A 121,896-nucleotide genomic window follows, 5' to 3' on the forward strand; every position below is an offset into this window, starting at 1 on the left:
AACACTGATTATTTTCCTTTTCAGCCATTCTGTTGCAGATTTACTGCTGTGTTTGTCCTGCTGGGATGCTGGCCTTTGTTATATGGTCCTTTTACAGTTTTGGTCTTTTTCCACAAAATGTTTCCTATTGGTTATGGTTCAGTTAATACCCAAACCATTTCGACAGCTGATTATTTAAAGTAATTTTGTACAATCTATCTGAAAAGAAAAACATACAGAGGAGTTCACAGTTTTATGAGTATTAGTTAAGGGGTAATAGCAACTGTTTTAAAGATTTATAGACAACTAGTCTTTTCTTTTTCTCTATTTTTAAAAACTAACTTCACTTCTAAATATCTTCACCTGCTTTAAAACAATAAAACATGCCATTTTAATGGATTTCAGTGGAGTGGAAACAATTAAAAACTGAAATCTGACCCCATAAATTATATCTAACAGCAGGAGATCATTGAGAGAAATCTGGTTTAATCAGGGGTCATATTCTTCTATATTTAATCATTTGAATTCCCAAAAAAAGATTTTAACCAAAAGCACTAGAAAGAGGGCACAATATAAAAGCTTCATTTAATAATATGCAAATAGAATTAAATAATGCATGAGATTTGAACATTTTTGTGATTTTCTTTTTTTCCCATATCTCACTGAAACACTTAACCAGCCAGAGGAAAATACAGATATGCAACAATGATCAAGGGGGAATGAAATGGGTTGTTTATGGGCAACAAAATGGAAGGCGGATGGGACAAAATGGCAACACATGGGCATGACAGAGTTATACAAATTGGACATTGCATGAATTCAGTTGTCACAGTTGGCCTCAAGTTTGAGTCTGAGATACGCACAATTATTTTGTGCAAATTGTCTCAACCTCAGTGCACCATTAACACAGGCAAATCCTCTAGGTCCTGAAGCAGCATCAGATCATCTCACTACCACCACCATGTTTATCTTGCAGCATGAAGTTCTCACTCTGAAACACCAGTTTGACACCAGATACAATGGGATGTACACCTTCCACAAAGTTTGCTTTGGCCACAGAATATTTTCTTAAAGGTCTTAGGGATCATCAAGAGGATTCCCGTTCCTTTTTTCAGCAGTTGTGCTCACAATGGAACTCTATCATGGATACCAATTTTTGCCCAGTCATGTTCTTATAGTTGAATCATGAACTCTGACTTTTTGGTACAGCGACCTCTCTTGGGACGGTTCGTCAGTGTTTCATTTTTTATCCAGTTTTAGATAAGGTTTCTCCCTGTGGTCCACTGCACTCCCAACCCCATTAGAAATTACTTTGTAACCAGTTCCAGACTGACTTGGTAAATTTGTTTCTCATCTTTCAAACATGATGTGTTACTTTAATCCTACTTCATGTTGTCCAACAGGTCCCATTTCTTTTCTACAGGCCTAGCAGTAATCAGGCCTGGATTTGGCTTATGAAGTTGAACCAAAAAAAACTTGGTTAAATACAAATAATTAATAATTTACCAAGGTGTGTGGCTAGGATCTGAAACATCTGGGTGGGACTAAAAACAAAAACTAAATAAATCTGTAAGGGAGCAAATACTTTTTCACATCAATATGTAACTATAAACATCTTTTAGTTTTGTTTGCCTTTGTGTACGCACTAATGTCTGTATAGATATAATGGAAGCAATGTTGTAAAATGAAAACTGGTGGTCTTAGTAGAAATTTCCTGTTAACAATAGTTATAGTGTTCAATACTAAGCTTTTATTTTTTTCTGATTTCCTCCCAGTAAAGAATTTAAATGATCTGTTTATTATTGTAGACATACATTCTTAACAATGTGAATTATATACAGATTCTAGAAAGAAATGTGTTGAATGAGTGAGATACCTTATCATCTAAATTTATTTTAGAAAATAGACAAATTGCCTTATATGGCCCCAACAAGCTTTGCAGCAAACCAGAGTTTATCTTCCAGCTCCTAGTGATCACGGTGAAGCTCTTCGCTGCTCCACATGACAGAGTGGTGGGAAACATCATGGGAAAACAAGCCGGCGAGGAGGTGGAGGAGTAAAAGTGAGGCCTACGTGATCGAGGACAGAGCGTGTGAGGGGACAAAGAAATGAAAAGTAGAGGGCCGCCTAGGTCAGGAACTGGTGCCAAGGAGAACAACCATTTCCTGTTGACCTCCCACTGAACTCTGGCCCCTGAAACCCCCTCCTGCTTCAGGCTGAATGGGGGCAGGGATGCAAGGGTGTGGTGTTCATGGTTTGTTGTGTGCTTGGCGTGCAGTGGATGGATCTAGGAGGACGTATCAGTGGACCTTTGATGGAAGAAGGAAACTAGAATGGAAGACATGGGATACAATGTGTATACCATGGTCTGTCATAGCAAGGAAGTGTAAGAACTAAAAGTTAAGAGCCCCTATGTTTAGGATTGGGAATAATGATCTGAGAGCTACTCTGTGCTTTAAAGCGTCTGCAGAGATTCGGTCTCCTTGCTGTGAAGATCCAGCCTGTGTGACAGATCGCTGCAGCTACAGCCTGAGGCCTCCATCAGAGATAAAACAGATAGTTATGGAGCAGGGAGGGACATGACTTATGACTGCAGAAAAGGAGGAAGAACACACTATTTTTCATGGTAAGATGCTTTTGAAGTGAACGGCTGAGATGTTTATCATGAATGTTTTAATATCTCAGGGGTGAAAAAAAAATCAGAGCCTTGTGGAGTGCTGTGAATCAGAGCAACCCAAACATGAAGTCTGTTTCATATTTGTCATGTATTTGATTTGTGCTGTAAGCATTTCTCCCACATCTCTATCAATTTTAACACAGTCGACACAAGGATCCACTCCACAGTCATGTCTGCTCTACAGCTGGCCCACGATGCACCTCCAGTATGAACTCAACTTATTCATTGTATTTTTGTTAGATAAAATATTAACGATTGTATCTTAAACAAACAACACTGGTGGGCTTACCTGAAAACAGTATACATGAATTTGAATATCTCTTAAAATGAAGTATAAGTGACTGTAAACCTGCCATGTGTATTTGTGCAACAAGCTGGTATATGGTGTTTTGTTGCTTTTCGGTTTTTTGTACTATGAATTTTGGCTTTTCTATTTGCTGAGCCAAAACATGCACATAGCCTACAAAGCTGAAATCCACGAGAGCTGAAAAAATGACGAACAGGCAGAATTTACTGCTTTTGATGCGGATCTTTGCTGCAGTCATAAATAGGATTTCGGGATTGATTAAAAACAGCTCATCTGTTCTGTTTCATTTTCTGTTCTGTATTTTGCAGAGCTGTTCACATCCTCTGAACTTTTTCACATGTCGTATTACAGAGGCCAACTTCAATGTATTCTATTTGGATTTTATGTAATAGACTGACACAAAGAAAAAGAAGCACATCAATGTAAAGTGAAAAGAAAGTTTGTAGACAGACCCCTTTACTCAGATACCCTTAAATAAAATCCAGCGCAACCAACTGCCTTCAGATGTCACCTAAATTGTAAATATAGTCCAGCTGTGTGAAATTTCATCTCAACATACATCCAGCTGTCCTGTGAAATCGTCATAGGTTTTTTCTAAAGAACATTAGCAAACAAAGAGCATCATGAACATTAAGGACAACAGTAGACAGGTCAGGGAGAAACCTGAGAAGTTTAAAGTTTTGAGCATCTCTCAGATCACTGTTTAATAGATCAGTAAAAAATGGAAAGGTTATGGATCAACTGCAAATCTACAAAAACATGTCTGTCTACCTAAACTGTCAGGCCAGGCAAGAAGAGTACTTTTAAAGAAGAAGACAAGAGGCCCATGGTATCTGGAGGAGCTGCAATCAATATAGACATATGTGGAATAAAATGCTCTGGTCTGGTAAGACCAAAAGCGAACTGATTGGCATGCATGCATAATGCTTAGGGTGAGGCAAAACTAACACCCTGAAATCAACATTTCAGAGTGAAAAATGGTGGTGGCAGCATTATGCTGCGGTGAGTCTTTCACCACAACTTAATGCTGTGGTGAAAGCATCACTCTAAATAGCTTCCCTATGAGAGGGAAGCTATTAGAGTTGATGGGAAGATAGCTGGATTTGAATTCAGGGAAATCCTGGAAGAAAAACACGTGGGACTAGGGGCAAGAGTTTAAACTGTAAACATGCAGCAAGGGTTACAATGGGAAGGGATTAGATTAAAACATACTCATGTTGTAGTGTGGCCTAGTCAAAATCTAGAGTTGAAACAGTTTGAAAATCTTTGGCTAAACTGCTTCATACAGACAGACTGAGCTCAAGCTGTGTACAAACTTCAGTTTTTAATGTGTAAAACTCGCAAAGACTTACACCAAAGAGGTGGAGCGTTAACTGCAGCAAAAAAGTGATTTCTGGTGAAGCCTTATCTCAGCATGCCACACAGGTCAAAACCATGTATTCTTTGTCTTCAACTTCACAATCACACACTGCTTTGTGTTAATCTATAGCCTAAAATACTAATAGGTTGTAGGTTTTGTTTTGCAAAACTTTAAATCTGTGGGTTATTGCTTCTCTCATATATCATTTCGTATCATATATATATATTTGTTTCATTTTTCTTTCTCCTAATTTGCTTTTTAAAATGTGCTGTGTATTGCACTTTTTTATCTATTACAACTCCAAAATTAATTATAAATCATATGTAGGACAATTTAGCAAATTTAGAATAATTAGAGAGTTTGTGATTTCTTTCTATATTCTTGACATTTTTTCAGGGGTGACGTTCATAGCCTGATTTCTAAACCACTTGCTCTGAAATATATGGTTGAAATGGATTTTCTCTGGCTGCTGACAGTGTTTGATTTATGGAGTGTTAAAACCTTGTCTGTAAAAACCTTTAATTCCTATAGGTCAAAACAGTGACAGCACTTTAAAATACATTTTTGTCTAAATTCAAACTAATCAAGAAATAAATGCATCATCTGCATACTGAAAGAAAAATGTTTCAAAATCTTTTAATAGTTTAAACAAATGTACATAGATATGCCGAAGGTTTTTGACTTTTGCAGTGGAAACAAAATTAACATATAAACATTTTTAGTGACAAATACCTTTTTTAGTTACAAGAACATAGATGGAGTTATGAACATGCTGACAAATAAAATCTAAATGTGGCTATACTCTCACTGTCCATATTATAAGGTATTCCTTCAGAATTTCCTTAATTATTTGTGACATAGCTTCAACAAGGTATTGCAAGTATTTCTCAGGGGGTTTGGTCCATATTGACACAAGAGCACCACACAGCTGCTGCAGGGCTGTCAGCTGCACATGACGTAAATCTCATGATTTAAATCTCCCGTTCCACCAGATTCCAAAGGTGCTGGAATCTGGTGGACTGCGGAGGCCATTGGAGTAAAGTGAACTAAACAGTTTAACATGATTTAAACTGCCATGGTGCATTATCCCTCAGGAAAGGTAGAATATGATATTGAAGGGATGGAGATTTCAGCAGCAGTTATGATGTGGAAAGCAATGCCCAGTGAGTGCAAAGATGCCCAAGGTGTGTCAAGAAAATATCTCCCGCACTATTACACCAACAACCTTTGCCTGTATTCACAAATAATCCTAAGTCTAAAAGTAGCTCCTAACGATGTCATTTTAAGAACAACCTCAGAATTTCTCAAATTGTAAGACTTTAGAATTTTACATCGGTAATATAGAAGTTATTCACGAAGCATCTTAGGCCTTAGGAGAGCTCCTACATGAGGAAATGCTAAGAGTAGTGAGAAGGCCTTTTAATGAGCCTAAGAGTGTCAAAAGCAGACAAGAAGGCAGAAAGACAATGAAAGGAGAGATATTCTCTGAACAATGAATAACAGTGAATTAATAAAACGCTACTGGCTCGACCGCGCCGTGATCCACCTCCTTAATAGTCGACTAAATGTGAACATAAACTTCTATAAGAATCATAAATTTATTTATATTGAGCTAAGATAAACCTTATCATCTCCCTAGGGGGAACTTAAATTGTTTCAGCAGCAAGACAGACTAAAGGTGCACCTCTAGAACATAATATTAGGAAGGATAAATAAATATTAGAAACAATAATGAATAACAATGAATAAAAAGCGTACAAAAATACAAACAATATAGTAAATAATTATTTGAAAATTTACACAGTGTAAAATGCTTTCAAAAAATAAATTTGTATATACAGTACAGACCAAAAGTTTGGACACACCTTCTCATTCAAAAAGTTTTCTTTATTTTCATGACTATGAATATTGTAGCTTCACACTGAAGGCATCAAAACTATGAATTAACACTTGTGGAATTATATACTGAACAAAAAAGTGTGAAGCAACTGAAAATATGTCTTATATTCTAGGTTCTTCAAAGTAGCCACCTTTTGCTTTGATCACTGCTCCGCACACTCTTGGCATTCTGTTGATGAGCTTCAAGAGGTAGTCACCTGAAATGGTTTTCCAACAGTCTTGAAGGAGTTCCCAGAGATGCTTAGCACTTGTTGGCCCTTTTGCCTTCACTCTGCGGTCCAGCTCACCCCAAACCATCTCGATTGGGTTCAGGTCCGGTGACTGTGGAGGCCAGGTCATCCGACGCAGCACCCCATCACTCTCCTTCTTGGTCAAATAGCCCTTACACAGCCTGGAGGTGAGTTTGGAGTCATTGTCCTGTTGAAAAATAAATGATGGTCCAACTAAACACAAACCGGATGGAATAGCATGCCGCTGCAAGATGCTGTGGTAGCCATGCTGGTTCAGTATGCCTTCAATTTTGAATAAATCCCCAACAGTGTCACCAGCAAAGCACCATCACACCATCACACCTCCTCCTCCATGCTTCACGGTGGGAACCAGGCATGTAGAGTCCAACCGTTCACCTCTTCAGCACCGCACAAAGACACGGTGGTTGGAATCAAAAATCTCAAACTTGGACTCATCAGACCATAGCACAGATTTCCACTGGTCTAATGTCCATTCCTTGTGTTCTTTAGCCCAAACAAGTCTCTTCTGCTTGTTGCCTGTCCTCAGCAGTGGTTTCCTAGCAGCTATTTTACCATGAAGGCCTGATTCACACAGTCTCCTCTTAACAGTTGTTCTAGGGATGTGTCTGCTGCTATAACTCTATGTGGCATTGACCTGTTCTCTAATCTGAGCTGCTGTTAACCTGCGATTTCTGAGGCTGGTGACTCGGATGAACTTATCGTCCGCAGCAGTGGTGTCTCTTGGTCTTCCTTTCCTGGGGCGGTCCTCATGTGAGCCAGTTTCTTTGTAGCGCATGATGGTTTTTGCAACTGCACTTGGGGACACTTTCAAAGTTTTCCCAATTGTTCAGACTGACTGACCTTCATGTCTTAAAATAATGATGGCCACTCCTTATTCTTTACTTAGCTGCTTTTTTCTCGCCATAATACAAATTCTAACAGTCTATTCAGTAGGACTATTAGCTGTGTACTGTATCCACCTCCTGCACAACACAACTGATGGTCCCAACCCCATTTATAAGGCTTGAAATCCCACTTATTAAACCTGACAGGGCACACCTGTGAAGTGAAAACCATTTCAGGTGACTACCTCTTGAAGCTCATCAACAGAATGCCAAGAGTGTGCAGAGCAGTAATCAAAGCAAAAGGTGGCTTCTTTGAAGAACCTAGAATATAAGACATATTTTTTGTTGTTTCACACTTTTTTGTTCAGTATATAATTCCACATGTGTTAATTCATAGTTGTGATGCCTTCAGTGTGAAGCTACAATATTCATAGTCATGAAAATAAAGAAAACTCTTTGAATGAGAAGGTGTGTCCAAACCTTTGGTCTGTACTGTATATATATACAAACTCTTGTTAACAGTACAATAATCTAAGCTCTACACTACTAGTCAAAAGTTTTCATTACCCTTCTTCACTTAATGGGTCTCTTTATTTTCATGACTATCTACATTGTAGATTCTCACCAACTCTAAAGATTTTTATATTTTAGATTCTTCCAAACAGCCAGCCTTTGCTTTGATGACTGTTTTGCTCTCTTGGTATTCTCTCCATGATCTTCATGAGTTGGTCACCTGAAATGGTTTTCCAAAGAGTCTTGAAAGACCTAGAGGTTCACTGAGAAACGGCCAGAAGTTAATATTTCACTCATCACAGCAAAGGGCGGCTACTTTTAGCAATCTGAAATATTAAATTTATTTAAAGTTCTTTTACAATTTTCTTTGCTACATAATACGATAAGTGTTCATTCACAGTTTTGATGCCTTCAGTGAAAATCTACGTATAACGTGAATAGTCATGAAAATAAAAAAACAGTAAAGGAGAAACTTTTGACCCGCAGTGTATATAGATAGAAGGAAGATGTAAATGAGGTGCTGTATTAGACATGATGATGTCAGCAGCCTAAGCCTAAATGGTCGTCTACAACGCTCCCCGTCTCTGGTTTGCTGCTATCTCCTCTCCAGCTTCTGAATGAAGCAGGTACCAGCAGGTACCAGAGCTGCTCACGGTCCAGGCTGGTGCTGAAAGCAGAGGGTACGTTGTATTGATCTGCCCAGAAATGCCTTTTTGGTTTCACCATGATCCCAGGACCAAATCACTCCTCTCTTCTAGAGGTTCTGCTCCACCTTTTTTTCTCTGCTTTGTTTTGGTCATTTTACCAAACTCAGCCTCATCATACATTATAGGCGACTGTGGCTCAGTAGGAAGAGTAGTCGTCTTGCAATCAGAAGGTTGTGGGTTTGATTCCAGCTTCCTCCTGCCATAGGTTGATGTGCCCCTGGGCAAGGCACTTAACCTCAAGTTGCCTACTGATCTGTGTATCAATGTGTGAGTGTTAGTGAGTGCAATTGGGTGAATGTGGCTCTAGTGTAAAGTGCTTTGAGTGGTCTGTATGACTGGAAAAGTGCTATACAAGTTCAGTCCATTTACCATTATACAAGAAGGAGATCACAGTAAAAGGCTGCATTTTAATATTAATATTAAATTAATTAATATAAAATTGATACAGCGTAGCGAGTAAACATAACAATAAGCAAATCAAAATAATAATGAGCATGTAAAAAAGCTACATTCAAACATGTTGATGCTGTGTAACAATTCATTTAATTTTTCTAAGTCATCATCATGATTTACACATTTCTGAATCCACTCTAAATTCCATCTTTGGTTAATTTTTCTCCATTAATTACCAGGGGGCAATTAATTTGGTTCTTTTAACAACCAATCACAGGTCTTAGAAGACAGCATCACACCTTGCAACAGGTTCAACCACACCTCCTAACTAAGTTCTCACCAGAAATGTTTGGGGTAAGATAGGAGCTCTCTGAGAGGACTCTGAGAATCTTTGTGAACCCGAGTTCAGGGCCCGCATTTTATCATCTCAAGCCAGTCTACCCATTCTCCTCTGACGACTGGCATCAACAGCTGCCTCTCACTGGATATTTTCTCTTTTCTGTTCCATTTTCTGTGAGATGGTTGTGCATGAGAATCCCAGTAGATCAGCAGTTTCTGAAACTCTCTGACCAGCCCATCTGACACCAACCACTGCACCACATTTAAAGTCACTTACAGTAAATCCCATTTCTCCCCCATTGTGAGGCTCAGCTTGGCCTTTGCCACTTCTAGATGTGGATCTAAATGCACCGAATTGCTGTCATGTGATTAACTGGTTTAATATTTGTGTTTAACATGCAGTTAAACCTAAGAAAGTGGCCATTGAGTGTAAAATGGGTTTGCATTGAAATCCCATCTGACCAAATTACATTAGACAGAATAAGATTTGTTAGACCTATTTTTGGGTTGATATTAGTTTCTTTGTTGTTTTTTAATTACTATACAAAGAACAAAAATAGAAAAAAGTAACAGTATATTTTCTATGCATCTCAGCCATTTCCTATTAGTTCTGTGTGCAATAGTTTTGGACTTTGAAAGAATATTTGTGGAGAGGAGATATTTGTGCACAAGGTGTGCACAAGGTGTGCACAAATATTTGTCTAGGTGACTCTGGCTAAGTAGGAAGATTAGTTGTCTTGCAATCAGAAGGTTGTGGGTTCAATTCCAGCTTCCTCCTGCCATATGTCAACTTAACCTCAAGTTGCCTACTGATCTGTGTATTGGTGTGTTAGTGGGTGAATGTGGCTCTAGTGTAAAGCGCTTTGAGCAGTCTGTATGACTGGAAAAGTGCTATATAAGTTCAGTCCATTTACCTCCTACTTTGAGGGTGTCTGCAGTATCACTCTGAGAATAAAATGACCAATAGGTTGTGAGGAGCTGACACCCAGTGGCTGATCAACAAGTTGAAATTTGATTTCATTCAGAAATTGAAAACCCATTATTATTACTATTCAACCAATATTCTATAGGTGGAGTCGTAGCAAACAAACAAATTATGAGTGACAAGCCTTACACAAAAAACATTTTAATACTTTAAGGTTTTTTTTCACCATCGTCATCATTCAGAGTTCTTCAGCGGTCCAAGTAGAGCAGAGAAGGAGCCGAATGTCTGAAGAGTCCTTTGGCTGCAGCTCCCCTCTCACACAGCTGTGACAGTTAACAGTGTACTAGAAATGCTTGCAGAAGTCCTGTATATGTCTTTGTATATGTGTATGTGTATGTATGTGTGTGTGTCTTAGAATGGCTTTCTGTGTTGCGTCTGTTGCTTCATCTATCAGTGAGTTTGGGTGCTTGGAGGGAAGCTTCTAAGGTAACGGACGGCTGCTGGCGCCTTAAGGAGGTCAGTGGTGCGAGAGCGAGGCAGACTGGAAGTCATTCAGAATGTTTAGCTTCATGCTGAGGAAGAGCACTAACATTTCAACAAGCTCACGTGAAGCTGTATCTGCCTGGAGTGGCACACATAAATATAAAAATATAAAAAAAAACAAAAAAAAAGCTTTAAATAAAGTGTGTGTGTGTGTGTGTGTGTGTTTCTGACATCAGTGTGTGCAGGAAGACGGAGAAGCTGTGAGGAAAGTTTGGCTTGCAGGATCGAGTCCCATCCAGTAACATCCTTGGGTTGTGTTTCTGATCTGGTCCTTCTGTGGTTTGTAGGCATGATGGGAAGTGTAGTTTAAAGCATGTGTCTCACCCACAGGACACAGTGGAGACATTGCAAGAGGAGGAAGCACTTCTACTCTGAGAGGTATGGCTTAAACCTGTGGGTCCAGACTCAAGAGTGTGTACGTGAAATGTTTAAGCGCGCGTGAGTGTGTGTGTGTGTGTCTTTGTCAGTTGATCAGCTACATTAAGGTCAGTGTCTCTCAGTGAGGAATGTAAACTTTTGGAGCAGTTTGTCTTTAAATAGAGTACCGTATCAGCCATTACACACCCATACTTTCTCCACACACACATTCATACAGTAATGTTCCCTCCCACTCTTTTACATACACACACGGTCTGCTCCCCCTGATAGCTAGTGTGCGTGTATGTCCAGTCCTTGAGCAATGAGCGGCTCTGCAGGGTGTGCATGCGGTGGTGGGTGGAGCAGCATGGCGGGGTGAGGGTGCGGGCCGGGGTATGAGTGGAGGGACGCTCCCGGATGAGGAGGGTAGCCTGGCTGGGAAAGCAGAGCACCGGGGTAGTCACCCTGGAGAGAAGACATTCCCGGGAGACCTGGTGGAATGGAAAAAAAAACTATTTTACGATTTGCCTCCATTGATTTAAGACCTAGACCTGTTTGCACAGTGTGTGCATCACATATAAAAGTAAGACCTGAAAATCCCAAACTGACCAATTTCAGCATATTTTATGCCCAAAAGTATAAACCACAGTTACCCCCATAAAGCTGGATTTATTTTTATCTTACAGGGATAGTTCAGGATTTTTGAAGCAAGGTTATGTTAAAAAGCTATAAGCAGTTAGTATCTTACTTGCAGTAGATAACTGCAGGTAAGATACTGGTGTCCTTTACTCATGTAGTATGAGTGAAGATCAGTTGGTCCCGAGGCTGAAGCTAAGAGCGACTCCTATTGAGCGAAGACCAATATGCACTTTTTACCATCTTAAAACAACTGTAGTCTTAAAAAACATCACAGTGATTTATGTGAATGCTGTCCTTTGAACCCTTAAACTATTCTCCTGCATTTAGCAGTTGTTTACACAGAAGCTGATAATTATTTTCCCAATAAATGGAGGTATGAAGCAATGTACCACCTATGATCTGACCCCTCCAAAACATTATTCTGTTTTTTTTCCCCAATTAAACTATTTTGAGTCAATAATAATGGTCATATAACTCCAGGATCTAGGGAGCCTTTATTTTATTACAAAGTTTGTATATGGCAACAGAAAAATTGTAATTTTAATTTGTAAAAATAAGCAAATCTTTTCTCAGAGAATCCTTAGTCCCTGCTGTTTCCACCAAACATTAATAAAGGGGGCATCTGTCAGGGACTATTTTCAGCAGCAGATAATCCCACAGTCAGTGCTCTGGTGAATATTTTCAGCAGCAGGATGGTGTCTGAGGAGGGCTGAGTCACATTAAAGTGTCTAAGTTTATGATCATAAAAGGATTTGTCACACATGATACGAATGTGAAGTGTTTGACAGTGGATATTAACACAAGAATATGATCCGCCACTCATATTTATGTGTTAAACTCCCCGTGGATCAAACAAAAAGGATTTTTTTACATCAGAGTGGAAGAACCAGCCTGTTGTACCTGCCGTTCGAAGCCCCAGATGGGCCTGTCCGTCGAGCCCATAGCCTCCCAGAGCTGCTCCCTCTGGACTGTAGGGACCACCCTGGCCTGAAAGACCACACACACACCTTCAGACACAAATACACTCAGATACACATCACATTTATACACAGACTGACTGAACACTGACCTGAGCGGTTTGACTGGTCAATCATCGGCTGAACTATTCTCCTCCGGGCGTTGATGAACCTGCACAGGGCAAGAGACATAAAGACAGGATGTGTTCAGGGAGAGAGACAAGGCCAACCATTAATGGAGAAAAAGGCAGAGCGGGAGACTATTAACCTTTTCCCTTTTACAAGCACTTAACCCTTTCAGAGGGCAGAGTAAATCAACGTTAGGGCAGAGCACGTATTGATCGGCCCTGTGATAATTGATTGATCTGCATTGATTGTGTGCTGCGGCAGAGGAAGACATAAAAAGATGTACGTTACAAAATGAAGAAAATGCTTTGATCAACACAAAGCGCAAAAAGTCATTCTTAAACACAGAAAATGAATCATTGGGAAATGACTTTTTGATACGCTCAACTGCATTTAAGTCTGTGGGCATGAAAAGGAAATTCAGAAGGAGTAAATAATCTGATTATTGGATATTGATCCATAGTTTTCTTTTATGAGCAACAGGATTTTAGTGGACTGCAGAGTGAGGGAAAAAAAATGCTTTGCTGTACAATCTTCTCTCCATCACAAACTATGCTCCAGTGAACTAGATTATAATGCTCTCTGAAAGTCTTGTAAAGCTGTGACCTTTTCTCCATTCGCACTGAATGTGAACAATATAAAACACTTCATATAGGCTATAAAATACAAACAATCGCACCAACATCTCACCGACATGGCAGCAGCCGCTGTTTATTTGATGCAGTTGCCTTGCTAAAGTATTCATACCCCTTGAACTTTTTTACATCAGGTTATTACCACAAACTGGATGGGACTTTTTTGGGATTTTATGTCATAATGCATAATAGTGAAGAGGATGGATAAGGATGCATGGGTTTTACCATGTTTTACAAATAACACTTACGTACCTCTTTTGAGTCAATTCTTTGTAAAACTGTTTCTATGCTGTGACAGCTTCTGACCTTTTGGAGTGCGTCCCTTCCAGGTTTGTACATTCAGAAACTGACAATTTTCCTCATTTTGCTTAGTAAAATAGATGCTATTTTGCATGAAGACCAATACAGTTTGGTTGCAGTCTCTTCTGATAAGGGCGGCTTCTTCAGTGTTTGCTCTCCCCCGCTGTCTTCTTGCAACTGTTAAGGTCAAATTTGTGTGTGCACAACTAATAATAATAATCCATTTAACAGTTACTTCCACCTGAGCTATGGATCTCTACAGTTACTCCAAGATCTGAATAATGCTTTTCTAGCCCGGCCATGTCTTGGTAGGCTTGCAGTTCTTCCAGACTCTTTCTATGTTTAGATGATGGACTCAACATCTCTGGGAGATGGTGAAGGCTTGAGGTATTGAGGTATCACTCCTTTAAACATCTCCACAACTTTCTCCCTGACCTGACTGCTGTGTTCCTTGGTCTTTGTGATGATGCTTGTTCACTAATGCTCGCCAACAAACCTTCACTGAACATCTGGATTCATACTGAGTTATATTATATCCATGTTGATTATAAATATGTTTTCAGTGACTTCTGGGCACAGGATGAGATCGGAGTAACAAAGGGGTTGGGATATAAATCAAAACCACCTGAGATTCTTATTTGTAAAGGATGGAAAACCATGTGTCATTTTCCTTCCACCTCACAGTTATGCAGTACATTTTGTTGACCTATCACATAAAACCCCAATAAAATACGATGACATTTGTGGTTTTATGTGACAACATGTGAAAAAGTTCAATTGTTATGAATACTTTAGCAAGACAATGTAAAGTCATAATTTCCTTTTAAACAAGAGAGTTTAACTGATTATTGATTAGCCACAGGCCTGGGATTAGTGAATTGATCAAGCAGAACACTGACCAGTTGTTGACTTGTAAGATGGTCAGCCCTGTGTCCTGTGACAGCTGCTTCTTCTGCTCCTCCGACGGGTACGGGTGCTGGAAACATACACATAAACACACACACACACACACAGAGAGAGAGTGGACGCGTTAAACAAATCAAAGCCAGACCCTGGGGTGTGTTGCTGGCAGCAGTGAAACGACTGACGGGAGAATCCTCCCAGAGAAACATGAAGGTTCACCTTAAATCCAGACTGAAATAATGTGTGCGAACTCTGTGTGAATTCTGAAGACCCTTCATCTAAATTCCCATCGGCACTCACATTTAAAGCCTCACTAAATCCACTAACTCTGTCTCTTTTTCCACTTCCTCTGTGTACACAGACACATAATGTAATAATTGGAGTGAAGCAACATTTGACCTGCCTCATTTAGTAGCTAATTACTAATCCAACCACCTTACCAACAATTACACACTCCATTTCTATCACTTCTATCACGGGCATATTCACATAATCACTTAATCCCCCAGTTTTTCATTTAATTTAATTGACCTCCATCGTACACTCGCTTCCTTTCTTTGTCTCTCCTCGCACATGACATTTTTTCCCACAGTAAATCCTCAGTCCAGTGATCATTCTCCCACCACTGTACACAGGCTGTCTTTGTTCGCCCATATGTCTGCAGGGGTGGTCTTGATGAATACATTTCACGTGTATGATAAAAAAATTATGATTGAAAAGGGGAAACGGAAAGCTCACCGACAAGTGCTGGAAGAGCCACGCTCTCATGATGTTTGTGGCCACTTTAGGGAAGATGCCTCTCTTCTTGTTGTTCCTCCTGTCCCGGTCGCTCTCGTCCTCCTCCCCTGTGCTGGGTGAGGCCACTCCCCCATCGAGACCGTCTCCTGCAATAGCGACCGTGGGGTCATTGCATGTCAGCAAATGCATGTATCCATACAAGTCTAGCTTATGTTTACAGATTTATTTTATGGCATATGATTTCCTTTCTGCACGGGGGCAGGGCACCCATTGCCATTTAAATGGACATGTATTCAGCAATAGAAACCTATTAATTGGATTGTATGTACCTGACTTTTGTGAAGTGCCTTGAGACGACATGTGTTGTGAATTGGCGCTATATAAATAAACTGAATTGAAATTGAATTGAAAGATAATTCGGGGAGCAACTGACTGAGCAACTTTTTATTTGGACTCCTGATAGTGCCCCCCAGGTTATAGTGCCCGAGGTGGTGAGGCACATCTCACATAGCAAAAACCAGCCCTGATTTTGTGTTACAAAAAACCAAAACATTTAGGGATTACATTAATTGCAGAATTAATCAAATAAAATAACTGTGTTGTCCTATTGAAGGACCTAATGTCTAGAATGCTGTTTTCTACTCTAATGTCCAGACAATGTTTGGAATGATTGGTATAGTGGCAAAATAGCCTTTGTTTAACAGTCAGAAAGTTGTGGGTTTGATTCCAGTACAGAGGCCTGGTATCGAAGTTGCCTAGCAATCAGGACATTTGTGTTTAGATGTATGAGTGCAGATTGGTGAATTTAACTCTTATAAAAAAAGCACAATATAAGTTTCTGTTTTTTATTTAAATAATTACGTACAAAAATATGCCAGATGTGGTTCAGGGGATGTCAGTTTTATGAGTTTTATCCAACAGCAGCTCTGTTGTAAATAATGAATGATTGGTTGAATGAGATCCCATTTATAGCACTTTGTACAACCATAAAGGTTAAAAGGTGCTATATAAATGCAGACTATTAAGCGCTTTACAGGACTTACTGGCTGTGTCAATCTTTTATTGAGCATTTGGCTACACCTTCGTTCACAGCGTTTTTCACTAGAGTGTATGTGTACCAGTGTGGATACCTGCATCACTGCAGTTGTCTCCTGTGGTGTGTAAGGGCAGACCACAGCTGCCTGGTGTTCCTAGAGGCGTGGTGGCACATTCATCTGGCTCACGTAACCATGACGCATTCTGCAGTGAAGAGAGAGGAATGGAGGAAAGAACCGAGGCAAAAAAGGCCACAAGGGACCAATAAAGGCAATGGTTGGTCTCACCTGCTCTGACAGACTGGTGCAGGACCCGCCAAAGTCCTCCATGTCCGACTTGGAGCCCCCCTCCCGTTCATCCAGGACGAGGTCAGTGGGCATCTTTCCCTTCAGGCAGGTGATGTAGCGATGGCAGAAGTTATCGCACAGGTCGTGTACCTTCAGGAACAAATTACTTCTTATCATGGTTGGCATCAGTTTGAAATGATATACAGAAACTTTTACCAAAAGAATTTTATTATAATGTTCTTGTTGCACAGTTTTGAAACATTAATATTTTTGGATGCATGTGTAGCTTTATTCTTAGCTTAATTTGTTATCTTTGATGACTAAATACTCAGTGATCAAGCTTTTACCAGCCAAATACCTATGTTTGGTTTTCTTGGAAGTCCAGCAAATTCTGATTTTGTTTCTAAGATGCTGATTTCTAGCTAAACTGGCACTGAACTCAGAAATGTCATATTTTTTATTAGGGGAACATAAAATACGTAAGCACTACCAGGTTGTGCTAACACTCAGCATAAACGCAGCTAACGAGTGGGGTGGACTCAAAATGATCTATTTTCAGTATCAAAGAGGAGTTTAGAATGAAATGAAAGGGACCAACAAAGGTGTTGGCAAAGCATTTAAAAGGAAGTTACATATTTTCTAAAGAGGCACGTCACCTGTTCATATAGGCTGCCACAACAAATTTTGACTTCAGCAGGTTCTGGTTATTTTGCCCCTTCACCCTTTCATACTTTTTGCAGCGTACACGACCTTTTCCAGTATGTGAAGGAGCAGTCTGCCCAGAGACGCTTTTCCTACCAAACCTAAGTGACCAAGTGACGTTTCCTCTAACTGGCGAAGGAATACATCCACCTACAATCAACTTCTGCAGATGCCAGGAAGGCTGAATATGTTAAAGCAAAGTTGCTCTGTTTGATCATTTTGAGCTTTCAACCTCGGTCTGTTAGGAAATCTGTGGATTTTTGCATTTCAGATCTTTTGATTCTATGGAAAATGCACCAGTAGACTGATGTTTAAAGTTAGTTATATTAACCACACTAAGTGCTAATATTAAATGCTAAAAACAATTAAAAATTGTAATTCTATTATTTCTTTGTCTGGAAGCCCTGTTTTGTAGAAACTCGCAGACATGTTGCCTCGATTCATTGCATAAATAATAAGGCCTCTCATGACAGAAAGGCTACAAAGAAAAATTGTTCAACCCTGTTCAATTTTTAAAGGTGAAATCAGTATTGGCTAAAATTAGTATCAGCAATTCAAAGATTTACAAAAACACAGAGTCAGAAATCTTCCCTAAATATCAGATGGTAATGTTTGTTGATGTGTTCACAGACCAAAAAAATGTGGGAGATTTCCATTTCCATGCAGTTACTAACCAGAACTGAGGAGTCATATAGTTGGATGCGAAATGGAAATTCAAGTCAAAAATGAATATCTTTACACAGCATAAAACTAAAGAGTTATTTAAATTAGCAGATTTTAGAAAGAACGTGTTGGAATCTGACCAACCTTCTCTAGCTCCAGTAAATGAAAGCGAAGAACCTGTATGGCCTGGATCATCTGTTGGAGAGGATTATCATGTTAACATGTCCCACAATCCAGTGAGTGCAAAGAGCATTTTGAATTTTAGCGTGTTCTCAGTTCATGCGTCATACCAAGTTGTCCAGCTCAGGATTGGAGGAACAAATCGGCTTCTCGGAGCGAATCTGCAAAAGGCATTCAGTGTGTCAGCACAAAATCCTACAAAAAACCCAGACAGGGGCTCTGTGTTGTTTCCTGACCGGTGCTCACCCACCTGCTTGGCGAAGGCGGCGATGTCATCGTTAAAGGACTCTGAGGAGCAGACATCACTGTGGTTGGCCATCCCCGGGAGGTGGGAGGTGGCTGAGAGGGAGGAGGAAGAGTCCCGAGGGGAGCAGGTGGCCAGCTCACACTTCTCGAACACTAAGGCCAGCAGTGGAAAGAGTGGGTGACTGCCCACACACACACACACACACACACACACACACACACACACACACACACACATATACATAAACAGTTAACATACTGGACATAAACACAGTAACAGTTGGTATAGAGAACATGATACAGAACATGATACACAAACTTTACACCACAGAATGTATAAAGCAGACAGCTGTAAACACTTCACATGTATTTTCACACTCAGCGCGCATACACTGCATGTCAATGTGCCACCAGTTCACATAAATCCTCCTACCCATAGATCTGGTCCTTGTGGTGTTTGAGGGAGTCAGGGATGGCGGGGCCGTACTGCGGAGGAAGCGCCCTGACTTCCTCCCCGTAACCCCCCACCGGCATGCCCTCCGACCCTGAGTAGTGCACCAGCTCTTCATACTGAAACACAATTAGATAGAGAGACAGAAAGCATGAGATGCACTCGACATCTGCGGCGGTGCAACACGAAATCTCGTTGTGATTTTATTACATGACAGATCCTTTAGGGGGCCTGAGATACACGGCTTACTGGCCTGCTATACAGTTGGTAGACCTGATGCGATTTTATAATTTAGGAGCTTTTGTGTGTGTGTGTGTGTGTGTGTGTGTGTGTGTGTGTGTGTGTGTGTGTGTGTGCCTCTGCAGGGATTCGGTGCTGTGGTTTGATAAAAAATTAACAGTTGTCGTTGTAGTAGTAGCTTACAATGCTGTTGTTCATGTTTTATCCATTTTCTTTGTGCCTTGCAGGCGTATTCATACTCACTGGACTTTTTCACATTTTGGCGCGATGCAGCATCAAACTTCAGTATTTTCAAGGGCTTTTATGTGTTAAACCAAAACAAAATAGCACATAATTGTGAGGTGGAAGGAAAATTACATATGGTTTTATGTTTTTTTACAAATTAAAATCTGAGTCAATACATTGTAGACCCACCTTTTGCTACAATTAGAACTTTCTTTTGAGGCATGTCTTTACCTGCTTTTCACATGTAGAGACAGAAAGTTTTGCTCATTCTTCTTTGCAATGGACCTCAAGTTCAGTCAAACTAGTTGGTTGGTTGGTTGGTTGGTTGGAGAGGATCCATCAACAACAATTTTAATGTCTTAAAGAAATTCGCCTTTGGATTTAAGGTTGGACTTTGACTGGGCCATTCTAACATATGTTTATGCTTTGATGTAAACCATTACATTGTAGTGCTAGTTTTTGGCCTTGCAGTGTGGTATACATGTAGGCCAAGAAGTCCAAATTAGGTCCTCTCTGAAGAAAGGCCTTCCTCCACTACTGTGTTCCCTACATGGCCTATGGCACACCGCAAACTGACTTTTTATGGATTTCCTTCAACAACTGCCTGTGGCAGCAAACGTTGCCTCCTCCTTCCTAAACTCTAAACTACACAGAAGCCGTGCTGAGACATTCCCCTGACCCCGCTGTGAGACACTCACATGGGGCCTGCTCACACACAAGCAAAAATCACCATGACACAATAAATCAGATGCACATATGGTACACTCACAGGCACGTGACATAGACAAATTCATAAGGAAAACACCCGCTCAGCAGCAGTCTGTAAGGGCACACGTTTCATGAATAAACACATCAGTCTAAGTTTGTTATGGAGCTAATCTGAGCCTCTTCACTGCTCCTGCATGTCTGTGCTCAGGTCAGCAGATCTGCTTCTGTTTCTCTTTCTGCTGGATTAAAGGGACACAGGTCACAGTCCCTCGGGACTGCTGGGATCACAGGCACACAGCTCAAACACACACCCATTACTTCTCTGTTGTTGTAACCATGCCATGATGTGCTGAGCCTGGCTTTCTTCTGTAGAATCTACAGGAAGAAGATAGGAGCGATTTATAGCAAAAATATGTGGCTCAAGAAGATAGCTCCTCTACAGCTGTTGTCCTATTTGGGGCATTAAACATTTTAACAAAGCTCAGGACAGGCACATTTTCACCCGAAGTGTCCAATTTCTGATTATTTTATCCCATGTAAAACTGTGCAACCTAAACTACATCTGGTGAGAAAAAAGTAAGGCTAAACATAAAAAGCAATGTTCTTTTTTTTTTTAAACAGAACTAAAATTAATCCCCTTCATATCCATGCACTGTATCTCTGTCTAACCCTCTGCTGAACCCCACTTTTGTCCTAAATGGCTTATCAAATTGTTCAGGGTCCCATATGGTCACAGAAAGCACCTGCTCTGAGGCCCTGTCCCGGGACACCTTCTAGTTTTTATGGCGGCTATTAAAACAATCACCGCTATCAGATTGCGCGTCTCTTTTTACGCACGGACCGGGTCGGGTATCTGTGCGTCAGGAGGATCAAAGCGCGCGAGTTCAGACGCTGAATTCCGCGAATTTATAAAAACAAAAGAGCTAACAAACCTGGTTAATAGACATTTTCATAACTATTTAAAGCTGTGTTGTTTTCAACTGAAGAGTTACTTCAAGCAAATTGGGCTTGATGAGACCGCGCCAGCAGCTGAAACGACATATGGATCAGAGCGACTGCTGGAGAAGAACACAGACATATACGTCTCAGTGCTCTGCCTAATGTCGCGTTTAATGAAAGAGGAGCTGAGCTAATAAACGATAATTCTTAACGGGAAATACTTTAGTAAAATTCTTTCATGTTTAAATGTTATAGGCACTGTAAAAAGGCCGTTATGCGTCATTAGGCGATTTATTGCGTCGTTTTATTTAAAAAAATGGAAAAGAATGAACTGGTTTGAGGTTCATTCTGCATACAGAAAGTGTTAGATTATTTTAAAAGATTTTAACACAAATGGGCAACATATTTGAGAGTAAAAGGTCAAATGTCAATCCTGGTTTCATAAGTTAAAAAAAGACTGGAATAACTTTAAATCAAACACGATAAAGCTTTAGAATAAAAGAAAACCCTTTTTACATCAATATTTTAGAATGATAAATCATTCTGATTATTACATACATTTAAGATTAAAAACATCGTATAAAACAGTTTTAAGAAATTAGGACCTTCGGATTAAACTGTAGAGTATTTGAGATGAAACCTCCACCACAGAACCTGTTGCAGACTGGAGCGCCTCCAACCATGTGGATTTTACGCTGTGCTCCAACCATGGACACAGTGGGTGTAATCCACAGAACATTAAACCACTAAGGCTAGATGCATCTTTTTATTTTTAGAAAAAAATGAAGACTTACATTTGAGAATCGGCTAGCCCTAAAAAAATAAGTCCTTCTAGAGCTCCCATATTATCTATGCAAATAGTATATCTTCTATAAAAAGAATATAAAAAATTTTGATCAGTTTTCAATATTAATCATTGAAATTATTAAAATTCTAAACAAATGTTAGTTTGTAAATGTCATTTCAATAGTGGTTAAATTCTCCCAACATTAATGACAAGTCTTGCATAAAGATTTTAATCAGAATGTAACTGAAGATGTTTCGTCAGTCAGCAGAGAATGGGAATATATTAGCTTAATAAAAGCGAGGAACTGTCAAATAACTTGTAGTTGAGAAAGTTGGAACAGGAACTTAAGTTTGTATCCAGGAGTTTAGCCACAAAGCTGAGGCTAAAGTCAAACATAAAGCAAAGTGAGCTTCTTAACCCTGAGGATGGTTACCAAGGAATGACTCAGCTGTGGTTCAGAGGGAAAATGTTCACACATAACCTTTAGGAATACAGCTGAAAAGGTTACTACTATGAACACGTTGTACCTTTATCACAAACCATTTGCATCTTGGTTTCTTGTTAACATGAATGCCAAAACAGATTTAAAGTAATCTCTTCAAATGTATTTTGTCTGCTTTTTGTCTGCTTTTTCGGTGTATTTGAGTCGATAAATATGTGATATTTCTCCTTAAAAAGTAGTTTTTCAATCGTTTTAGATTCTGTGGGTGTTAATATCTACCTGTTTTCACACAGCTGTGTTTTTCTGTCTGCGTACCCTACATCCCCTAATTACTCTGCTCTCAGGAAGAGCAGCTCAGTCCGCCTGCTGCCCCTTCAGCCTCAGCCTGTTCCTCCTCCTCCTCCACCACCACCTCCACCACCACCGAGGCTCTGAATCAGTGTAGCAAAAAAACTGACCTACATACCGAGCTGAAGAGCTGTATCTCCTCTGCTCTGCCCTACCTCTTAATGACCAACTCTAACCCTTAACTGACTGACATCAAACAGCTCGACAGGGTAGCCTCTTATTGGAAGTTGACACATCCATCATCTCCACTGGATTGAAGTTTATGGATGAAGCTTTTGAGATTCAATCGTCATTTTAAAAGTGCTTGAAAACCACAAATCTTATGTGGGAGATTTGTAATCATGATTCCATGCATAAAGTAATGGTGTTTTCCCCCTAAACATAAGCTCATGCATGCCACTTCCAGCCCACTGGTTTTTTACTGGGCCTTGTGTATTTTTGTGGTAACTGTCCACTGCAAGCCAGCCTCCCAGCCATGTGCTCCTGTTATGATGCTTTTAAACCGACCAGGCTGTGCTTAATCACACATCCTCAGATAAACTAATAAACAAGCCGATCGGACCTACCCTTTTCTCCATGCGACTCGACAGCCAGACCTACACCGGAGAGGATGATGCGCTGCTCGGCTGTGCTCCAGCGATCCTTTCCCCCTCCCTTCCTCTCTGTCTCCGGGCTCCTGGAAATCAGAGTGCATTTGCTTTTATTTAATTTTTTTATTTTTCATAAACCAGTAATTAAGTTGTGAGCACGATCAACACGGAGGCAGAACAGCCCGCAAGGAGTCAACACAAACATTAAGTGAGCAGACAGCCGCTGTGTTTACTCCCAGTCCATCGCGTTTTATGTTACAACATAATGATGGGAGTGGAGGCTTTATATGGGCGGCTGATGACCGTCTGTGTAAGCCTAATGGTTCATAATGCGCTCAAAGGTAATAAAGGCTTTAACTGATTCCCTTAGCCTATTAAATGCTATTGCTTGGCGAGTAGTAAGCCTACAAAGCTCCGATAGATTGCGTGAAATGTCCCACCGAGACGTAAATATCCAGTCCGATTCGGGCCGTGTCCGGTGTGGGATTTCGGGGAGGTGAAAGGGGAGCAGCGGCTTCCTGCAGCGCCTCGCCTCCGCTTGGTGCGCCTCTCGCGCCGGATCGCTGAGGGATGGATGCTCGGTGGTTCTCTTAGCGGCGTCCTCCCCCCTGCGCTCTCCTGCTTTTTGGCTCTCTGCGCTCGCTGTCCGCGCAGCAGCATACGGCGACAAGCTGGAAAATGTCACGGCCCGGGATGAGCGTTGCTGTTTTCAGCCTCAAGAGGAGAGAAAGAGCAGGAGGTGGAGGAGATCCGGAGGAGGAGGAAGAGGAGGAGGAGTGACTCTGGTGGTGGCCAAACGGGTTGCGGGGAGGTTTCTGAGGGTCAAAACGCGACGGGATCTCTTGCCCCCCTACACACTCCACCCATCCTCTCCCTCCCTCTCTCTCTCCCTCTATTCCACCTCCTCACCCTCCCTTCTTCTCATCTCGCACACAGAAAGCCTGTGAAGAATAGCCGCTCACTGTTTTTTACGTACGTCTTTTTACGTCTCTCCTTTGTCCTCCTTTTATATATAAAACACATGCTAACAATAAAGGATATATTGAAATATTACAATAGATAGATAGATAGATAGATAGATAGATAGATAGATAGATAGATAGATAGATAGATAGATAGATAGATAGATAGATAGATAGATAGATAGATAGATAGATAGATAGATAGATAGATAGATAGATAGATAGATAGATAGATAGATAGATAGATAGATAGATAGATAGATAGATAGATAGATAGATAGATAGATAGATATGGACGGACGGACGGACAGATAGATAGTCATAATCATTGGCCATTTTGAATGTCATTTTACTTCTAAGCTTTAACTTCCTGACTGAAGTCATGAGATGTAGCTTCAATATTTCCATATATTGTTCTGTCCTCATGGTGGGATCTACTTTTTTAAGTGGACCAGTCCCTCCTGCAGCACAACACAACATGATGCTGCCATCCTCCTACTTCACAGTTGGGATGTTGTTCTCAGGCTTGCAAGCATCCTTTTATTCTTTCAGATATGATGGTCATTAGGTCATTAGATTCTAACACTTTGGAAGTATGGTCTTTGTCACTGTGTGCATTTGCAAACCTTAATGTTGTTTTTTTTTTTGTCTTGGAGTAATAGTTTCTTCTTAGTGACCTTTCAGCCTATCTCAGTACAGGACTCATTTTATTGTGGTTAATGACGCTTCAAACTGCATCTTTCGTTTTTTTTGTTTTTTACTGGGGTTTATACTGGGGGTTTATTGACAAATTTCACACAAAAACATTTTCATCTATGGAACACAGAAGCTTATCCCTTCCTGCGTTGTATGATGTCTGAATATCTCCATGCAGTTTATAACATATAATGAACATGGTACTATCACGCATATGGAAATTGTATCTAAGGATGAACCAGAGGTCCACAGTTCTTTTCCAGATAATTTTGTTGATATGTTTTGATTTCCCCATGTTGTCGTGATGTACTTAAGTACATGTGAATCTTCATTTTTCAAATGTTTTAAATTGACCAATAAGAAGCCCACACCATCTATGTAAAGGTGATCCTGGGCTTTATTTTACTCTAACAGGTTAAATGAAAAGGATTACGGCCTTGTAAACATTTATGTTTAAATAGATTTATATTTATGGTCCAAAGCAAAACAAAAGTTTCGTCTGAGTGTGTTTATATACAGGTCCTTCTCAAAATATTAGCATATTGTGATAAAGTTCATTATTTTCTATAATGTAATGATGAAAATTTAACATTCATATATTTTAGATTCATTGCACACTAACTGAAATATTTCAGGTCTTTTATTGTCTTAATACGGATGATTTTGGCATACAGCTCATGAAAACCCAAAATTCCTATCTCACAAAATTAGCATATTTCATCCGACCAATAAAAGAAAAGTGTTTTTAATACAAAAACCGTCAACCTTCAAATAATCATGTACAGTTATGCACTCAATACTTGGTCGGGAATCCTTTGGCAGAAATGACTGCTTCAATGCGGCGTGGCATGGAGGCAATCAGCCTGTGGCACTGCTGAGATCTTATGGAGGCCCAGGATGCTTCAATAGCGGCCTTTAGCTCATCCAGAGTGTTGGGTCTTGAGTATCTCAACGTTCTCTTCACAATATCCCACAAATTCTCTATGGGGTTCAGGTCAGGAGAGTTGGCAGGCCAATTGAGCACAGTGATACCATGGTCAGTAAACCATTTACCAGTGGTTTTGGCACTGTGAGCAGGTGCCAGGTCGTGCTGAAAAATGAAATCTTCATCTCCATAAAGCTTTTCAGCAGATGGAAGCATGAAGTGCTCCAAAATCTCCTGATAGCTAGCTGCATTGACCCTGCCCTTGATAAAACACAGTGGACCAACACCAGCAGCTGACACGGCACCCCAGACCATCACTGACTGTGGGTACTTGACACTGGACTTCTGGCATTTTGGCATTTCCTTCTCCCCAGTCTTCCTCCAGACTCTGGCACCTTGATTTCCGAATGACATGCAGAATTTGCTTTCATCCGAAAAAAGTACTTTGGACCACTGAGCAACAGTCCAGTGCTTCTTCTCTGTAGCCCAGGTCAGGCGCTTCTGCCGCTGTTTCTGGTTCAAAAGTGGCTTGACCTGGGGAATGCCGCACCTGTAGCCCATTTCCTGCACACGCCTGTGCACGGTGGCTCTGGATGTTTCTACTCCAGACTCAGTCCACTGCTTCCGCAGGTCCCCCAAGGTCTGGAATCGGCCCTTCTCCACAATCTTCCTCAGGGTCCGGTCACCTCTTCTCGTTGTGCAGCGTTTTCTGCCACACGTTTTCCTTCCCACAGACTTCCCACTGAGGTGCCTTGATACAGCACTCTGGGAACAGCCTATTCGTTCAGAAATGTCTTTCTGTGTCTTACCCTCTTGCTTGAGGGTGTCAATAGTGGCCTTCTGGACAGCAGTCAGGTCGGCAGTCTTACCCATGATTGGGGTTTTGAGTGATGAACCAGGCTGGGAGTTTTAAAGGCCTCAGGAATCTTTTGCAGGTGTTTAGAGTTAACTCGTTGATTCAGATGATTAGGTTCATAGCTCGTTTAAAGACCCTTTTAATGATATGCTAATTTTGTGAGATAGGAATTTTGGGTTTTCATGAGCTGTATGCCAAAATCATCCGTATTAAGACAATAAAAGACCTGAAATATTTCAGTTAGTGTGCAATGAATCTAAAATATATGAATGTTAAATTTTCATCATGACATTATGGAAAATAATTAACTTCATCACAATATGCTAATTTTTTGAGAAGGACCTGTATGTTTATTAGACATAACATTATGACCACCTGCCTAATAGTGTTGGTCCCTCTTTTGCAGATGCTCGTTGTTGTGTCACTTAAACTATTATTGAACCATTTTGTTTTGCTCTTGTGTGCATTGTCCTGCTGAAAGAGGCCACAGCCATTAGGCAATAGCCTAAAAAAGGAAAATGGCTGTACATACACATACATATACACATACACACTGCTCCTCAATCCTTATTTTTATTTCCTTTAAAGTTTTTTATGTTTATAGATAATGTTACTATGCAGTGAGCACTGCAAACTGAAGTCAAATTCAGTTTGTACACAAAAACTTGGCCAGTAAAGGTGATTCTGATTCTGATTTAAAGGGTGTCAGTGTTCTGCAGCAAGTAGGTGGTATGTGTCAAGCTAACATTCAAATTGATGGCTGGACACAATGTTTAACAGCTAAATATTTGCCGAAAGAATCGCACATACAGTACCTCTGACCTCTGCTGGCATGCCTTCTTCCCATAGTGCATCTTTGTGCCATGTCAGCTAAGGTGGTAAGAAAAGGTAAGGTAAGGTAAGGTAAGGTAAGGTAAGAACCCTTACCATACCTTACCTGGACCCCCGGACCAAGGTCCATTGGTCCGGGGTCCAGTTTTGATGGTTGCTACTGGATGGATGCTACTTCTCTCTTGGACTGAACCACGTGGACCACCCTTTGTCACGTGCATCAGTGACCTATCTATGAATCTTATTTAAACTAATAATAATCCAACTCAGGTTTGATCAGTTAGAGTATTATAGACTTGAACAATAAATGATCAAATGCAAGCTGTGATCTTAAAAAAACTGTAAAAAAGTAGCCCTTTAATTTGTTGTTAGTTGGAAGTTGTGGATCTGATGCCTTCTTCAACAACCACCCTAGTGGACACACAAAGAGGCAACAGGAATAAAGGTTCCAACTTACAGATACTATTTTCTTTCTTTGTTTTTGATTTCTTGTGTTGCCCTCAACAGAAGGGCACCCTGGCCAGAGAGCCATTTCACTCATATCAAACCCCACCACTACTCTTACAGATCTGCGCTGATTTGATCCCTTTATCCTTTCCTCCCTCTTCCCTCATCCTCCCTGCAGCTGCAAGATATTCATCAGGCTAAAGCTCAAGAGGAGAATCATAATAATTATCTCTGTGGACCTCACTGTTGAAGAAACTCCAGGAAAATCTGGACAATCAATTTGGTGATTAGGCTGCAGCTATTACATCTAACTTACACAATCCCACATTCTGCAAAAAGTAGGACTTTACCCATAAATTAGAACAAAAACACTTAAGTTTGGTGATTTTTGCACATTGTTCTGGTCATTTTAAGTTTCATTTTAATGCTAATGAAAGGCTTTAATTAGGTCACTCCTACTCTAAGGTCATAAATAAAACTGAAACACGCCTGTTGACTGAGAGACAGCTGTCAAAGTGTTTTGCTGGTTTTGTAGATATTCATTAAAGACAGGTCTTTTGACACATGCCCAAATGTCACCCTTTGGTCTTCTTTCTTGTTGATTGAAAAAAAAAAAAAAAAAAAGAAATGAAAGAAAACAAAAGCATGAAAGTGAGAAAGTTTAACTTTAACCAAACAGACACAGAGGGTGAAAAAAAGACCTTTCACATGTTAGTGAGGCAGCCAAACCTCCAGGCTTGTGTTGTAAATGACACCTGAGTAACATAATAATTATCCAAAACGCAGCTCTTTGACCGGCCCCGCTGTGAGGAGGGGTGAGGGGCTGCACTTCAATCAGCAGCGACTTGGAGGAGATCATCGGGCCGGGGCAGGAGTCTCTGTGGACGGCATGCTGTTTGACGGTGGAGCCGCCTGTGACCGGGGCCCCAGCACCGTCCCGTTCGTGCAGCCATGGGGTCTTTTAACTCTGCAGGGTGCGGGTTTCCTGCGGGGCTGATCACAGTGCTGAACCCCTCCTACACTGAGCCGCTAGAATGCAGCCATGGAGCTGCGTCAATGGGCTGGAAAAGACGATCCCTGGCTTGTTTTTTCCTCCAACAGGTTGCAGTGGAAAGGATTAACGCTGATGTGCGCAACATTCATGTCTACAAGGATTAACATTTATCTTCCGTATGGAAACATCAGCAGAGTTGATTGTTTCATTGAAATGAATTGGACCATAAATCTTCAACATTTATCTAGCAGCCTATTATGTAAACACGGCGATTAGTGTCATTAGCATAAGGATCAGTCAATTTTATCAGGAACCCGTTCCTACGCAGACAAAACATATTGTTAGGATTTAACAAATAACATTGTTGTAACGATTAGCAGGTATTTTATTTGGCTAGATTTTAATCAGTGTTTTTCAAAATTAAAAACTAAGTTAACTCATAATAGACGCCCATAAATTTAATTTCTAACCAATTTTTAAAATGTACTGACTTAACAAAATTTGGTAATTTCTAAGAAAATTTTAAAGATAACTTTCCATTAGTTTAATCCACTAACCCAAATAAATTAGCTCACTATTTTTGTAAACTCTAAACATAATAGGCAAAATTTGTAGATTTAAATTGTATTAATCATATAGAAGTAAATGACATTTATAAGCTACAGCACATCCACACGAATTTTCAGTTCAGAATGATTTAAATATACATTCGAAACCTCCAAGTTGAGATCAGTTAAAAGTTAGCAGATAAAGGTTTTATAGATGCAGAGGAACCTCTCTATCACAACAGACAAACCTCTGCCGGGTCCTCCTGGCTACAGAACCAGAACTAACAAGCATTTTCACTCCTTCTTTCATGAAATCATCTGGTGTGTTGTTCATGTTAAAAAGAAACTGGAAATAAGCGTTGGTTTGTGATTAAGGCATTTAGCAGTACCAAACCTATTAACAAGGTGAGGTGTAAATCATTTCTCATTAGCGCTGTGGCTAACTAAGCTGGGTACAAACTTAAATTCCTGCTCCAACACAGAGGATTAAAAGTCTCAAGGCAGCTCTAAATTTTACCCTGTTCTCTACTGCTCAAATATTTAACAAAGATTATTCTGAATGAACCAGATCAGTCAGGTTAAATTATTAAAATACTTTAAACTGATGCTGTTGAGTTAAGATGCACACAGCATGGGAAAAGATAAATTGGAGAAAGTTTAGATAAGGTTATTTATTTAATCAATCTTTCCTTTGTTAGACTCGTAAATTACAAAGGTTTCTGTTTATATGCTGTCATATTTGAAACCAGCATACTTTTTACATTTTTTATGAGCATTCATCACACATGTTTTTTTTTGTTTTCTGGGCCCTGTTGCTGAAAGTTCAGCACACCTTTCAAAATCTCGAGACGCAGCTGCCATCCTACATAATCTACACAAACGTTTTAATAAAGTGTTGTCATTATTGAGCAGCAATAAAAAAAAAACTTAGAAAGCAACACAAAATTCCTGTACAAATGTGATCAGCATTTAAATTACCTAAGTCAAATGACCAAAATTAACCATTTAACTTTGTGACAATTCTGAGGCAAAGTTATACAGAACATTTCCAAAGCTTTCAGCCTATATTGTGAAACCCATGTTTTACAGCTAATGTTCACACTAATAAAACAGTGGCTCCAATGAAAGCTGTCTTAAGTCATGAAAAGCCCGAGCCCACAGTCGACCTGTCCTTTCAGGCAGTAGCCCCCAGGTTGTGGACTGCCTTGCCCTTGTTTCTTCGTGTGGCCGACTCTGTTGACTCCTATAAAAAGCAGCTTAAGACACTTTTATTTAGACAAGCTTTTAGTTAAATGTTCTACTTCTTGTTTCTAGCTGTTCTTACTCTCTTTGTATTATATTAAGCCTATATTTATATTTATTTTATTTGCACTCTGTAAAGCACTTTGTGATTTTTAGCTGAAAAAAGGTGCTATATAAATAAAGTTTACTTACTTACTTACACAGTAACCTGAAACAGTGGCTCCACAGTCTACAGTACCCTGCACAAAGACCACATGAGCACATTATTGTTTTGGGAAAGACCCTAAAAGAGGCAAGATGGGTGTTGGGAGTCTGTTTTTTAACAGTAAATTGATTGTGCTAGAAAAATCCAAGTCAAGACAAAGCTCACTGGGCACGGCTGTGACAATGTATTATAAAAGATTGTAGACATTGTGTCATGCTGTGGGGATGGTTTTCATATTATCTCAAAGAGATGAGAAGATGGTAAAACAAACATTTTGATTAAAACATATTACCAGGGTCTTGTGATTACCAGGTCTTTAAACTGGACCTTGAATCAAAGCATTCAGTGGAACAGACTAAGCACATGATTCCTGAATAAAAACCAACTGAATATCTTGGGAAAGAAAAAGAAAATAGCAAAAAAGATCTTTGTTATCCTAAAACAGGACAGAGAATGAAAGAACAATCAGACTGGGGTTTTTGGAGGGTTGCAAGAAATTTTTAGACGTTGGCATGGATGCCATAAAATGGCTAATGACTATTGTCAAATTATTGTATCTATTGATTTTAATGTATTTCATTTTACTGAAAGGGAAAGGGGAGTTGCATAGTCGATTGTGGCTCATACAGTAGATATAAAAATGAACCTTAAAACAGCCATTAAGTGGCTCCTGTTTAGATCAGAACTCTGCTCATTGCGGCTGCTGTCCCGAAGGGATTTTACCAAAGGTCAGCAATCCAACTTTTCAAAGTTTTATCAATTTACAGAGTCTAACATGTGTTGTTGTTCATACAGTGCCATGAAAAGTTTTAGCCCCCTTACAGACTACTTCACTCTAACATGTTTTTTGGATCTTTAGTTTCATGTCAGACAAAAAAGACCTGAGTAAAAACCAAATACAGTTGTCAAGTGATGATTTCTTTTGTTGAGGGAAGGTGCCTGAGAAGGTTGACTACAGCTCCATGTTTTCCTCAGTTTGTGGAAATGGAGTTCGCTGAAGTCCCGTAACCTTTCCACATTGATAGATGCCTTTAGTTTCTCATTTGTTTTTGAAGGTATTTAGATTGAAGCTTTTTGAGACCATTGTGCCTACTTCGTGTTGTCAGACAGGTTCTATTTAAGTCAGGTTGGTTTAGATAGCTTTTTGTTCCCTAATAAATAAAATAACTATTTGAAAAAGTTTTATTGTATTTACTCCGTTTACCCTTGATTGATATCAAATTTTATTTGATGTTCTGAAACATTTAAGTGTAAAAAAAATTTAAGAACAGAAGAATTTTTAAGGGCTCAAATATTTTTATGCCACTGTGTAAATTCAGCAGTTTTGTTATGCTTATTCACTTTATTATTACCCCAGATACAGCTGAACAGCATTGCACCGCTTTTAAGAAGAAAATCATACATTTTAAAGATGAAGAACAAAGATGTTTTTCTGTACCTTACAAGTCACTTACAAAACGTTCTGGGTTTTGGATTTTTTAGAAGTATTTGAGATATTTTAGTGATTAAATATTTCTCAAGATTAAATATTCCATGTGGCATCTAAAGCAGTATCTACTGTTTGTACCATGTTTTTTTTTATCAGAGTAAACTCATGAATAGCATTTGTTTCCAACAACTTGAGATGAAGATGATTTTGAAGTCAGCGCAAACACAGGTTTATTCAGGCTTATTTGATTGCATTCTGTTGTAGAGACTCTCTGTGAAAAAATAGGCTCATTTTCTGCAACACAGGGTTGAATATCAGTCAGCCAGGTCCTCTGTGCAGGAACCATTCTGCATGTCAAGGCTGCTGCAGTTATTTGTCACTTCCTGTCAAGCGTTGAGCGCCCAGCAAGGCCAGGTGAGTGTATGTGCCCACACCAGCATAAATGTGTGTTCAAGACAGCAGACTCAGGAATTCATGCACTGTATTGTGTGTGTGTGTGTGTGTGTGTGTGTGTGTGTGTGTGTGTGGGCTCTACATGCCTGCTGGAAGGTCAGTGTCCTGCTGTTCTCTTTCTAAGTTGGGCATCCCCCCAGGGCTATAAAACAGGAGGGGAATGTGTATATGTGCGTGTGTGTGTGTGTGTTTGTTTTTTCTCACACTTTTATTTTCCTCTTATTTAATAACTGATCAAATTTAATTTCATTTTATGTTCTAAAATATCAGATTTAGCTGATATTCAAACAGCCCTTTCCTTCTGTAGATCCTTCTCAGCATGATTCTGTTTCTTCAAACATATAACGCTTCCAGCTGTTTCACATGGTAATCCATCCTCCACAGTTTGATCATCTTGCCACAGAGGTTTAGTTTTACTGAACTTCAGAAGGCCACCCAGCCTTGTTGACTTTGGTGACTCCACCATGAAGAAAATCTGGCTGCCATGACCCCTGGCAGCAGCAGCCAAGCAACCGAAACATCATACAACCGTGAACCTACCCTGGCTGCATCAGTGAGAGAAGGGTGGCTGAGGGATCAGGGTAATGGAGGGATGTAATAGGAGAGAGGAAGGATGAAGGAAAAGAAAACGGGGTGAATACAGAGAGGCAACGGAGCGTCTCCACTTTCTGGGTCTTCTTGTTTACATATTGGAATACATTTTCTCCCTCCCTCCAGCTCCCCGATTTTCCTGCAGAACTTTCTCCAGACAAATCCTCCCTTATTGAGCTGCTCTTGCAGCCTGTTTGCAAACTTTTCCCCCATTTTTGCTCATTCCAGCCACCTGGGTCATTCATCTTTAGATGTTTTTACCTGCTGAGGTGAAACATGTGACCAATTTTCCACTGCTTCTGCCTTCCACTTCCCTTTTTTTTTAGTTTTTAGTATTATTTTCTTCTCCACCATTTCTCTCTCGTTTCCTCCTCCTTCTCTTTGTTGGCCTCCCACCCTCTCTCCCCCCTCATAGATGGAGATTAACTGGGGAGTGCAGCACCATCCGTCCTCATGACTGTTTGTTGTTAAGGAGATGGATGGAGGCTGCCTCTGCCAGCCCCACACAGCCGCAATTACACAAGCCGCCATGATGGATGGGATGGAGGGAACGGGGGGATTGGGTGGGTGGTGGGGGTGGAGAGAGGGAGATACAGAGAGGGGCATTTATCTTGCCCCTTAATCTACCTGCCACTGCACAGGCCAGGATGGGGAGAGGGGCTGAGGTGGAGAGGAGAATTGGCTTTTCGTTGACTCCTGATCAAAGGTTTCTTCCCTTCCTTTTTTTCCTGTTTGAGTGAATTTGTTTCTTTGCAGCATTTGGTGTGCAGAGGCTCGGCATATTAGATGCTTTGAACTGAACGATTGATTTCCCTGAACCGATCGGAGTATTTGAAGCTCATTGGTTCTGTCTGAGTGTGTGTTTAGGACAGACATAAACAAGCATGATTAGGACATATCTTTTGACTGAACACCAAATCAGTATGAGTCTGTCATTGCCAGTTAAACATGCAGGCTGGAGAACACAGCACACTGATTCCCAGACCAAGGTATTTATTCCCCTGTCTGAACATGATACCTAATACCATTCAAAAAGTTTCAAATGCCTTGACCTGTTCTGCATTTTTATCACAGTACAACAAACTTCAATGTAATTTTGAGTGATTTCATGTGATTGACCAACATAAAGTAGAGCATAATTGTGAAGTGGAAGGACAATGATGATTTTCAAAAGTTTTTACAAATAAAAAATCTTAAACATTAGGCATGCATTTGTATTTAGCCCCCTTTAATCTAATGCACCGAAATAAAATCTAGTGCAACCAAACACCTTCAGCAGTCACCTAATTAGTAAACAGAGCTTACCTTTGTTAATTTAGCCTCAGTATAAATTCAGCTGTTCTGTGATGGCTTCACAGGTTTGTTAGAGAACATTAGAGAACAAACAGCACAATGAAGACCAAGGAACACAGCAGATAGTCGGGGAGAAAGTTTCAGAGAAGTTTTGTTGATCTGTAATATAAAATACCCAAAAATATGTTGAGATTTACTGTTGTAACGTGAAAATCTGTAAAAAGGTTCAGGTGGAAATATTTTCACTCACCCCAGCGTGTACCTGTTGAAGGTACCAACACCTGCCATGCCTCATCATCGTTTCCCACAATGCTACAGAAATGTTATGAAAAGTAATCTGAGGTCTGCTAACCTCTACCCCTCTTCCCCCCTGTCCACATTTTTCTCCTCCACCTTCTCATCTGTCTACAGCAGTGAGAGATGGGATGGCGGGATTAATACTCTTCCGCCCAAACCAAGCCAGGGAATGATGGATGAACGGGCGCAGGAAGGGAGAGGAGGAAGAGAGACAGATTAAAGGAGAGAAGTCTGAGGGGTTCATAAATCCAAAACGTGGGGTTTTCAGAAAGGAGGGGGAGACCTGCACCATATCACACTCTAATAACATCTGCAAGAAATCTATGAGGAGGTAGATAGAGGTGCAATGAGGGGGAGGGGGGGAGAGATGAGAGCGGCGTAATAGCATTAGATGTAATCCAATCAGGGCAATAAGATGTGAATGGATGAGTGTGAGCAACTGTGATTATGCAGAAGAGCGACAGCAGCGTATTGATGAAGCTTGGAGGAAAAGGCCTTGGTGATGGACATGAGATCCACTGAGGAAAAGTTCTCACAGGGGAGTTTTCTGCTGCAAAGACACCATGAAAACACTGTGTTCATTGGAGTTTTGTCAGGTTCAACACAGAAAACAGGAGGGGAGTTTTAATCACATTGTTCTACCATGGAACCCATGAACTCAGCTTGTGCACCTCTGTGAGGAGGCCATCTCCATGTTAAGTGCTGTTGTGGAGCCGTGACCTGACTTAGTTCAGATGGAGTGCTTCTTCACCTCCCTCCTCTCCTTCGCGACCCCATCACTGATTCCCCCCCCCCCCCCCTTCCCCTCCCCCCAACTTCATTCCCCAACCTCCTCTCCTCCATCCACCAGGGCAACATTTTTCACGGCCCAGCTGTCGGTCGGTCGTGATTGGTTGGCTCAGCGGACAGATAGCCGATAGGCTCTGATTAATAGTTGAGGTCCAAGAACTTCCTCATTGATCAACAGGACAGGCTGCAGAGAGAGAGGAGGAGGAGGAGTGGTTGTGGGGAGAGAAAAAGCATGCCCTGTCGCTCTGCAAGTGCTGGCTGATAATCCTGATAGTGACTTGTGGAGTTTGTGGAAGTGGGTTTGTGTGTGTGTGTGTTAATTTGTGTTAATTTTCAATATTGAGGGGGCAAAGATTGTTTGAACGAGATCCAAAAGAGAGGAATGTATAAAACTCCTTCCTTCTCATGACCTGCCCCCTGATAATATCTATGCAGGGGTGTGATAACATTTGTGGATGAGAAAGCAGATAATATCAACACAGATCCCCAGCAGCAAACACCCCTGAGGCCTTCGTAAGCTGATGGAAATTTTATTGTATGTTTGAAGCTTGTTTTCCATAAAATACGTTTTTGCTCCAGTCAAGACAAATTAATCTTTTTATTCATTTAAATTTGCTGTTTAATGTGTTTAATGTGTAACTGTTTCTGAGTGTGTGTGTTACAGTATCAGTGTGTTATAATGCCTGCGTGCCTGTGTGTGCCCCCCTGCTGTTCTGTCCAACCTCTAGTTGATTGATGAGCTCCACTCCCATGGGGGTGAGCAGGGTCATGACCTCCCACTTTTGACCCCCTGCTGAGAGGTTCACACACACACACACACACACACACTGAAACAGATGGCCTTGGGACAACTGGTTCTCTCCTCACCTTTTCTCCCCAAACACACCCTGTATCTTCATGATTTCTCTTGATGTTAAAAACACAACAGCACAACTGCATCACCTCCTCAGATAGAGTCAGACAGAGCACTATGCTTTTTTTTTTGTTTTGTTTTTCTTGAAACAGAAATAAATCTGAGCCAAATGGTCCATCTTGACAAGTTTACTGCATTTAATCAGAAACTGCAGATTAACGGCTCCAAACTTTAATATCGGGTGTTATTGAGAAGCAAGTTTCCTTACAAAGTTGTAACATCACACCCTAGTGTTACGATAATGTAACAACAGCAAGTCAAAATTGTAAAAATTAAACACCACACAAGATGAATTTTTAAAAGCGCAAAAGGCTACCAGCAGCATCCAACTAACACAAGCTCCAGGTTAACTGCAGAGCTGAGAATGTTATGGATACAATAGGAAAATATGGGGACAACAGGAGGAAATGGAAGATGAGGAGGACAGGACTGAAGTAGGGCACAGCAGAGCAGTCAGCCCAAATTTTTAACAGTTCTTTATCTGTTTCTAGGAACAATGATAAGAGATAATCTGGCTGTAATGTGATCTGATCACAGTAACTCTCTGTTGTTCATCTTCTCCTGAGCTGCTGTCCTCAGCCAGCGGGCAACGTGGTTCTCTATTTCCTGAGAGAAAGAAAAACAGGAGAACAGTGTTCTTAAAATTTCCTAATATTAAATTGCGTCTTCATTTGTTTTTAGGGTCCAACATTAAATTAAAGGTGCTGATTAAAAATGCATTTAGAAAATTGCCTACAACAGGAATCTACCAATTTTCTACATGACCAGACCAAAGACTCAGAAATCCGAATGCACCAAGCCTGACTGCCAATGGGTTTATTAGCAAAGACACTCTCTGGTTTGGAAGTTGTTACTGAAAAAAGACATGAAGTTAGCTTTTTTTGGTATCTGTCACACTCGACAAGGAATACACAAAGAAACTCATGCTTACAGTTAGCAATGCTGACTAACCATGTTAGTCATTAATATGAGACACTATATTGTTTAAAGTTTAAAATGTCAACTCCATAATTGTTTTGTATTTTTGCTGAAATAACAGTAAAATCCTGTTTTTCGGTGACCTTTGTCATGTTGCCTCTGCTCCTTATATAAACAATTCATGACGCTCACAGCACAAAGTCTGTTGGTTAAAATCAGTATCAGCAGGTGAAACCTAAACATCTAAAAATTACAAATCAGCAAAAATATCACTGATAATTTGTTTTAGAAGCTGGTTTTAACGTAGAGTGAATGCAACATTATCTTTAGAAAAGAGCTTCTCATTTGTCAGGCCTATGTTTTGAAGAATCCTGTAAAGGACTTTAATGTATAAATGTATGCAAAGTTTCAAGGTTTGTCAGGTGTTTTAGATACGGGTTGTATTTTATTTTCCATCTTAATGTAAAATTCCCGATCTTATGAATTTGGGAAATGTGATTTTTCTGATATGATTACATTTGTTCAGTTCCAAATTGATTGGCATTGTTTTCTAACACACATGTTAAGATTTGACTTTTGAAAAAGGGCAATACAAAGATAATGGTTATTGACATCACATTATCTGTGGTTTACATGAATCTGCCAATTTGGACAGCAAAAATAGGTGATTTTGTTTCATGCGTTACACTTAAATTATGGATTTTATTAAGAGGTAATTGGAGAAGAGGTAGTTCAGTTTCAATGCACTGTGTATTTTCAGATTTTTACTTCTAAAAAAAACTGCAAAAACCATGTATGTTTTCACATGTACGACCAACATAATGTAGTTACGCACTACTTTATATTGTTCTAGCCATAAAATGCCAATAAAACACATTGAAGTTTGTGGTTGTAACATGACAAAATGTAGAAAAATTTGAAGGGTGTGAATAATTTTGCCACATTATACTGAGTATAGCCTTTGTGCAGAATGTCAGTAATCGAGTCAGCAGACCGACCGTACCTGCCTCGCCTTCCTGAGTGAGTGGTGGTCTGTTAGTCTTTCTCTGGACATGTCGGCACAGTGTGCAGTGTCCTTAATGAAAACTGTCTGAGCCTCTTCACTGCTGTCCTGAACCACTGACAGCTCCTTCCATGGGTCCACTCCACCTGCGGTGAAGATGATATAGATGTATTTAATGGCCCCGCTACACTGTTTTCTTATCTAATCTTGTCACAACAGACAGCTTTCTTGCAGCAGCTAACTGTCCAGAAAATGAGACTGCTTCTGCTCACTGTGGTATGGAGGTTTCAACATTTGCTTTGTTGTTTTATCTCCAATGAAGTGAATCTTACCATTAACATAGAGGACCCTGTGTGTGTGCGGGTTGTCCCCTCCGTAGTAACTATTTGTGAAGGCGATGCGTGCAGGCAAAGAATGCTGGGAAATCCCAAACACCCTGGCACAGAGCTTAGTCTGAGCCTGTAGGGTTAACATCCCAGAGAATGGACAGGCTGTGTCCTCACAGGTTTGATCTACAAGGACAGAGGAAAAGAAGCTTCAAGATACAGGAAGAATGATACTTTACTATATGTGTAGTTATTTGAGTGAGTATCTTGTACAGAAGCCAAACTCAGTGCAGGTCTGGTAAGTCCACTGTCTCTCTGCTCTTCTACGTGTCTTGAGAGACGTGTCCATTAGATCCTTCACTGTTTTCTCATGGGATATGTCCAAACACTGTTCCTGAGAGGTGGAGCGGTACATCTGTACACATTTACACATAAAACATTTGACCTGAGAGCTACATGTGTATTTTATTATAATTCAAAAGAATTCCTATGTGGCACCACCTTTTTATTTTTACTTCAGGGCCTTGAATGGCATAAGTGGGATATTCACTGAAATGGCTCTGTGCTGACATCTGGTGGTCATTTCTAAACACTAAACATTAAAAAAGACTGTTCTGTACCTGTGAGAGTTTCACAAGGTGGTTGTAGGCCTCCATCTCTGCCTCCTTCTCCTCGCTTTCATCGGTCATAACTCCACAGAGCTCCTTTATAGACATGAGCACTCCCTCTTCATTGTACTGCACGGTTCCCATTATGATGTCTGCCAGGTTTTGCATCAGCTCGCTCTGAAGTAAGGAAGTGTGGTCAAAGTGTTATGTAGGGGCATTTATCTGCAGTCTTTGTCCGAATTAGAAGATTGTAAAACAAGGCGAGGAATGAGACAACTAAAATATATCAGGTTAAATCAATGACACTTGAGCTAAAACACTCTGGCTCAGTTTCCCCTTTTCTTGATTTGTTCCCCTATTTGGAAACCACACATTTCCATTTCATCTCTTCCTACTTCTGTTAAAAGCTGTCAACAAACAGGTTACGTTTAGTTTATTATTCTTTGCAATTAAGTATTTTCATGAATGATGGGGTCATAAGCTGCCCAAATATCAAGTGGTTGAATTGTTTTTTGAAGATATTATGTTATATTTCCATTTATTTTGGTTGACACTGTATGGACGAAATAACTTTTCTGAAATATGACAGATTGACCCCTGTTTAAACCAGACTGACCTCCTGCCAGTTTATCATTTATTAGGGTCATAACACCACATTTCCTTACAGTAGACCATGAATCAATCTTAAATATGTACATTAAATTGTCAGTTGTCAAAGTGGGTGATAAACGTAATAAATTAATTTTCATAACATCCTGAGGTATATGGCTCCATTTCCAACCTAAAAATCTTGGTTACCAAGTATTTGAAACTACACCTGTACAAAATAGCAATGGGGTGAAATGACCTGCACCCTCAATGGACATTATAAGGTGAGGTAATTTGAAAACATGATTCCAACATGACAGAACAACCTGACTACAATGGACTAAGGAGTCCTGAGCTTAACCTGATAGAACAACTTTTGGCTGAATTAGACAATTATCTAGAATAAAAAACTTTCAAACACCAAATGTTAAAGGTGGAATATTGCTCTCCTATTTTGAAGTGTTGAAGTGTTAGTAGTACTTCAAACTATTAAATTACACACAAATATAAAATTACAAACTAACAATCTTAAACGTTTTCAAATCACCCTATGGTCAAAGCTAACAACTATACAGGAGCCATCACCTGATCATCAGGATTTCTGGGAGTCTGACAGCAGGCAAAGTCCTCAGCCACCTTGGTGAAATTTCCATCTATCAGAGCTGCTTCGACAAGAACGAACGCCTCCCGAACTTTAGCCAGACACTGCAGAGAGAGGATGAAGCTGAATATAATCCAAACATATACAGAGTGGAAGATAATGATTCTCATATGATAGATAGACAAACAGGTGGCAGCCTTCACACCTTCTCTGAGCCACCTACGGCCTCGTTCATCAGACTCAAGCCGACAACCTGAGACAGAGGGAATGGCAGACGTGAGTAAAGGGGAAACACAAAGTTTTAGGCTGGAATCTGTTTCCACAGACGGTTCTGTCATTTGTGCTGCAGTAACAAGTAGGGAATCCAAAGTTATGTTCTCAAAAATATTGCTTCAAATGTATTTTTAAGGTCAAGGACTTGGTGAATAATAAATCCCGTACACTGTTATACTCAGAAAAATCCAGCTTCGCCTTCACTGGAGCAGAGGAAGCCACAGCTCCATACACCAGACTCGGAAACTGCAGACAGAAAGAGAATGGACACAGAAAATCTATGAGCTAAACTTCAAATAATAGCGTCTGTTGCATTCATCCATTTTGTTTTTACCCATTAAGCATTTATAGGAAAGAAAATGTGTGAAATCTATTTAATTATCAAACTTAAAACAAGTAAAAGCAGAAATTTCACAAGAGTTTGGTCATTTGACATTTTTCCTGCCCAATAACCCCTGTAACACAAGATGTCCAATCATATTTTTTCTTGTTTTTTCAGTGCAAAACCATAAGGGAAAATTGGATTTCAAACAGCAGCAGATCTCTTGTTCAAAGTTAGGCTGAGAACACACAAGCAACAAACTAACAGTAACAACAATGGAGAGACATTTGCTAAATCTACTACTGTATGCCCTTCCATTTAACAAAAATTTTAACTAAAATTAAACGTTTAAATATTTGTATAAAACAGCTGTCAGAATTTTAATAGACTGCTATTGTAGTCCCTGGCAAAACTCAACCTCGATACCTGTTGGCCCCATCCAAAGTTTTCCCCTCTTTACAATGGCATTCGCAGTAAATGAGAGACTGTATTGACTGCTGCAGATTTCTATTTGTAATCTGTGACATATGTCCTCTATCCCCTGAGAGCTGTCTGTGTGGGGTGGCTGGGGTTTATGCAATAAGCAGCTAAAAAATCAAAACAACATGCTGGAGAACAACTAGTTTTCTGTAAGTCCTCCTCAGACACGATTAACTGGAGTCCCACAAAACATTTTTATGAATTATTTGAATGATTTAAGTAAACATGCTAACGTCAGCCTAGCACTAAAGCAGACTGCCTGCCAATAAAACTTTAAAGCAGAAGCAAGGCGTGAGTTTATGGAAAATTGATCCCGTATATGTGAAGTCAGATACATGTTGAGGAAAACATGACAAGCTGACAGATATGACAAGAATGATCTGGCAATGTAATGCCAGATCATCCTTAATAAGAGGTCTTAACTCAGTTCAGCCAAGTTAAGATGATTAATTCATGTTCATAATCTACCACCTGAATATTTTAAACCAAGTTCTCAACTCTAACTTTCTCTTTGTTTTTAAATATTGATCATTTAAGATCTTCATTTCTCATAATTTATCTAAAATGAATTAATTTTTTTCCCTCTCCTGCTGTCTTTACACACATAAATTGTATTTTACAACAGCTCCAAAACAGCTGGTCTCGCTCACACATTTTAATAGTTTCATCAACAGACAATGTTTGTACCTATGGTCACTTTTAAATCTCTAATCAACATAAAGTAAACTGAATTTGCCAGGAGTTTTCTCTTGCTTTGTCGAAAACCCACAATAATACTGAAAAACAGTCTAAAAAGCACACTCCTTTCTCATAATTTTGACAATTCAACAGCTATAAAGTCAAATTAAATTCAGATCTTCTTTGTAGAATTTTGGTCATAAAGGAGTCGACCTAACAGGATGTCCCATATAAAAAAAGATCCTGATTCTGTTTAAGGACATTAGCTTACAAAATCTTCATTAATGTAGATTAAATGCAGCTCCATTCAGCTACCTGCAGGATGGTCGGAAAGAGGAGTAGAAAGCTGCAGCTTTTCTCCTTCATCTCCCATTCATAAACAACAACAGCAAAAACATTGGGCAGCAGAAAAATATCTTAATTGTAACATAAAAGTTTTATGGGGTGGAGGTAGGGCCTTCAGTTAATAACCTTACGTAGAAAGCAGGTCAAAGGTGGTAGCGTCAACCTAAATAACCAACATGGGTCCTCACACAGCTAAGCTGTGCGCACTGCGCACACAGACACGGAGCATGTGTATCGAGAGACAACTCTGCAGCTCTTTCTGCATGAAATATCCAGAGGTTACTCTTAAAACTATGTTAAATGACATCAAGATGAGCCACGTCCTCTCAACTTTCCCCACTTAAAAAATAGCATCATTCAGTACAAAGTTGTCATAAGTATGAGCCCCACAAATGTGTCCATTTGAACTTTTTTGTGCCCAACACTGCCAGATGACATGTTGCAGGAACTGCAGCTGCAACAAAAATCTGTCACTGCCAAGAAAAAAATGTAATAGTGACTGTAGACCTTTACAATTAAATAGCCACATTTTGGGCACAGAAATGGTGTTAGCGATGCAAAGAATATGGTGTTTTTCTTCTTTTGATGGACCTTAGGATATCATATTTTGACCTCTCTAAAGGTTCAGGATTAATTCATCTGTAGCTCTTTTTTTATAGATTGTTATTTTGAAATAACATTTGTGAAACCGCTACATTGATTGATCTGAGAGAACCATTTGTGAACCGTGTGCTGCACCTTTCCTCTAAACCAGGCAGATAGAGATCCAGAGTATGAGCCACCGAAGCTGATCCAGGTGTTCCTGCAGCTCAGATTGAAGCTCTGGCTGATGTACTGATGAACAACTGCCAAGTCAGCAAGCCTGAACCAAAAAAGATAATAAAATATACAGTGAACATATTTGGCCCAGTTCTTTTTCTGCTGTTTTGTCACAGTTAAATGTTTAAGATCATCAAACAAATCTTATTACCAGACCAAGATAACAGGAGTGAATACAAAATGCAGCACCAGTGGCCTTCATTTTTTGCTATTTTGTCTGAAGGTAAGCAGACAGGAAGTGGGGTGGAGAGAGGGGGAAGACATGCAGCACAGGTCACAGGACCTGGGTCTTGAACCTGGGACAACTGTGTCAATGACTGAGTCTCCATATATGGGTCTACCACTATATCATGCGCCAAGACCACAAAATGCTCTTTCTAAAAGATAATTAATTTATGAAGAAAAAAGAGCTATCCAAACTAAAATTGCCCTACATGTGAAAAAGTTATCAACCCCTTTGTAAATTATGAATAAACTGTGACTGACCACATTTTTTGGAAAGCTAAGTTCAGTTTCACTACCCACACCCAGGCTTAATTACTACTAGAAACCAAGATCCAAAAAGCAACACATAGTGTCCAAATATACAGAAATTCAAGAACAGATAAATTAATCGTGATCTTTTAGTGAGAAACGAATTACTAAGCAATTTCTTGGACATTGAGACTCCAGCGAACAAACATGACAGCCATTATCCTAACATCTAGAAAGCAGAATAGTTGTAAACCTTCCCAGGAGTGACTGGCTTTTCAAAACTGGTCTAAGAGGACATCAATAACTAATTCAGGAGGTCAAAAAAGAACCCAGAACAACATCTAAAGTGTGGTAAGCCTTTCGTGCCTCTGTTAAGGTCAGTCTGCATGATTCAACAATAAGAAAGACAATTTACCACTAAGGAACGTTTATCACCTTGATGATCCCTAAGAATTTTAGGAAAATCTTCTGTGTACAAATGAGACAAAAGTGGGTATTTTTTAAGATGTGCGTTCCAATACATTAGGCATAAAACTAACACAGCATTTCAGAAAAAGAACATCATACCTACAGTCAAACATGGAGGTGGAAGTGTGATGGTGTGGGGCTGCTTTGCTGCTTCAGGACCTGGAGGATGTTTTTCATACTCTGAAAACCCTTCCATGTGGTTAAGTTCAAACAATTCTGCAAAGCAGATTGGGCCAAGATTCTTCCATGATATAAAAGACTCATTGCCAGATATCGAGAATACTTGATGACAGTTGTTGACGCCAGTAACGGCATAACCAAACAATAGGGTTGGGGACATTTCCTTTTTCATATAAGACCAGGTTAGTTCAGATAAATGTTTCCCTTAATAAGATGCATTTTGTTTGATCTGTGTCTAGTTTAAACAAACTGTTAATCTACAAACCGTTGATCTAAAGCATTTAGTGTAACTGAAAAGAACGTGAAAAATCTGTAAGGTACCGTATACAGACATTTGCAGATACAAGCAAAGGCAGATACATCTAAATGTAACAATGAGCTAAATTAAGGATATGGAAAAACAGACACTTTGTCACACCTCGCTTTATAGAAAACAATGAGAAAAAAGATGAGAGACAGTGAGACGCAGATTAACATGTTTAACCTGTCCTGATTCAGGGACATTGCTCCTATTTTTATATGACTGTCCTGCAAAATCTGCTGTTTGTTGAAGATATTAGAGTAGCTAAATGTCTTTATCCCCATAATTCATCCCAAGACTTGGATAGGTTGAGGTGTCAATAGTTCAGGGCCATTGTTCTCTTGATACAAGAATGACAAACGCATACTTAAAAATCTTTTTATATGCTATAAGCTATTGGCAACATTTAAATAAAAACAAAATAAATATGCAGTTGGATGGAGAAAAAGGAGAAAATAAGAGAAAATAATTTCCACCCATATAAGCAGACCCCCACACACATCCACACACACACAAACACACACACACACACACACTGGTGAAGAGCCAACACTAACGTCTGCTGGCTGCTCAGGTCTGCCAGGTTCTCTGTTTTTAGGCCATCGGGATTGATGCTGTCACCATAGAAACGGTGCTCCACAGCCAGTAGCAGGGCTCTGTGCTCTTTGGCCATGTCAACATGATGACCTGGAAAACATGTGAAATACTGCAAAGACTCAGTGTGCAACCAGTTTATAAACTTAAACAAGAAACACAACTATAGAATGGAACTTAGTTTTCAAAACTGTTCAAATTAGTAAAAAGTAATTTGTTCTTACGATATGGATTTGGCCCTTATACTGGATTTTACGTTGTTGGTTTTAATGAGATGTGGTCATAAATCTGGAAATAAAACCTAAAATAATGTCAAGAGAATCTAGCTAATTAAAAAAATGGCAGATTATACAGTAGTTTGGTCTATATTTAATTCAGCTCCAGTTTGTGATATTTGTTTGACTATTACTTAACTAAATGTCTTTGATGTAAAGTTCTTGTAGTTAGAAATATAACTCAGAGAAAGGCTAACAAGGGTAAAAATCTGACAAGGTTTGTCTGCAGCCACCTAAACACAACAAAAACATATGCTCAGTTATCCAAAGTGCTTCTTTCTTCTTTTATCCGGCAACTTAAAAAGAGTTTTAGCAACTTCAGGGTTCTTCAGTGAGGCGCTACCTTTGTTTTCTTATGCTCTGCTTTGTGCATCATCCCTTTAATGTTTTAAAGTCTTTTATGACCACATTTTCATCAATGTTGTTAAGCTTTTTCATAGATCTATGTAGGTTAACCTTTGAATTATCAATTAAGTTGAATATTTGAAAGACTAAAATGAGTTTCAATATGTGGTAATTACCGACATTCAGTAATTTTTCATCACTATTTCTTTTTGTTAAAATGAAAAATCATAGTTTGGCAAGTATTATATTTTGTTACATTTGAATCATTATGTTTTAGAATTAACTGATCTATCCCTGTCCTTTTGTAAGATTATTATCTCAAAATAATATTGTACAACAGCTACATTTGGAGGTCTTAAGGGTGAATTTACATAGATTACACTTTTGATTTAACAACATTTTTGAACGTAGAGGAGATTCAAGACTGCCTTTTGCGTTTTTATGTGCTGCTCTGTTGGGCTTCAGCAAACCTGGTCTATGTGCAGAGTAGGCAGGGCTGCTTAAAAATATCAAAATTTACATTTTCAATACAGCTAAAAATTTTCACTATTCTCTTCTTACCGTTTAAAGTCCTTTCAGCGAGTTGTCGGACAAGATGCTGGAGAGGTTTTTTTCTGCCTCTATGAAGCATAGAGTATTGCAAAGCGAAGAAAGCTGCTACTTTGTCCCCAACATAAGAAACATACATTTGCGTTTTTGAAATATTTGTGTTTGTGAAAACAAAGATAGTCATGGTGAAGGTAACAGTTTTAAAACTACTATCGCTAAGCAACATGAGTGATGTCTGTTAAGCAGCTGACTGCAGGCTGGATACCCAAGCAGATAGCCTGACTAACTTGCTATAATCAGTTTGTTATACTTGTTTTTTTTAATGAAAGCACAAAGGTTTCATTTTCTTCACAATAAGCATGTTTACTTGAAAACTACCCCGAAATTTGGTGGGCATTTATTTTATGTTCTCAAATCTATCATGTATCAAAATCAGCGAATAAATAAACGTTACAAGTGTAGCATGCTGCTTTAACAGCAGTTGAATAATTCTTGCATTTTTGTTTTAAATGAACAAAATGTATTATGTTATGCATTTTGTTTTTAATTTTAAATACAGTGAAGCCATGGTATTTTCAGTTAAGGTTAATATACCGTGACAATCTCACACCCGTTCATGTCTAGTCTAGAGCCTATGCCAATTTATACAGTCCAGGTTTACCCACTGATGAACATTACTTATCGTGCACATCTAATCATATCTAATCTTTTGTAAAAAAGCATTTCCGTTCTCATAATTACCACTGTAAGAACTAGTGATGCTAACAGGAAGTAGTCATTGGCTGCAGTTTCTCGGAATCAATTTCTGTTATAGGACATCTACTAAAGTCCATTTGTCAAAACGAGATGCCAAGTGATAAAGTTATTTACTTATATAGTGAGAACTGGGTGCAGCATAAACAAATAAAGACATCTGCATCACATTGCAGCCTACAGTACCTGCAAGAACATCAAAGTCATAAATGGGACCTTCTCCACCAACGAAGAGAAACACAGGTCCATCGGGACGCTGCCAGTACATCTCATTCACGATAAATCTCTGTGACCCAGACAGACACACAGGCAGGCAGAGATTTACACAAAAATAAATACAGTAGAATACTTGAAACAGTAGCTTGTGTAATCTTTTCTTTAAACTACACCAAGCATATTTTGGATGCAGCATTCTGAGTGACTGAGGTCCTGTGCCCTGACTGATTTAGATAATAGTAGATCTCACTAAGCAGAACCATTTACATCTGTTAGTAAAATCTGATTACAGTTAAGAATACAATAAACACACGTTCAGTTTGGTGGGCTGTCAACTATGGGATACACAAGACTTGAACAGTTCTGTGTAACGCCACAGATATATTCAGTCACATCAACTGTAGTATCAACACAACAGCACCAGATTCACCTTTGTCCCATTGTATGGAGTTATTCAAATCTGAGATTGATTCCAGATTTTCTAAATTTTGTATTTAGGTTTACAAAATTAATTACATAACAGAGTAAAAAGTCAGCGCGCAGACACTAAAGATTTTTATTACAAGTGCTCTTCAGCAGTGAAGTGAAGTGAAGTGAAGTGAAGTGAAGTGAAGTGAAGTGAAGTGAAGTGAAGTGAAGTGAAGTGAAGTGAAGTGAAGTGAAGTGACAGCTGTCAGTTGTTTTACTCACCTTTATCGGAAGACTTGAATAAATTTTGTGAAACATTGTGCTCATACAGTACAGACCAAAGGTTTGGACACACCTACTCATTCAAAGAGTTGTCTTTATTTTCATGACTATGAATATTGTAGCTTCACACTGAAGGCATCAAGACTATGAATTAACACATGTGGAATTATATACTGAACAAAAAAGTGTGAAACAACTGAAAATATGTCTTATATTCTAGGTTCTTCAAAGTAGCCACCTTTTGCTTTGATTACTGCTCCGCACACTCTTGGCATTCTGTTGATGAGTTTCAAGAGGTAGTCACCTGAAATGGTTTTCACTTCACAGGTGTGCCCTGTCAGGTTTAATAAGTTGGATTTCAAGCCTTATAAATGGGGTTGGGACCATCAGTTGTGTTGTGCAGGAGGTGGATACAGTACACAGCTGATAGTCCTACTGAATAGACTGTTAGAATTTGTATTATGGCAAGAAAAAAGCAGCTAAGTAAAGAAAAACAAATGGCCATCATTACTTTAAGAAATGAAGGTCAGTCAGTCAGAACAATTGGGAAAACTTTGAAAGTGTTCCCAAGTGGAGTCGAAAAAAAACCACCAAGCGCTATAAAGAAACTGGCTCACATGAGGACCGCTCCAGGAAAGGAAGACCAAGAGTCACCTCTGCTGCAGACGATAAGTTCATTCGAGTCACCAGCCTCATAAATCGCAGGTTAACAGCAGCTCAGATTAGAAAACAGGTCAATGCCACTACTAGGCTTTGGTATCCTGAGACAGATAAGACCATTAGTCAAGGGAATAAACAGAGTCTTCACAGAAGATCAAAAACTTCACAAAATCATGAAATTGGCCAGGCTGAATACCACGAGGAGGCAAAACACTCAGGCGTCGAAGTACTGGCTCGCCTCCTTCTTATAGTCCTCCAGCTGATGACACTCATGCGATACACCTGACCACCCAGAACTCAGCTCCTAACGCCCCTACTGGTGGAAAAGGGTTAGTAGCAGGCAAAAATAACCAGGATCTGACAAAAATAAAGAAAACTTTTTGAATGAGAAGGTGTGTCCAAAGTTTTGGTCTGTACTGTATATTGGGTCATAAGGTTTTTTCACAGTCACCATTCAGTCACCATAGTGATTAGTCTACAGTTTACATTCAGCTTCAAAAACCTTCGTCACACTACAGAAAAAAAAGCACACATGCAGCGCTCAATGTATCCATGCAACCCTTCGATGTGACTCACTGTTACTTAATTGAGGACAATTCTAACTAGTTAATACAAACTTTCCATAAGTACCTGTTAAATCATTTTAATTACCAGCAAGCCCATGTCTGATTGCATATTTCTTTACCCGAGAGATGTCCAGATAGCTACTAACTATCAAACTTAAGTGGAGACATGTCTCAGATATAAATATCCAACTCTGACAGTGGTCTAAGGAAAACCATCTAAAAAACTATTTTGACCCTGTCCATGTTTGTATTTTGCTCTGTCATAATGCAATTAGATCACCCAAGACAGATGTTGGTGTGAACAGATCTTAGTGTACATATGTCCCTTTTCCACTGGCGCCCCTTGAGGCCGCAGAGCTCCACTCCACTCAGTTTCGCTCCATTCGGCATGGTACCAGTTGTGTTTCTACTGACTCATGCTGTGGCATGAAGCTCCGCCTCCAGCCCTTAGTGTATTGCGCTGTGCCACTATTAACATTACCGTGTGACATTGACATATTAAAGTAATCTGCGTGAAAAATGATTTTTTTAAAATACATAAATAAATAGAAAATAAAAACATTAATAAACAATATACAAATAATGTTTGTATTATTGTTTTGCAAGAATGTCTCATTTTAGTTTTTTTATGTATTTCTATAAATGATCCACTGGAATAATAATCCTCAGCCCAACCAGAACTTATAAAATAAGGCTCAGGGTTCTGATGTGAGGGGGTGGCAGGAGAAGCAGAGAGGAGAGATGCAGCAGGATCAACTTGTAATGCTGCAGAGTTTGCCTGAAACAATTACAATTTTGGGCTTTATGAGAAGGTTTTTATCTCAGCCATGGGAATAACAAGGACAAGAACTCTAAAGCGCAAAACCATAGACTTTTTACCACGGTGAAGTTAGTTTTAGGTTGAATATTGGATATTCGTGCTCTGTGGATTCACTGGCATCTTCCTCCCATTTGATCCGATGCAGGCAGTCTGATTACAGGCAGGTGCTCTCTGCTTGCCTCCTCCTCCTGCACATGCTGGTTTACTTAAGGGCCGTCAATACATTTTCAAACCATGTTGTTTTATGGTGGTGTTATTTTGTGGGAAATGTTTGTGTGTCTGAACAATTGATTTTGTGTCTGAACAGCAGGGTTAGGATGTTAATAAATACAGCACCCAGCCTGTGGGTAATTCAGAGTGCTGACATGCTGTCCTTTTTCTTTTCTTTCAGCATACAGACATCCATTGTGATCCTTAGTACTTTTGTACTTCCTCTTTACCCTGCACTACCTCAGCGAATAACCTCTCATTTGTCCTGGTCCCATGTCCAATCAGTGAACAGCAGTCTGTTCATCAGCCCTGATTGTACCTGCTACTGAGTAGGTCGCAACAAAGCTGGTACTGGGCCAGAAAAACCTGTAAGGGAAATTCTTGCAAAACAGACTGAGTGGAGCCAGTGGAAAAAGGGGAACACTATATGTTATAAAAGACAATGTTTAAAAAGCAGGTATGATGGCATCATTTTTGTTGTATTTATAAAAAATGGGGCAATGTAAGGCTTAAAACACTTTTCTATTATACTTATTCAGGCTACCTGAGGAAATGTTTTGACATTTTGTCGGTTGAAGTGGTCCAGCGGCTGGTAAATACGGCCCTCCTTCACGTGTTTAAGAGGCTGATGTCCGCTAGCAAGGAGTGTCAGGAAAAACTCTTTGTTTTTCTGAGCTTGGAGATCACGGAAACGCTGACTGATCTTCAACAGAATCCGTCCTGCCGATAAAAGTGAAAAGACTAATTGAAAAGGAAAATAATTCAACAAATTACAAACCTGAATTTTGTGGTAGCTAACCAAATTGTGTAGCTAAGTAATGGGTCTGATTGTTTTCATAGTTTGTACTACTGAGTCCTTAATCTCACCAAATGTTTTCAGATTATGTCAGTTAAACAATCTTGCTACAGTGTACATCAAGGGTGTCCAACTCCAGTCCTCCAGAGCTACTATGCTGCAACTTGTAGAATGCTCTCTGTAATGGAGTTGGGCATGCCTGGTGTACAGGATACATTTCAGGGCCAGTCTGATACATTTTCTCTTGAGACTTCGGGCTGCCATCGGTATCTGTCTGATTATCTTTTCCATCTTCACACCAACAGTTTGCAAACATAACTGTGACTGAAAGGAGCTAAATAGGGCCCAAGCTTTCAAGTAGGTGTTCAGCACTGAAGTCCTCTGACCCATGCAGAACCTTCTGCCAGAATCTGCTCAAAGAAAGAACTTCATTCTTTTATGACAGATAATTAAATAAAATCTACGAATACATTTACTCACCAGAATCTACAACATTCAGAAGAAGCAGAAGCATGAGACTGCAGGTAGGTGAGAAAAGCATCTTTACCCTATCCAGATAGTTCAAAGTGAGCTGGTTGCACTCCCTGCATGCAGGACTCAGGAGGATTTCACTGTTCTACAGATTCTTATACACTGTCTGAAAGGGGCTGTACTTCACAGTCACTTTAGCTGGAGCTGCACAATGATCTGTAGGAAACACATCATTTGACCTGTGTGTGTTTGTGTGGTAATATGTTTGTCTGTCTTGCTGTGTGTCTGAAATGGAAAGAATATATAGACTGTTCAGCATTAAGAGAGCATCAACAGTAATGTAATTAGATATTTCTGCTTTGTAATGGCTTTTTTGGAAGGTTTCAGTTACAGGTCTGTACAGGCATCATCTCAGTCTACCTCAGTGCTGATAAGCAGTGAGAGGTCCTTGCTTTTCTCAGTCCACAGAGACTTACTTGATTCTGTAGATTTTTTGAAAGAAAAAAAAAACAATAGCTAAACCTGAAGAGATAAAAACCGCATTGTATTTATTTGCCTCTTGATCTTTTTCACTTTTGTGAAGTGGAAGGACAGTGATATATGGTTTGCATTTCTTTTTACTAATAAATATCCTAAAAGTATTGAATGTATTTGGACTCAGCCCCCCCTGAGTCAATAGTTTGTAGAAGCAAGACGTCCCTCTCCCCAGACACCTCCTCCAGCTCCTCCGGGGGGAGCCCAAGGCATTCCCAGGCCAGCCGAGAGACATAGTCCTTCCAGCGTGTCCTGGGCCGTCCCCTGGGCCACCTCCCGGTGGGACGTGCCTGGAACACCTCCCGAGGAAGGCGTCCAGGAGGCATCCGGTATAGATGCCCGAGCCACCTCAACTGGCTCCTCTTGATGTGGAGGAGCAGCAGCTCTACTCCGAGCCCCCCCAGGATGGCCGAGCTCCACACCCTATCTCTAAGGGAGTGCCCGGCCACCCTACGGAGGAAGCTCATTTCAGCCGCTTGTATCCGGGATCTCGTTCTTTCGGTCATGACTCAAAGTTCATGGCCATAGGTGAGGGTAGGAACGTAGACAGACCAGTAAATCGGCTCAGCTCTCTCTTCACCACAACGGACCGGCACAGCGTCCCCATTACTGTGGCAGCCGCACTGATCCGTCTGTCGATCTCCCGCTCCATTCTTCCCTCACTCGTGAACAAGACCCCGAGATACTTAAACTCCTCCACTTGAGGCAGGAACTCCCCTCCAACCTGAACAGGACAAGCCACCCTTTTCCGGTCGAGAACCATGGCCACGGACTTGGAGGAGCTGATTTTCATCCCTGCTGCTTCACACTCGGCTGCGAACCGCCCCAGTGCGCGTTGTAGGTCTTGGCTAGAGGGGGCCAGCAGGAGGGACACAGTCGAATGCCTTCTCCAGGTCCACAAAACACATGTTGGGCAAACACCCATGAACCCTCGAGTACCCTGTAGAGGGTATAGAGCTGGTCCATTGTTCCATGGCCAGGACGAAAACCACACTGCTCCTCCTGAAGCCGGGGTTCATCTATCGGCCGGACTCTCCTCTCCAATACCCTGGCGTAGGCCTTACCAGGGAGGCTGAGGAGTGTGATCCCCCTGTAGTTGGAACACACCCTCCGGTCATCCTTCTTATGTAGGGGGACCATCACCCCAGTCTGCCAATCCAGAGGCACTGTCCCCGTCCGCCACCCAATGTTGAAGAGGCGTGTCAACCATGACAGCCCCACAACATCCAAAGACTTGAGGTACTCAGGGCGGATCTCATCCAACCTCGAAGCCCTGCCACCACGGAGCTTTTTAACCACCTCAGTGACTTCAGCCTGGGTGATAAAAGAGTCCAACCCGAGTCCCCAGCCTCTGTTTCCACCAGGGAATGCATGATGGCAGGATTGAGGAGATCTTTGAAGTACTCCTTCCACCGCCCGATAATGTCCCCAGTCGAGGTCAGCACCTCCCCACCCCCACTGTAAACAGTGTTGGCGAAGCACTGCTTCCCCCTCCTGAGGCGCCGGACGGTTTGCCAAAATCGCTTCAGGGCCAACCGGTAGTCCTTCTCCATGGTCTCACCGAACTCCTCCCAGGTCTGAGTTTTTGCCTCTGCCACCGCCCGGGCCGTGGCACGCTTGGCCCCACAGTACCCGTCAGCTGCCTCAGGAGTCCCACAAGCCAACCACAGCCGATAGGACTCCTTCTTCAGCTTGACAGCGTCCCTTACTGCCGGTGTCCACCACCGGGTTCGAGGATTGCCGCCGCGACAGGCACCGCAGTCCTTATCAACAATAGATGCGGAGAACATGGTCCACTCGGACTCTATGTCTCCAACATCCCTCGGAATCTGGTCAAAGCTCTCCCGGAGGTGAGAGTTGAATACATCCCTGGCCAAAGGGTCCGCCAGACGTTCCCAGCAGACCCTCACTATGCGCTTGGGCCTGCCAAGTCTGTCCGGCTTTCTCCTCCCCCAGCGGATCCAACTCACCACCAGGTGGTGATCAGTGGACAGCTCAGCCCCTCTCTTCACCCGAGTGTCCAAAACATGCGGCTGAAGGTCTGATGATATGACAACAAAGTCGATCATTGACCTCCTGCCTAGGGTGTCCTGGTGCCAAGTGCACTGATGGACACCCTTATGTTTGAACATGGTGTTCATTATGGACAATCTTTGATTAGCACAGAAGTCCAATAACAAAACACCGCTCGGATTCAGATCGGGGAGGCCATTTCTCCCGATAACGCCTCTCCAGGTGTCACTGTCGTTTCCCACGTGTGCGTTGAAGTCCCCCAGCAGAATAATGGAGTCCCCGGGAGGGGCACTATCCAGCACCCCCGACAGGGACGCCAAGAAGGCCGGGTACTCCGCACTACCACTCAGCCCGTAGGCTGAAATGATAGTCAGAGACCTCTCCCCAACCCAAAGGAGCAGGGATGCGACCCTCTCATCCATTGGGGTAAACCCCAACACTAGACGGCTGAGCTGGGGGGCGACAAGCAAACCCACCCCAGCCCGCCGCCTCTCCCCATGGGCCATTCCAGAGTAGAAGAGAGTCCAGCCCCTCTCGAGGAGATGGGTTCCAGAGCCCACGCTGTGCGTGGAGGCGAGCCCGACTATTTCTAGTCAATATTTCTCGACCTCCCGCACAAGCTCAGGCTCCTTCCCCCCAGCGAGGTGACATTCCACGTCCCTAGAGCCAGCCTAAGCATCCGGGGATCGGGCCGCCAAGGTCTCCACCTTCGTCCGCCGCCCGATCCTCTTTGCACCGGTCCCTCACGGATACATCTGCAGGTGGTGGGCCCACTGGGGGATGGTCTCACGTCTCTCGTTCGGGCTTGGCCTGGCCGGGTCCCGCGAGGAGACACCCAGCCACCAGGCGCTCTCTGACGAGTCCCGACCCCAGGCCTGGCTCCAGGGTGGGACCCCGGCTCCGCCGTACCGGGCGACGTCATGTGCCTCAATTTCGTAGTTGTCATGAGGGGTTCTTGAACCGCTCTTTGTCTGACCTGTCACCTAGAGCCACGGGAGACCCTACCAGGGGCATTTAAGCCCCAGACAACATAGCCTCTAGGATCATTCGAGCAATCAAACCCCTCCACCACGTTAAGGTGGCGGTTCAAGGAGGGGCAGTACTAAGTTCAGTACTGGTAGTATTTGATCTAAATGCAGCCACTGATGCATTCAATAACAGAAATTTACTTAACAGACTTACAATGCTATCTCCAAAACTGTTCTTAAGTGGTTTGAATCTTACTTGAAAGCAATTTGTTTTCTAAACAGGTAAAACTCTGAGATACAGAGTTCCACAAGGCTCAATTTTAGGTTCCACACTTTTCCATTTATACATGCTACCACTGGGAAAAATCACCAAAAGACATTGCTTTAATTTTCATAGCTTTGCTGATGAAACACAGCTTTACAATAATGCGTTTCCTGACTACCTGCAGCCATTTTATACACTTTTTACAGTTAAGGTTACAATTATTTTTACTTTTGACTGATTTAAATTGAAATAATTTTCATTTAACCGCAATGTTTGTTTCAGAACTTAGACAGATGTCTCTTAAAGGATAAAACAATGTAAGAGAGGTTTGGTTTTGAAAACAGGCCTCTTATCTAATGTAAGAACACAAATCCACAGTGAGGCAACAATTTCTTAAAGCCCTCGCCTGTGGACCAACCTTCCTGCAGAGCTAAAGGGACTAGAGACCACTAATGTTTTTAAATTAAATCGCTTTTTGGTCTCGCTTTTAGCTCACTTTAGTAGTTATTTATTCTGAATTTCAGGAATTGCACTTTGGTTTGACTTTATATTGATTTGAAATAATTGTGTTTACTTTTTTCTACAGTTTAATTGTTGTTTTTGTGTACAATAAGATATTTGTTGTATTACCTCTCAGAATTTTATAAACTAATTTTGGTGTCCACCTCTAGTGTCTCCTCATCGTCCCATTTACACCATTGTGTTTAGATTTGAAAATCAGACAGCAGGACCTGGTCCTACTGGGGAGACTAGAAAGTGAAAATGAACAAAGGAACAGTGAAACAACAGGAACTAAAACAAGACAACAAGAAAATCTTAACACCAAACCAACAGATCATAAAAGAGCCCAAAGCAGTAGCCAAAAAAAGAGGCCTGAAAGCTTCACCTCTTTATCCCCCCAGTTTCTGAGACTAAAAAAGTCACAGAAACTGTACTTTCTGAGAGCAAAGTACTATTGTGTCTTTAAATAGAACTGAGTTATTTCAGAGACATTAATGGGGAGCTTTTTTTCATAAGAATATTACTGTTAGTCTTACTTAGATTTTTACTGGGGGAGAAGGTTAATTTGAAGAAATACCTTCTGTCACAGCTCTCACTGCATAGTTTTGGATCAGTCAGTGGGGAATCCTGATTATGAGAAACTACAAGAGTACAATCTATTTTTCATAGGAAATCTGCAAAGAAATGCTTCTATTTTCCAAGATTACATGGAACAATAAGTGAGTTAAAGACCTATACTCGCCCAGAATATCCAATTTTTTATTTAATTTTTATTTTAATTAATTTAGAGTACTAAAAGACTTAAATCATCAGGTCCAAAGACAAAATCGTCACTTTTGAGTAAGTGTAGACGCAGAAAATTAGGTCAACAGGAGCCTTGATTGCTTTATAAAACATAAACCTAGCCTATTTAACTGACTGGTTTCATCTGGCTTCAACAGAGTGCACACAAAGGTCAAACGAGTTTTTTCAGGAAGGAGGCTGTTATGAAATTTCCCACCACTATTCTATGAAACCTACAACTTACCAAAGAGCTCGCTGTTCATGTTCTATCAAAAACATATAAGCTAGGGCTTTTACAGATTTCTTGATGCTTCAATCAGGCAACAAAAGTTAGCAGATTCAATTATTGGACTGTGTCCTTATTTCAAGTGAGAAACCTTAATCTCACCCAGGGCAATACAATGGCCAGAGCTGCTCCCAGGAAATCTGAAGAGAAATGTGGACCCCCACAAATTTGGTTCATCCTCGGGTAAAAATTTCCAGATGCCTGAAGGTACCACGTTTATCATTTCAGACAATATCTTTCAAATATAATTGTTTAAACTGATGAAAACTTATATTCAAGTATGAACACCATGGGACTATCTAGTCATTTTAGCGTTTTGGAAGGATAGATTTAGTGTCCCAGAGATTAACATATTTTGGTACCAAATGTTTATATCAACCCCGAAAGAAAAGCAAAAGACCCTACAAAGATGCTGGCTGAAGCTTGTAAAAGAGTACTGATGAGAAAACAATTCCTGTACTATGAAGGGCTGGAATGCCATTAAAAAAATATATTATCCTAAAAGCAACATAAAACTCAAGATTATAGTGTGCATATGCACCCAGGCCTTAATTATTGGACACATGTTCTATGGCCTAATTAAACTAAACTATTAAAGTGTCTGACTATATTGACCATTGCTACATTTGGGGGATTAAGGTAGAAGCTTACAAGAATGCCATCCCAACTGTGAAGTACAGGGGAGTCCACATCATGTTGTGGGGGTGTTTTGCAACAAGAGGGACTGGTGCACTTTACAAAATAGTTGGCATCAAGAGGAAATAACATTATATGGAATTCCCAAAGGTTGTGAGTAAGCAAGCCGGCCTACAAACCTGACTCAGTTGCACCTCTTCTGTCAGGAGGAACGGACCAAAATGTTTAGGAGCTAGTAAGGAGTTAGGAGCACTGGGGAGCTAGTAAGAAAGATGGTTATGTGTCTTCTTATACAGTGTTGGCAAAGTTTGGGTTTTAACTGCATTTATAAATAGTCAGTCAGTCAGTGATTTTCTACCGCTTATTCCATAGTGGGTCGCGGGGGAGCTGGTGCCTATCTCCAGCAGTCTATGGGCGAGAGGCAGGGTACACCCTGGACAGATCGCCAGTCCATCGCAGGCATTTATAAATATTTCATTAAAAATATTTATTTCTCTGTAGTTTATTTTTATGGACAAGCATGTACAGGTGAAATGTTTATGTCCAGAATGTTTTTGTCATGTCATTAAAATTTGTGGTCTGGCCTCCCTGTTGATTCAATTCTTTATTCTGTCAAACGTTTAGGATGCTAGAGGGTTAGTCACTTAAGGCAGTGTATCTTGTTACGCACTTGAAATGCAAGACAGATGCACACCAGTGAGAGGGGGATATGTGTGAGGGTTTCTAATGTATTATGAAAGGTTTTCTGACACAACGGGAAAGTTTTTTTTTTTTATGAATAAACCGCCCTTCCTGGACATGTGTTGAAACTGCCACACCATCAACAAGACAATCAAGTTGCGTGATAGTAAAGGTTATATTAGTGCACTTATCAGCACCAGGTACTGAAATAAACAAAATTAAAAGGAATTGGCAACATTTAGCTGCATGATTTTCTTAAAAAACGTTATACTTCAGCAGTGAAGGTATATAGTTTCGCGGGGTAAATATTTTGAGGCAAGCTAGAATTATTTTCTGTGCAACAAGAAAAAACAAACTTACAAAATGTTCTTTGCTGACAAGATCAGTTTTTGCTTCTTCAAACAGCTTCCGGTGTGAGAGTAAGTATGACAGCTACATGTGTAGGGACTTTAAACAATACACAGCTAAAATAATAAAAGGAAAACTTTTTAATCAGAGTATAATACCAGGTCAGGTAAACTTCTGGTCAGTTAAGTAGTAGAGGGTTAGGGTTTTTAATCAGTGTCGGCTGTTTTGGTGTCAATGAAATCAACAACAGGTTGCACTAAAAGGGCAACAATGAGACAACCCCTAAAAACAGGAATGGTTTTGCAGGTGGAGGTCACAGAAATTTTTTCCCAAAATTCTTTTGACTGCTTTTCAGTAGTTTTACGTGTTCAAGGTCAGTGTCACTACTGTTAGTATGTTACCAGTATCTGCTCTTTTGTGCATTTTCCTTTTCATCAAATAGACATCCAGCATGATTTTATTTTTGTTCAAAATCAGATCAGTTTTTCAAATGCTTCCTTTAATTTTTTTGAGCAGTGCACATCTTTGAGATGTAGCACTTTACTGTATTACTCTATCTGTACTACACATGAAAAGCTCTACAGGTTTATTAGGGCACGTCACAAGACCACAACCCATGTCAAGGCACATCAATTTCCTGTCACTTTCTACCCTGAACTCACTTCTCACAGATAGAAAGCTGAGAGGAACGGCTCCGTTAAGGGCTCCATTTGCAACATACGGATGTAGTATTTTTTCTTAAACAGAAATATCATGAAGGTGTTTTATGCTGTGGTTTTTGGCTGCATTTTGGTTTTGGGTCTGCCCCTCAATGCTGTGTCACTGTGGATTCTGCTTTCCTGCCATGGTATCAGGACACCCAATGTAGTCTTCATGATCAACCTGGCGATCTCAGACCTGATGCTTGTTGTCACCTTGCCTCTAAGGGTTTACTTTTACGCTACAGGCACCTGGCCGTTGAATAAATTGACCTGTGTTTCCATCTCAATGCTGTTTCGTAACAACATCCGCTCCAGCTCCATCTTCATCACTTTCATCAGCGTGGACCGGCTGCTGGCTGTGGTTTATCCACTCAGATCACGGCACATACGAACCCCATCAAATGCTGTGAGAGGCTCTGTTCTCGTTTGGCTCTTCGTGGTGCTGCTGAATATCCCAGAGGGTATCAGTTTTTCAAAACGTTTGAATACAACGAATGAGACAATTTGTTTTGAATCTGTTTACTCTGGTGATCCAAGAATATCACCGGTTAGCTACATTCAGTTCACATTAGTGCTCATCATGTTAGCAGTCAACTTTGGATGCACTGCCAAGGTATTTTGGACCCTGCGGCATCACCTCAGTGAGTCTGCAAAGGTTAACAGCAAGATGAATGTGATGGTGATTTTTGCCATGAACTTGGTCATGTTTGTTATATGCTTCCTGCCTGTGTCAGTCATCCCGTTAACACAGGTTACTGGGTCTGATTTTACACCCGTGATATGTCTCGCTACTGTGAACTGCTGCTTGGATCCACTGTGTTATTACTTTTCCCTTGATGCCTTCTGGAAGAAAAGAGAGGAAGATGATGCAAGAAGAGAACAGATGACAAGTCAAACTGGCTGAGGTTAATCTTTTACTTGTTTTAGTTTTGATTCTGCTTTTTTATATATTTGTTTGTATGTGGTATTTGGTGCCAATTTTGTTTGGACTGTCTTTTCTTTCTTTTTCTCGACCTGTTTTAATTTTCTTCATCAGCAGGAGTCAAACATAGCTGTTCTGTTAAGTAATGTTTCTGGGGTTATTGCAGCAGACGAGAAGAAAGACCCTTTAAGCCACCGTACTGTAGCATTACTACAAAAAGCAGTCTGAGACAAAAGCAAACAGAAAAATCGCTACTGTAAACTGCTCTTGCTTCACGAAATATGACAGTAACAGAGACTAATATGGTATGAAATGATACAAAATACAGAAAACGAGGTGAAATTAATAATCTCGTTGTACTTGCTGAAACGTTTGAATTCCAAACTAAATGTATCTTGATTCTTTAATTAGGTTTAGACCCATAACATTAGAATGATCAGTGTAATGTCATTTATATATCTTTTAGCCTCATTTGTGTCTTTTAACAAAGACCCAGTGATACTGTATTGCGCCGACTACGACAAAACAAATTCCTTGCATGTCCAAAAACGTACTTGGCAATAAAGCTTTTCTGATTCTGATTCTGATTCTGATTCTGAGCAGTGGACCTAACTCTGACATTATTCATTTCTATTGTCTTATTGTTTATTTGATTAGACCACAACCCCTGTGCAGTTGTGTCTTTTCTGTTGCTTAATGTGGCAATGTTCAGCTCTGTTGTTGGTGTCTGTAATAAATAATTTGTATGATTGAGAGTGCTGTCTTTTCAGGGGACTTTCCAATAGATGAACCAACGGCTCAAGTCCCAGACCCCCACCACATGGAGGTTTAGCAGTATAAGCCCAAAGAAGACTGTAAGGGTAGATTACTTCAGATTTTAAATGATCCAAAACAAATGGCTCCATGCTTAGCAGAATGAATCACTTGATTACAGTGCAAATGTAGCTGTTCATTCAGCTCAATCCACTTGTTGGCTTCAACACTGTGGCAGGAAGCACAAAAATAATAACTGCACTTGTTGCAAAGCAAATGTGTCTGATGAAAGGGGTGTAAAGCTAATTATGACTTCAAGCTAAAATCAGTAAATAAACTTTTACCCTGTATAAGATTGAAAAGTCATGTGTGGGTAACATGAGTCTGAACACATCTTATTTCCAGGTGGGGCCATGTGTATCTCCCTAGGGAAGAGGTGGTGCTGATGTCATGTAGGCAAGTTAATGGATATACAGATCCTTCTCAAAATATTAGCATATTGTGATAAAGTTTATTATTTTCCATAATGTAATGATGAAAATTTAACAGTCATATATTTTAGATTCAGGTCTTTTATTGTCTTAATACGGATGATTTTGGCATACAGCTCATGAAAACCCAAAATTCCTATCTCACAAAATTAGCATATCATTAAAAGGGTCTCTAAATGAGCTATGAACCTAATCATCTGAATCAACGAGTTAACTCTAAACACCTGCAAAAGATTCCTGAGGCCTTTAAAACTCCCAGCCTGGTTCATCACTCAAAACCCCAATCATGGGTAAGACTGCCGACCTGACTGCTGTCCAGAAGGCCACTATTGACACCCTCAAGCAAGAGGGTAAGACACAGAAAGACATTTCTGAACGAATAGGCTGTTCCCAGAGTGCTGTATCAAGGCACCTCAGTGGGAAGTCTGTGGGAAGGAAAAAGTGTGGCAGAAAACGCTGCACAATGAGAAGAGGTGACCGGACCCTGAGGAAGATTGTGGAGAAGGGCCAATTCCAGACCTTGGGGGACCTGCGGAAGCAGTGGACTGAGTCTGGAGTAGAAACATCCAGAGCCACCAGTGCACAGGCGTGTGCAGGAAATGGGCTACAGGTGCCAGCATTCCCCAGGTCAAGCCACTTTTGAACCAGAAACAGCAGCAGAAGCGCCTGACCTGGGCTACAGAGAAGCAGCACTGGACTGTTGCTCAGTGGTCCAAAGTACTTTTTTCGGATGAAAGCAAATTCTGCATGTCATTCGGAAATCAAGGTGCCAGAGTCTGGAGGAAGACTGGGGAGAAGGAAATGCCAAAATGCCAGAAGTCCAGTGTCAAGTACCCACAGTCAGTGATGGTCTGGGGTGCCGTGTCAGCTGCTGGTGTTGGTCCACTGTGTTTTATCAAGGGCAGGGTCAATGCAGCTAGCTATCAGGAGATTTTGGAGCACTTCATGCTTCCATCTGCTGAAAAGCTTTATGGAGATGAAGATTTCATTTTTCAGCACCACCTGGCACCTGCTCACAGTGCCAAAACCACTGGTAAATGGTTTACTGACCATGGTATCACTGTGCTCAATTGGCCTGCCAACTCTCCTGACCTGAACCCCATAGAGAATCTGTAGGATATTGTGAAGAGAACGTTGAGAGACTCAAGACCCAACACTCTGGATGAGCTAAAGGCCGCTATCGAAGCATCCTGGGCCTCCATAAGACCTCAGCAGTGCCACAGGCTGATTGCCTCCATGCCACGCCGCATTGAAGCAGTCATTTCTGCCAAAGGATTCCCGACCAAGTATTGAGTGCATAACTGTACATGATTATTTGAAGGTTGACCTTTCTTGTATTAAAAACACTTTTCTTTTATTGGTCGGATGAAATATGCTAATTTTGTGAGATAGACATTTTGGGTTTTCATGAGCTGTATGCCAAAATCATCCGTATTAAGACAATAAAAGACATGAAATATTTCAGTTAGTGTGCAATGAGTCTAAAATATATGAATGTTAAATTTTCATCATTACATGATGGAAAATAATGAACTTTATCACAATATGCTAATATTTTGAGAAGGACCTGTAGAGCTGATCTTTAGGTCAATACTCTTCTGAGAGAAGTTTGATCCTGGTTATTTAAAGGAATATTATTTTAACGTGTAGGGCCAACATAAATGTTGGGGTTTAGCAAGTACTTCTTTATGGAAACCGTATTTCATGATGACTCTGAAACCCTTTAGTAATCTTCAAGAACTCCAACAATGCAGGTGAGGTATTAAACTGGACTCCAGATTCTCCACATATCAACACACAACCAGGAAACCTTGAGTAACAACAGATTCCTATCCAGATACATTCTGGCACCTCAGCAGTAATTAATATGCAGAGAAATATGAACAATGTTCCTAGAAAAAACATTGCCATCTGAAACTATCTCACGCAAACATAAGATATAGGAACAACCTAAAATGGTGTTTGCTCAAACTGGTATCTAAGTATTAAGTCATGTTTTTCAGTTGGGAGAAACCATCTACACTTTTGTCCACTTGCATATGGCTGAAATCTGCTAAAGTGGCACCATCCAGTTGGTGGCAGTGAAGACAGGGAGTGTTTCATGTATAAAACCTTGCAGACAAAAAAAAAGGGGTCAGAAGCACCTACACATCACATAAAATAAACAAAAAAAGTTTAAGTATGGCAGCAAATGCAAACTTATGTTACTTGCTCCTGATGAGAAATGAAGAATCAGACACTTGTTTAGTTATTTTTATTGAATTCACAGACGGGTGCTGTTTGGCAGACAAACTATACAGATCAAATGTAGTTTTATCAGCTAACGTGTCGGGTTATTTGATCCTTCCGTGCCGTTTTGACTTTAGCCCAGTTTCTGATCTGGACTAAGGCTTTAACATCATTTAACAAAAACCCTAAGATTTCCACTTCTCTCTTATAGATGAACACATGCAAGATAAAACTGTTTACTGAAAAATTAATTTGGCATACTTTTCAAAATATTTAAAATAAAAATAAGATGTGCGTCTTCACATGGCTGACAAATGGAACATCCTGAAAATAATATATGCAGTCTAAGTATCAATGCAGTCTTCTCTAACTTTTACATCATGGCGGAGCTTTTGAGAAAATGAAAGGCATAGAGAAGAGCAAGAAGCAACAAGCATGTAAGAAAAGATGCAAGCAAGCAACTAGCAGTTAAAGGTTTACATTTCACACAACAGGGAAATATTTGATTAATGACTGAAAATCCATGGATAATGTTTGCTAAGCAAAGCAAGACCTCATGCTTTAGGTAGCTGATTGTTAGTGAAGCTAAAACACAAATTGAACTCCAGGGCTTTAGGAAAAAGAACAAAAGCACTGCCGCCTTAATGACACATGGATACAGTAACCATCGCACAGAACAAATCCCCAAAGAAGAAGAGGAGAGATGTTGAAATGAGCCTTTATTATTGGCTTAAGGATTTGCTACATGGAAATATTATGTGAAAAAACAAACAAATTAGTATTGCATCACCATTTTAGGGTATATACCCCCAAATATACAAAAAAAAAAAAAAAACAACACAAAAAACATAACAGGTAGTGGAAAACCATATTTATCCGAGAACAGCAGTGATAAAGTGCAACTGAGATATGATCAGAACCACGGTGGGAAGGGGTGCTACAGTGGCTGGGGGAAGTGAGCAGAGATGTGTTATCAGGTGGGAACATTCACACAGATGTGTTCACACCCCATCACAGATCACCGTTTCCACCACGAACGTATTCTCAAAGTGGCGGATGTGGTGGCAGTCCTTCGCCTCGCGCTTGTTAAGGCCTGAGAGGAGGAACGCAAACAGATGAAGATTGGACTCGTTCTGGTTTCAGAAACACTAATTGCCAGCCAAACTTACGTCTGCGGGTGACGCGGCGCGTCAGGCGGTACGTATCCTTTCCGTTGCACAGCCGGTAGATGAAAGGCCCCAGCTGACGCATGTTGTGCACTTTGCCGGTCACCACCATCTCTTCATGAATGATGTAAGTCTGAGGCAGGTATGTTCCCTTCTGAACAACAAAAACAGAGGGAAAATCTCAGAGGAATATAGTCATTAAGGGGATTATAGTTAGGCTGAGGAAAGCTGAGTTTTCATAAATATGACTCTCCAGGTTCTGTTAGCTCACCCCGATGAACAGATACCCTTAACATGAAAAGCTGCCAGAACGTAGCTTCTGGAAAGTCAGATGGATAACAGAACAAAGAGTGATCAAAGATGTGTTACCTTAACGTTGATAAGAAGTTCCCAAAGATTTCGAGGAGGCATCACAATGGTGGTGTTAAGCTCAATAACATAGCATTTGTCCAAAGCAATGTCATGGTAGGCAGTTAATCCCTGGAAAATGCAAGGCAGAAAAAAAAAAACAATATTAGCCATTCTAAAACCACAGGAAAGTTAGTTTTAGAGTTGTTTTTTTGCAACGCTTCATTTTTTTTGTTAAGTCATAAGATATAAAGAACTGAAATATGGTGGATTCTAACATTTGAGATTTCATATCACATCCAAGTAAGAGGGGTTACTTGGATGTGACTCCTCCCAAGGATTATTAGTGTTATTTGATTTGTGTTTCTGTGTTTGATTTTCTGTATCATTGTAATGTTTTCCTCATGTACAACGCTTTGAGTGCCTTGTTGCTGAAAAGCGCTATATAAATAAATTTGACTTGACTTTGGAGAAAACCTTTATTTACAAGAAACGCAATGCCTTGTAAAACTATTAACACCCTTGAACCTTTTCACATGTTTGTTATATCACCAGACTATCAGTATTTGCAACACTGATCTTACAAAACACTGCTTGGATGCAATATTTGGTGGGATATTTTAAATCAAATTACATGGATGCAAACCTTTAAATTTATACAGGTCCTTCTCAAAATATTAGCATATTGTGATAAAGTTCATTATTTTCCATAATGTCATGATGAAAATTTAACATTCATATATTTTAGATTCATTGCACACTAACTGAAATATTTCAGGTCTTTTATTGTCTTAATATGGATGATTTTGGCATACAACTCATGAAAACCCAAAATTCCTATCTCACAAAATTAGCATATTTCATCCGACCAATAAAAGAAAAGTGTTTTTAATACAAAAAACGTCAACCTTCAAATAATCATGTACAGTTATGCACTCAATACTTGGTCGGGAATCCTTTTGCAGAAATGACTGCTTCAATGCGGCGTGGCATGGAGGCAATCAGCCTGTGGCACTGCTGAGGTCTTATGGAGGCCCAGGATGCTTCGATAGCGGCCTTTAGCTCATCCAGAGTGTTGGGTCTTGAGTCTCTCAACGTTTTCTTCACAATATCCCACAGATTCTCTATGGGGTTCAGGTCAGGAGAGTTGGCAGGCCAATTGAGCACAGTGATACCATGGTCAGTAAACCATTTACCAGTGGTTTTGGCACTGTGAGCAGGTGCCAGGTCGTGCTGAAAAATGAAATCTTCATCTCCATAAATCTTTTCAGCAGATGGAAGCATGAAGTGCTCCAAACTCTCCTGATAGCTAGCTGCATTGACCCTGCCCTTGATAAAACACAGTGGACCAACACCAGCAGCTGACACGGCACCCCAGACCATCACTGACTGTGGGTACTTGACACTGGACTTCTGGCATTTCCTTCTCCCCAGTCTTCCTCCAGACTCTGGCACCTTGATTTCCGAATGACATGCAGAATTTGCTTTCATCCGAAAAAAGTACTTTGGACCACTGAGCAACAGTCCAGTGCTGCTTCTCTGTAGCCCAGGTCAGGCGCTTCTGCCGCTGTTTCTGGTTCAAAAGTGGCTTGACCTGGGGAATGTGGCACCTGTAGCCCATTTCCTGCACACGCCTGTGCATGGTGGCTCTGGATGTTTCTACTCCAGACTCAGTCCACTGCTTCCGCAGGTCCCCCAAGGTCTGGAATCGGCCCTTCTCCACAATCTTCCTCAGGGTCCGGTCACCTCTTCTCGTTGTGCAGCGTTTTCTGCCACACTTTTTCCTTCCCACAGACTTCCCACTGAGGTGCCTTGATACAGCACTCTGGGAACTGCCTATTCGTTCAGAAATTTCTTTCTGTGTCTTACCCTCTTGCTTGAGGGTGTCAATAGTGGCCTTCTGGACAGCAGTCAGGTCGGCAGTCTTACCCATGATTGGGGTTTTGAGTGATGAACCAGGCTGGGAGTTTTAAAGGCCTCAGGAATCTTTTGCAGGTGTTTAGAGTTAACTCGTTGATTCAGATGATTAGGTTCATAGCTCATTTAGAGACCCTTTTAATGATATGCTAATTTTGTGAGATAGGAATTTTGGGTTTTCATGAGCTGTATGCCAAAATCATCCGTATTAAGACAATAAAAGACCTGAAATATTTCAGTTAGTGTGCAATGAATCTAAAATATATGAATGTTAAATTTCCATCATGACATTATGGAAAATAATTAACTTTATCACAATATGCTAATATTTTGAGAAGGACCTGTATATCTGGTCTGTTAGATTGACTTTCACTGACCTCAATGCTCAGTCTTAATGCTTAATGCACGTTTTAGTGTTTGAGATGCTAAAGCTCCTGATAAGGACATTGTGATGAAGGAAGAAATAAATATAAATAAAAAAAAGGTGTCCAGAAAAGTTGGGTTAATCGTTAACGCAAGATACAGCAATGATATAAGGATGATATGTTTTCCTGATATCGTGCAACACAAAGTTGTGCATAGTTGTAAAGTGGAAGGGAAATGACACAGGCACAGCTGCAAACTTACCACAATATGACCCTCCACCTAGACTGACAGGTTGGAGTAGGTTCAACGAAGCGGGCGAGAGTCGAGAGGACGGAGCTACCGGAAGAAAACCTGTTCAAGGCTGCAAAGACTTGAGACTCTGGTGGGAGATTCAACTTCCAGCCGGACAACGACCAGAAACATACAGCCAGAGCGTCAACAAAGTGGTTTTTAGATCAACGTATATACACGTGTTAGAATGGCCCAGTCAAAGTCCAGACTTAAATCCTATTAATAATTTATGGCAATAGTTGAAAATTGCTGTTAAACACTCTCCATCCAGTCTGACTGTTCTTGAGCTATTTTGTAAAGAATGAACAAAAATCCACACTGTTTTGACTCAAGGAAGCTGAATAGAAATCTACAATTTTCAGATTTAAAAATCAAGTAGCCATTTCCTTCCACTTGACAGTTATGCACTACTTTGTGTTAGGCTAAATAATTTCCCAAGTGTGTGTGTGTGTGTGTGTGACAATATCCATCCTCACCCGGTGGAAATCATGGATTATATCAGCGGGGTCACTCCCTCCAAAGTGAGGCACAGGTACAGTGATCTTCTCATAGTTCTCAGCAAGGTAGATGCCAACATTTTCCTCCAGCTCCTGCCGTCCACGGAGAGGGGCGTACACGGAGTCTTCATAGAGAACCCTGCAGTGAAACAGGTTTTCCTCTGGCATCTGTGTGCACACACACATCCCAATATCAATATTCAGATCAACAAAACAGTTCAGAAACACATGCAGCAGAAACTTTCCATGGAGAATAAAGCGATGAGAAAGAATCTTACATGGGGTATAAAGTAGTAGCGGTAGACATAGATGGAGGCCAAAACCAGACTGGCCATGAAGACCACTAGACCGAACGTCAGGCAGCAAAGCCCATTGAGGGGAGATTTCTTTGAGTGGAAAGGCAGCACCAGCTCATCCTCATCCTGGGGGAAAAAAAACCCAACATCCTCACACATCGAGATGGATTGACTAGATTTAAGATTAAGATTGCTCTTTAAGGACTCTCTTTTTTCGAGTCCTTCTTCAAGTAGTAAATCATTATTAACATTAGAAGCAGATGCATCACCCGTTGTGTAAGAGAGAAATTGTTTTAAACATTTTACTTATACAAAACAAGAAAGCATTTTTTTTTTCCAATTAAAAATGCAGTACTTATTGTAATAAACCAAAGATGTTATATTTTAATGAAAGTCTGATTTTTGTAGTACATGGCACATTTGAAACATTAAATTGCTTTCAATTGTCTTACTAAATGAAAGGTGAGCATTTTCTCAGTTTTTTTGGGGGACTGATTGTTTTCCATGTTTTTAAGTCTAGAAACAGTTTTAAGTCTATTCCCAGCAACAGCAACAGTATATAGGTCACTTTTCCTTTCAAAAAGCTTGCCGATTGTAGCCACATTTATTGAACTGGTGAGTCCAGGTCAAGTAAAAGTTATTCATTCTTTCCTACAAAATTAAAGCAAAAAAAAAAAAAAAAAAGGGCAGAAAAAAAGAGACACTTTCTGTTGTACCTAACATTTTCCAGTTTAGGAAGACTTAAATTTTACCAGAAAAAATATCACTTGAAAAAAAAAAAGGCTTGAAGTGAAGTGTCCATCTGCTGACTTGACGGTCAGTATATCATCCCTGAAATGCGTTAAGGGCCACACAAAATCACAATGTAGGCCGCAAATGGTCCCCGGGCGCACTTTGAACACCCCTGAAATAGCAAGATTATCAAAGTTAGCATTGCTAACTGAACAGACGTCTCCTTGTGTACTCCCTAAAGAATACAGATCTTTATTCTGAGATTAGCAAATAGAGTTCCAACATCACCAAAGCCAGCAGAGGTTGAAAGCTTAGAGGTTAGACTGCAGAAACTTTGCAGTGATATATTTAGTCATCCTGGCATCTAATGAAGTCTATTTCGGGTCATTACATTCCTTCACGGGCTGCACGGTGGCGCAGTTGGTAGCACTGTTGCCTTGCAGCAAGAAGGTCCTGGGTTCGATTCCCGACCAGGGATCTTTCTGCATGGAGTTTGCATGTTCTCCCCGTGCATGCGTGGGTTCTCACCGGGTACTCTGGCTTCCTCCCACAGTCCAAAGACATGCCTGTTAGGTTAATTGGTGACTCTAAATTGCCCTTAGGTGTATGAATGAGTGTGGTTGTTTGTGTGTTGCCCTGTGATGGACTGGCAACCTGTCCAGGGTGTACCCCGCTTCTCGCCCATAGACTGCTGGAGATAAGCACCAGCTTCCCCGCGACTGTGTTTGACTTTGAGTTGCCTTATTTTTGTTAATAAATTCTTGTATTTTAAGAAATTGTGTGAATTCATTCCATGTGTGTGCAGAGTTTATGCTGTTCAATACTGTCAGAGCTTGGCTCACCCTTTCTATTTTGTCCTAATACCATCGCCTTATTGGGCGAAATATTATTTGATAACATATTAATATTAAATATTAAATAATATTCTCAGATTCATAATCCCAACATGTGTAAAACTGAACTATGTGGAGGCGTGAAGCTGTAGATAAATGGAGATGCATTCCCTGTGTTAGTTAGTCCAGCTTGAGACAACTCACACTGTGCAGGTTGCGTTGTGTTGGTCTCCTTGCAAGTAAGATTTGATTATGTCTTTCTGAGAATCTGAGTGTCTGTCGTTTCTCTACTGATTAAAGTAAATAAAGAAAACTTTCTCCTGACACTTGCCCAGGACACCATTTATTCAAACCTTTAATAGATACAGAAAATGGCTTACTTTAAATATTGTTGCCACCACAACCTCCACACCGAGGAGTGATGTGGTAGGCTCGACCTGTGAGCCCTTAAAAGTACATCTTTATCCAAACAATGTATGCGGAGTTCTTGGCTGGCTGATCACCAATCAGGGCGAAAAATCCTTTGATTTGGACCACAAGACGATTTCCTGGTGCATCTATAAGCACATATTTCCACTTAAAAAAGGAGGCACAAGAGCAGCGCTTCCAGAAAGCATCCTGTCTGCCCAGTCATCTCTACTATGATGAGGCGCTGAAAATAGTCTGGATCGAATAACTGCTAAAAAAGAAACCCACATAAAAAGGAAACGCTGCATTTCGAGCGGAAAAAGAAAAATCAGGCACAGCTCCATTCAGATGAAGGACCATTATCGGGCCTGCAAATGAAAACCCAGACTGGGATGGTAGTGAGTAATCTGCCAAAGCCGCCTCCAGTCTCACGGCCCATCTGCTGGTCCCGTGCGCCCCAACCTGTGTGGGCAGAGTGGCACTATACGCTTGGAGTGGCCCTTCTACTTACAACTGTAATGACTACCTGAGAAGTGATCCAGTGCTACTTGTGGAAGTGCTGCTGAGTGATTGCGGTAGGTAAGCAACAAAAGGCTGCTATTCTTAGCCAGGGAAATGAGGGAAGAAACAACCAGGCAGCTGTTAGAAGACAAAAGCCAACAATGAAAATCAAGTGTGAGCTTTATTTTCCAAAGGGGAAAACACAAAAGGCTTGAAAGCAGTGGCTTTGTTTGACAATATATGGTGCCATCAGTGCAATATCTTCCACAGAGCAGAAGCTCCCGTCTCCTGCTGTTCTTCAAGGAACAGTTGGAGACAGAACACAACAGAACAGTGCATGTGCCAACACACTTGTCTTTGGGTTCTTTGTGTTCTGCCATCCCACTGAGGGAGGATAGAAGCTCTTTTACACCAGCTGACAGCGTGACACACCATGAGGCCTGTCCATCCTTCATTCAGTTCTTTTGGAACATCACAAGGAGACAGTGCAAAAGCAGCACTGTCCTTCTGTCCGATCCACATCCTATGCATGTCAATGTCTTATCTACACTATCTTACATCCTGGACCATCAGCAGCAGACCTCAGGGCAGTCCCATGTATCATTGATAAGGGGGGGAGGGGTTCAGGGATGCTGCCACAGCAAAGTTCAGGACTACCAGCTCTGCATGCTTTGCCAACTGTGACAAATTATTTTGCATGCTCTGCAAGACTCTGCAACCCATCTGCCATTTTGTTAGCCAAAGCAGTTTTTTTCTTCAACTTCACCCATTTCTATTATAGCTTAAGGTTTGCACTTTTAAAACATCACTGAGGAAAGGTGGCAGCGAGGGCCAGAAAGCAGCAAAGGCCCTATTGCATGAAGAGACATAAAATGTAGTCTTTTTTTTTTTAAACCCAACGCTCAGTCCTGAACAAAGCCTGCATCTGCACATAGTAAAAACGTGCATGATGCTGACAGGGTAGAAGTGGTGCTATGCACCTACAAATGTAATTGTGTTTGCAACCAAATGGCGATTAATGGAAATAAATAAATAAATAAATGTGCAGGAGTGCAGGTGCAAACGGTCTTGCACACCAACCGCAGCCTGCAGCCTTGACCGAGCGGGCATCGCGTTACATAAGTCAGTGAAGGACAAGGTGTTATTGCGAGATAAATAAACAACATAAAATGCACTAATCATGAGGTCTCACCATCGGACGGGGGATGAGGATTTCCGTCTTATCGCTGTCATTCTCCTTGTCCACTTTCTGTCCCGCCACCGGCTGGAAGCTGATCTTCACCATGGCTCAGGGTGTGTGCAGGTGTCCTCACCTCCTCCTCTGGTGTGTCTCTGTGTGAGTGGTCGATGCTCGGAGACCTGGGTCAAATTAAACTGGTCCCAACAAACAGCGTCTACAGGGCCGCTCTGCTCTCTTCTCCCCACCGTTCAGCTGTTTTTGTCTCTCTGCACCGGAAGTGAGAGGGAATGCATTTTTTTTTTTTTTATCCTCCAACAAATTAGATTCTTAAAGGACCAGTCCGGAGAGTTATGTTTTTATTCATTTTACAATTGCGCTCCAGTTAAAGGAAACATTAAAAATATTAAAAGTCTGGTAATTATTTCTGTAATTTCCCTACCAGGTCCTCTGTTGCTCATATAAGGTATAAGCAATACAACAGGCACATTTTAAACGCACAATTCTAGGCGGCAATGATCACATAACAATGGCGCATTAGTCAGACCCTGTTATATGGGTCACATTGGAAATCTATTTGCAGCTCCTCTCTGCTACAAAGCTTGTCAGAGCGCCAGCATTTACGCCATTTACAATCTGATGACTTGCTATAGAGTTTTTACTCGCATTAAAACCACATATGTATGTATGCTATTTGGGATTTTGTGATACATCAGTAGAGAGACAGCATGATGCTGCCACCACCATGTTTCGATATGGACATGATGTGTTCATGGTAAATAAGTTTCTGCCACTTAGTGTTTTTCATGTAGGCAAGACAGTTTAGTTTTGGTCTCATTTGATTAGAGCACCGTCTCAACTACACAATTTATGGCAAACTTTAAAGAGAACCTTTTTATTTCTTGGTCTTTCTTCTCGCCACTGTTAAATATTTGCCAGATCTGTGGAGTGCACAACTAACAGTTGCCATGATCCTTAGGGATCAAAGTGATGAACATTTGTGTCCACGGTGAGGAGGCGTTAAATAACAATGTGACAAACTCCAAGAACTGATCAGACAGGATCAACATGACCCAGGCTTTGACCAGACTATGATATTCAGTATGCCAGGGTGAACAGCAGAAGTCTTGGCAAAAGAAGCTTGGTTCATTTTTGTTACTAAAAGCCTTTGAAACCCATTAATGCTTTATTTTTGCATTATTTATATTTAACAACACTGAACCATTAAAGTCTGTAAATACAAAATTTCTGTCTCAAACCTTTTGGGGATGTGTCGCCACTCATCTTTAAAGTCCATTCCAAAAACTGCCATAAAAAGCAAAAAAAAAAAAAAAAGAAACTTTCCTATAACACTACAGATGTACTTTCATTCCCTTTGTCCACTTTCCTGTTTTATTGCAATGTTTTACAAAACAGGGAATATTTGGATATGTTTATTCTTCTCACATAAACCTGAGTCCTACTAAAGAAAAAACCCACACAAAAATTACAGGAACATCTAAAACAAATGGAATATTATGAAAAGTTATATCATTTTTTTCAGAATGTGCAACTCTTATATAGATTCTTTTCAAAGAGGGAAATATTTCAAGTATTTTGTCCTGTAATTATGATTATGGCTTACAGATAATCAGTCAGTCATTTTCTACTGCTTATTCCATAGTGGGTCGTGGGGGAGCTGGTGCCTATCTCCAGCAGTCTACAGGCGAGAGGCGGGGTACACCCTGGACAGGTCGCCAGTCCATCGCAGGGCAACACACAAACAACCATGCACACACTCATTCATACATCTAAGGGCAATTTAGAGTCACCAATTAACCTAACAGGCATGTCTTTGGACTGTGGGAGGAAGCCGGAGAACCCGGTGAGAACCCACGCATGCACAGGGAGAACATGCAAACTCCATGCAGAAAGACCCCCGCCGGGAATCGAACCCAGGACCTTCTTGCTGCAAGGCAACAGTGCTACCAACTGCACCACCGTGCAGCCCTCAAGCCTTTTGTCCTGTAATTATGATTATGGCGTACAGATAATGAAAACCTTAAAATCAGTCTCTCAGAAAATTTGAATGTTGTAAAAAAGTTTAATATTAAAAACTCCTGGTGTCCACCCCTAATCAGCTAATTAACAGAAAACACCTGCAAAGGTTTCCCGAGTCTCTACACCAGGAGTCTCCAACTGCAGTGCTCGAGAGATAGTGTCCTGCAACTTTTAGATACATACCTGCTCCAATACACCTGAATCAAATGAAATGCCCGTTACCAGGCCTTTGCAGAGCTGAGTGACCTGCTAAGGAGGGAATTTACTCATTTAATTCTGCTGTGTTGGAGCAGGACTGCATCTAAAAGTTCCAGGATTGCTCTTGAGGACAGGAGTTGGAGACCCCTGCTCTAAATGATCTGTCTGGGTTAGTAGGCTACACTCTCATGGGGAAGACTGCTGACTGGACAGATGTCCACAAGACAGTCATTGACACCCTCCTCAAGCAGGCCAAGCCACAAAAGGTCATTGCTAAAGAAGCTGGTTGCCTAGAGTGCTGAATCCAAGCACATCCATAGAAAGTTGTGGAAAATAAAAAGTGTGGCAGTAAAATGTGCACCACCAACAGGGAGAACAGCAGCCTTGAGAGGATTGTCGAGCAAAATCCAATTCAAAATATTTGGAGGAGCTTCACAAAGAGTAGCCTGGGGAACTGAGGCTGGAGTCAGGACATCTGGACCCACGACGTACAGACGAATCCAACACCTGGAGTACAAGTGTCTCACCTGGACTAAGGAGAAAAAGAACCGGACTGATGCTCAGTCCAAAGTCCTCTTTTGTAGACAAAAGTTTCATTTGGAAATCAAATTGCCAGAGTCTGGAGGAAGAGATGAGATACACTGAATCTGTAACTTGAAGCCCGTGTGAGGTCCACACTGCCAAAAAGTACCAATCACCGGTTCACTGACCGTGGTGTTACTGTGCTTGATTGTCCAGCAAACTGGCCCGACCAGAACCCCAGTCAAATCTATGGAGCAGTAATTCATGTAAACGCAGCCCCAACCAAGAATATAGAGCATGAAAATAAACATACTTTTCAGAAGCCTGACATTTGTTTTAAATAGATTTTTTTATTTTATTTTTTTCTCTTATGTAATGATCTAATTTTCCAAACTGAATTTTTATGTTTTCATTATTTGTAAACCACAATTATCAAAATTACAAGAAATTAAGGCTTGAAATATTTCCATCTGTAATTAATCAGAATCAGATCACTTTCTGAAATGACAAAAATTAACCTTTTGACAATATTCTCATTTTTTACATGCATCTGTACTTATTCCATAGTTAATGCTTATTAGAAAGGTCTAAATTTCAGAGTTATTCAGTATTTTTGAAAACAAATGTAGAAATCCATCATTCGATAAAACCAGAAAGCCTTTTTAGATCTGCAGAATTATTTGCAGGATAAGTTTCACTCATGAAGAAAATGTGACACGGCTGTATTTTATCTCAAATGTTTATTGAATTGTTGGGCTCAGGCCTTTGACACATCAGGAACACTCCCACACACCCACTGCTGAAACTGGAGTTAAAGTCAACAAGAATTTATTCTGTCATTTCAATACTGTCTAATGCTGGAAGGAGGGGGTGGGGGTCGGGGTGGGTCCAGTACAATCTTTAGTACATCATCATGCACAGCCAGATGAGCAACATGCATGTTCAGAGTGAATGAAGGGGACTCTGGGCTCTTACAGTAGTGTCATCTGCTCTGAGATGCTTTCCAATCTGATCGTGTTACACTAAGAATCTCATTCACTGCAAATGAAGGTGTGGTTTTATCATTTGTTCTCAGTTTTAGCACACCCAGAAACACTGCTACCCACAATGCTTTACACTCACCATTATACTGGAATTATAAAAGGCTCAAACACAAAGAGTGGGGTTAGGGTAAGAGAGGGCAACACCAAGCTCAAACTGTGGGGGTTAACATGGCACTCTGATGTTACTAACCAAAGCGGTAAGAAAACAGGAAGAAGCAGAAAACTGCTCCAGTGAGGAGAAATAAAGACCCAGCACCTCACAAAGTGCAAACACACTCAATTTAATGTTGTTAATGCTCTACTCTTCCCTAGGCTCCCCCGAACATTTTCAGCAGAGATCCTCAAAATGTAGATGAAGGGGAAAAAAAAAAACAATAAACAGACCCAGAGCTGTTGCTATGACATTCCTCTGCTGTACAAAATTGTTAAAGATCCTACAGGTTAGCTAAATGTGAGCTGGCCCTTTAAGTTATGTACAAAGCAACCCCACAAGCAATCACTTCAACAGTAAGTGAAAAGCAAACAAGGTCCCTTTTCTTATGCTCCAGAAAGTAACTTGATGACAACCAAAAACAGTTAACGTGTGTATATATATATATATTTATATATATTTATAGATTTATGTTGAGATTAAACAAAAATCTACTAAAGCAAAAAAGGCATATGTACACGATCACCCTGCCCCAGATAATTAAAAAATAAAGGGCCCCAAATCATGGGCTTTAACTACTTTATACCTTAAAACCCTCCCTCCTACTGTGCTTGTGTCATAAAGTACGCAGGAGGTAATTAATGGTTCTAATGGCATCTGAGAGCTTGTCCTCTGTAAAAGGAATCATGGTTGCTTTGTTAAAGGCCAGAATGCAAACTAAAGCGGCTGCTGGGATGAACGTGAATCTGAATGTGGGGGCCAGACGTTGCGGCACCAACGCCAGGGACAGCCATGGATCTGTCATATTTCAGGGCATGCAACAATAGTTCTGATGCTCTTGTTCGTACCATTTATCCAGATGTCCTCAGTGACAGTCTCACAGCAGATGTATGCGTGTTTTAGGATGCATGTTAAGATACGCCCGTGTGTGTATCTATGATTGATATTTGTTGCATCTCTCAGAAAGCCTGCCCTAGTTTCAATTGATTTGTTCTTTATGTGTGATGAACTGACGTGGCAACATAAAATCAGCAGCATCTACTATTTTCTGACATCTTCTGAAAGAAAAGACAAACAATATTTATTGTTCTGAGGGGCAGAAGAGCTGACGACCTCCTGATGAGCTGATGTGGGTTTGTTTTGTTTTTATTTGTTCCTCAGTTTTGTTCAAAAACCAGAGCAGCTGCTGCCGATGGGTCCATTAAGCCGACACCGTCTGGATGTTTTCCAGACATGGTCCTGGCGGCTCCGGCCTTGCGCTTCTGCACACCTCCTCAGGCCTCCTGGGGTGCGGGCCTCTTTAGGTCCCTGATCTGTTTGATTAGGTAAGTCTTTTCATCATTGAACTGTTCGTCTTCTGTTCTGTCATTCTGGAACTTGCTGAGAAACTCAATTAGTTTGGTCTGGTTCTTCAGCAGGATGTCCAGGATGGGCTGCGTCTTGTTGGGGTTGGCTACAAACACCTGGCAGTGGACAACACGGACAAATCAAGAGTCAATACACTAGGTTTGTTAATAGAAGAATGTATGCTACATACGATATATTGATCAGGCGTTAGTTTCCTTGGAGATTCAGTGAGAGCTCAATATCCTCCTTTTTGGGGTATTAATACCTCTTCCAGTAGAAGGCTTCAGGGTTTTTGTGTTTTCTTTTTTTACAAATAAAAATCCAAGTGTAGCATGCATTTTTAGAAAAAATGCTTCCCACGGTATGATGCTGCCACCACCATGTTTCACTGTGAGCATAGTGTGTTCAGGATGACGTGCTGTTAGTTTTGCACTACAAATAGTGTTTGCTTACCAAATGCCACAAGTGCAAAAAATTTTAATTTTGGCTAGATTTGTGGAATCTACTGTCAACAGATTCTAATCACCTGAGCTGTGGATCCCCTCGGCTCCTAATTACCATTAGGTTGCTGGATTTTTCTCTGGCTAATGCTCTCCATTCCAGGTCTGTCAGTTCAGGTAGATGGTCATGGTTTGGTATGTTTGCAGTTGTTGCATACACTTTTCATCTTCACATGGTAAATTGAACAGCTCTACAAGAGACGTTGAAAGCTTGGGATATTGTTTTATTACCTAACCGTGCTTTAAGCTTCTTCCCTGGCCTGTCTGCTCCATGATGTCTTTTTCACTAATGCTCTCTAACAAACCTCTGAGGCCTTCTGAGGACCTGTGTGCTCATACTGAGATTAAACTACACACAGAAGGGCTGTTGGTCGCACCGAATTTCATTTTTCGGCTTTCATTTGTAAAAATACCTAAAACCATGTATTATTTTCCTTCAACTTCACAATTATGCACAACTTTGTGTTGGTCTGTTACAGAGCCGACCCAAGGAATACGCAAACCAAGACGTCAGGGACCTCCAGAAACAGTTGAATTTTATACCAGACCACTGATCTAAAATGTTTATATTTGTTTATTAACAATGAGAACACTATTAAATTTGATTTGATGGTTTCAGCATAAATACTTTTAAAGATTTTGAATTCCTTGGCATTTTAATTTAAGATTTAAAGACCGTGGCAAGTTTATTTTGTAAAAGTACAAAGACTAATGTTCATTGTTTGATGTGTTAACTTAGATCAAATCTAATGCTGCGAGTTTAATCTCTGTTTGAGATCGGTTGGTTCACAAATACATGTCAGCAAAATAAAAAGCGATTAGCTGTGACTGCTTTAAAGCTCAGCCCCCTCTCCCGGATTTCATCAGATCTGTATTGAAATGCTGTTATTGGTGATGATGTTCTTAACAGGAAAAGGGGGCCTCAAGTGCTGTTTTAGGCCCCCATCAGACCAAAAATCCCAACAGGGTACACTGACGTTTGTGGTTGTAGTCCAGCAAAATGTTAAAAGTGTTTGCTGTACTGCCTTTATGCAACAATGGATTATGCTGCTGCCCCCTTAATAAAAAACAACAGGGCTGGTTAAGAATAAAACACTGACTGTCTGATAAAAAGAATTCACTGACTGTACCATCAACTCAAGTATTTAATAAAACTGAACATAGATCTAGGAATGGAGGTCGTGGTTAGAAGCTGTGGAAGCACTGCTTACCCGTTAAATCCACATTACCTTAAACACATGGAAAGCCTCGAACTGGATGTTGCGGCTCTTGTCCCGCAGCAGATTCATCATTAGTTTGAGGTTCTCGGGCTTGCTGATGTATTTCGTCATTATGGTGAAATTGTGCCTGTCGAGAAGCAATTCCCCGAGCAACTGCACAATTTCAGAGTGACAACGAGAAACAACAAATTAAAAATGTGTGTTTCTTAAAACCACATTAAGCAATTATTTGATTTAAAACCTACAGTTTGTATTCATTTACTGACATTTAAAGACCTCTTTTTGTAATCAAAAAAATCATAATGACATAATTATGATAATAATGAAGCATAAATCTCAATTGCAAACGAGTAATAACTATGAGTATTAACTATAACTCATTTATAGTCATACTATTTGGATATTAAGTCAAATAAAACTCAATCTGCAGAGTCTAAGCCCAGGGAAAGTGAAGGAAACACCTAAATGACTTTGGGTAGCTTACTGAGTAGTTTTTCTGTCCAACCACTGGATGGCAGAAACGGGGTGAAACCCAACGCTCTTCTTTAAATAGCTCTAAACAGTTTACCTCTCTATGAGACCTTGTAATAGATGCAACCTGGGGTCCTTACCTTGAGGGACTGCCGTTTAGTCACGTAGTTTTCTGAGTGCAGTAACTTCTCATATTCACTGAAGAACTAGAGGAAGAGAGAGGGAAGCAGGGAGAGAAACAGCAGGGAACATGGCTGTTGTGAGAGACAAGGAGATCAAGTACAGACCTTCACAACACTATCTGAGGGAGAGAAATAAAACTCCCACACAAACTGACAGTTACTTCATGTCACTCTGCAAACCTCGTCCCAAATGGCTGATCTGGACTTGTAAAGAAGGAAGTTACCAACAAGCTGATCAGCCAGACTTAAGTGTCCATCTGCACCTCTTAAAGTAATCTCAATGCAAAAGCTGAACTTCAGAAGTTCAACAAGCAGCTGCAGATTTCATGTAGTAATCTATTATAGTCAACTGTAATCCTGAATATTTTGCTTTAAATATCTAATATTTTCTATCTGAAGGTATGAAGTATTTTCATATTTTGCCCCCTTAGAGCTTTCCTGTGTGGACTCACTCTGTCATAATGCTGCTCCAGAAACTCAGCACTCAGTAGCTTGTGTCTTGTTAGGAGGTCCTGGAAACAGAAAAGTAGATATTTATGACCCATGATGTCAGCGTTAAACATAATACTATGACTATGCGTACATCAGACAGGATGTTCAGCTGTAGAAGCACTATTTGAAGTGACCAATTCCTCACCTCCATTTAAATAAAATAAACAAGCAAAGATAGGACCGGGAGAGAGATGAGGATGATGTGCACTCAGCTTCATTTCTGCTCATCACCAACAGTTTCACTTCATTTGAAAACAGTATTGTTATCATTTTACCATGTTTAGATATCAGTTTTCAGAGCTGATGCAACAGGACTCGCCCGTTGCATCAGCTGAACGATTCCACTGACTTACTTTGAAAGTGGCGAATGCATCTGAGGCAATGTCGAATGTGGACATCTCCACGTATCTGAAGAAGTCATAGAACTCCTCCGAGCACAGTGTGATCTTGGCCAGGGGTTCGTGTCTGATGCACTCCCTCAGCATGATGCCGCAGTTTAGGGCGATGTCTGGGGACTCGTACCTGCAGGACGCAGAAACATATGTAGAACTATGTGAAGACATCTAGAGAGGAAGGTATGCGACATATCTGCGGTTCACTCCGGCTGCAGAACCGTGAGAGAGAGCGAGACTTCGGGAGACATCAAGGCAGAATATGTTACGACAAAGTTAGCTCCTCATTTTGTGTTTCCCTCCTCCGTCTGGCATGGATCATCCTGGAGATGGACGACTCCATGGCCCACATACACTATTCATGGAGTCGGACTGAATTTGAAATTATACCAACGTGAAAAAAACCAAGAAACAGGATTAATCTGTGCGGACTCTTACCCTTTCAGCAACATGAAAAGGATGTTTTGCTGGGTACACAGGTACTCTACAGTAGGTGTCCGAGTGCCAATCTGGCGCCTCAGGATGTTGTTGAAGATCTGGGCTACATCTTTTTTACCCTGTTGGTGACAGACAAACATATCAACTCCTAATACAACAGATACTTGAGATGAGTTAAGATGAAACTCAGGCTTCATGATTTTTTCTTTTATTACTTGTCCTCTATATCCTTAGTAGTCTTAGCATTATTAATACACTTAATATTTTGTCCAATTGTTCAAGACCCCAGAGATGAATGTTAGTAATAATAACTGTAGCATTGTTCTGTAATTTTATGCTAATTCTTATGCAAAACACAATTCAAGTCATTGTCATTCAGCACTGGCAGGTAAAATAACATAAGCAACCAGAGAGTAGGAGCTCCAGGACACAAAATCACAGTCATTCCTTTCAGACTGCAGGAACCATTTTCTTAGTTCCTTAAACCTTTGTTTCTGCAGAGCAAAAACTACAGCTAGCTCCATCCTGCAGAATGGCTTTTACAGGCTTTTTGTGTCGGATGCATGGCCAGTTTGTCAGAGTTGCTTCTCTTTATTCAGTTCCTTGTAGAAGCATTCATACCTTTTGAACTTTGTAATTTGTGATGTTAACAACACACTAATGTTTTTTTGGAGGTTGGGATTACATGCAGGGAAAGGGAAATGATACATGGGTTTATTAACTTGACTGAAGAGCCCAGTTGGAGCATCTGTGAACATCAAGTCTTTTCTAAGAGTTGATGTTCACACTTAACAGGTTTTCCTTTTTTGGCAATGGCAGTTTTTTGCCTCATAAATGGCTTTATTTAATAAAATGTAATTGGTTTAATTTTGATAACGAGTGAAAGGAGCATCTTCTTCCCCATGTTTGGTGCATGGACTGCATAAAAGGTTAAACCTGGATTCTTTGGCCTTCTTTAAATTATAGCCTTCTTCCTGCTACTCTTCCATTAAGACCAGATTTGTGAAGAGCACAACTAAGTTTTACAGTCGACAGATTCTGAGTAGTGAATGTATGCAGTTCCTCCAGAGTTACCATGGATCTCTTGGCAACTCCTTTGATTAAAGCTCTCCTTGTCCTGGTTGTCAGATAAGGAGGAAGGCCATGTTTCGGTAGGTTCGCAGTTGTGCTATACATGTTCCATTTTCAGATGATGGACTGAACAACCCTCCCAGTGGCCAATGCTGGTAATGGTTGCACTGGATTTAATTCAGCAGTATCAGAGTAAAGGCATCACGCAAATAAAATCTACTCCCAGTTGTGGTTCCAACATAAAAATGTGAAATCGTTCAGGGGAATGAATACTTCTGTTAGGCACTAACCCTTCCAGACAGCAGCAATGTACAGCACTTGGCTACAAGGTAAAACACAAGTAGGACTGGGCATCGAGTCTCAAGAATCAATTGGAACCGAGCATTTCTACTCTCCCAGGGTCGATACATTTTTTGTTTCTGGCCCTCACAGACCTGTAACTTCTTCTTTAAGCAGCTCTTCTGTCCTCCACTCGTTACCAGTATTAACTGCACCTGTTTGAACTCATTATCTGTATAAAAGACACCTGTCCACAGCCTCAAACAAGGGGACTCCAAACTCAACCATGGCCAGGACCAGAGAGCTGTCGAAGGACACCAGGACAAAAATTGTAGACCTGCACCAGGCTGGGAAGAGTGAATCTATAATAGGCAAGCAGGTTGGGGTGAATAAATCAACTGTAACGGAGCAACTGTAAGTAAATGGAAGACATACAAGACCATTGATAATCTCCCTCAATCTGGGGACCCAAGCAAGATCTTATCCTGTGGGATCAAAATGATCATGAGAACGGTCAGCAAAAATCCCAGAACTACGTGGAGGGACCTGATGAATGACCTGCTGGGACCAAAGTAACAAAGGCTACCATTAGTAACACAATACGCTGCAAATCCTGCAGTGCCAGGCGTTTCCCCCTGCTTCAGCCAGTACATGTCCAGGCCCGTCTGATGGTTGCCAGAGAGCATATGGATGATCCAGAAGAGGACTGGGAGAATATCGTGTGGTCAGATGAAACCAAAATAAAACTTTTTGGCACTAATATCTCTCTCATCTTCTTAAGTAGGAGAACTTGCATAATCAGTGGCTGACTAAACTTTTTGGCCCCACTGTATATCACGCAAAGGAGGGAGCACGACCAACATGATTAAACACCTCTTAAAAGAACCAGAATCAAAACGAGGAACCGGAATCGTCCTAATTCGATGTCCAACCTTTAACACAACAATGATTCTTGGGCTTAACTGAGCCAATACTTGACAATAAAATAATGAGGTTAAATAATGAACTGGTACTCATCTGCCACTTTTACTATTTGATCATTACATCACCTCGTGTTTCTTATCTGCAAAGCAAAATCAACCAGAAAAAAAACCTCAAGAACCTCCACAGTTTCCGTAACCATCAGAGAATCATTTCACACTTTGATTCGAAAGTTCAAACCAAAGATCCCCAGAAAAGATGAGATTCTCAAAGAATTAGAAAAGTTTTAAATCTCTTTTCGGTTTCTGTCTAATTTGCGACCCTTAACCAGCTCTTTGTCCCAAATAAAGAGGATGTACCAGTATAAAAGAGGAAGTGAGCGCTCTCTCAGCACAATGACTCATGGAATGATAAGGTGAGTGACAGCAACCTGAAGCAGCTGCCTCACATATACCAAAGAGAAATCTCTCATACTGGTCACTGGAGGTTCAACGTGGCACCTCATGGCAAAGGACTCTCTAAGGATTTGAAAGAAAGAGTTGCTGCTCTACATAAGGAGGGTTGAGGCTACACGATTGCCAACACCCTGAACCTGAGCTGCAGCATGGTGGCCAAGACCATACAGTGGTTTAACAGGACAGGTGAGGCCTCACCATGGTTGATCAAAGATGCTGATTGCATGTACTCAGCGTCATATCCAGTGGTTGAAGAAAGCCTCTTCCATAGATGATGCACAGCTGTGTGGCAGCAACCAGGTGAGGAGAGCAAAGACAAATGTGTCTTGCCTACAGTCAAGCATGGAGGTGGGAGTGTAATGGTTTGGGGCTGCATGAGTGCTGCCAGCTGCGGGGAGCTACAGTTCATTGAAGGAGCCATGAATGTTAACACGTTTTGTGACATACTGAAGCAGAGCATGATCTCCTCCCTTCAGAAAGTGGGCTTCAGGACAGCTTTCAAACATGATAACAACCCCAAACACACCTACGAGACGAGCACTGCGTTGCTAAGGAATCTGGGGCTAATGGTGCTGTACTGGCCAAGCATGTCTTCAGACCTAAACCCTATTGAGCATTTGTGGGGCATCCTCAAACAGGCTGTGGAGGATTGCAAGGTCTCTAACATCCACCATGATGTCGTTATGGAGGAGAGGAAGAGGATTCCTGTGGTAACCTGTGAAGATCTAGAGAACTCCATGTTTAAATATGCACAAGCTGCACACTGACTACTTTACATTGCATCAAAGTGTCGTTCGTATCTTTAGTGTTGTTCCATGAAACGATCATGACCAAATAATCAAATATTTACAAAAATGTCAGGGTGTCCTTACTTTTGTAAGATACTGTATATCTCTACTGCCATAGAGTAAGTTAAATGATGAAATAAGAACTCTCCAAGAACTCTCAGGTTTTCCAGATCTTTCGCTCTCACTCCCATCAATATTTTTGTAATTGACGCCAAAAAAACTAAAATGTTACCTCGAAGTCGATGAGCTGAAGGTCTGCGATCAGGGTGCCGAGCAGGCCGCTGTTGTAGAGCTCCTGGGCTAGTTGGGCCACTGCTTCTGTCTGCGGCTCCTTTTCATTTGTCCCATACAGGATTTCCTTCATAGCTACCAGGCTCTTTGACACCTCCTCTGCAGCCTGAAATATCGCAAACAGTTGCTCATAAAGCTGCACCACACAACAGATAACAGGAAACAGCAAGAATCGTGATAAAGAGTCATACAGGTCCTTCTCAAAATATTAGCATATTGTGATAAAGTTCATTATTTTCCATAATGTCATGATGAAAATTTAACATTCATATATTTTAGATTCATTGCACACTAACTGAAATATTTCAGGTCTTTTATTGTCTTAATACGGATGATTTTGGCATACAGCTCATGAAAACCCAAAATTCCTATCTCACAAAATTAGCATATCATTAAAAGGGTCTCTAAACGAGCTATGAACCTAATCATCTGAATCAACAAGTTAACTCTAAAAACCTGCAAAAGATTCCTGAGGCCTTTAAAACTCCCAGCCTGGTTCATCACTCAAAACCCCAATCATGGGTAAGACTGCTGACCTGACTGCTGTCCAGAAGGCCACTATTGACACCCTCAAGCAAGAGGGTAAGACACAGAAAGAAATTTCTGAACGAATAGGCTGTTCCCAGAGTGCTGTATCAAGGCACCTCAGTGGGAAGTCTGTGGGAAGGAAAAAGTGTGGCAGAAAACGCTGCACAACGAGAAGAGGTGACCGGACCCTGAGGAAGATTGTGGAGAAGGGCCGATTCCAGACCTTGGGGGACCTGCGGAAGCAGTGGACTGAGTCTGGAGTAGAAACATCCAGAACCACCGTGCACAGGCGTGTGCAGGAAATGGGCTACAGGTGCCACATTCCCCAGGTCAAGCCACTTTTGAACCAGAAACAGCAGCAGAAGCGCCTGACCTGGGCTACAGAGAAGCAGCACTGGACTGTTGCTCAGTGGTCCAAAGTACTTTTTTGGGATGAAAGCAAATTCTGCATGTTATTCGGAAATCAAGGTGCCAGAGTCTGGAGGAAGACTGGGGAGAAGGAAATGCCAAAATGCCAGAAGTCCAGTGTCAAGTACCCACAGTCAGTGATGGTCTGGGGTGCCGTGTCAGCTGCTGGTGTTGGTCCACTGTGTTTTATCAAGGGCAGGGTCAATGCAGCTAGCTATCAGGAGATTTTGGAGCACTTCATGCTTCCATCTGCTGAAAAGCTTTATGGAGATGAAGATTTCATTTTTCAGCACGACCTGGCACCTGCTCACAGTGCCAAAACCACTGGTAAATGGTTTACTGACCATGGTATCACTGTGCTCAATTGGCCTGCCAACTCTCCTGACCTGAACCCCATAGAGAATCTGTGGGATATTGTGAAGAGAACGTTGAGAGACTCAAGACCCAACACTCTGGATGAGCTAAAGGCCGCTATCGAAGCATCCTGGGCCTCCATAAGACCTCAGCATTGCCACAGGCTGATTGCCTCCATGCCACGCCGCATTGAAGCAGTCATTTCTGCCAAAGGATTCCCGACCAAGTATTGAGTGCATAACTGTACATGATTATTTGATGTTTTTTGTATTAAAAACACTTTTCTTTTATTGGTCGGATGAAATGTGCTAATTTTGTGAGATAGGAATTTAGGGTTTTCATGAGCTGTATGCCAAAATCATCCGTATTAAGACAATAAAAGACCTGAAATATTTCAGTTAGTGTGCAATGAATCTAAAATATATGAATGTTAAATTTTCATCATTACATTATGGAAAATAATGAACTTTATCACAATATGCTAATATTTTGAGAAGGACCTGTATAACATGCCAAACAACGTTTAAACTGTCAACTTTATTGTTTTGGTTTCTTGTGTATTATAATGAAATCCTGTAGAACGGTAGACAATAGTATAGCTACGATGAATGAAAACATTACATAACAATCCAAAAACCTTCCAGGATTGTCCTCTAAAATATTAGGTTGGACAACAATACCTTGTGATATCCCACTTTGATATTTTCAGATGTTTTCAGAGATTTACAGTATTGGCAGAATGTTGAAAGCAGAGAAAGCTCCTTAAGTGGAGGAAATATTTGTTTGATTTAACTGTAAAAACTATTTCTGATTTGAAATTCATCCAAAAAGTATGAAAATAGCTTTTCTTAAAGAGGAATCTGAGCCAACATCAGCGGGTCAGAGCCGATGTTGATCGGTGACCCGATGTACCAATCGGTGACTCGACATCAGCCCAAACATGTCTGATCAGTACATGTGCAGTAAACCCGGAAGATACTTCTAGCGCTTTACCTTTCCCACACTTTTTATGCTCCAGCGTTTTTGTTCCACATAAGTCATACCCCACACCCCATAATTGTACATTTGTTAAAACCTAAAAGAAATCACGTCTGTACGTATTCACAAGGTCGCTGAACTTCAGACCTGAGATCAGTTGTTTCTACAGCCTGACTGGAGTCCACCTGAGCTAAATCCAGTTGACTGGACAGGATTTATCCCAAGGCACAAATCTGGAGAAGGGGACAGAAAACATTTCTGCTGCTTTGAAGGTCCCAGTGAGCACACAGGCCTCCGTCACCAGGACTTTTCCCAGAGCTGGCCGGCTGTCTAAACTAAGCGATAGGGTAAAGGGGCTTTAGTCAGCGAGGTGACCAAAAACCCGATGGTCACTCTGTCAGAGCTCCAGAGTTGAGAGGAGAACCTTCCAGTAGGACAACAGTCTCTACAGCAATCCACCAATTAAGCCTGTATGGTAGAGTGGCCAGATGGAAGCCAGTCATTATTAAAAGGCACAGGCCAGCCCGCCCTGAGGGCACCTGAACGCCTCTCAGATGAAAAATAAAAGTCTCCGGTCTGAAAAGACAAAGATTAAAATCAGCTTCCACGTTTCGCATAAACCAGGCACCGCTCATTATGTAGCCAATACCATTCCTACAGTGAAGCATGGAGGCGGCAGCGTCATGCTTTGGGCATGTTATACAGCGGCAGGAACTGGGATGCCAGTCAGAGTAGAGGGAAAGATGACTGCATCAATGTACAGAGACAGCCTGGAACGAGACCAGCTCCAGAGCTCTCTTGACCTCACACCAGGGTGACAGCTCATCTTTTAGGAGGTTAAAGACCCTGAGCAAAGAGCTAAAAAAAAAAAATCTAAAGATTGCCTTCAGGACAACTTGTAAATGTCTTTGAGTGTCTGGCAAGATTCAGACTTGAATCCAATTAAACATCTCTCGAGAGATCTATAAAAGGCTGAGTTCTGATGTTTCCCATCCAACCTGACTGAGCCTTGGAGGTTGTGCTAAACTGCCCTGAAATAGTTGTACCAAGATGGAGACATTATATTCACTTCTGGCTGTAATTGCTGCTAAAGGTGCATCAATAGAGTATTAAGCCAAAGGCTGTGACTACTTATGTACATGTGATTTCTTTGTATTTTTAACTTTTGATATATTTGCAGAAATAGACATCGTTATTATGAGAGGTAGTGTGTCGAGTTTTTAGGGAAAACTGAATTTAATCCATTTTGGAATAAGGCTGTAAAACAAATAAATGTGAAAAAGGTGAAGAGCTGAGAGTAGTATCTGGGTGCGTTGCAAGTAACGGTTACAGTTCAGTGCGTACCGCGGTTTTGAGGCCAAGGTTCAGGAAGAGCAAAAAGAAGTGAAATGCTAGGTTTCTTTTTTCTTTACATTAAAACAGATATCCAAGACATCCATGCTACAGGGAAGCTGTTAAAGAGTCGAAATCAGTGACCTACAGGTCATAAATCTACTAACTGACAGCAGTGGTTGCTGATCCAGGGAAAGAAAAGAGGACCTGCAATCTGAAAGTTTCCTTCCCTGCCAGATGTCGATGTGCCACTGAATCCCAAGTTGGCCACCAATCCACATATGAATGAGAGTTTCTTGTAAGAATGGCTGGGTGAATGTGGCAATAATAAAACTGTGCTTTAAGTGGTTTCTTCCTTGTACTATTACGTAAATAACAGAAAAGATTAGCAATGTTTATGTCAGTTAATTTTGTCTTCATGCAATTTAAAAGGTGATAAATATTTAACTAACAATAATAAACATTTACATGTGGTGGGACACCATCAGATAACATTTAATTAGCCACCAAAAACCTATTTAGTGTCTACTGGACTGATTAAATTCCAGGTGAAGTCTAAGCGTGTTAATTAGACCATCAGAAGATGCTGAGCATGAAAATATATGACACAATGGCTTTCTATACGTCCACCAACAACGCCCCACTGCGTCACAGCAAGCTTGCAAGTTTTCCAAACAGCAGGTCCCAGGTGAAAGGCACGTTAAGCATATTACTAAGCAGATTTTCACAGCTGTTACTGTGAACAGCTTTAGAAAGAATCTTAATCTACACATTTTCTTTTCTCAAAGCATTAAAAACATAAATGAACGTCCGTTCTGCACTGTGACAGTTTGTATCAAAACATTTATCGTTACATCCCTGAGAACTAGGGGTGCACCAATTAATCTGCCCCAATTTCCTTAGTTTTGGAAGATCGGTGATCGGCCGATACTAAAATGTGAAACTGATCTAATCCACTGATCTCAATAACCGATCTTATCTACTTGTCTAACCTGCTGCGCACGTTGTTTCGTTTTACATTTTGAAAAATATGAAAGACTAAAGGAACTGCAATGCTCTAAACTTTTCATTTAAATTTAAGAGCACCACCTCATGTGCAATTAAAACAAGCCTGTATTGTTTCATGGGTATTGTTCAATAAAATAGGATTGGAACATTGACGGTGTATTGTGATCTTATAACTGAAAGTGTCGGTATTTAAAAAAAATTATTTAAATCGGTATCGGCCAAAATTGGAATCGGCATGTCAGGCTTTTTTAAAGATCGGTAATTGGCCAGAAAACTGTTATCGGTGCAACCCTGCTGAAAAATACTGCCATAAACAGAAAATGTATCTGAAGATTCATCACAGTTATATCTGTTATTATAGGTTAGAGATATTGACAATGGATGTTCAGAATGTACCAAAACCAGTGATCTGCATCAGAGTCCAGTGAACTCATCTCCTGATCCCTGGTGTTCTGTCATTGTACCATCATCTACATGGTATCCATTTTAATGAGGTATTTGGCTTGGACTCTGTATCAGCAGGTGTCCAATCACAAACAATTTGGACCAATATCAGGGACAGAAAAATGTTGATTGGGACACCCCTAATTTTGATGTCCATGCATGAGCACAACTTCAGGTTGGGGTCCTCTTGGGGTCTCACAGGCATGTCAAAGGTTGGAGGAATCCCCGTTACCTTTTCTGCCTTTTTATCTGAGATGTCATGCTTCTCGAGCACGGTCATGCTGTCCTTAAGGTTCTTGACGATGTCCGCAGGTGACTTGTGGGACTTGCCAAAGGGAAAAGGCATGGCGGAGAGTTACCACGAGTGACCAGGCAGCGGACTGTCCACCTGAGGAAGGACATGCAAAAACAAGTTAAATCTTCCACACCTTGTATGAATTAGCATATGTAGCAAAGCCTGTTTACAGCCACTGTAATCACCCTCCTGAAAAGCGCCATTAATGTCTGATCTAACATACAGTGCTCCACCTAAATATTTAACACTGCTACCGCAACATCTGGCCAGCATTGCAAACATAAATGCATTTATGGAGGGAGAGGAGAGGTGTTGTGTTTTTTCTTGTTTACATCCGGTACACATCACCTATAAACCTGACCTTTAAAGCTTTAATATGGACAGATAAAACCAGGTGAATCACTTGGTTACACCGTAAATAGTTAACTATGTCACAGGCTCGATGACACCATGACATCATCTCAGACCTTTGTACGAACCTTTCTAACCATCTGTGCAATCACTAAGAAACATAAGTCGTCACCTAACTACAATAACAGGTGTCAAGCTTTTATTAGTAAACACGCCTCTCTGATCATTCCTTAATGGAAAAAGCTGAAGCTCTGGATCAGATATAGGAATCCCTGATGCAGCAGTAAGACCTGACCACCATACGGCACTGATGAGGAGCCCGGCGAGGAGCATTATCCTCACGTCACCCTGACCCACCCAACTCATGACGACTTTAAGGGAAAATAAATATTTCGGATCACAAAAGAACGCTGGAATTGTAAATGAGGAAAGAAAAGCCATCAGTTCTAATGCATTTATTAAGAGATCTGACAGGGTAGTAATAATCTTTAAATAATAAAAGGACCTCTCAGACGGGAGCCGTTTGTTCTGCCCTGATCCTCTAAGCCCGGAGCAGTCACACACTTTCTCCTCTGTCTTGACAGAGAGTCCACATTTAGAAAACAACGCTGGGTCCAAGAATATAAAACCAGGTCTCACTGATGAGCCAGGCACTTTCTGACAAGCTACCATCTTTACTGACCCAGAAAAACCTCGACTTCAGCAGGTGGCCAACTCCGTCTTCTCCACGAGGCTAATGCTCGTTAATGTATTCATCGGGCTGCAGAACCGCGTCTACACCTTCCTGGCCCACTTCAGCATCAGTGACGCAAATAAGAAGGCAACCCATATGGCAGGTTCAATCACTCTGTTACTGATCAAACCTGTGTGCTGGAGGGAAGTAAAGATCCTCTGATCCATCAGAACAAAAACAACTTCCTACTACAATAGGCCACTTCAAAGTGAAGCCATACTGCGTCATTTATATCAGCTGCCTGTTCTCCATAATGTTTCTGTATTGAAATGTGGCAAAAATATATTTGGATCACAGCAAGACATACACATTTTGATTGATAATGGCAGAAAACTTAATTTGTAGAAATAGTTAGAAATGGGTACTGAGGTTTCATTAAGTTACAGTTTCAGTTCCACTGTTCCTTCAGTTTATCACCTGTGCACTGCCAGTCAGCTGACTGAAAAAAGGTGCTCCAACTTTTCCCCCAATTACGAGAAAGACAGACCCGGTCATTTGGAAATATTTCCTTAGACAAATACAGACTGCCATGGCGTTCAAAGGAGCGCCACCCATCAGTCAGCGGTGCCAAACCCCAGTTTTTGAGAGCTGGTGACCTAAAACCTTTCAATTATTATTATTATTATTATTATTATTATGTGTCCCTGGTCCAACAGACCTGCAGCAAATGACGCATTGCTGCCTCAGCATGCACTGTCCTGCTAATGACCTATTAATTAGATTCAGAGGTGCTGAAGCAGAGACACTTAAACACTGCAGGACGCTGACAGCGTGTTTTAGGGCAACACTGTTTTAAAACCACGCCTGGCAAACGATGAGACTGAAACAATAGTATAGCTGACCAAAGGCTCTACCCGAGTAAACACTCAGTATTTAAATCACTTATATTAACTTGTTCTTCCTTGTTTTTTGCTCAAGTCTGTGTATCAGAATCAAAAACGGCAAATAAATGTTGCAGGTAAGATTATTATTACAAATGCAAGACTATTTTAGCAGTTGTAGGAATAATTGTTGCGTTTCAATGTCAAATAAAACCAATTAGATACAGTCTGGGGGGGGTCAATAGCAACAAAAAAAACAAGACAAATAAAAATATGACTGTGACACACAAAATAATAGAAAACTAATTAAATATCTTGCAAAAATTATGAGGATCACATGAGTTTACAGAAGCTCTTGTTTAAAATAATTTCTGCCCAACTATTTTATAAACAGTTAATCATTCGCATGGTTCAGACTTAGATTAAATGGTCTTGGAAAATATACAGGGTTTGGACAAGTAAACTGAAACACCTGTCATTTTAGTATGGGAGGTTTCATGACTAAATTGGACCAGCCTGGTAGCCAGTCTTCATTGATTGCACATTGCACCAGTAAGAGTAGAGTGTGAAGGTTCAATTAGCTGAGTAAGAGCACAGTTTTGCTCAAAATATTGAAATGCACACAACATTATGGGTGACATACCAGAGTTCAAAAGAGGACAAATTGTTGGTGCACGTCTTGCTGGCGCATTTGTGACCAAGACAGCAAGTCTTTGTGATGTATCAAGAGCCACGATATCCAGGGTAATGTCAGCATACCACCAAGAAGGACGAACCACATCCAACAGGATTAACTGTGGACGCAAGAGGAAGCTGTCTGAAAGGGATGTTCGGGTGCTAACCCGGATTGTATCCAAAAAACATAAAACCACAGCTGCCCAAATCACGGCAGAATTAAATGTGCACCTCAACACTCCTGTTTTCACCAGAACTGTCCGTCGGGAGCTCCACAGGGTCAATATACACGGCCGGGCTGCTATAGCCAAACCTTTGGTCACTCATGCCAATGCCAAACGTTGGTTTCAATGGTGCAAGGAGCGCAAATCTTGGGCTGTGGAAAATGTGAAACATGTATTGTTCTCTGATGAGTCCACCTTTACTGTTTTCTCCACATCCGGGAGAGTTACGGTGTGGAGAAGCCCCAAAGAAGCGTACCACCCAGACTGTTGCATGCCCAGAGTGAAGCATGGGGGTGGATCAGTGATGGTTTGGGCTGCCATATCATGGTATTCCCTTGGCCCAATACTTGTGCTAGATGGGCGCGTCACTGCCAAGGACTACCGAACCATTCTTGAGGACCATGTGCATCCAATGGTTCAAACATTGTATCCTGAAGGCGGTGCCTTGTATCAGGATGACAATGCACCAATACACACAGCAAGACTGGTGAAAGATTGGTTTGATGAACATGAAAGTGAAGTTGAACATCTCCCATGGCCTGCACAGTCACCAGATCTAAATATTATTGAGCCACTTTAGGGTGTTTTGGAGGAGCGAGTCAGGAAACGTTTTCCTCCACCAGTATCACGTAGTGACCTGGCCACTACCCTGCAAGAAGAATGGCTTAAAATCCCTCTGACCACTGTGCAGGACTTGTATATGTCATTCCCAAGATGAATTGATGCTGTATTGACCACAAAATGAGACCCTACACCAAACTAAGAAATTATTGTGGTCTAAAACCAGGTGTTTCAGTTTCATTGTCCAACCCCTGTAGTTACTGATTGTGAACGCATTTGTTTTTGTTGACCGGCTGCCAAGGACTACCGAACCATTCTTGAGGACCATGTGCACCAATACACACAGCAAGACTGGTGAAAGATTGGTTTGATGAACATGAAAGTGAAGTTGAACATCTCCCATGGCCTGCACAGTCACCAGATCTAAATATTATTGAGCCACTTTGGAGTGTTTTGGAGGAGCGAGTCAGGAAACGTTTTCCTCCACCAGTATCACGTAGTGACCTGGCCACTATCCTGCAAGACAAATGGCTTAAAATCCCTCTGACCACTGTGCAGGACTTGTATATGTCATTCCCAAGACGAATTGACGCTGTATTGGCCACAAAAGGAGGCCCTACACCATACTAATAAATTAATGTGGTCTAAAACCAGGTGTTTCAGTTTCATTGTCCAACCTCTGTATATAAACATTACTACAATTACGTCTAAAAGTACACAGCTATTCGAGAATATTTTTTGCTCCTGGTCATTCAACGAATAATAAATGATTTACCGTTTGATGTCTAAACCCAGAAGGATCCTTTAGTTCCTTAGATGAGGTAGGCTGGATTGGATAATGAAAAATGAGCTCTGATCAGTCTAAAACGAGCAACATCACCAGCTGGCGGTTGTAAAACCGCAGAGGTCTGCAGTTGTATACACACACATCTTGCACTTTGGTCCCATAAAAGCCTTAACACTCCTAGAATGTGTTCAAAAACAGCAAAACATTGTGTTTAAATTAGCTATATCTTTACCTGGGTAGAATGACAGATAGAGAAAAAGCTTGAGTCTCTCTACAGAAGAAAGATGTTCATCCAACCCATTTGTGGTTAACATCATGAAACAGTGGTGTTTAACTAATGGGGTCATCCTACTGTGATAATCTCATAACAGTGAATGCCAAAATACAACACGTAAATACAGGGGTTGGACAAGGAAACTGAAACACCTGGTTTTAGACCACAATAATTTATTAATATGGTGTAGGGGCTCCTTTTGCGGCCAATGCAGCGTCAATTCGTCTTGGGAATGACATATACAAGTCCTGCACAGTGGTCAGAGGGATTTTAAGCCATTCTTCTTGCAGGATAGTGGCACAGGTCACTACGTGATACTGGTGGAGGAAAACGTTTACTGACTCGCTCCTCCAAAACACCCCAAAGTGGCTCAATAATATTTAGATCTGGTGACTGTGCAGGCCATGGGAGATGTTCAACTTCACTTTCATGTTCATCAAACCAATCTTTCACCAGTCTTGCTGTGTGTATTGTCATCCTGATACATTGGCATGAGTGACCAAAGGTTTGGCTATAGCAGCCCGGCCGTGTATATTGACCCTGTGGAGCTCCTGACGGACAGTTCTGGTGGAAACAGGAGTGTTGAGGAGCACATTTAAGTCTGCCGTGATTTAGGCAGCCGTGGTTTTATGTTTTTTGGATACAATCCGGGTTAGCACCCGAACATCCCTTTTAGACAGCTTCCTCTTGCGTCCAGAGTTAATCCTGTTGGATGTGGTTCGTCCTTCTTGGTGGTATGCTGACATTACCCTGGATACCGTGGCTCTTGATACATCACAAAGACTTGCTGTCTTGGTCACAGATGCGCCAGCAAGATGTGCACCAACAATTTGTCCTCTTTTAAAATCTGGTATGTCACCCATAATGTTGTGTGCATTTCAATATTTTGAGCAAAACTGTGCTCTCACCCTGCTAATTGAACCTTCACACTCTGCTCTTACTGGTGCAATGTGCAATCAATGAAGACTGGCTACCAGGCTGGTCCAATTTAGCCATGAAACCTCCCACACTAAAATGACAGGTGTTTGAGTTTCATTGTCCAAACCCTGTATATGATTATCACTACACCTCACACATAAATAAAACAGAATTAAAAACCAACTATTATTAAAAAAAACTATTAGAATTGCGTAAAGGATTCAACATCTAATGAATCATAGAATTTGATGCTTCACCAGAAGAATGGAAGCAACCCAGAGTGGAACCATCAGAACCAACTCATTCCGAACCAGCCCAGCCTTCACCACATTAACTCAGTCCGAACACACTTCATCATCTCCATGAATCAGAACCCCGGTGTTGGCTAAAGTGTGCACAGCCTCCAAATTAAACTACATGACAAATCATGCAAAACCTCCACCCTTCAGTCCCGTCAGGAGCAGGTTCTCCACAAACCGTCTGACACAGTGAGATCCATTGCTTGTAGCGGCTCCAACCACATTGGCTTATTTTTATTGTAGATACAGCAACGCTTTTCTGTTAAAAACGCAGCTACTAGCTGCAGAAAGAGGACAGGGCCTCGGTAGCTGACTGCCGTGAAGCTGACAGTGAGCACTGCCCATCCGTGATCTCCATGCCTGGTTTGTGATGGTGTGGAGCCTCCGTGCAGCGATAACAAAAACCCACTTGGTTCGAGTCGGTGCCGTGCAAATGAACACGGATAAAGCAAGGGTCGACTGGGCTGTCTCTACTGTTTGGCTGACATTTTAACCTGGAGCTAACGTGGCCCTTTCAGTCACTGTGCAACAAACTACTGCTGCTGCTGGGTAGCGCCTCAAAGTGTCTGTCCTCGACAAACAGGAGAGCCCACAGCTTACAAACCTCTCATGATAAACATTAGTGGAACCCATTTTAAAACATGCCTGGCGTAAACTTTGGAAAGTTTAAATTTAATGCGCAGGATATGTTCGGTTAGTAAGCTAACATAGCCTAAAGCTAACCAGGCCTGCCAGCGGCTCCTCGCTGAGACCCATGCCTGTCTTTAGCAGCAGGCCAGCCTCATCCAGCCCCGCTGTGCTCAGTGTTACATTTCCAGCCATCAGTTCATAACCGTAAACAAATACACAACTAAATACCTTCTAGACGATGTTTTCAGTGTTTTTTTTTTCCCGAACTGTTAGGACTGCTAAAAGGCAACTCAGGTGCTCCGTTGAAGAAAATGGTTTTGTTTTGCTCGCTCGTCGACTCCCCTTCTTTCACTGTAGATGATAGTGCGGCCCCTGTTACCTCCTGGTTCTTTCTCTGAGCCGATTGGTAACGCTTGCAGCGTAGCAGTCGTGGCTGCAGCTACGTCTTACCGCCACCTTTGGACGTTCGGTGTTATGGCGACAACGCAGGTTTGTTTCTGCAACAACGGTAAATGACCACACGGGGGCGCCCTTATCCCGTTACTACAGCATCAGTTTCTGAAAGTCGTCGCAAATATGCTATGGTTATATGAGAGGCAATAAGGTCCTGCACCCTAGTCAGGTAAAGAACCAAGTGTCAAAAACATTTTTCAAACTTAGAATATTTGTGGATTTATTCATCTATATATGGAGGGAGTGTTACAATTCAGCTATAACACTGCAGACAACTCTACACATACAGTATTCAAACTCTCTGAACCTTTCTACATCGTGCCAGGTTACAACCACACATTTCAGTGTATTTTTGGAAGGTTTTATTTATTTAATTTCCCATCAACTCTGGCCATCTTCCCAGTCTCTGCTGCAGAAAAGAATTACCATAGAATCAGAATCAGAATCAGAATCAGAAAAGCTTTATTGCCAAGTACGTTTTTGGACATACAAGGAATTTGTTTTGGCGTAGCATGATGCGGCCACCACCATGTTTCAATGTGGAGATAGTTCATCTTGATTTGTGATTAGTTTTTTTTTACCACACATTGTTTATAGAGGCCTAAACTTTCCATTTGGTTTTATCTGAGCAGAGCACCTTGTTCCTTGTGTTTGGGCCCTCTACATGACTAGTTGCAAACTGCAAGCAGGGCCTGTTTAGGACATTCTTTCAGTAATTGCTCTCTTCTCATCTCCCATGAAGAGCACATTTGTAAAGTGCCTAATAGTGACTAATAGGTGCCCCATCAACAGATTTTCACACCTGTGCATCTCTGCAGCTCCTCCAGAATTACCCTTTGCTGCTGTCCGATGCTACCGTACCCTGTTGGCGGTCAGACGCCTCGGAGCTCCACCGGTACTTGGACCCGGGAAACAGTCACCACTCTATCTAAAGACTCTTAAAGGAACGACTCTCAACCAGTTTCTAACTTTTATCTCCTTTAATCTAAATTAAGGCAGAGGAATGATTACAGAGATCAGCGCTGAGGCTCCCGTCTCGGACCGTCGCCGTCTGTTAGAGGATGACGAAGAGCCTCAAAAGAAGGTCACATGTAGTTTTATATCTGGCACTCCAATGCAATGGATGTGCCCTCCCTCAGTGTTTATCAGTAGACTATGTGTCACCATTGTGGTGTCTATCTGGTAGATTGTGTAGTAGCGGGTGTCCTTACTTAATCTAAGTGTGCTGTAGTTTTCTAACCCAGTTATACCGGCTGCTCCACTATCAAACCCCTGATTGTGTGTAAGCAATAGTTGATACACCTAGTGGAGACAAGTCTAACCCCATCAAACCTGTATGTGTATGATTTAGAGAAAAGAGAGAGAAAGGACAACAGCCAGAAGCACAGCAGAAAATTCTGTCTAACATCATGTGAATCAGTTAATGTAGACCCTAAGTGTTGATTGTCTTCGTCCATCTTCTCTGCCCCCTGAGCGACATCCCCGAACATCTTTTGGCAAGTTCAGCTACCTGAAAAGGTTAGTCTTAAAATGGAATATCAAATCATATGTTCATACCGGGCAGATTACGCCCTATTGTAGGTAATTATCAACTACTATTATTATTATCATTAAACATTAATCAAATGGATCTTAGTCAAAAATATTTCATCATTATCAAAAACAATGTACCTGTTTAACACAATTAGAAACCTTTTTGCTTTAAAGCAGCCTCCATTTATTTCTTAACACTTGTCCTAAAAATCAACCTATGGAGAGGTAAACACATAACTAAAAATAACCTGCGAGGTCCTATTAATACTTTCATTCATGACATGTGCTTAACTAATTTCATTTAATCAATCTGTCATTAACTTATCTGATTATCTGTACAGCATTCATACCATTAAATGAAATATTCTGATTCCTTTAAAATCAGCGTTATTCATTAAGTCACAGAAATCACTGTAAAGGATATCGGGTTAGACAGCGGCCCCCCTTTTCACTTATGGTTTATCCTCTGTCAATCCAGTGAGCCTGATCACGGCCCCCTCTTTCTTACACCCTTGATTTAAGGGGTCTGACCCCTTAACTATTTGCATCTGACAGGCGGTTGTCACTCCCGGTCCCCCTGAGTCCATGGTTGTAGTCATGCCCCTAAGGATGAGAGCCTGAAGGGTGTCATCCTCTTGTATCAGTTTATCTTTGACTATGTGTTGCATCTTATGTGAAATCAACAGTTATGTTGTGTAAGCTGTAGCAGTGAGCGGTGCGGCAGGTAAGCAACAAAGGCAGATGTATTTAATTAAGGCAGCAAAGAGATAATTAGAAAAGGCCACAGAATCATACGTCCATAACAATCCCCCTGTTCAGGTGGGAAAAACCCACCTCACATCAATCAATGTGTCTAGTGCATATGGACCTAAACTAGAATATGGGAGGTCCGTCGCATAACTCCGTCCCCCAAACAGAGTGTCATCTCTCTGGTAACTGTCTGCAGCCCTCAGTGTGTGAACCCCCTCTGTTTCCCATAGAACAGACCTGTGATGTGTGTCTAAAATTTAAATGATTAAAACATTGCAAATAGAAAATAATGCCCTGTTGAAAAATTTTAAAACAAAAATAATAAAAAGCTAGAAGCGCAGCGGAAATGAGCAGCACAATGTGTATCAGTATATTGTACGCCCTGAATCGTAAACCCTGTTCAATTATCTATTGCAGTTGTCTGGTCCTCCTCCTTCTAGCACAGTATCATAATTTCTCCAGCACTTTGGTTTGGTTCCGTGAGATCCACATCATCACTTGTGCATAAATATTCAGTGGACAACATCAGTGTACTCTGGCACCACATCCATTTGATATTCTGGTAATCTTAAACCTCTGGTATCACTGGAACCAATCGCACTATTAATACATCTGAGGATGAGAGCTCTAATACATGTCGCACAACAGCAAACACAACCTGTGATCACCACAACAGTCAATGACGTGAATATACTCACCAGTAGGTTTCCCCATTTTCCAAACCATGTCTCAAACATGTTTGTGAATTGTTCTTTGATTCCTGAGTGCGATTTTAATTCAGTGGACAGTGATTGCAATCCTTTTAGGGTCTTCGTTAGAGATTCATCGTCTGCTGTAATTGTTGGGAATAAAAGAACCACAAACATTTCCAAAAACACCACACAACCGTTTTTCTTTCTTTTCTTTTCTTTTTTTTTGTAAGGATCATATCCAAAACTATTCTAATTTGACAAGAAATAATTTCAACATCCTGGTTACACAGCCTTCAGCTGTCTCTCCTGTTTTGCCTTGAAGTCATTTAAAAGATTAGAATCGGTTCTAACAGGAAGCAGTTTGTATTCTAGCAGAACTATCAAATTCAAAAACACATTTTCTGAAAGGTTCCCCCTGACGAAGTAGGCCAATCGATGTCAGGGCATCCTGGATGGAGAGGGTAACCAGGGCACATTTTTCCTGTCCAGTCAATAGCAATTATTATTAATTATTAAATAAATTATTCCCCATAAATCAGATCTCTTCAGCAGCAAGTAAAAGTTCAAGGCCTTGTATCAAGTTAATTTACAATCTAAGTTGTAAACATCATCTATAAATAAATAACTCAGAAGCACATAGGAAGTTATAATTTCTATTCATGAAGTTATTCAAATTGATTAAATAGTTGAACACTCCTTTAACCCTTCATGCAAATTATTCCACAATTTCCCACATTCACAGAAGTAAACATTTGTTTATTGACTCTTCACACAGTTTTACTTTAGAAATCCTTCTCCCCTCTGTGATTTTTGATTTTGTGACCTTATTTCAAATTACCAGGACATACTCCTTCAAGCTTTAACCCAATAAATAGAACTTTTATTGTTTAATCTTTATCACATTCCCTCTGTTGAAGTAACCCAGCCCACTCAAAATTTATGAAACAGGTTCCACATAATTGTATTTTGTTAGTTGAAAGCAAAGAGATGAGTTAATTTTACCTTTTGACCTTATGGTTACTGGAATATATTAATTTAGTTTCACAAGCATATTTATGATGTGTTAGCTGGAAATGAAATGTTAAGTCAAAAGATATCCAATCGCATTTATTTGTATGTTCTTCCTCAGGTGCTTTCTGATTTCTCTGAGGTTTCCTTCGGAGGATGGCTCTCCCTTCCTGCTATATGATCTGCTTACCTTAGTTTTGTCCTCATCCAGAGCTCCATTTGTTTCTCCTGTTGGTTCTTTGGTTAGAGCCTCCTGTGTGTTATGAGACAAAAACTTCACACCAGATTAAAATCTTTGAACAAGTCAGTTGCTCTTTTTGTGAATCCAGACTGAGTGCACACCCTGACTGAAGAGAGGTGAAAGGTCAGGGCATGGTTCTTCCAGTCAGCAGCTCATGGGAAGTTAAACCCATGAGGTCAGTGGGTGATGATCTGATGTAAAACATCACCAAGGGCAGCGCATCCACCCATTTCATTTTTGTATCAGAACAAACTTTAGCCAATCGTTTCTTTGATTGTGTGATTAACTCTCTCAGCCGACCTGGTGAAAGTGTGAAGCACATCTCTACATCCTTTCACTCGGTTGTTGGTAAACAGGAAATGCTCCAGTACCTGTTTTCATGAGAATCTTATATGTCGATAATACAACAGAGTCATCTTCTCACCTTTAACCCAAAAATCATATTTATATTGTAACCCAGTTAGTTGCTACTTTATTGTCCGTTAACTAGTAGCCAAAGTTAGATATGTTCAAACCGTTATTTTCCAAAATAATGTTTTGAAATCATCCCCAGAACAAAATATTTATATCATTTACCATGAGGGTGTCCAGTGTTTTGAACAACCTACTTTCCAAGCGCATTGATAATTTGATTATATCTACCTAAATTAGACCTTTAGGGTCCATCCCTGTAACCTCTACCCCCAATACTAGATAAAAGTAATTTGCATATTCTGTACACCCTTAATCATACCATTATTTAGTTATTCATTCCTGTTAAATATGTGATAACTATTAAGTCATTTTTCCCCGATATATCCATTTCCAATTTTTCCATCCTATGATTATTATTATCTATTTTGTTTTCTCTGAAGTCTAAAGGTTAGTCGGACAAACACTTAAGACACGCAACACATGCCAGCTTCAGCCTCCCCTCTCAAGGGAGATTTGCTGCCAAATCCTTTACTATCAAATTATTCAACCAGAACCCTATGGCAGAATGACAGGTTCTATTTGGTTCTGTTTCCATCCCAAAGAGAATTTAGATCCAATTTCACCTCAAGAAAATTCATAGGAAATTTAAGTTTTCACCCTCTGAAACTAAAACCCAGAAAATTGTTCCAACTTGCGAGAATCTGAACACATATAGGGAACACAGACATTAGAGAAAAACTAATGAAAAACAATACTTGGTGCACTCTAAAACGTTCATTAGTTATCCGAACACAACTATGAATCAAAACCCAGAACAAATAATGAGCTCAAAGAAACTAAAACATACCATTCGATTCATGAACCTTTCACTCATGTGGCCCACATCATTCATCATTCATACCTTGGGCCTTCATTCATTCCTGTCACACTCTTCTCAAACACAGGTTTTCAACCCTCAAACATAATCTTTGGATTCCTATTGTTCCTGAACCCCAGAGATCTCATGTTCTAAGTAATAATATCTCAATGGACCCATTTGTCAGGCTGGTCCTAGCCACCTTTTCAGGCCTTCTTCACCTAGGAGAAAAAAATATATGTTCAGGGTTATCGCTCACATCATCAGGCAATATAGTGGGACGACTCTTAATCAACCTTTCCAAAGAAATCATGAGTATTGTGACCGGCAATGCCTAAAAATAATTTGATCATACAGTCATCCCAGTACAACAAATTAACACGAACAAGAAATCACAAACTTGGGTGGTGAAATCAGCATTTTTCTTTCTTTCACCATCTTCATTTCACAACACATAATCATATTTTTACATTGTCATTTCCATTATTATTATATACAAAGAAGACACAAATAAACAACATTGCAGTCTTGCTGTGTACCAGCTTATTAAGGAGTAAACGAAGATAAACAGCAAATAGATTAAACAGAATCATTTCGTCCAGAAAAAGGAAAGTATATCCTACCTTTGTAGCACCTGGTGGTCTGACACAAAAACTATGGATACTTGGCCTCTTGTCACCATTTTTTGCAGCATCAAGTAGTGAAAGTTGAAAATTAATTTGTACTTCTGCCTACCACAATAAACCTATTTATGCATAAATAAGGGCTGTGCCATCTAAACATTATTATTTAAGTTTTCAGTCCAACTTTCCTTTCATTTTCTTACCATCCTTCTATTCTTACCTCTGTTATTTGATTTTGTATCACTGCAATGCCCTGAGTGCCTTGTTGCTGAAAACCCCTATATAAATAAACTTGACTTGACATGAATCGGTATGTATAATTCGCCTGGCATTTTATTGTTTTTAATTCCATCAATTAAAATAACTGTATCATTTAATGCAACTACCACTTTTGGTGAAAACCAAGTTTTAAACATAGAACATTCATTTTAATCTTGTCAGAAGGCGAAGGTAGATTTATTCTGTTCAAGCTATATAAAGTTAACATCCTTTTTCCTCCTGCTGTAAGTCTTAAATGAGTGAAAGTTTTTCCAAGTTTAATCACTGCAATTAATTGTTGTAAAGTTTTCATCAAATCATCCTTTGGAGTCAGATAAAATCTGAGTCGAATTTAAAATCCTAAATTTAATATTGTTTGAAAGCCGTTAAAATTGTCATATTATCGTTCAGCAGAATGTTTTTTCCTTCCAGCTCGTAAAAGAATTTTCCACAACTGGTGCCACCAATCCTAGAACACGCTGATGTTATTTATGGCCATGCCACAGAAACTAATCTTCATCCCCTCAAACTTTGAAATACTCCATATTTAGAAATACTTAATCCAATTTAATTCACAATATGGCCTGAGAAATACTGATCAGTTATCTTTTTGTGTTTTACAACAAGAATTAGGAAAATTTAGACGTTTTGCATTTCCATTTAAAGCTTCATCAGCTTGAATACTTTGGCTCACTTACTTCCTGTATTAGTTATTCATAGATCTAAGCTGCCTTTACTTACTTTATTTTAAAACATCTTTTTCTTGCTTTCAGTAAGAATAAAGATTCATTTATTCTGGACTTAATCCTCACAAAGATGTGCACAGGAACTCTGCATCTGTATGCTGTCTTATTTTTTGTCTTGATGTTAAGTATGTGCCATGCAGTTGCTGTGCTGGTGTTTGTGAGAGTGTGTGTGACTATGTGGTTGTGAGAGTGTGTGTTTGTGGGTCCTTGAGAATGTTGTGGTCACATTTGTTTGATTCGTATTACTGTTGTTTTATCTTCTGTTCTGCAAGGACCCTGTCAAAAATGAGATGGTACATCTCAAGGGGTTACCCTTGAAATAATCAGTTGTCAGTGCTGCCAATTATACTTTTTATTTCTTTCCATACATAATATGTGCCATGATAGGGTTAAATAAAGTCAAAATCAGGTCGAAGGACATTGGGTCTGCCCAGCAAATGTTTCTGTTTGGCCCTGATAAAGCTGCTTTCTTGTAATCATCCGGTTTCATAACAATGTTTGTCGTATTCATCAGCAAGATTATAACGGCTCTTAATGTTCTATGCTAATCTAGCCTTATTTAGATCTATCTATATTTTCTAATGCAGTAAGTCCTTATTATATTTAAGAGTGGGGTCACTAGTTTGTATTAGTTGTTATTATTAGTTCTTATGTTTATTTTAATCTCTTTCCATACCTCAATTAGTCTCTTTTTATGTGTAGTGTAGGCATCAAAAAGGGTCAGAGTATTGTATTCATTTAATTGTGAATGTAAGTATTAAATCTGAACCATAGATAAAAAAATTTAAAATCCGGTTCAATTACATTTAACTGTAACGGAGTCTTGTGGAAAGACGTATCCATTTAGAAGGCTTAATGGAATTGATGAACACAGAAATGAAGGGCATGTTGTGTCTTATAATCTTAGTTTGTCTCACCCAGTTTTATAAACAAACCGTACAGTTTCAGTCAGCTATAAATTACACTTTATATTTATTTCAAGTAACTAAAGTTTGTTTCAGTTAACTCAAGTTTTCTCCATTCTAAGTCCAGTACAGTAATTCTGTTAAGGTGCATTTCATCTTGTGTTAAATTTGAGTCTAATTTGATCATTCTGACTAGAAAAAGTCAAACCATCTGTTAAAATCATGTTTTGAGGGGAGAGATTGTCCCTTTCTGGCAATTCCTTTCTTGTTATCATAAAGAACTGACCTAATATTATTATGGTACTGCTGGATCAGACCTGCTCTTGTAGTCTCTAATTATTATTGTGATACCTTATTTAATAAATAACAGTGAGCTTCAGATAGTTTAAAATGTTTTTACCTTTCAAGCAGGTGGTCCATGGTCAGGACTGCCTCTCTAGACCTAAAAACTCAGAATTCCCATTTGTTTCATATCAGAAAACAATTTACATTAAATGTATCCTGCCATATATACCCTCATTTTTACATAACATGAAACAGACATTCGTTTCACAAACACAGACAGACAAAATGGACAAACATTGGCCACATGAAAAGTTCGATTACCCTGTAAATACAGCATTTTAGAATGCAACCACTTTGTGTCACTTAATGGTTAAAATTATTTCTTACCCTTTTCTGGTGACGTGACAATTATTTCAGAGACCTAAACAAGCTCCATCAAACTGTTGTTTTAACTTGTTAAAGCGTTTTTGTGGGTGAAACTTGCTAATATATTTCTCCTCCCTGTCTCCAAGCATTGCTCCAAGAGAACAAGCAGGGAGCTCATTTTCTAGTGACGTCTCAGTCATTCTCTCACTTCACACACTCTGGCAAACCAGGCGGTACAGCACGGTTTCCTGGTCCACATGAGAGCTTATTTCTCAGACACGAAAGCTTAACACAGCAGAGTTTATTCGTGAGCTAGGGTCTGTTAGCTTAGCCTGTTAGCTTAGTATGTCAGCTTAGCATGTAGCAGTCAGTCAGTGTCCGTCAGTGTAATATGTCCCCCGTCACTTCCGTCTGCTCACTTCCGACTCACACACATTCACACTCCCACTGGCCAGTTGATGTTAAATTTCTATAAAGATACAGCTGTTTATTCAAAAAGGAGTCAGCGGCGTTCACATTTTTCTTATGGAAAAATTAGAGAGCTATCGAAACTCAAGACCCCCTCTCGGTGGTGGCTTTCGCGCTCTTTACGAGAGCAAACAGTAACCATCAAAACCTAAACCGAGGAACCGCATTTATCTCTGCGTGTTTTACTCACAAGGAAGTAAGCGGCTTTTTTAATCTTTTAAGAAGTTCAAGGAGCTATCAAAACCTAATACTTCCCCCTTGGCGGCGCTTTCAAATTCCGTTAAGCGGAACTCAGGACCCGTTCAAACCTTAGCCAAGTATTACCGTGCCTCATTCAGGGAGGTAGCTTTTATATTGTGTGCGAGGGAAACCGATCTTCCCTTGCATACAATAAAGGAACTCAAAACCTACACCCTTAGATTTTAGCTGTCTTTTAAAAGATTGTACCTTTCTTCCTGGGCTGTCACCGTTAAAATCGCACCGCTTACCGTTTTATCACTTATTAATACATACGCAACAATTATTCTGAACCATTCTCTGCCTCCAAGAATTACAAAAATAGCTCACTCAGAACTAACAACACAGCCAGAGTGTTTTTACAGGAAAAACACTGGAGATTTTTAATACGAATCTGCTTACCTTTTGCGGCCGCTGCTGTGATGTGTTGTCCTTCCGATGCAACCCTATCCAAACGTGGTTTCCGCTTCCGGGGCGCGGGCGCGGGCGGAAACACCAATTTGTCCGATGCTACCACACCCTGTTGGCGGTCAGACGCCTCGGAGCTCCACCGGTACTTGGACCCGGGAAACAGTCACCACTCTATCTAAAGACTCTTAAAGGAACGAGTCTCAAACAGTTTCTAACTTTTAGCTCTTTTTAATCTAAATTAAGGCAGAGGAATGATTACAGAGATCAGTGCTGAGGCTCCCGTCTTGGACCGTCGTCTGTTAGAGGATGACGAAGAGCCTCGATAGAAGGTCACATGCAGTTTTTATATCTGGCACTCCAATGCAATGGATGTGCACTTCCTCAGTGTTTATCAGTAGACTATGTGTCACCATTGTGGTGTCTATCTGGTAGATTGTGAAGTAGCGGGTGTCCTTACTTAATCTAAGTGTGCTGTAGGTTTCTAATCAACCCAGTTATACCAGCTGCTCCACTAGCAAACCCAGTGCCACAGCTTCAGGTCATTTATGACAATCCTTGGGCCATTTATTCTTGTACTGTATGTCTATGAACATTCTTATCCTATTGTAACAAAAGGGAAACATTAGAACTTATATTTATTTCACTATAGTATAAATGGGAAAAACAGCTATGAGCATATTAATAAAGGTTATTCCTAACACTGCTTTTTTGATTAATGCTCTCCTTTCCCCAGGCCATTCCTTATTAGGTTTGCAGTGGTGCCATACTCCTTTCAGTTTTCAGATGATTGTTTAAACTGTGCTCTGTGTGATGTTCAAAGCTCGTAACATTGTTTTATAATCCAAGACTGCAATAAACTCACAAAACAATCCCAATAAGATACATAGAAATGAGTGGTAGCAGGGTGACAAAACTTTGCAAAAAGTTTGAGGGTATGAATAATTTTGCAAGGCACTACATGTCATGTCAGTATCATTTGTTTAGATACAGATACACTCATTATGTCAAGAGCTAAATGTGTGCACTTCAGATGCTGCAATGTAAATGTGGATTTAGCTATTTTGCCTTAGTTCCCATGAATTATCACACGAACCTTTATACATCTCCAAGCTTTAATGCAAATTTAAATGTCGAATCCCACAAGAATCTAGAGAGGAACATCTACTGTCTGAAACTAAATATGTCAACAATTGTAATTGTAATTGTGGAGGTGTGGTTATGTAGAAAAGCTGATTCCTCTCTACAGTCTACAGCTATATTTGCACCAAACCTTCACCTGAGCAGCTATACACGGAAAGACTCCAGTGAGGAACAGGTAAGGCATCATTTATTTGATATGACATCCCACAACTGTCCGGTAGTTATTGCAGTCATTTTTGTCACAAGTTAGAATGGAGCAAAAATACCAGCAACTCATCAGTATCATTTGTTTCCTTTTTGTCATGTTTTAATATTTATGCCTTCTTTGTGAAGCAGTTTGTGATTTTTATCTGTAGAATACATTATATAAATACAATTTAATCACTTGATTTACTATTACAGTTTATTGTTAATTTATAACTTCAGAAGACGTTTCCACATTTTCTCTCAAATAAACAAAACCTAGAAACTTATAACCTGTTGTTTTTGTTCACCATGTTCTCCATGTCTTTTATGTTTTAGATTCTCATAATAAACTTCTGTGTGCATCATGGATGAGAACGCTATTAGATTCATGCTTTTCTTTGGTAAGTGTAACAGCGTTATGGTTTTTTTTTTTTATTTATCTAACCTTAAATGTACTCTAAATAAATATGGGAAAATGTTTTGTTGTTTTCCACTATCAAAGCAGATGTAGATGCTGGATTACAAGGCTTTTGTTCTGTGTCGCTCCACTCTTAGGCACGCTGGATTTTACCTACAATAAAAGTTCTCATTTGATAAGATAATGCACACAAAATTATTTTTATTTGTGGGGAGTTGGTCACTTTGCATTCTCAACAATTTGCAAGAAATTGGACAGACATGGAGAAATTTGGTATCCATCCATCCATCCATGGTGGTTGTTATTGCCAGTCCATCACATGAAGCCTTTTCTGCTCTGTTTACATGGAAAGAAAGGTTTGAGATTAACCAGATGAAGTCAGAGCAGGATCAGATGTGATGCAGTCAAATGTGGATTATTTGCACATGGATGCAAATTCACGTTATTAACCACAAAACATATTTCTGTGCAGCTTTGCATCTTTTGCTTGCATCATCATTTGCACATAGAGTGACCCTGTGAACTGTGTCATAAGAAAATATCAATTTTAAACCACAATGTACGGTGGCCAGGAGGTGCGGTCTGTGTTCTTTGCGTTCATTCATTATTCTAATTTTGGTAGTTAAATCAAATTCTGAAAAGGGTGTCAATTTGGTTTTCTGGATAGTATGAATTAAAGGAAAAAAAACAGAAATTGCTTTATTTTGCTTTTAAAAAATCCGTGTATGGTTCTTTGGTTTTTCCATTTCTAAATAATTCGAGAAAAAACAAATAATGAGGCGTTTGTCGAGGGAGGATTTTGGGTCGGACCAAAGTGCAGACAAGAGCTCGGTAGCCGCATCATAGTTTATTCACCAAAGGCAAAAACGTAACAAAACACTGCAGGTATAAATCAAAGTCAAAATCCAAAACTTACAAAACACTGTAGGTTCTAATGGCAAAAACGTAGCATAAGTCTGCAAGCGAAGCATAAACAAAGCATAGTCATAGTAGGGAAAGGGGTAGTGACAAACACAAGGAACCAGCCCTGAACAAAGACACAAAACCAACTAATATACTGTGAGAATAACAAAGGCAGATAATCAACGGAACTGAGAACAGGTGCGACAAGGATGCAGGGAAGCAGCAGGAACGGGTGAAACAAATACAAAGGCTGAAGAAGAGTGAAAGGACAAAATAAACAACAGAAAACACAAACTAAGCAAGAGAATAAATCAGAGGAGGAAATAAAGAACTAGAATAACTATAAACTAAAGTAAACAGAGAAACTAGAGGAGAACATAGAAACAATAACCTAAGAAATAAACAAAGAGCCATATGGAGAATCTAAATTTCAAAATAAACCATCAAAGAACCCACAAAGTCCAAAATGTCACCATAAAACCTTTTTTTAGTCAGTCATTTTCTACCGCTTATTCCATAGTGGGTCACAGGGTAGCTGGTGCCTATCTCCAGCAGTCTATGGGCGAGAGGCAGGGTACACCCTGGACAGGTCGCCAGTCCATCACAGGGCAACACACAAACAACCATGCACACACTCATTCATACACCTACGGTCAATTTAGAGTGACCAATTAACCTAACAGGCATGTCTTTGGACTGTGGGAGGAAGCCAGAGTACCCGGTGAGAACCCACACATGCACGGGGAGAACATGCAAACTCCATGCAGAAAGACCCCTGGCCGGGAATTGAACCCAGGACCTTCTTGCTGCAAGGCAACAGTGCTACCAACTGCGCCACCGACAATTCCAAAAGTAAAACGTTTGTGGTTGTCTAATGTTATTGGTTAACAGAAAAACATGTTTTATATTTTGTTAGTTCACCATATAAGACATTTCGGAGGAGTCAGATACTGGCAATGGCAGCGCTCGAACCCTGCGTTGGTTACAGAACTTCCATTCCCCTGGAATAATCTGTCCCCCTGGTCACACAGCGCCAACGTTACACATTGTTACTACACGTATTTCACCACAGAGTTCTTTAGGTTTAGGTATGAGTCCTGTGAGGTTAGGGGTTAGTGGACCGCAGACTGGTGTGGAGAACACAGCCCATGTGAAGCAACAGTGCATCCTGAAGTCACAGTATACAGATAGAAGGGGGCAGATTATTTCAGGGGAACATAATTTCACACAAATTCTGTAATCAGTGCAGGGATTGAGTGCAGCCATTGCCACACAGGGCTAGATTGGTTTCAGATGGATTTCTCCCCTTAATAATTAAGATTCTCATTTGAAATCTGAAAAAAATTGCACATGCAATGAGTGGACGTGTTGTGTGTGATCCGCAAATAATGCGTTCGCAATGGATAACAGGTGCAAAAGAGGTTTGGACCCCTGTTGAAATGAGATAATTGCGTGTGCTACTGGCTGTCACTATAGAGAGTTTTTGAGAGCAGAGCGCCCGTAGTAGAAACAGGAAATTTAAATTTATTAATAATAATAAATTGCATTTAAATAAGTATCTCAACGTCCAACAAAACAATAGTAAAAACATGAAAATACTAAAAGCTACAGGTAAACCATTAAATATCAATGATAAAACCTAGAAAAGCTGAGAGCCACTGTCAGACTTACATCGAAACACAGCTCTAAACAGCTGGATTTAACTCATTCCTCGGGGGGTAGGATGCAAATGTGCCCCCTTCCTCGGCACATGCCAAACAACTAACTTCAATCTAGCCACCTACAGAAAACAAACTAAATTCTCAGTTACTGATTATGCAGATTATAGAAAATAAGGTTGAAAAGAATAGCCTAGGACTGGCTTACTAGACCAGTAACTTTTGAGGTAAATAAAATATTTTTATCTTTAGGTAGATTCTGCACAAATAAAAGTTATTGGATAAATAAGTAAAGACTTGTAAATAATTCAATCTGAACAACAGAATTCACACTCAATACCTAACAGTGTATAAAATTAACCATATTTTGTTCTACTTAGTTTATCTTTCATTAAATCTCCACCATTAATGCATTAAATTAGTACAGCTAAAGCAAGTGTTATTGTAGAAACACAATAGCCAGAGACCTTGATGTAAATATAGCTTCTCAGCTTGTCTGTACTGACTTTATGACCATGAGTTTTCATCATTGCAGGGCTGTGGGTTCTCTCTCCATGTTTGTCACAAGAGTATCACGTTGTAAATGAAAGAAAGAGCTGGACTGAAGCCCAGAGGTACTGCAGGGAAACGTATACAGACCTGGTTACCATCAATAGCACTGAAGACATGGACAAGGTGAAACAACACCTTGGGAGCAACACTGATGAATTCTGGATAGGTTTGTTTGGCGATATCAATAACTGGAAGTGGTCTCTGGAGAGGGATGGATTTTATGAAAAAGGACATGCTGACCTCAGACTGTGGAACACAGGGGAACCAAATGATCTTAATGAAAACTTTTTGTGTGCTGACATACAACCCTCCAAGAGATGGTCCGACTATGTGTGCAATTATAGACGACCATTTGTCTGCTACAATGGTAAGAGAACCCTAAGAGCACTGCTTTGGTGTTGCTTTTTTCAACCTTCACTGCAAATTAGGTTTGCAATAAACAGATTAGACAAAAGCAGTATGAGTGTTGAAGTTGAAGTAATATTGCATAATGTAATCCAAATTCAAACCTAAATTCCAGTGAAAACTCCAAACAAATAACCCCCTTGAATAGAAATCTACATAAGAGCTAACACTTGCAAATACAGGTGTGGTCTCGCACACAATAAAGGGCTTCATCAGATGCATCATATGTGAAATACAGGTCCTTCTCAAAATATTAGCATATTGTGATAAAGTTCATCATTTTCCATAATGTCATGATGAAAATTTAACATTCATATATTTTAGATTCATTGCACACTAACTGAAATATTTCAGGTCTTTTATTGTCTTAATACGGATGATTTTGGCATACAGCTCATGAAAACCCAAAATTCCTATCTCACAAAATTAGCATATCATTAGAAGGGTCTCTAAACGAGCTATGAACCTAATAATCTGAATCAATGAGTTAACTCTAAACACCTGCAAAAGATTCCTGAGGCCTTTAAAACTCCCAGCCTGGTTCATCACTCAAAACCCCAATCATGGGTAAGACTGCCGACCTGACTGCTGTCCAGAAGGCCACTATTGACACCCTCAAGCAAGAGGGTAAGACACAGAAAGAAATTTCTGAACGAATAGGCTGTTCCCAGAGTGCTGTATCAAGGCACCTCAGTGGGAAGTCTGTGGGAAGGAAAAAGTGTGGCAGAAAACGCTGCACAACGAGAAGAGGTGACCGGACCCTGAGGAAGACTGTGGAGAAGGGCCGATTCCAGACCTTGGGGGACCTGCGGAAGCAGTGGACTGAGTCTGGAGTAGAAACATCCAGAGCCACCGTGCACAGGCGTGTGCAGGAAATGGGCTACAGGTGCCGCATTCCCCAGGTCAAGCCACTTTTGAACCAGAAACAGCAGGCAGAAGCGCCTGACCTGGGCTACATAGAAGCAGCACTGGACTGTTGCTCAGTGGTCCAAAGTACTTTTTTCGGATGAAAGCAAATTCTGCATGTCATTCGGAAATCAAGGTGCCAGAGTCTGGAGGAAGACTGGGGAGAAGGAAATGCCAAAATGCCAGAAGTCCAGTGTCAAGTACCCACAGTCAGTGATGGTCTGGGATGCCGTGTCAGCTGCTGGTGTTGGTCCACTGTGTTTTATCAAGGGCAGGGTCAATGCAGCTAGCTATCAGGAGATTTTGGAGCACTTCATGCTTCCATCTGCTGAAAAGCTTTATGGAGATGAAGATTTCATTTTTCAGTACGACCTGGCACCTGCTCACAGTGCCAAAACCACAGGTAAATGGTTTACTGACCATGGTATCACTGTGCTCAATTGGCCTGCCAACTCTCCTGACCTGAACCCCATAGAGAATCTGTGGGATATTGTGAAGAGAACGTTGAGAGACTCAAGACCCAACACTCTGGATGAGCTAAAGGCCGCTATCGAAGCATCCTGGGCCTCCATAAGACCTCAGCAGTGCCACAGGTTGATTGCCTCCATGCCACGCCGCATGGAAGCAGTCATTTCTGCAAAAGAATTCCCGACCAAGTATTGAGTGCATAACTGTACATGATTATTTGAAGGTTGACGTTTTTTGTATTAAAAACACTTTTCTTTTATTGGTCGGATGAATATGCTAATTTTGTGAGATAGGAATTTTGGGTTTTCATGAGCTGTATGCCAAAATCATCCGTATTAAGACAATAAAAGACCTGAAATATTTCAGTTAGTGTGCAATGAATCTAAAATATATGAATGTTAAATTTTCATCATGACATTATGGAAAATAATGAACTTTATCACAATATGCTAATATTTTGAGAAGGACCTGTAAATGGACTACTGAAAGTAATGTTTCACTACATATTTTAGAAATTTAGCCCAGTCAAGAGAATTATCCAAAAAGCTCAGAGAAGAGATGAATGCACCAACAAGAAGAAGGATGCAAAAAATAGCAAAGCTGGATGATCCTACAGATACATCTGGCTACACTAACTGGGTATGGCAGAAAATAGAGGCTTTCAATGGCTGCCATCAGATTCCTGAAGAGGCAGATCGTCACAACCTTCGACTGACTGCAAAAACCTGCAGCAATACCTGGTGGCAGAAGCCACTGAGGTTTCAGTTTTCACATTGTGGCTCATATGTAACACTGAAGGGATCCATGCCAACACATACACCACTACTGATCTAAAAGTACAAAAAAGTCCACTCTAAAATGCTCACAGCTATACAAACAAGCCAAAGAGGTTATTGGGTTCTGTTCTCTGAAAAACACTATTAACACTAAAACTCAATGAAAAAGTCTGGTGGAATTTCAGAATTGTGGTTGCAGCGTAAAATCCCAACATTACTGAAGTAGAGACCTTTGCTCATAAGGAGCAGGCCAGTGTTTCTGTAGAATGCAGCCAGAGGATGGTGTCTGGCTATCAGTCACATTTGCAGCAGGTCATAAGAGCAAACGGGTGCTCCACTAGTTCCTGAAGATGTTTTTAAAGTGTCACGTTTAATTTGAACAAACCACTTGTAATATTATTTGTACTGAGGTATTTAATTGTTCTTGCTAGATTGTATTTATTGTAAACAGTTTCTAGCTTGTATTTTAAGATTAAACCTAATTTGCATTCTGTGTCTTTGGAGCAGATGTACTATTTGCTTGTTAACTTTTTTTTTTACATTTTGCTTAAAGATTCACCTTCTAACTACATCTATGTGAAGAATGTCATGAATTGGACAGATGCTCAACGGTACTGCCGGGCAAATTACACAGATCTGGCCAGTGTTAGGAACGTATCTGAGAACAATGCAATCAATCAGATTGTCCTTGATTATGCATGGATTGGCATGTACAAAGAGTCTTGGAGGTGGTCAGACGGTCAGCGCCTGAGGATGACTTCATACAGCAACTGGAAAGCGGGTCAGTCAGTAAACGTCAACAACTCCTGTGTGACTACAACAACCACGGCATGGAATATCCAACCCTGCTCCAGCACATATCCTTTCATCTGTAGTAGTAAGTCACACATGATGGTTGGTTTACAGCTGCTTAGAAACACTTGCAGTCAGCACCAATCAGATATGCAAAATAATGTATAAAGTTATTCTGAAGCAGCCACGGGATGGAGTGTGTGAATTAGCCCAGGGATGGATGAAGATGTAACTCACCTCTATCTCACTGACAGCTTGGGCAGGCACCAAGTTCAGCATCGTTGTGAAGCACACTTTGCATTTCCACATTTTACAGTTTTAAAATACACAACAATAGTAAAAGGCTCCACATTGAATGTTTGAACAACATTTCTGTCCAGCAGCATGTTTCAGTTTTTGTCAGGGGATTTTTTATCCATAACACAACAAGCTCCTGATATAAAATATCTGTTTCCCAGCTATACGTTGCCATGAAAAAAAATACTCATCCTTTGGGAAGTTTTCAATTTTTTTTCATGTTACAAATAGGAAGTTCAGTATTCAGAATGTTGTGGAGGTTTTATGTGGTATACGAGCACACTCCTAATTATGACATGATAGGAAATTAATACATTTTAAAAATAAAAATCTGGAAAGTGTTGTGTGCATTACTATTAGGCCCCCTTTACTATAATACCCCTAAATAAATTCCTTTAATCTTTTAACTGTAGCAGTTATTATTAATTTTATCTCTTCAAATATTTTTGAAAAGTGCATTATAATATTTCTTCTTCTTCTTCTTGTTATTATTATAATTATTAACAACGTAATTCAACATAATTATTACCTTCAACATTATTAACTTCAACATGGCTTCATACTAAATTTTTCTTTTACGGCCTCTTTGCTGTCTGACAGTCTCCATGACGACCAGTAGCACACACAATCGCCTCATTTAAGTAAGGCACCCCAAACCGGTTTTGCAACTGTTATCCATCGTGCACAGGCAAACTTTATGGATCATTCTCAATCCACAAGCCATTTAGCACTCCTTATTTGGAACCTTTGATGATCAGGACCTAAGTGTGGTAGAAAAATAATACCTCACATTACCTCAAACACATCATCGCCTTGGTGAAACATGGCGGTGGCACCATCATGCTCAGAGGTGCCTTTCCTCAACAGCGACTTGGAAGCCGGTCACAGTTAATGGGAAGATAGATGCCGTTAAATACTGTGTAATGCTAGAATACAACTTGTTAGAAACTACAAAATACTGAAACAGATGTTCGTCCTCCAACAGGACAACAATCCTAAACATACAGCCAGAGCTTAAATGGAATGGGTGAATACCTGCAAATTGATGTTCACAGATGCTCTCCATCCAGTCTGACTGAGCTTTAGCTTGGTTGAAGGGAAGAATAAGCAAAACTATTTAGTTTCCAGATGAGAAAACAGGATAGAGACAGACTTCAAAGACCCTTCAGCAGCAGTTAGCAAAGAAGTGGTTCTAAGGATTGACTCAGGGTGCTGAATGCAAATCCACATCAGGTGGGTTAGACACATGGTTTAAAACTGTTATTTTACTACTTAAATGTTCCTCTGCTTTAAATCCTGATCTGCCTTTGAGACAACTATTATGGGGTCTAGATCCATTAGACTTTCTGGACTGTTCACAGAAATGATATGGTGTACCCAGCTTTTATCAATAGTGAAATTACTGTGAAAAAAGAACTCAAAAGAGATTTTTGGATACATTCATCTTCCTCCAGCCTTATTATTCACTGTCACAGAATTTCTTATAACTGGTGGCAAACTCTCATCTTTCTCTTAACTGTATATTTCTAAAATAGACAGCATCATGACAATATATTTATAATTCTTTTAGGATCTTCTGGCATCATACAGAGGCAGGTGGTGAAATTGATTGTGTCCAAATCAGGCTCCTCATTGGACCTTGAAGTAAATCAGGATGCCATCTTGCAGCAGGTATTTGAGGAATAGTTTGAATTTCCTGAAGTTCTGTTTTTTTTTTTTGCATAATTAATAATTTATAGGCGGCAGAAAATTTTCGAGTTTTTATTTGTGTAAGTACCACTGCAGATTTGTACCATCCTGAATCAACATCACCCTCACACTGTGGCTAATACAAATACAGTTTTAAAATCAAATGTCATGTTTCTACTACATGTTGTTTTCTGTTGAGGTTTGTGGTTACTTACACAGCAGATGGCAGTCGAGTGACTGACGTTCCAGATATCCCTGCTCCTGAACAAGCATGTGGCGACAGTGGGAGGGAACAACTCCCTTTCAACTGGGAGAAACCTCCAGCAGAACCCAGCTCAGTATGAGCACTAATCTGTCACAACCAAGAGACAGAGTGATGGGAGAAGACAGAGCAGACACATAAAACGCAAACACATAGAAAAGGAAATCCAGAAGCATTGATCCAGGAGTTTATTCGGTTTCAGACAAGAATTTAACTGAGTTAATGGCAGCAATTGCTGTGCTATTGAGTTTGTCAAGTCATAAAAGGAAGCTCTGAGTCAGCTGTACAAACTATGGGATGAAAAATAGAATACATTTAATTAGTTGTAGCATCAACTTTTTCAATGGCTTTTTCCAATGAAGAAACAAGGTGAAACAAAGAAAGGCAGGACCAAGTGTACCATCTATACAGAGAAACAATAAGTTAATGGTTGGCAGAAACTCAGCTTACAGCGCCCCCAGAATGGTAACACACCTTAACACAGAAACACCAGTCCAGCTGTAGCTTCTGTGGAGAGAAAAAACACAGAGAACAGAAAATGTTCTTAGTTCCATAGTTTGAGACTTTAAATCTTGTCCTTTGATTGTTTTTCCCAGCTGAGCCGCAGTCTGCAGAAGCATGGCCTGGGGGAAGTCAAACTGAAATGGAGAAAGCAGTCTGATGGGAAGACGTTCCACTTGAAAAAAAAAGAAGACATGAAAAAAGACAGAGTGTAAAAATGTGGGATGTTGTGAGAAAAACATTGTTCACTGAAAGATGGAAATGCAATTTTTGCTTTTGGAGATTGGCTTAAATTACAAGTAGTCACAAAAGATTATTATCCTGAATACTAACGACAATTTAAGATTTGTAGCTTCTGGTGATAAGCAGTGGTCATCGTAAGATGAAAGTGCCTTTTGTTCTAACTCCAAAAAACTTAATTTCTCTTGATCTCTCATGTCGGTGATTTTAGATTCTCTTTGTTTGGTTTATTAATGTTTTATTAAATCTATTCTTTTATGTTATTTTCTTTATTATTTTATGAATGAAAATGGATAAAATGCCATTATTAGGATCATCAGACCAATTCTCAGATCAACAAGGCATTTCTGTACACACAGCTGCTGCTCAGTGGATATTTTCTCCTTTTCACACCATTCTCTTTGAACCTGAAAGATTGCTGTGCCTGCAGATCCCAGTAGATCAGCAGTTTCTGAAAACCTCTGACCAGCCCATCTAGCACCAACAACCATGCTAAGTTTAATGTCATGTAAACCCCTTTTACATGACGTTAAACAGAGCCTCAGATGAGGCGCATTAATAACAACCTTAAGCAGGTATTAAACAAAACCTCCACCATGGTGCAGCTTCTCCAAAAGTAGCCAAGCCAGGTTAAGGGTCCTGCCCCAGCCATGTTTCTGAGTGTTCACAGGCCTTGAAAACCCAAAAACAAACCAATGATTACAAATGTTTAATTATTGTGGGAGACTTCAACATCCATGTTGAAAACCCCCAAGACCAAAGAGCAAAAGAACCATGTGATACTCTTTGGTTTGACAACACAGAAAAGGGGACTTATGATATCTGAGCACTTTTCTGTTATCTTTGAAAGCAAAATTTTCATCGACTTAATTAGCCAAAGAGATATTAGAAGAAAACTTTTTTAATGACAATTCAGCCGAAACCTTTTACCAAGTTTATTCTTCCATTTCCACTTTGTCCTGTAACTCAGTAAATGAGCTGGTATCTACCAGCTTCCATGCTAAAATTTGAGACATCGTTGGTTTGAGTCCTACTTGAAGGACAGGTACTTTTTTGTGTCAGTAGGTAACTTTACATTAGAGTTGACAAAATTCACACGTGGGGTTCCCCAGGGTTCCATCCTGGGACCCCTCTTATTCAATATATACATGCTGCCCCTAACTCAGATCACAACAAACAGTAAGATAAGTTACCAAATCTACGCAGTTGACACACAGCTCTACATTACAATGTCATTCGGTGACTATGGACCCATTCAAGCATTGGGTAAATGCATTGAAGAAATTGATGTGTGGATGTGCCATAATTTTCTTCAGTTCAAAAAAACAAAACTGAGGTAGTACTTTCTGGACCGAAGGAGGAGCAATCAAGAGTCAGCACACAGCTTCAGTTATTACAACTAGAAACCCCTGATTAGGCCTGAAAACTGGGTGTAGTGATGGACTCAGACCTGAACCTTCAGGAACATATAAAGACAGTAACAAGGTCGACCTTCTATCACTTTAAGAACCTTTCTAGGATTATAGGACTATTGCCCCAGCAAGATATTGAAAAACCAATCTATGTGTTCATCTTTAGTAGAATTAATCACTGCAACTTCACAGGTCTGCCTGAAAAGTTAATCAGACAGCTTCAGCTGATCCAGAACGCTGCTGGTCGCGTCCTCACTAGAACTAAGAGCGGAGAGTACATCACCCCAGTTCTAAAGTCCGGCTTCCTGTAACTCAGAGAATAGACTTTAAAATACTTCTGTTAGTCTATAAATCACTGAATGACTTAGCAGCAAAAGTACATTCAGATTTGTTCTCGTTGTGTAAACCTTCCAGACTACTCAGGTCTTCTGGTTCTACTCTGCATCCCCAGAATCAGAACTAAACATGGAAAAAGAGCTTTCCGTTCTTATGCTCCACTAATCTGTAACAAACTTCCAGATAGCTGCAATAAAGCTGAATCTCTGAGTTATTTTAAATCAAGGTTAAAAACCCATTTATTTAGAGTTGCCTTTGACTTTTAAACATCCGTCCGTCCGTCCGTCCATCCATCCATCCATCCATCCATCCACCCATCCATTCATTCATCCATCCATCCATCCATCCATCCATCCATCCATCCACCCATCCATTCATTCATCCATCCATCCATCCATCCATCCATCCACCCATCCATTCATTCATCCATCCATCCTGAAGGGAACTCAGTGACATCCTCCAGCTCAACCTGGGGGTTCTTGAGGCATTCCCAGACCAGATAGGATACATAGTTCCTTCAGCGAGCTCTAGGTCTCCTCACAGTGGGACGTGCTCAGAAAACCTCAGAAGGGCAGCGCCCAGGGGGTATTCTGATTAGATGCCTGAACTACCTTAGCTGTTCAGTGCGGAGGAGCAGCCACTCTACTTTGACCTCCCCCCGGATGACGGTGCTCCTCATCCTATTTCTAAGGGTGAGTCCAGCCACCCTCCAGAGGAAGCTCATTTCGGTTGCTTCTATCCAGGATCTTGTTTTTTGGTCATGATCCATATATCATGACCTTAGGTACGGGTTGGAACATAGACAGACTGGGATATTGAGAGCTTTACTTTTTGTCTCAGCTCTTTCTCCTCCACAACAGACCGTTGTTCCTTTGGCAGGAAAGCAGTGCACTGAGAAGGTGTGGTTTGCTCAACCATTTCAATGGTGCATCAGCTGGGGAATGTCAGAGTATAATAAAAAGCTGCCCTACTCACATCCAAGAGTGAAGGATTCCCCACCTTAATCAGATGGCTGCTATTAACAATAGGGTTTTTTTTCAGAGCACCAATAAAATCTGAAATAATAAATCAAGTAAACGAATAAACAACATATGATGCATTACAGGCTATGTGAGATCCATGTTGGTTTCAATTTTATTTTAGCACATTTACACTGTCAGTGAGTCTTGACCTAAGAAACTCTGATCTGTTCGACACGCCATTCTTGACCTCGAGAGCTGCCAGACAGGTGGTTTTTGTCCCACCCTCCTGCTTAACCACCTCAGCATCACCTCCTCCCCGGTGATCTGCCAGCTGACTGTTCAGAAATGCATCAGTGAAGCAACTAAGGGAGGCTAACCAAGAAGGATGTTCGGACACAGTAAAAATACAGGACAAGCAGAGAGCTGTGCTGGGCTGGATGCCCTCCTCAAATTAACCAACAAGAATAAAGGATGACCTCTCTGCAACTGATACAAACAAACTCAAAACCAAGAACTACGAAACTTAACAAATAGTTTCAAATCATAAACACAATAAATTGTAACTGCAACATCTGAGTGACATCTGTAGGCAGTCTGGTGTCAACACAACAAGCAACTGAAAGGTTATACATGTTTAGACTTTTTTGCATGATGTTTGTGCTGCGGTCA

General features: G+C 40.6%; 6 protein-coding genes across 8 annotated transcripts; 2 read left to right on the plus strand and 4 right to left on the minus strand.

Annotated features, from left to right (window-relative positions):
- Nucleotides 1–8,904: 8,904 nt before the first annotated feature.
- On the minus strand, nt 8,905–24,095 carry meis3 (myeloid ecotropic viral integration site 3). The gene is made up of 13 exons (XM_047392676.1): nt 23,655–24,095; nt 23,191–23,300; nt 18,918–19,054; nt 18,489–18,666; nt 18,349–18,399; nt 18,203–18,253; nt 16,694–16,843; nt 16,502–16,610; nt 15,372–15,517; nt 14,630–14,706; nt 12,783–12,841; nt 12,614–12,700; nt 8,905–11,565 (listed from the first exon to the last, which is right to left on the minus strand). Exons 2-13 carry the CDS (start codon nt 23,200–23,202, stop codon nt 11,366–11,368), a joined length of 1,257 nt encoding a protein of 418 aa, XP_047248632.1. The 5' UTR covers nt 23,203–23,300; nt 23,655–24,095; the 3' UTR covers nt 8,905–11,365.
- A 12,703-nt stretch (nt 24,096–36,798) lies between these two features.
- On the minus strand, nt 36,799–52,149 carry LOC124884386 (thymus-specific serine protease). 3 transcript variants are annotated; one of them, XM_047392289.1, is made up of 13 exons: nt 52,024–52,149; nt 51,292–51,467; nt 47,772–47,871; nt 45,627–45,756; nt 43,566–43,689; nt 41,171–41,248; nt 40,935–40,982; nt 40,714–40,833; nt 39,553–39,717; nt 39,206–39,347; nt 38,939–39,118; nt 38,611–38,752; nt 36,799–37,291 (listed from the first exon to the last, which is right to left on the minus strand). In XM_047392289.1, the coding sequence occupies exons 1-13, from the start codon at nt 52,082–52,084 to the stop codon at nt 37,285–37,287; spliced, it is 1,473 nt and encodes a 490-aa protein (XP_047248245.1). In that variant the 5' UTR covers nt 52,085–52,149; the 3' UTR covers nt 36,799–37,284. The 3 variants fall into 3 exon arrangements, with proteins under 3 accessions (XP_047248245.1, XP_047248243.1, XP_047248246.1); XM_047392287.1 differs by having other exon boundaries at nt 38,607–38,752; XM_047392290.1 differs by lacking the exons at nt 47,772–47,871; nt 51,292–51,467; nt 52,024–52,149 and adding an exon at nt 46,845–46,991 and having other exon boundaries at nt 38,607–38,752.
- Nucleotides 52,150–59,699: 7,550 nt separating this feature from the next.
- Nucleotides 59,700–61,403, plus strand: LOC124884373 (lysophosphatidic acid receptor 6-like). The gene has a single exon (XM_047392271.1). It carries the CDS (start codon nt 59,783–59,785, stop codon nt 60,632–60,634), a length of 852 nt encoding a protein of 283 aa, XP_047248227.1. The 5' UTR covers nt 59,700–59,782; the 3' UTR covers nt 60,635–61,403.
- Nucleotides 61,404–64,135: 2,732 nt separating this feature from the next.
- itm2ca (integral membrane protein 2Ca) lies at nt 64,136–72,944 on the minus strand. The gene is made up of 6 exons (XM_047390743.1): nt 72,673–72,944; nt 68,989–69,132; nt 68,690–68,878; nt 65,661–65,771; nt 65,295–65,445; nt 64,136–65,218 (listed from the first exon to the last, which is right to left on the minus strand). The coding sequence occupies exons 1-6, from the start codon at nt 72,763–72,765 to the stop codon at nt 65,127–65,129; spliced, it is 780 nt and encodes a 259-aa protein (XP_047246699.1). The 5' UTR covers nt 72,766–72,944; the 3' UTR covers nt 64,136–65,126.
- Nucleotides 72,945–76,140: 3,196 nt separating this feature from the next.
- cab39 (calcium binding protein 39) lies at nt 76,141–97,552 on the minus strand. The gene is made up of 9 exons (XM_047392348.1): nt 97,307–97,552; nt 90,743–90,898; nt 85,400–85,564; nt 81,654–81,772; nt 81,177–81,345; nt 80,784–80,843; nt 80,290–80,355; nt 79,688–79,831; nt 76,141–78,074 (listed from the first exon to the last, which is right to left on the minus strand). Exons 2-9 carry the CDS (start codon nt 90,854–90,856, stop codon nt 77,886–77,888), a joined length of 1,026 nt encoding a protein of 341 aa, XP_047248304.1. The 5' UTR covers nt 90,857–90,898; nt 97,307–97,552; the 3' UTR covers nt 76,141–77,885.
- A 9,062-nt stretch (nt 97,553–106,614) lies between these two features.
- Nucleotides 106,615–118,780, plus strand: LOC124884518 (C-type mannose receptor 2-like). The gene is made up of 7 exons (XM_047392467.1): nt 106,615–106,872; nt 108,571–108,639; nt 108,987–109,051; nt 112,165–112,548; nt 115,290–115,613; nt 117,396–117,496; nt 118,373–118,780. The coding sequence occupies exons 3-7, from the start codon at nt 109,015–109,017 to the stop codon at nt 118,490–118,492; spliced, it is 966 nt and encodes a 321-aa protein (XP_047248423.1). The 5' UTR covers nt 106,615–106,872; nt 108,571–108,639; nt 108,987–109,014; the 3' UTR covers nt 118,493–118,780.
- Nucleotides 118,781–121,896: the final 3,116 nt, after the last annotated feature.

The sequence above is a fragment of the Girardinichthys multiradiatus genome, chromosome 18 (genome assembly GCF_021462225.1).
Source record: "Girardinichthys multiradiatus isolate DD_20200921_A chromosome 18, DD_fGirMul_XY1, whole genome shotgun sequence".
In the NCBI taxonomy this organism is placed as follows: Eukaryota; Metazoa; Chordata; class Actinopteri; order Cyprinodontiformes; family Goodeidae; genus Girardinichthys; species Girardinichthys multiradiatus.

Bases quoted from the DNA above. Each gene is read 5' to 3' on its own strand.
- LOC124884386 (XM_047392287.1), bottom strand. From the start codon at position 52,084: ATGCTTTTCTCACCTACCTGCAGTCTCATGCTTCTGCTTCTTCTGAAT. The intron at 41,249-43,565 runs GTGCAGCACACG...TTCTGTCTGCAG, and splicing joins CTGCCTGGTTTAGAGGAAAG to TTTCCGAGTCTGGTGTATGG. The intron at 39,119-39,205 runs GTACAAGATACT...CTGTCCTTGTAG, and splicing joins CTGCACTGAGTTTGGCTTCT to ATCAAACCTGTGAGGACACA.
- itm2ca (XM_047390743.1), bottom strand. From the start codon at position 72,765: ATGGTGAAGATCAGCTTCCAGCCGGTGGCGGGACAGAAAGTGGACAAG. The intron at 69,133-72,672 runs GTGAGACCTCAT...TTTTTCCCCCAG, and splicing joins TCCTCATCCCCCGTCCGATG to GATGAGGATGAGCTGGTGCT. The intron at 65,772-68,689 runs GTGAGGATGGAT...TGCATTTTCCAG, and splicing joins TAATCCATGATTTCCACCGG to GGATTAACTGCCTACCATGA.
- cab39 (XM_047392348.1), bottom strand. From the start codon at position 90,856: ATGCCTTTTCCCTTTGGCAAGTCCCACAAGTCACCTGCGGACATCGTC. The intron at 85,565-90,742 runs GTAACGGGGATT...GCGATATTTCAG, and splicing joins CAGATAAAAAGGCAGAAAAG to GCTGCAGAGGAGGTGTCAAA. The intron at 80,844-81,176 runs GTAAGTCAGTGG...TTCTGTTTCCAG, and splicing joins ATGCATTCGCCACTTTCAAA to GACCTCCTAACAAGACACAA.
- meis3 (XM_047392676.1), bottom strand. The intron at 18,667-18,917 runs GTAGGAGGATTT...GTGTGTGGGCAG, and splicing joins CACAAGGACCAGATCTATGG to TCACCCACTCTTTCCACTGC. The intron at 16,844-18,202 runs GTTGGTCAGATT...TTGTTCCTGAAG, and splicing joins ATTTACTGGAGCTAGAGAAG to GTACACGACCTGTGCGATAA.
- LOC124884518 (XM_047392467.1), top strand. From the start codon at position 109,015: ATGGATGAGAACGCTATTAGATTCATGCTTTTCTTTG. The intron at 112,549-115,289 runs GTAAGAGAACCC...TTTTGCTTAAAG, and splicing joins ACCATTTGTCTGCTACAATG to ATTCACCTTCTAACTACATC. The intron at 115,614-117,395 runs GTAAGTCACACA...TAATTCTTTTAG, and splicing joins ATATCCTTTCATCTGTAGTA to GATCTTCTGGCATCATACAG.
- LOC124884373 (XM_047392271.1), top strand. From the start codon at position 59,783: ATGAAGGTGTTTTATGCTGTGGTTTTTGGCTGCATTTTGGTTTTGGGT.